The sequence below is a fragment of the Protopterus annectens genome, chromosome 5.part0 (genome assembly GCF_019279795.1).
Source record: "Protopterus annectens isolate FY-2018-M chromosome 5.part0, PAN1.0, whole genome shotgun sequence".
Taxonomy (NCBI): Eukaryota; Metazoa; Chordata; order Ceratodontiformes; family Protopteridae; genus Protopterus; species Protopterus annectens.
In genome coordinates, this window is record NC_056735.1 from 803,157,852 (window position 1) to 803,302,030 (window position 144,179).

General features: G+C 38.6%; 1 long non-coding RNA gene across 1 annotated transcript; it reads left to right on the top strand.

Moving 5' to 3' along the window:
* Positions 1–11,143: 11,143 nt before the first annotated feature.
* On the top strand, positions 11,144–84,745 carry LOC122802839. The gene is made up of 3 exons (XR_006364997.1): positions 11,144–11,263; positions 50,776–50,905; positions 84,441–84,745. It is a non-coding gene; the product is annotated as an uncharacterized LOC122802839 (long non-coding RNA).
* Positions 84,746–144,179: the final 59,434 nt, after the last annotated feature.

A 144,179-nucleotide genomic window follows, 5' to 3' on the forward strand; every position in this document is an offset into this window, starting at 1 on the left:
TGACTGGGACTGCCCTGTACCTGTTTGAAATTCAGACCTCGCACATGCGCACAGTTAGTTCCACTGTTAGCATCCTACCTGTGGTTGGGGATGCAGCAGGTTTGCTCACCTCTTGGCAGCTTGATATGACAGCACTAAATACTATGAGGGGGGTTCTGCTGCTGTTTCCCTTCACATTTGTTATGACTGCTTTATTGTGTCCATGTTCATTCTTCATGGCTATATATATATATATATATATATATATATATATATATATATATACATATATTTATATATATATATATATATATATATATATATATATATCTGTACATTCACATGCATATACACCTACATGCATTTTTACATTTCCCATACTGTTGAATGAATGCCAGTTACCGTCGCGCATACCCGCTTATGTCTGCTTTGAGGCACCATAATCACCCTATTTCCAACTGCCATTATTGTGAGCATCATTTAAAATTAGCAGCTCTTGCATGGCTTGGACCCGGGAACAAGAACAGCATAGTCACTGGTTGTACCACTAAACCATCCGTGATACATTCTGTATGGATGGTAATTAGGATATATGACTTTACTACAGGCATTCCACAATACTGGCAACATATGTGACAGTCGGTTGGTGTACATATGTATAGTACATATTACTGTTCATATATTTCTGAGAAGCATATGTATACATTTGCAAGTAAATATATCTATGAATTGGACACTTACTTGACAAGTACTTATATGCATGTATTTGTGATGTGCGAATGTAAATATGTACATTTATAGATATATGACTACATATCTGGAGATATACATAGCCATTTATATGAACAACCACATACGGGAGGTACCTGTACTGTTTTTATACAGGGGTTGTGTGCATCATTACAATGAGGAACATGGATGGGGTATACAATTTGTGGACATGTACTATTTGGAAGATGGCTATGGGGAAGCTTCATGGGAATATGAGAAAGGTATTATTCCCGATAATGCATGTGGGGAGATGTGCATCACAGTCAGGTGTTTAATCGCGGATCGTAGGTTCTGCAGGACTGGGTGGAGGCTGAGAAGGGTTGTGGTCAGGTACTGCTAATCTGACTTGTGCCTGGTAGGGTTGCCACCTTTTCAATTGCCCATAGTGGGACAAGGCAAAACATAAAACACGCCAAAGCCAGCATTGAAAGTTCCAAATCCAAATATTTATTGAAAATAAACTAGTGCAACATAAGCACTACAATAACAGCTCAATCCTCATACTAGTTTCGGAAAAGACCTTCTTCAGTGAGGAAGAAAGACAGGAAAACAGCTCACTGATAAGCAAGGATGCTTATAAATAATTCGAGACCAATGAGAAACCAGGGCACATAATTTATGTGCATACATAATAAGTACCAAAAAAGTTTCAAAAAGTGAATGCATCTTGATGTGCAACATATATCGTTTGAATGCCATCAAAGGCATAAATTCAATACAATATAAAAAATAGACATTGTCAATTAGCTTCCATATATACAAAAAAGTGTCAAAACAGTGTTTCATACTTATGAAAAGTATATATGATACATAGCCAAAAAACATTTATTCTGACAGATGTATGAGTTGTCAATGATATATGTAATAACATATTGTCAACAATATCTCATGCTTGCTGCACATATATAATGCATAGCACCAAAACACAGTAGCCAGTGTATACCCTATCTCAAGCATGTTGAGGGAAAAATAACTAACATGCAATATGTGTCCTATGCTATATGAAAATTTTTTTTATTAATATATAAAAAAATTGTTGTTATATTAATATTTACAAAAAAGTATATTAGCTACCTTCCATGATGGTCTAAAAATGGGCATGATAACCAGTGTAACAATGTAAAAGACCTTTGTAAGGCTGATAGTTAACAAAGGTCAAAAATAAAGACATGCTATACTAATCCTGGAATGTATGGTGTCCTAGCCAAATACAAAGGTAAGACCTTCTGTGGGTGTCATGTGCATCACATGATTTCGGAGCCTAAATGCTTTAATTGACCCATACCCTATATTGATAGCTATACTTGGACAGTATAATGTAAAAAGTAAAGTTAGATCACATATTGGCAATGATATAAGTCTCAGACCTAGTAAACAAAAAGGGGTCATGTGCAACATATCTCACATTTCAGATATGATATATTGTACCCATACATATGTATCTTGGTGTCTATGATGATTGGCCAACTATAAAACACAAAAATGTTGCATACTAATCATGGCATATGATCCACCTAATTATTGGGCCAAAGTTCAGTTATAAAGTGATCCCGTGCCATGTACCTGAACAATCTGGTATCCAAAAATAAAGTTGGGTCCTATGCTGGGAATAATTTAAACACCTCATGTTAAATGCAGACTGTAGTGGTATATGTCATCACAACAATTACTAGTCAGATATGATATACTACTACAAAAGGTGAATTGGTATCTATATCGACTGGTTGTCTTATAATAATTGAGAAAACCATCAAACGGGTATATACATGTGATAACAATGATAATGCCCAATAATAGATAACCAATAAAACAGATCTGTATATTGACAGCATAGGCAAAAAATCTACGTTCTTTTAGCCCAAATGTTCATTAAGACCGGGTGGAAATAGTGCTCATAAATGGATAATCCAATATTTTTCTTTGTGGCTGAGTATGCTTTGCCAACCCAATTGGTTATGTCTGTTACCCATAACTTTATCAATAATCATAAACATGAAATTGGCTGTTGTATGTTTAATTGAGTGTTGATATAAAGCATTGGTGGTTTTTTTATTACGTATTTCACTCCTATGTTCACTTATCCTGGTTCTAAGCGGGCGAGAAGTTTTGCCCACATAAAAAGCATTGCATTGACATGTTGCTAAATAAATGACCCAACTAGATGAACAATTGCCAAATATACGTACATCATACACTTTACTTGTGTTGGCACTGGTGAATTGTTTGAGCTTATTCACCTGGCAACATGAGCTGCAATGGCCACAAGGAAAAGTGCCTAACAATTCGTCCCCAGAGATAGTAAGTTGTTTGTAATGGGCACCACCACTCTCCTGATGTTTAAAATGTGAAAACAATGTGCCCAAGGTTTTTCCTCTCCTATAAGTGATGGGACACTGGTTGCCCAAAATCTGTCATAAATGGTCATTAGCTAAGAGGATATTCCAGTTTTGGTTCAGGATCTCCCTAACTATCTGATGGTTCCTGCCATAAGTGGTGATAAATCTAATAGTGTCATCTTTGATGCAATCATCTCTATTTTTGTATTGTAATAATGAATCTCTATTCTGTCTATCAGTCCAGATCCTGGCAGATTCAATATCAAAGTTGGAGTAACCTCTGTCCAAAAATCTGTGTCTCAAATCATGTTTGGCTGAATCATAATCAATTTGGGAGGAATTGATACGTTTCATTCTTAAGAATTGGGACTTGGGGATGTTGCGGATGGTGTGACGTGGGTGCATGCTGGAAGCATGAAGTAATGAGTTGAATTGTGGATACTTGCGATGTGTTTTGGTGTTAAGAGTATGGTCACTGGTACGATAAATCGTAACATCCAAAAAATCAATCTGATCCTTATCAGATGTAATTGAAAATTCAATGCCCCATATGTTGTTATTTAAGTATTCAACAAATTCAGAAAGATATTCAGTATCCGCACGCCACACCATCCAGCAATCATCCAAGTATCTCCTCCAAATGTCCATCTCCACAAGGTAAATGTTATGTAAAGGATTATAAATCACATATTCTTCTAGATATGCCATGAAGAGATCGGCATATATGGGTGCAAAAGATGCACCCATGGCTGTGCCTCTCAATTGCCAATAACATTCACCTTGGAAATAAAAAACATTTTTGTTGAGGACATGTTCACACATGCATATGAGCAATGTGTTAAACCCCGGTGGATATATTTCAGATTTGGTCAGCCAAAATTCCAAAGCCTGTAGACCTCCCCAATGGGGTATGCTGTTATAGAGAGATTTTACATCCAAGGTGCACATGATCCAATTTGGATCCAGCTGGGTATCCTGAATAATATTCAAAAACTGTGTTGTGTCCTGAATTCTAGCTCTGACATGTATCAGTAAAGGTTTTAAATACTGAGTTAGAAACTCAGACAGTGGTTCAGTCAATGAGCCATGACCAGAGACAATTGGTCTGCCTGGAGGACGAATGATGGATTTGTGAATTTTAGGTAGCAAATATAAAATTTGCTTAGAAGGGTCCTTAACCTGGAGATGTTGAAGAGTCTTAGGACTAATAATGCCCTCATCCCTTGCCAAATTAAGGAAGATATCAATCTCTTCCTTAAATTTTTTGGTTGGGTCAACACCCATATACTGATAACATTTAGTATCCGAAAGTTGTTGGAGGCCTTCCTGAATATAGTCATGCATATTTTGAATAACCACAGCACCTCCCTTGTCAGCTTGTAAAATGGCAATAGTATGGTTATTTCTAAGCTCCAAAAGTGCCTGTTTCTCTTCTGATGTCATATTGTCTGGGGCAATATTACATTCTAAGTGAGGAAAATGTAAATCTTTGAGCACTGCTTGTTGGAAAATACCAACATTCTTGTTCATAGGTGGCTGAAATGTGGATTTTTTGAAAGTGAACTCGGAGGATCTTTGAGATGTAGTAGTGTCCTGTTCAGAAAAAAATATCTTAAGGTTAAGTTTTCTACAATATTCCATAACATCCAAAGAAGTGAGATAATGATCAGAAAAGAAGCTTGGAACAAAACCCAAACCTTTATTCAAGATATTGTGTTGTGCATCAGTAAGTACAACATCTGACAAATTTAGAACATTTTCAAAAGATGTATTCATTATCTCAATAGGGCTTGAATCAAACCTGGCATGGATTCTGTTCTTAGTTCTATGGGTGTGTTTCCTCCCCCCTCTGGATTTCCTACCCTGTCTAAAGGGAGATGCTGATTAATAGTCTTCTTTCTTAATGGGGAGTTGGTGGACATTCCTCCCTCACTATCTGTGTATGATGACTCCTCCCCTGATGTGCTCGTAAATATTTGGTCTCTGTGTTTCAATATGGATCTCGGTCTCTTTCTGGACTTGCCCCCGGTCGTTCCCGGCCGTGTGTCCTGAAACCTGTCAGTTCTCTGTGTTTGAAAGGGTTGCCCCTTTGCATAATCAGTCACATCTCTATTAAATTTTTTGACCTTTCGGTCCCTGATCAATTTATCATAATTAGTCAATTCTTTGGACAGCCTATCCAGAAGTTGGTGATAGTTGTGATTAGATTGAAATTTTTTGCATTCGGCACTTCATTCTTTTGTTTCTGAGGCACAAACATCAATCATCCTCTCATAATAGGAGGCTAAGATTTTTACAAAAACCATAGAGCCATTTCTGAGTGCCTCATCCCATTCATCTGTCAGCCTCTGTTCAGATCTGCCGACTAGTGGATGGAGTTTAATTCTCAATCCTCTTGGTGCCAGGTTCTTATGTAAGTATGCTTTAAACAGTCTCAGATGCCAAATGTTGGCTCTAAGACTTTTTAAACCTTTCTCCAAATTACGGAATGCAGTTTCACAACTATCACCCCCATCCGAGTTATTTTCACTCTGGTTGTTGCTTGAGATCTGGCCAAGACCGAATATGCCAATATCCTCTCTATCAGCACACCAACCATCCAATAATTTATCCAGTTCCATCTCCAGAATAAATTATGGTATGCTGTCCAAGAATTGAATATGAAAAATCAGGAACTGTCAAGGATCTGAACAACAGCACAGGAACGAGGGACAGGGCCAGTCAAGGACCCACCATCCAACTGTGTGTTAATATTTGTAAATGTAGTTCAAAATTTAGAACAGAAAACCAATCCAATAATAAAAAATGTGTGTAATATAAGCTAAAGGGTAAGTAGTTAAACAACACTTTAAAGACTAATACCCTATCAGAACTTGTAGAAATGAGACTATCATAAGAATCTATGACCAAAGTCAATGGTTCACCAAAGAATGGACCAATATTGGTTAATACAGAATGGCAAAACCTGATAGTGGACACCCTGAACAAAAGGGTGCTAAGTGACTGTATATGGTAAAGGATACTGTCACGTATAGGATAAACCAAAAAAACAATAAATGTGACAAATCAACCAGTTGTTACTTAACCCACTTAATGGCCTGGAATATGTAGAATAGCTGGGATCTGATAAGAGGGTGTATGAAACAAAAAATCACCTAACTGACTATAATTGAATAAGAGTCACTAATTCTAATCGGGTCAATAAGTTATAGCACCTAAATCAATATAATGTTGTCATAACCAACCTGAAGTAGCAAATAATTAACCAATCATTAATATGACCAAAATGTAGACTCGTATAAAAACGATCCTAATAATAAAAGTCACAAAATAATAATTATCCTGGATCTTGCAAAGTATGCGTAATATAATAGCAAAATAGGATGCATGACCTAGAAATATGAAATAACATCCGAATTTGTAATGGACATCATACAAAAAGGACATTTGCTTTGAGATTAATCATTATATGCCACAAGTTCAAAAATAAATCACAATTACCACTGTAAAAACAATGGACCAACTGTTTTGAAAAACACAGTGATATATGTGATCAAAGAAGTATTTAGCCTGGGCTTAAATATGCATATTCAGAACTCGCTGTATACTGACATGCTAAATAATCATATAATCATCCCAATAGAGATGGACCCATTCAATTATGAGTAGACTATCTATTCCATGGTTAAATATACTTGAAAATATAAAAATAGAGCACTCCCTAACTGTGGAACCATGCCCTACTATAACACCACTAAATTAAAATGTGGTCCAAATTGCGAATGAAAAAATCCTTTATCACATAGTCACATAATATGCATGTAAATAACATCAGCATAAACTGAATAACACATTTGGAAATATTGGGACCAAAAAGATACTATAATACGTGGCTAAACAGACACAAACTTCATCCAACCCAAACTAGGTGAGTGTGAAGTCACCATGAATAAGTGAAAAAGGAAAAAAGAAATACATTTCTCCTATCCCAGTTGTTGTTATATCCAATAAACATTAATGGTATTTCCTGCACATAAAGGAATGGTGCCTTTGAAAAAAATGGTGGTAAATTTGAATACAATTATTAGAAGCCTATAAATATAGCATGAGGCTGGGTTCATAAAAAAGATGAACAATACAAAATAAAAAATGTCAAAATGGTGAGGTAAATACTCGAGTGTCTTTGGAATACAGTATGGGATGGGGTTCCCAAATCCGCCACACTCAATGCTCTATTTCGCTGTATCAATTTAGTTGAAAAGACAAGTCTATAAGTTTTGTGAAAAAAAGAGATCTAACACAATCATCGAGACCCGTAATGGCATATGTCAAAAACACACCAGCAGTCTGTATCCAATCGTCGTAAATACAAAACGAACTGCAAGTTCAGTTATTTGTCGAGACAATCCCTTTAACTAGCGTATCTCAGATGACTACACATTCAGCTCCAAACATATACTCTCAGCCATGAATAGGTCAAGTTTTCATGAAACCAATAGTTGAAAGCCCCGTAGATGTTGTAGATAACTGTACTCGTCAGATTAAGGCTTGATGTAAAATAAGTTCCCAAATGCGTTGCAACTGGCACCACATGTCACGGTATCAATATGATCAAAAAAATGTGATGCTGGTAGCCCGTATATATATAAGATATGTAGTAAACATACCTGTAATGTCCCGCTCTAGCATCGTAATAATAACAATACAATTTGAAGAACAAACAGTCCCAGTATGTCCAAATGTGTTCAGCGACGGTCGTCTTATTGAAAAAATATATTCTTGAGCTGGCGTATCCAAGAAAATAGAACGCCTAGGCCTAGTCAGCAATGAAACTTGCTCCAAAGTTGTCGCTTACAAGATGCAGGTCGTATAATAACCAAAATGTTAAGGTCCCAAAATGAATACACAAAAGGAAGCATCCCTGAACGAACCAGCGAGGCCGAACTTACGAACACATCGGGGTAGGAGTCCTCTCCTTCCAACCAGGGCAGGAACTAAACGGCAACAGCGAGGAACAACTGACGTACAAAACACTCCACCTCGCAAGTACAGCTGTGCACGGCCAACCAAACTCGAAAAACACGCCAAAGCCAGCATTGAAAGTTCCAAATCCAAATATTTGATAAATAAATAAAGGCAAAACATACCCACATCCAGTACATAGGACAGAACTTCACTGTTTTGCCTACATAAATACTTATTCTTGTAGCATTTTAGTTGCTTATTCTGTTTCTTATAACATTTAGGTGTTTCAGAAACAGAATAACTGTTTTATGCAACCATTATATTAAATATAGGAAATATGTTTGTCCTAATATCTCAGGACATTTGCCATTTTTTCAATTTTTATGCAGGACACAACTGGCCAAACAAGGACTGTCCCTTGCAAAGTGGGACAGGTGGTAGCCCTAGTGCCCGGATGTCAACGGGGGTGGAAACCGTGTTATGCCGCAAAGTCTAATCTTAAAAACAGACACTTATCCCATGAGGGATGTCCAGAAATTGTAAACGACAGACCCCATTCAGCTGGCTGTTCGAAAATGTGGTAGGGTTATGCATGCATGGGATACCTAGTTTGCAAGCCTGAGACTGCCTAGGGTGCTACTGCCTACTAGATGTGGGTAGGGGGCACTATGTACAGATATGGCTGTGCCAAGCTAGCAGCCCGAGTATGGGTGGTTTTGGTAGACGTTCAGCAAGGGGGGGTGTGTGCTGTGGAGGGGATGATGGGTATTCAATTATGTATCCAAGTGTGTTAGGGTTGGATGGCTCGGTTCAGGCCAGACCATTATGTGGGTGTGAGCCGGTAACGTTTCTGTACATGTGTATCGCACATTTTAATGATCACATGTTTGTGGGATTGTGTTCTGCAGTATGGCCTGTCAGGTTGTATTGCAGATGTGAATGTTTGTTCTTTGGTTTCCTTTCTGATTGACCCACTGCTCCCTTGTACACCTCCAGTTCACATATTGTGCATCAGACTCAGTCTCCCCCTTGATGAATTATTACATTACCTGTCACCTCCCACTCTGATATTCCACACACACCATCCATCCCTTCTATGGTTGATGGCCCATGGCACAGACAACAGAACACATTGCGTACTCTACATATCTCTGGTACCAATATGGTTGTGAGGACACCCCTGGCATATTTGATCTTCCACATGCTGTACTTCACGCACATAGGTACACGCAAATACATATCTTTCATGACATGGTAGGTAGACCTGGGTAATACCCATTCATCTTTGGGCCGTCCAGACAGGTACGACCTGGACCATGAATGGGCAGATATAGAGCGAATGCTTTGACCATTGGTAGGGTTGCCATCTTTTCAAATGGCCAAAGTGGGACATCTTCGGGACACACATCAGATTTTACAGGCTGACACATACCCACGGTCAGTACAAAGGAGAGTACTTTACTTTTATGCCTAAGTGACAGCTTATTCTTTTAGCGGTTTAGTTGCTTATTCTGTTTCTTGTAACATTTAGGTATTTTAGATACAGAAATAACTATTTTATGGAACTATTACATAAAACATGGGACATAATTATGTCCTACAATCACAGGACATTTGCCATTTTTAATTTCTGTGGTAAGTACACGACTGCCCAGAGAGGGACTGTCCATCACAAAGTGGGACAGGTGGTAACCATAACCAATGGGCTAGGCTTAGCAAAGAGCTGCGGCACGCAAACACACTGCGTTTCACTTCCACTTGGTATAACAATCAGCAATACAATGGAATACGGGCACTGAGTTTTAAATGTAATTTGTTCGAGAGACGGGGGCTCAATATTCAGCTATGTGCCTTTGTGTTTACTTTTTATTTTGGTGTTCATGAAACTATGCTTTGAATACATTTCAGTATCCATGGACACTGACAGGAGTGATTACTATTAGAGGCAGGCTGCACTAGTCAGCATTTTAGGTTGCACGTCTGCAGCCGACATGTTCACGCCTCCGTGCAGTGCTTAGACATGCCCCCTGCACTTGCGCACATTTCCTATGCATGTGGACATTGCGGCAGCGTGCCTTCATTAATATGCTTGTGGTGCTGCTGCACCATCTCTACGCCACATGGTTGGCACAAGGCTAATGCCATCTTTACGCCGAGCTTCATGACTCCCGGGGATAATGTATTACAGCTGTAGTCATCATTAACTTTCTCAATATCTGTTTAAATATTTCTAATTATTGTCACAGTTAAAGGATTTTAATGTGAGCATAAACCTGACAGTAGTGGGATGGTCCATTTCAATTGCTCTCAGACCAGGTAGTACCATTTCATTTTTTTTCTTGTGGAAAATTCCTTCCTAGTTCTCTGCAGAATCCCACTAATAAAACTGTCATTCAGTCACACTATTCCACAGTTTTGAACTCATAAGACAGGATATCAGAAAAACTTATGTTCAGATAATCTAGTTTTAATGGATTTCTGTCATGTATAGGCTACTGTAATCAAAGTGTGAGATTTCAGCATTAAATTGCAAATACTCTATTGTAGCTTCTTGTTAAAATGTGCAGATTTTATATGCACAGTTTCGTTTCATTTCACATGCTCAGCTTACTGCAGGATGAGATATCTGCCACAACCAACATGCCTCCATTCAAGTTCATTGTTGAAAGGTGATGTGAAAACATTACAAAACAGGCCCAGTACTGAGTCCTCTGGTGCAGGTCAAAGTAGGGAACTGGTTAAACACTTTTATTCTCACCCCTGATAAATATTATCAGCCCCTTTTTGTCCTATTCTATGTAATTTGCTCTTTTTAATTTGCAGAAGCTTGGAATCAGACCAAGTTTAGTACTTTGCAATCATTTATTTTTTTTTTTACTGAAGATACTGCAGTTTTGCAGTTTCATAACTGTAACCAAGTGCTCTTCTGTTGTTTTGTGTGGTTAGATTGCATCACACTCAGCACTGTTTCATTAGCAAATAATGCAATTACAACATTTATCACAGTCCTGCAAGAGACCAATGAATTTCTTCATACTGCATTTTAAAATTTCATTTGATAAAGCAATTTCCTTGATCCACTAATAAGAATAATGTATAAATTCAGGATCAGCTATATAGAGTGACCCAAAGCATATCTAGAAACAAACCTTCCATCATGTCTTACATGGCATTGGCTTTCATTGTCCTGATTGCCCTGGCAGCAGTTAATGGTAAGTAGCTTTATGGGAATTATGTACTTAATTATGTATTATTAGTATGCATTAATGTGTTATATCCTATTATATATGAATGCATTAGGATACGTTTCTAGTATAGTTAATCAACAGTAAAGCAAAGTTTTATTATCTGACCCTGGTTTTGTGAAATAAGGTTTACCTGGATGAATGATAACACATTTCATAGTTTATAGTAATCATTACTTATGTTCTGAGTTTGTTAGTCCTCTAAAATTAAGGATTCCAAGATGCTAGTGGTCAGAACAATTCAATAATTGAACAGCATTGTCCTGTAGTTTCTTTCATATAAGACAGAGAACCTATATCTTCTAAAGTTTTCATCTAGTTTGATTTTAAAACTGCAATGAAAGTTATGCTGTGTTTTGCTGTAGCAACCAAATGTCCAGCCTTCATACTAAATACCTTAATATCCAAGTAGAATGTGTTCTTTAATCAACAAAACACTTGTGCTTTTTAGTATCATAGGATGTAGTCCTAAGTTAGAAACACGCCTGTCCAGTGAAGGAACTGCTTTAGTAATATTCTTTCCATATAGGTTCATAGGTTAGTACTAGGCTAACTGCCCTTGCGAGCCATTTTAAGCCTAGCCAATTATCCCTTGTGAGATTCAAACCCTGCACCTTGTGTTTGTAAGGCAAACACCTTAACCATTAGGCCACCCTAAAGTAAAGAAAGGGGGTTATAACCAAAAAATAAGTATGACTACAACTTTAAAGAGTTTGTTGAATAGAATTCCATTTCTAGAATAAATTACTTTAGTATAAGACTCACGTTACCAAGTGCTGTTGCACATATATTAAGTGCCAACATAATAACAGTTAATTCTACATATTGCCACAAAGATATTTAGTTGCAGTCTCCATTTTTAACTTCAGTTCCAGTTCATGATGGCACAAACTGAACTGTCTAACATTAAACTGAGTAAGTGCACAGTAGTCGGCATTAAATTGAGTGCTAGTTGAAGCCCCCCAAGCAATCACCTGAGAAAAATCAAGCTACCACATGTGCAAGTTATTATGTCATGTTTGTAGTCATCAGCAGGTTTAATCATTAAGATATCCTTAATTGTTAATGGGAGGTATAGGATTCACAAAGATAAACAGAGTGGGCAGCAGGTTTTAAACACTGAGGAATGCCACTGCAAATATTAATCCACCTAGATCTAAAGCCATTAATGTAAACTCTTTGTCTTTTCTTAAATAGCCTGTTGTATACCACGTGAATAACATAAAAGATACACTTATAAACTATTAGTTTAGCACAACTATCATAATATTAAATGTTATGGATGCCTTTGAGAGGTTTATTTAAAGTGTAAAATTTAGCAAGGTTTGTAAATCTGGATTTACTGATCATTAATTCATCTGACAAAATAATAAAATGAGTGTTTCACTGGGATGTATGTAATACTGAAAGTATGTATTTTGCATTTCACTCAAATAAGGATGGTCTGTTTAAAATAAGTAATGCATTTATGCTATCTCCTTTCAGTGCTAATATAACTTCAGCATATCACCACAGAGAAAGCATTTAATAATGGAAGAGACACTTATACAAATCATGTGCCAAGTTACTATTAATTCTCCCTTAAATCTTTTCTTAATAAAAACTATAGTAGATATCCATAGGAATGTTAGCTGGGCCTATACTTCTTGAAGGTCTAACACTTGTAATGGTCTTGGAGACATCATAGAGCTATACATACAAGTAGATTTCAATGATTCGGCATTGTGTATTAATAAAGAGAGGAATACTGTGCTAAAGACTTTGAACATCTATGACATCTCTTCTGTCTGACCCATTATCTGCTTTAATTCCCCCATAGTTCTGTTAAAGTTTTTTAGAGCTCTTAATATATTTATGAAATGCCTTCATACTTTAGCAGATGAATTTACATTTGATCTCTGAATAATTATGTTTTGTGTAAAAATTAACATTTAACACTAGGTGTGGCCCAGTAAATTCCCATTGAAGTAATAACTAGACCCAACCCTGTTTTACTACTGAGAGTTGATGAGATGGGGTGCATTCTGGTTTGTATGTTAGTTTTGCTAACAAAAGTTATTTATGCTATATATTTGGTATAAAATTAAACAAGTGATGGTGACTCCATTATTAATCACAGCACTGTCTGTTGTACTAAGTCCCCAATAAAACGGTCTCTGGCTACCATCTGCCTCTGAACAAATCAAGAGTATTTAGCCACCTTATAGCAGCATTGGTCACAGTGAATGCACACCAGACATGTTCATCTCCTTTCAGCATTTAGTGCCATTATCAATATGTATGGATTGAAATATATCTTGTGTTTATGAAGCAGATCTACAGTATCTCAGTTAATGTGACAAGTGCAAGAATATAAATTCATGCATTCACTTACTCCCAGATAGTTATCTCTTTTTAATTTAGTATATATTATGAGCTGTATTCATGGCTAATATTGACTGTCAGTATTTTTTTAAATAATGTTATCATACATTTTGAACTCGTTAGTGCAAATGGGAAACTATGAACACAAAACACAAAAACTCCAAACTGAGTCACACCAGGTCAGCCAAGGGGGGGAAGAGAGAGGGAAATCCTGATGGGGATCATGGGAGATAATGGAAAAAGGTCAATAACATTTATTGTGACCAAAAAAAGTTCATCTGAATAAATCTGAGAGTTAACTTTAGATAAAAAAAAAATCCAAAAATCCCAAAAATGACCAAGGTGTTTGATTCTGGTTAATTGAATTAATTAATTGAAAACATGTGACTTTCTTATTTTATCATATAAATAGAGAATGTAGTGTGATTTTTTTCATTCTGAAAAAGTAATTTATACCATTGACGAAAGAGCTAAAGTGTGTTTTAATAAAGAGGATCCATCGTCCTGCAACTTGTCTTTTGGTTCATTTTTTAATTTTATATCAGCTGTATAATAATGAATACATACATACATTCATACATACATGCTTACATACATGTATACAGAACTTGATAGCTAAACAGGTAGATAGTTATACTGAGCAATAGTTAAATCAAATATTCTTGTATTTTGTCCCTTTTTCCATGTTTTTGAATAATGGTCATCAACAAAGACACTCCCTTACTAGCCTGAATTTTTCTGATGACCTGCAGATGTTGCCATACTCTTCAAATGATGATTCTGCCAGTATAACAACATTCTGTTATCTGCAGCATTGCATACTGGTAGTCGTAGTACTGGGTACAGCACAAGGTACTTGATGGGGAGTAAGATAAAAAGATTGTCATCCATACTACATTTAAAGTCAGACCAGAATGAAAGTGGACAAGAGCTATGGCATTAATCCCTGAACTGGGTCAGCCTCACCTTAATTTGGCTTTGCAGATTTTTACTTTCGGCTTGGCTAGACACCTAAATCTGCTGCTTATAGATGATCTATGACTATTATCTTTCTGCAATGTTGATACACACTATGCCATGCATAGAGAGAAAAGAGTAGTTCAAGTCTCAAGTCATATGCTGCAGTGGGAAATTATACAACTCTAGTGTTCAGCATAATCTGCATAGATTATAAAACATCACATAAAAAAAAATATATATATATATATATATATATATATATATATATATGTATATATAGATATATATATATTACATTTGTATTATAGTGGAGATCGACATTGGTTTGACAGACAAGGATAATTCTCAGAGGAGTAACTATGTGATAATCACAGCAATGTGAGAACTGAAGGTACTCCACATCAAGGAATTCCTCTTTTTCCTAAGATTCAGTATCTTCATATTCAGTTATATTAAGCATGGGACACAATAGACAGAGTTTCATGCATATTTTGTGAGTCCTCCGCCAAACCTGGTTTGTACAAATGGCATTTCACCTTTCTTTGAAGAAATTGAACTCATGGTGCAGTCTTCCCAGCTCTTTTCATAGACTATTATGGAGTGTATTACGACAGTCCTTATTCTATAGCCATCAAATATGACTGGTTAAATACTGACTTCTTTTGAGGGTGCCTGAACAGAAGACAAACACAATCAACAATGTCTCTATGGAATCTGAATTTTTAAAAGATGAAACATTAGCTAAACAAGAAGAAATCTTGCCTGCTGTGAGCTGTGTAAATGTGGTTTATGATACTTTGAAATCAATGATAGGACATCTCCAAAACTGTAGGTCCCTAGTATAGCCATGTAAAGGTTTATTTATCAGCTCTGTATCTTTGACACAGTGCATAAAGATATCAGAGATGTGGAAAGCTATAATTACAATATGCTTATTTGTAGTTTGCCTGTTAACATCTGATGAGTAGCAATGAAGACAAGGAACACTGTAAAGGTACTAAATACCAACATGCTGTCTGCAAGTGAGAGGTACTGATTACTGTCTTGAGTATTGTGGATTTTCCCCAAGCAGAATAAATAATTTGGGGAGTCCAAATATGCAGAAAATGGTCCAAATAGAACAATGTTCTTCTTTTGGTAAATAGGAAATTAATAGCACTTGCAATAATCATGCAGTCTAAAAAGACAGTAGGCAGAAGATACGTTGTTCAGTTATTCTGAAATTGAATAATCCACATTATCCTTGAATACACTACACAATCTTTTTTTTTTCATGAATGCTTGCTACCCCCTCCATCTCTGCCTCCTGACCATCAGCCTCTTCCATCTGGTTTGGACTCATTTGTTGCCCCTGATGTACTGATATCTACAGCTTGCATCCCCATGTGGAACACAGAATTCCCTTTTCTGCTATGGAGCTTAGCCTAGCAGCACCTGTATTCTCTCATTACCAGAGGCAGGGGTGAGAGCTACCCAGGTAACCACAAATGATGGGTGAATTTTCCTCCAAGACCAAGCATTCTTAGCAGCAGCTTGGCAGGATCTTTGCACTACATCAGCCTGAGCATCACATGCATCCTACTTATCATGTGCTCAGTACTATTGACAGTGCATCATGGTACTGCCTAGCAGATATGCTCATCCTCCGCCCTGACAATAGACCAAGTTGCCATCCTTATCCCAGAATGGGGCAGCCAGTGCAGAGTTCTCATCCCTGTCTTGCTCTGCCAGATCTTCTAGCATGCAGGTTGCTAACTGATCTGGGATTACTAGAGTCATACTTCATCTCACTGCAATACAGAGATGGCTCATGTTGTTGTGTCTTTCGGTTTTTCCCGGTTAGGGGTCACCACAGCGGAACTCCAGTCCGCTAATGATTGGTAGTTGATTTTTACGTGCCAAGTTACCAGCCCTGATGCACAACCTTCAGTGAAGGTACGCCCATTCATGCATGTCTCCACGCAGAAGACGCTCTAGCTGAGAATCGAACCGGACAGCGTCTTACTGTGAGGCAACAACGCTACCGCAGCAGAAATTTCACTTTGACCTTATGAGATCATCACTTAGCCAGATGTCCATCTCTTAGACTAGCATCAGTGTGAGTCCTTGCTTCCCAAAGGCCATCACCCTCAAAAGATTAGAGGGTACAACCTTTAGTATTATGAGGTTGGAAAGAGACATGATGTATACTGTTAAATCACTACAGAGTTATACAAGAAAACAAAGCATGCAGTTATATGACTGACTCCCATGGAGACCATTTGTTAGCAACGTGGATCCCTAAAAGATGCTCATCTGTGTCAATAGCAAATTGTGTTCACTGCACATGTCTTACAAGGCTACCATGCCTGCATAATCCTAATGTAGCAAACTAATTTAAGCTCTTACTGCAGAGGAAAATGCTGAAACCACTCAAGAGAAGGCTAGCAATTAATACCTTAAATTCTAGTATAGTCTCTAACAGGGAGATAGCATAGCATATCCACTGAAACAATTGGAACATATTCTTTGGGACACACCAGTTTCCTATTGCAACTCAAATTATATTGTCAAAACTATATATATTACTGTTCTATTTGTACATTTTATATGCTTTTATTTCCTACCCCTTTGCCAGACAGCCATTTGACCTATTGCATTGCTTATGGCATTTTTCCTGAGATGTGAGAGCTGACTGTGGAATGGTGACCAACCAGACAGCCAGTCATTTTTATTTCCTTGTTTTAAAGCAACCTCAGTTTTTGGTAACTGCCATACACCTGACAAAACAAGGGATTTCTGTGCCTTCCTCCATGCGCATGCATGTTTCCACACACTTGTTGTGAAAGCTACAATACATGAATGTAATGCCAGTCTTAGCCAAGTGCAAATCTGCTAAGTAATGCATGATGTGATGTCCAATCTCTAGTAGGTGTCAGCATTGGAATGGCTTACTTTCTCTCTTACAGGATGGGCAAACTAACATTAACTGCTCTCTCCTAGCCTCATCTGTCAGTTCCTCCAACATTCAGGTTGCTGATCAATCTGAGGCTAACCAGGTCACGGTTTGGATTTTATCCTTCTGTATCATGGACCCAGCTTATATTTATTGTATCTAAATAACATTTTTTGTTAAACTGCATGTTTATACATATCCAGTCATTTCATGCTACTTATCCATCTTCCACAGCCTTGCAGTTTTCCATACAAATATGTTCTTGCATGTTTGTTTTTTTAGATGCATATGAGGTTATGCCTGGTGTGTGTGTGTGTGTGTGTGTGTGTGTGTGTGTGTGTGTGTGTGTGTGTGTGTGTGTGTGTGTGTGTGTGTGTGTGTGTGTGTGTGTGTGTGTGTGTGTGTGTGTGTGTGTGTGTGTGTGTGTGTGTGTGTGTGTGTGTGTGTGTGTGTGTGTGTGTGTGTGTGTGTGTGTGTGTGTGTGTGTGTGTGTGTGTCTGTGTGACTACAGTCAAAAGGTTGCCTGCTTCAGGGTTCCATTCTACTCAAAAAAGATGGCTGCCTTTTTGTTTTCAAAAACTAGCCTCATGTTTTATATATCTGTTAAAAGATGAAATCTACAGCAATTGGTTTGTCTTCTTTTATACATTGCTAACTGGAATTATCACAGTTCTTTAATTATACCATCTTTTAATTGACTAATTTACTGAATGCAACAAATGGACTTGCAGTTGTGTAATAGATCTGAAAGGATAGGGTTGGTGAATGCTCTGTAAGTGAGGCAAACATTGCCCCTCAGTAGCCTCAATGAATCAGGAAAGAGGGACAGGACTTTGAGATGATTAGTGTTGCTTTTGTACTATAGGCCATTGATTTTCTTAGTGAGAAAACACTGTAGTTGCTCAAGTTGTTTCAGGTGTCTGGACAGGTACATACCGAAGGGGGCATTATACTCAATGATTGGCCTAATGCAAGCAAAATACAGTGGAATGATTACCTTCTTGGACCTGGATGCCATACCCTATTTAATAAGCTGCAGAATGAAAAAGGATTTCGTTAGAACAGTGGATGTGGGATGATTGAGTAACAGTCTATTGTCCACGTGGGTTCCCATTCACTCAGTACTATCAGGAATGTACCAACAAAAGATGAACTAAGGCTAACCCTTGGTTGTCTGGTGCTACAACTGATTACCAGAATAATACAGGGACTCTGAAACAACCCTTAAGAGTAACTTTGAAGTACAGTAACAACATAGGTGGTATTTGTGATATCATTAGGAAAAACTGGTATATATTACACACAGATGATAGATTAAAAGAAATTATAACTAATAAACCACTGTTTTGTTTTAAACGAAATAAAAACTTAAAAGTTCTGTTATGTAATGAGAGATCTAGGAGATGTGCCAAAAATATTACACGTCAGGGAACTTTTCCAAGTATACATTGAAAAGCTTGTAAATATATTAGGAAGAACAATTTATTTTTTCATCCTGTTACCATTAAACAATATTCATTGGCATCATATGCAGATTGTCATACAACAATAGCTCAGTGCAAGGACTGCTTTTCATTTTATGTGGGTAAAACCAACTGTAAACTAAAAAATAGAATATTGCAACATTTATCAGCAATACATACGGGTAATACCCACAATGCTTTATATCAGCATGTAAGTGAATATACTGGGCATACCTTTGATTTTATGGTGTTACCGACTGTTAAGTTATCCAGGAAAGGGGGTGGCATAGGCAATTTGACAGAATACTGCGAAGGTAAATGGATTATAGAGATGTGTTATTTTTATTTTATTTTACATTTGTTGACAGGGATAGTCCGACTGGATACATGTCCATTTTCATCTGAGGCCTGGGGAAAAAAGCTCCACGGTACAGACAGAAGAAACATTACATAATACACGATAAACACGGTTTACAGACTCTGTTCAGACAAGCAAGTTATACAATCTGTCAAAATTAAGATTTCATAAGGTAAAATACCTAAAAATACAATGCAGCAGAGAGGCAAATGAATAATATAAGCACGCAATCATAGGGAGAGAGTTAGGAAGGCCTGGTACAAGGACATAGCCAGTGTGATTTAAAATACTGCTTGAGACTTTTCTTGAATTGACTTAGGGTGGGCTCTAGAGTAATGTCAGCAGGAGGTGCATTCCAAGTTTTACCAAGAGAGTTGGCAAACAGAGAGTCACTGGATGAATTGTTGGTTTTGACAGTTTGAACTAGGAGTCTATTAGAAGAGCGAAGTCGTCTGAGGTTACTGTAAGGGTTAATAATGTTTTTAAGTGCTGGTGTGTTTTCAAGTTGGTTAAGTACTTTATGTGCTACTATAATTTGGTTGTACCGAATTAGGCTGGGCAGTTCTAGCCATGCAAGATAAGTTAGGTTATTACAGTGGTGTGTCCTGTAGGACATGCCAGTGGCAAATCTGGCAATGTGATTATAGCAGCTAGAGAGTTTATTAAGATCAGTTTTGCTTAAGTTGGTAAGTAAAGGAGAAGCATAAAGAAGAGTTGAATGTAGATGAGAGCATTCAATGGCAGTTCTAGCAGGTGGGGTTAGGAAAGGTTTAATCTTATATAGTGAGCCAAGATTTTATTGATGGTTTTGATAGTTTGATTGACATGCATATCAAATTTAAGGTTGTTGTCTACAATAACACCTAGGAGTTTCGTATAGGCATCTGTATGCTAAAGTACCTCTGCACTTCAAAGAGCAACTATGGTGCATGGCATCAACATGGAGAAATAGGAAAAAATAGATTGGGTGGGATAAGATAGCACAAAGGATTGATGCGTGAAGGTCCAGGTGGAGGCAAAATTTAGCATAGCAGTGAACATTGCTGAAGAGCATGAGAGGTAAATATGCAGCAGTGGGAAGGCTCACCTAGACAAACAACCTAGCACAAGAGCATGATAGGAAAATATCCAGATGGGGGATTTGCCATGCCAGAGAATAGAGCACAAGGAGATGACAGGTAAACGTCCTTTGTAGGGTTCAACACTGGTGCCTGCATGCACAGATTGCAAAATATGCTACATGGGAAGCAAACATTTCTGTATGTAGGTAATGGCATAGCTATGTGTAAAAAAGGAGATGAGAGGCACAAGATGTGGATGGCAATACTAGCCATCAATGGGATGTGATAATATGTATGCGACAGGTTGGGAATAGCCACAGTATAACAGCAGTCAGGTACAAGGCTAACAAATGGAGAGAATCGGTGCTGAGACATAGGAACCAGCCAAAGACAGTTATACACACACACATGCACACACACACACACACACACACACACACACACACACACACACACACACACACACACACACACACACACACACACACACACACACACACACACACACACACACACACACACACACACACACACACACACACACACACACACACACAAACCCTGCCTGAAATAAGTAAGCTGCAGGAATACTCATATTCTAATAACCAAAAATAAACTGCAATGTCTGCAAAATTTCATCATCTGAGAGATGGAAGTATTCCTGTATGCCCTCTGCACATGTGGCATGCAAGTCCTGAAAAAGTTAAAACCAAAAAGGAGTGCTGGGACCAGGTGTGGGAAAGACTGGTGCTGAAGCTCACTGCTGTGGGTGGCCATAATAGGACAGTAGTACAGGAACATTACCTCGTCACTGATATGATACTACATGCCAAGACTATAAACCATGACATTGCTAGATAATGGTCAACCACAGGAAATGGACCACCAACATAGAAGCAGCTCACAGATGTGAAGTAGAGCCTTAAAATCTTGTCATGGGCTGTTAAGCAAACCATCATATCTGGCAGTGGCTTGGAAATGGGAACTGAGTTGATGATGACTGCCCAAATGTTTCAGGAGATGCACCAGGTTAGGAATATCATGTAAACTTCAAGGTGCAGGTTAATCTTCATATGACAAGTTACATAGCAGAATATCAATTTACATCAGAGCTGTAGCTGTGACAAACTGTAACACAATGAATTTGTTTACCCATGTTGTTCACATAACTGGTGTGTACCTGTCTGTGTGCAATGGGTTGAGGTGAGTGATGCATATGTTCCAATACTGTTACATGTATGTTATCTTTATGTTTTCAGTAGTTACATTGGTGGAAGCTCAACAGTATGGCACATGCATGATGTCAACATCGCACCTGTGGCTGACAATGATCGCAATTTGTACACAGCACAATCAGATGATAATGTGTCACTGTCAGCAGTAATAATATTGGAGGGTACACATTCACCTCATGCATTTGAGGGAAGGGTGGAGGGGCAGGATGAACCTCCAGCATCATCTGAGGTGTGCAGTGGATGTCTTGTCAGTGTAAGCCCCAGCCAGGCTACACAAGAGTAACCACAGTGTGTGGCATCAGTCAGACAGACTGCCTTTGGTATATCAACACCTACTAAAGGGAGAACTATGCTGTTGGCCATTGTCACCATCAACCCATGCCTTTCCCTGACCTGTATAACATATTTGTCATCAATCCACTGTTGTGCAGGTCAGTGATTCAGGCATAGACAACAACTACAAACACTGTGGTATATATTGTGAGCATGTTGTATGACTTGTGTATGCACATGAGACAGCTGCATAGACTGCAGAATGACCTAAAGCACATACAATGTCGCATGGCATATATGGACTTGCACCAAATACACTTCATCAGATCATTGGTAGCCAACATGACAACCCCTGGTACATTTATGAGGTGTATGGCCAATGCCACTGCAGGACATAGCACCCATGGTGGGACAAGGGTCTGGATGCATGCTAGAGTGTCACAGACTGAAATTACACAGATGACACACACTGTCACAGAGACCACATTTCTTTCACCCCTGCCACATCAGGCACTACACCCAGTGACAGCTGATTTCATGGACATTGCAGATGACACTCAACTGGTTCCATCTCTGGGATACCTCAATAAACCAAACACTATGGTTTCTGAAGTTCCACTATGTACCTATTGTATGGTGGCCATCAGAGAGTCACACATAACCTTACCAATCCTCAGGGAATTCTGCTGGCTGTCACCATTGGGTACCACACTGGGGATCCTGTGTGTGGACTCAGACTGCAACACCATCAGTCATGCATAATGCACCAACCCTGAAATTGCAGGGCCACCTGGCACACCTGACCAACATTGTCAACATAGAAGCTCTACCTTGAAGGTCTATATTATATCATTGAGCGCTTAAAAAAGCAAACGATGAATAATCGACTCCATGTAAGCAAAAGCTTACAATGTCAACATCAGAACAGCGATTTTTTTTCCCCAAGGGAAAAAGAAAATAGCTGTTCCAAAAAATAAATAAATAAAAACTTTAAACATGACATTAAGTGGGGGATTTTGCCCCCCCCCCACACCCCCCAATGTGGCAAAGTAAGGGGAAAGAATTTGCTTAAAAGCCACTTTACTATTTTGCCTTTTCGCTCTTTTACATTCGATCAAGATGCATTAGACAGAATGGCATTTCAGGTCATCTGCATATAGACTGTAGAACACTTCAGATGAAAAAGTTAGGTCTAAAAGATACAATCAAAGCAAGTAAGGGCCTAGGAAAGAGCCCTGTGGGACACCCCAAGGATTTCACCTGTCCAGTTGCTGTATGATGCTTGTCATGTCCTATTTGTAAGCCATGCAGCTATCCATCCTATCAAGAGTACATCAATACCTAGTTGTACTAATATATTGATCAATGTTATGTGCATGACCCTGTCAAATGCTGAAGTTAAATCTATATAAATTACATACATCACAACACAATTTTTCATTCATACGTGTCATTATATTGTTATAGAACATCATGTTACAGGTGGTAACAGATCTGTTTTCAACATATGCATGCTGATATATGGTTTTAAGTCCCAACCTATCCAACTTATCCAATATTACCTTCTTCATTATTTTTCCACAACATGAAAACAGACTTAAGGGTCGATATGACTCGGTTTGTCCTACTTCCCTTTCCCTTAAAAACAGGTTTAATAAGTTCATGTCTCCAATCTTGAGGAATCTCCCCTTATTTATATGACCTAGTGAATAACAGATATAATGGCACTGTAAGTTCTTGCTGAAGTGTTCTCAGGTCATTGTTACTAATTCTGTCTCCTCCCTGTGCTTTGTTTGGATCCAGTTTGTGCAGTTTTCTTTCAGTATAATCTTATTTGATTCCAGTATCTGGGGTTACCTGGATGTTACTAGGACAACTTACCACCCCTTTTGTGGAGCCAAACTCTTTTGCATAAGATGTAAATATATCTATAATCTGTTGTGTCTGAGAATAAATTTTAGATTCTGCACAGTTTATCAATTTGTGTGTCTTTATTCCTTCCACATCTTATGTATCTATAAAAAAGGTTTCCTATTATGGTCAATATCTTTATATAAATTTTCTTTAAAATTTTCTTGATCTTGTCTCACACTATGCTTAATCTGATTGCCCAGCTTGTTTATTTCAGTTTTCAAACTTGTAGTTTGACCTCTCTTCCATTTCTTATACTTTTTGTCTCTCACCTTAATCAGATATCTTGTTCTTATGGAAATATATCTGCCTGATGTTGTATGCCTAGATCCTGATGTTAAACATTTTTTTTTGCACTCAGTTTCTCTTTCAAAATTTTCCACATTCCATCTGCAGTTTTTCCACTGAACACCTCACTCCAGTTAGTTTTACATAGTGACTGTTTTGCTTCCATATAATCTGTAATCAACCTTATGTGCATTGGTTTAGATTTCAGTTTGGCGGAATTATCTAGCTACAGATTGACCTTTATAACCCCATGATCACTGCACATCAATTGTGGTAAAAGTTGACTTGAAGTTACAGTAATTTCTTTGGGAACACTATCAATGTCTAGAATATTCCGTCCCCTGGTATGTTTTTTTTACAATCTGAAACAATTGTTGTTCCTGAATATATGCTGTGAATAATTTCCATACTAACATTGTAGAATCAATATTATTCCAGTCTTCTGTTTTTGGTAAATTTAAGTCCCCAGCTAATATTATTCTTCCCTCCTGTGTTTCATGCAGGAAATGTATGAATTCCTCTAGGTCATCTGCACTTGACTTTGGTGGTCTGTACACTCCAACAATTGTTATATGTTCCAGGGTTGTCTTTACTGTCACAGTTACACAGTCTATAGTGTTGGTGTTATCACTGAACATGTAATAATCACAGGTCTCATAGCTATCTTTAATCCCTATCATAACACCTCCACCTGATTTTTTATTAGAATGTCTGTTACAGTAAAAACATGTACTCTGACAGAACTGGTTTCCAGTCATTGTTCTTTAACCATGTTTCACAAACAATAACAACATCAATCTTGTGGGAACATAGCAAATTTCCCAATAAAAATGTTATTATTAATGCTCCTAGCATTAACAACCATCAGAGATGTATCAAATGTTGCTATCTGTAGGCTGTTAAATTTTCGACAAAAATTCTGCCGAGTGTTTGTGAAATATTGCAAAATATCTGCTGCAAAAATCCTGTCTGAACATGTGTGCCCAAAACAAGGCTTGGATGCTGTACACGCTTCCATTTTTTAAAAGAGGACATTTTTTCCATGTACGTATTTACCCAAAAAACTTTTCATTCACACTGACCTGTAAATCCTTTCTATAGGTGATTTGTGAAAAATATGTCCTAACATGAGTACAAGCAATACTATCTAAGAGGGCTGTCAGTTCCCTATTAACAGTCAGAGAATCCTTGCAGGTGACATCATTTGTACCAGCATGAATAAAAACAGATCCATACTTCATTACATTAAGGCATTCCAAGGCTTGTCTCACATCTTCTATTTTCACTCCAGACAAGCACAACACTATTCGATGTTCATTATCATCTCTGCAAATATACACATCAGTTCCTCTAATAATTGAATCTTCAATTACAAGATTATCTTTTGCTAGCCAGCTCTGAAGAATATTCAGCTTCTAATACAGTAATATCTATTCTATCAATTGTTACAAAGGCTAGATCTTCATCACTATTAGTCTTATTAATCCCACTGTTTTCAGTGTGTATTAAATTCTCATCCAGCTGGTGCTGTAAATCCACAGCTTGAGTCATGTTGTCATCATCTGTCTTTCTCCTCTTTTTCCTTACAGTAATGTTTTTCAATCCTTCCACGTAAAATTTTGATTTCTGCCTTATTACCTGCCTTTTTTTCTACCTTCGCTGTTGGAAAGATGATGCCTTTTTCTGTAGTCTAGGTTTTCTGATAGAAAAATATCTCCCTAGATTTAATAAACTCCATGTAGAAATAGTGTAACCCTACACAAAGTGAATGGTGTCCATGTCTGCAGCTCCCCCTGCAGAATAATGAAGGCACGCTACTTAGAGGGAGCTGTGTACACAGTCACTGAATCAGTGCTAGGGGGTGTGTTACAGTGCTTGCAGATGTATAACACACCACCTGCACTATCAAACTACCATACGGCACTGTTACATGAAATAAAGTGTCCTGGGACACTTAATTATAAATATTTATTTATGTTACACAGGGGGTGTGTTATGGTGTCCATAACACACCCCCTGTAATGTCCAAGTGCCATACACCTGTGTATTTATTTATTTTATTTTTTATGGAGATTTTTGTGTGTTTGCGGTCAAGTTTAAGCATAGCTGAGTGGGTTTGTGTGGCGCCACATGTTGATTAGCAATGCTTAAATGTAATGAAAAGCTAAATAGAAATTCATAGCTTAAATCTTCACAGCTGTGTAAGCTGAATGGTTAGAATCCCAGCTTTATACACAGTAGGTGTACTGTTTGAGTACAGGGACAGGCCATTCAGCTTTTATATGTGATAGCAATATATCATACATTACAAATGTTTTTATTGATTAAAACTGTGAAGATAAATGACATTCATTCTTCATTTACAGGATATACAGTACACGTAGTCAAAATTTTTAATTTAATAAACCACTGTGGCATGTTACCCTATATAAATTCCGTCTTCCTTCCAAGTGTTGTGTTCATTTTGGTCTATTGTTGAAGAAATCCAATTGTACAGGCGCTCCAAAGAAATTATGGCTGTGACACCATGAAGTGACTGAAGCTTGCCTGATAAAGAACTGCTGCTATGCTAAAGTGTAGATGTGGAGTTGTACAACAAGATGCAATGCAATTTGATATATGTTCTGCACTATGATCTGAACCTTGAATAGTAATGTGTAATGTATTATAGTGTGTTTCCCTCAGGATTGTCTTGTGTTAACCTTTGCATTTCAGCTATATATATTCCTGAATGTAGGTACGCTGATGCAGGCAAGTATGAGACTATAATTATATGGAGACTGCAAATATAATATGTGCAAATGTATATGGGACATGTATGCAACCCAGCACCCTGATATGGTCTGTACAGATCACACATTTTCTGATCCACTAGGGGTTAAATGTGTACCTGCATTCTGACTATTAATACACACTTCCCCTACTATCTCTGTCATGCATGAATGCCAAGCATGTATGTTCAATTGTCACGGCAGCCTTCTGTGATACTATACCTGTATTACCAGGTCAGACTTTGTAACTAAGTGAGCTTTAGGCACAAATCAGTCAAACAGGCCACAGCAGTGGCCCAGTAGCTCAGGGTGATAAGACATAGATATGTTTTTCATTTTTGCACACACAGTCAAGGGTTTAAATCTAGGGACTGGTACTAAGATGTATTTATAGTAACAGACAAGTATTGCTGACTATTTATACAAACTGTCAAGTAGCGTTAACAGATATTTTCTCCGCAGGGCTTACAGGTACAGTAATGTTTGTATGTATGAAGGGTATACTAATAAACTGTGTCCAGATGTACTAGTGTATAAACAGCAGTGCTCAGCAAGTTAAGACTCCATGAAATAAAATGCCAGCCAGTACATTAGTATTCCAACTGAATTAGAGAAATTAAATGTTCTACTGTTGGTATGGCTATATGCCTGGTGCCAGATGCATGTCTCTCAAGTGTCACACTGTCACGTCTAGTGATCACTGTTAACCTTGGACAGAGATAAAACTCCACTTGATGTATGCCAGTAGCACACTCACACAACATCAGGACAGGGTAAACCTTGTTAGTCATATATGTTACCCGGACATGTGCAAGTCCCCTGCAGTTATGTACCTAGAGTTCTTATAGCTTGTCCCATACTATTCCATGTCAACAGCTTGAGATGGAGGTATGCATTTGCTGCAGAAGTTTTTGGGCATATGTAGATGTAAGGGCAGACCTGAATTGAGCAGTACTGTTGTGAAAAATGTAGCATATATGGTTGTTAATGGAATGTTTTTCTCTTCCCCTCCCCTTATCTGCATCACAAAATATTATTGTCATACTATGGGTATGGTTTCATTTCCACATACATTGTTATCAAAACTTACTGTTGGGCTTGTGTTGTATTACTGGTTATATATTTTAATGGTTACATACTAACATACCTTGTTGAAATTGTACCATTTTTGGCCTTTTGCCTTAACTGTTACTGGCATGCTGTTACAATAATAACTGTTATTCTATTTATGCCTCTGCTCTGTATGCTATACAATTTTATTGTTCTGGGTTAAATGGAACTCCCATGCATGCTGTTATAAATAATGTTGAAATGTGTTGCTCATGACTTACCAATTCACTTTCACCAACTGCAAAACCATATCACATTTGGGTAGGCCAATCCCAGTGGATCTGCCTGTCCTGCCTCATCTGGCTATGGCACCAGATCCAAGCATGTCTGGGACCAAACCTGGAGCTGCATCCTTCACTGGTCCTGCACCACCCTTGGGTGGAACCACCTCAGGGGATGGGGCTTGTCCTCCCTGTTGGAGTGGAGAGGATCCGGTCACCCGTAACCAGTTTTGAGGGTTGGTCCGCAGTGTACTCCAGCATGATTTGGATGACTGACTGCACCAGATCAGGAGCAGACTGGCACACCATGAGGGGCAGGATGGCACTGAAGTGCATCCCTCAGCATAGCCACCTTTGCGGCCATGAATGAGCAGTGGTGACTGTCCGTGTGTGGAGATTTCAGTCCCACTGCTTCCATTGGAGACACATGGTCCTCTGATTTCCAACCACTCTCCTCGTCCAAGGTGTCCATGTGTCATACACCACCTCTGTCTGCTGTCTTGTCTGTCTGCAAATACAACCTTTCATGCAACTTACCTAAAACCCTTCCCCAACATTCCACTCTCTCCTTACAAGAAAAAAAAAGTCAGCACCTGTCCCACAAAACAAGTCTTTCTATACATAGCTCTCCATTTTGTCCCCACATACACTGGCATCAATAAATCATCACAGCAATTAATCAAACAAGTTATGTCACCCACACCTCTCTCTGTGGGATGCAAGCCTCCAAATTTAAAATTGTCCACAACATGCACAGCTGTTGCTGTAGAAAAAAATAGATAGCTATGATCCTTTCCTACACCCATCCTGTGCATCCCTGTCTACCTTTCTTATTGGTTTCCCCTTTACTTGCCTCCATTTCACCACTTTCCTATCAGCCCTTTTTTATTTTCTTTTTTTGGAAATAGCGTAGGTTTAAGCAGGAGCTTGGCATCGCGGGGCATAGTGCAAACCTGGGCAAACCCACTTAAAACTGCTTAAAATTGCTTTAATCGCCCTATCTGATTCTGCCCAGCAACAAAATAACCAGACCTAGCAAGTCTCATACCCAGGACCCTCTACACTACAGTCAGAGCAATGCACTGGTAGGCCAAATCAGCTCCGGAGAATTACTGTTCTTTTACAAATATATCATGCTGTCCAGTCATGTAACATAAGTGAAAAAAGACTCCACTGGCAAGTATTGAACCAGGTACCTTCTGAACTACACACAAAGGAACATACTACTAGGCCAAATTAGTTATAGGACATTACTGATGCTTTTGTAAATATATCATGCACTACAGTGATGTAACTTTAGGGAAAAAAGACACCACTGCCAAGTATTGAATGTAGGACCTTCTGAACTACTGTCAGAGCAACACACCACAAGTTGAAATCAGTTCTGTGAAATTATTGATGCTTTTGTAAATATATCATGCACTACAGTCATGTAACATCAGGGAAAAAAACAGTGTAAAGTACTTAACTCATGACCATGTGAACTACAGTCAGATCAACACACCAGTAGGTCAACTGAGCTCTGCAGAATAGCAACTGTTTTTACAAACATATCCTAATTGCCAGTCACACAGTACTCCTATATATACTGGGACAAATCACAGTAGTATACTTGGGCCTCTGACACAGACACCGAACTAGTACACAGACAAATAAATGCTGCTGGATGTACAGGAGGCCTACAATATCAGGTAGAGCTGACAACTGCACAGACTGTTGCTGAATATCCACAGTTGTACCCCCTACTTATGGCAGGATTGTGATAAAACCTATTCTGTGTGCCGACATACTGGCAAGACAGTGCAGACTGGGGTTCCAAAATTATGACAGACAGCTCAGTATCACACATCACATCCATCTAAACACATGTCAATGATAATCCTGTGTAACACATTGTATGCATGCACATATGTCTTACAAATACACCCGCCATAATAATGACTCCGTAGCTCTATTTGTTAGATTTCTAGCATGTGTCACATCTGGACACCCACAGTCCTGGCCCACAGCCCAGTCTGTGGCATGACAACTATATGCATGTCAATACAACATAGGAATAACTAAGCCCTGCAATGTCCAGCAAAACTGGTTGCACCTACAGCAGTCACTGCCACCCACAGTAACACGTTAAAGGCCTGCAGGGTGAGACACATTTCACAATTATGAATATGTGTACAAAATGCTGCCTACCACTCTCTGGATGGCACCATTATGTAACATATGCACCACAGGACATGACTCACCTGGACTGTTATGGGTACCCTCCAACTAGGCCATGCTGTGACGCAACAGCTGACACCGCACCCTCACTGACAGTAACAGCTTGCTGCCACCAAGTGTCTTCACAATCCCTAGTCTGACTCCTGGCAAGAATGCAGCAACTGTGGCCTGCTACACATGCAACAGCATGTCCAGCTACCTGCTACAGAACTAACATACCTCTAAAACACCTAGAACAGGGCATCCACACAACAGCCATATATAAAATGTTGGGGAGGGAAAACTTCAGGTGAAAGGGACATGTGTCACAGTCTCCCCCTACAAACATACACAGCTGATAGACAAGCATCAACTGTAGCAGCATGCACATTCAGATAAAAAGGATGTATGACACTCACATCTGCCTGTATTCTTACTCACCCCAACACACATAACATTAATTGCTACAGAATCTGAAACAATGGCCAGACATAGCATGCAAAACTATGGACATAACACATCAGTCTAAACAGTGGACAGTATTTCTACCTACCCTCTGTGATACTGTAGCTCCCACACCTTGATAATGTCCTCCTCACAGGCCAGGAAAAGGGGGCAGGGTCCACATGAAGGCCTTAATTATAGCACTGTGTTGCCATGCCATTGGCTAATGGAAAGCAACCCAGCTGTTCTGGATGCGATTAGCAAGTGGGAGTCACAGATTGGTGCACAGGCAATCACCTGTTCATGAACATTTCCTACAAAAGGCAAGCTGCTGCCTATGGTAAACAGGTCTGACACTTTCTTCATGAAGACAGACTGCAATTCTCTACAATACTAATACTAAAACTGGATTTCTTCTCACAAAGCAGTCCAGCACTATACCAGGTATGTCATAGAATTAAGCATGTAATGAAATGCAGATGGGGGGACTGCAGTCATAGGAAATATGAATTTAAACAGTAGGTCTCAACAACACTTCTCGGACTGACATGTTGCTGTTAGTCTGCTGTCCAGCACCTATGGCCATCCCTGCTGGCTCTGTCTGCAGTGACATAGATCACAGCTCTGGCCCCTGAGTCACCCCAGCAATGTTCAACTCACATATGACTGCTACTGGATTGCCTGTTGTACAATACTGACAGTAAGTACTGGTGGATACAGCTAGCATATCACAACATCTGCTGTCAATGAGCCCCTCTCAGTCTGTGAATGTCATACAAGATTAGTTCAAAGATTGTCCATGTCTCCCTGACCATTAGTGATGTACTCTGGTTAGGTCACTGGGTACTCCACAGCTGTATCTCATTGCCTGCCACCTACGGGTAGCATACCTGGTGACCCCCTGCAGCAGGACAGCAGGTTATAGGTGCTAGTAGTGAGGAGATGCTGGCTGTGGCTCCGCGGCAGTGCATATATATTGAGCATACAATGTAAGGGAATGGTTCATGTACTATTACTGTGATCCTGGGGTCTGGCATGTCACAGACACATTCCCCAAAATTCTGGGGACAACCATCATGTATTGTCCAACTGGTACCTGAAGCTATACCTTTGTCTGACAGGGAGGGTCTACATCTATCAGGCACATGTACACATTCCGCAAACATCTGGGTAATGCAGATATCAGACAACTATGAGGTGGACACACTTCACCAGATATGCACTGTTCTCAGTTATTGTGTAGCATAGATGTTGCTGGAATGTCTACATACACTTGTAGTATCACTCACCTATTCATCTGATGTAGGTCGGATGATATGGTACTGTAACACTGCCCATAGGAGACACCGAACAGTCAATGGCAGTGATGAGTCTCGGCATATAACAACACAGTCTGTCACAGCACTCAGGCCATGTCTGGTATTCCTGATACCATATGAGGTTACTATGGGCCCTGAGCAGCCATATGTCCAGGCCAGATATCAGCCAATGTGTATGCAAGTCAGCACCTGATGTCCCCATCCAACAGGGACACAGGTGATATCCCAAGGGTGTACGTGCAGTTAACCATCCAGTTATCTAGGTTATGCCTGCAAAGGTGTAAGTAGCTACCCTACCTAATGTGGACAGGGTCCTCATTCCACCACAGGGGGATTGTGTGGGAAATACATCTGAGCTGCCAAAAAGCCCAGTTCAGGTCACACATCAGGCACCAGGTTGAGGGTGTGTGTGTGTGTGTGTGTGTGTGTGTGTGTGTGTGTGTGTGTGTGTGTGTGTGTGTGTGAGTGTCTGTTAACAGAGTGGAGCATGACTTGCACTCGTGCAGCAGTCCCAGAAATGTGGAGTCCGTTATTGCCTTGCATGCCACAGTGAGGTCTCCCCTGCCTATTGGTGTATGGTAGATGTTTGATGCCCTGGTATTCCCTGGTGGGAAACCATTGTGATGTCTCCAACGGCTACATGTGCTGTGTGATGTGAATGATGAACAGGGAGTTATACACATTAATGGTCATCATTGGGGGTAATACAGTGGTGTTTATACCCCATGTCCCATGATGACATACCCTTACGTATGACACTGGCCATGCAGAAGGTTTATCTTACAGTGGAAGCAACACTGTGTTGAAATGTCATGTTGCCAAAGACTTGTATCCACAGCACCCTTATGAATGATTGCATGCCTAGGATGTTGTTAGTACTGTGATAATATGTGGGGACATCACCCTCCCCATAGGGGTTCACATTGCATGTCCTGGTATGTGGCATGAGGCCATGTGTCTGACAGCAGTCATCTATCTGTGTGAGACCCTCCTAGGAAGATGTCCATATCACTAGGGAATCCAGTGAAGACACACAACATGCAGTCATCCACAGACATGGTCAGACATAGTATAATGGCTGTTACATGCACCTGAAATGTGTACATCACACATAACAGAGGCCCAAACACATAACCATAGGTTACACACCTAGTTTTGGGTCAACTGCTTGAGATGGATGTCTCTGTGTGAGATAGGTGGGTCATCTCAGTGCACTGGTGTGCTACACCTATGGTAACATATGGTGTGATGTATACTTGGGAGTGTTATATTTGTAATGGCCACGTGGGTTATACTGTCACAGAGTTTGTCCAGGTCAAGGTAGGAAGTTTGCACTGCACCCCCCTCCATGGCTTTGATGACTGTAAAGGGGTGACAGTGTTCGTCCATCAAATGGCTGGGAGAAAGGCAGTAGTCCTTCTTTGAATATGGTTCCTTATGGCGTTGCAAGATTATGCTTGGGGTCACATAGGATGCATCCTGTGATGTGACAGGCTTCCATGTCAGATGTATACCATGACTATCACATGGCAGTTGTGACCTGTTCCCCACATATAGGAGACAGGGACGTACTGTGGATATCCTGATGTACTCATGGAGAACACAGGGGGTGCAGCCTACACCGACTCTGTCAGGCATCCAGTATGCTATACCAGCAGCAGTGGTATAGCTGGTGTTGCTAAGCACCACAAGTGAGCAGCTGCAGTTGCTTCCTGTGCTGTTGCAAACATATGTCCAGTAGGGGAGATGACTGTCTGTAGAGGATGTAGAGAGTCTAAGCTCTGTGTTTGTTGTGTAGATTTGCAGGACAGATCCCATTCTCATGTACAGGCTAAGGAGACATTGCTCCAAAATGGGCACCTGCCACTACTTTGTCTCGGACAGCAGTATGTCATCCTGTTATGGACAGTATGTATTGCACATGTCCACCAGACAGGTGTACATATCTTAGCAGAGGATGTTGTAAGCCTGTCGGGTATACCTGACTAGAAGCATCTGTACAAGTGCACATATAGTGCTTGTGTGTATGTGTGGAAATTGGTGCCAGTCCTTAATGATGGGTTAGGGCCTGTGAGTGTGTGTATACCCCCAGGAGGATGGATTCCACATTGAAGGTGTACGTATGGCTGTCCTAGGTGGATGGGTATTGTGGGAGATGGTGACTGCAAACATGACTGCATGATGGTTTCTTCACCAAAGAGGATGACACTGTAGGGATGCGGCAGTGGTAACCCATGTTGTATAATGTCAACTGCAATACACCTTCACCTCATGTGGGGGTAGCCCCTGGCCGTACCAAGGTGTTTCTACATCCATTGATGACGGCTTACTTTGTTAGCCAACCAGTAGTCCTTCCTAGCCTGGTCAGTCTTTTCTGTCTCCCATTTCTTCCTGCACTCCTTCTTTCTTTTGATGACTTCCTGGACTTCTGCATTCCACCACCAGCTCTCCTTGTGTACCTTATTTCCATACCTGGCTCAGCCACATATCTTTTCTGCAGTCCTAACACATGCTGTTTTAGGTGCTGCCATTTTTCTTCAACTCCACCTATTTCCTCCTCTTCTTGGAGTGCTAGAGCCCTGGCTAATTCCTTGAACTGTTGTACTTTCCCTCCTGTCAACTTCCAGGTTTTCAACCTGGGCTCTGTTGACCTTAGAGCCTTCTCTGACCACTGCTTGCAGCTGATTGTGGCAACTAGTGGTTTATGTTGTGGGCCGACTGTTTCACTAGGGATGATTTTGCAATCATGGATTCTACCCTGGTGCCTTTTCCTTACTAGGAGAAAGTCTACCTGAGTTGTATGTTGACTTCTCTTGTATGTGATCTTGTGACTGTCTCTCTTTTTGAACCATGTGTTGGCTACTATTAAGCCATTTGCCAGACAGAAGTCTAGAATGGCTCCCCCTTCTTTATTCCTGTTGCCCCACCCATGTGAGCCTAGGCAGTCCTCATAGCCTGTTCTGTCTGTCCCAATATGTGCATTCAAGTCACCCATTATCAACACCAGTTCATGTTGTCCTGCTTTATCTAGTAGGCCCTGCAACTGCTGTCTGGATGCACTCTTTTCCTCACTATCACAACTCTGCTGTGGGGCATAGGCTGAACTCATGAATACTGCCCTCTCATTACACTGGAGTCTGACTGCCATGAGTCTGTCATTAATTCTGATGATATCCCTTACTGCCTTCTAAAGCTTCTCTCTCACCACAGTTCCTACACCATTTCTAGCCTGCCTTCCACCTGAGTAGTAGACTCTGGATCCCAAGCCAAGTGGCTTTGCTGCACTGCTCTTCCATCTCATCTCTTGATTACATAGGATGTCCAGCTTCCTCCGTATCATCATGTCATCCACTTCCAAGCTGCATCCTGTCAGTGAGCCTACATTAAGCATAGCAATTCTCAGTTCATGTTTGGCAGGTTGGTTGGTTTTACGGCCAGCTTTCACTCAACAGAGCTATCCCAGGTAAACCAGGCTGGGCAACTAGACACTGGCAAGCCAGTAGCTTATTGACCCTGGGCTACTGAGCTTTATGGCGGGCACACACTGGCCAATAAGAGCACATATACCCCTCCCACTGTTAGGACAGATCCCTGGCATGGGTCAGAGTAGGCCGGGTCCTCAACCCACTTATCACCGGTAACCACCCATGCCCATTTTTGGTGACATTAGTCAACATGACCAAATCACATAGAGCCATATTTTACACCGTCGAGTGGCTAGCCTTGCCATGACACACAGTCTGTGATCCATGTTCTCCTATCGTGAGGATACTACGCACCACATTAGATGCCCAAAGCGGTTGGTCTGTACAACTCTTCCCCCTGTAGGGCACCATGTAGAGTCTGTGCTGCTGCCCACAGCTCCATTCATTGGTGAGTTTGAGATGGAAACACTCAGCATGTTTTTCGGACATGGGAAAAACTCCATGGAGACACAGGGACAACATGCAAACTCCAAACAGGCATTGGTTAGAGGTCAGGACTGAACCTTGTACCTTGTGCATGGGAGGCGAAGACCTTAACCACTAAGCCATCTGGAAGTTGCAATAGCAAAGAATAGGGCATCTAAAGCACTGTACCAACTTCTGGAAAGTGACTCAGTAAAGTGCAAAAAGAAACTATATCAGGTTGCAAGGCAAAGACAGAAAGATAAAGAAGATAGTAAGACACCCGTAATAAGGGATGCCAGCAACAACCTGCTCACCAGTCCAGAGGACATCAAAAACAGATTGAAGGAGTATTTCCAGCAGCTTCTGAATGAAGAAAATCCCACAGAAGCTGTACTGCCCCAGAAACAGCCTACAATGAGAGAAGAAGAGGAGTCCACCCTAGAAGAAGCAAGAACAGCACTAAGGAAGACGAAGTCAGGAAAAACAGCAGGCTCAAGTGAGATCACAGCAGATATGATAATGATGTTGGGTGAGATAGGGGAGAAATGGCTACTGAGGGTACTAATAGTAGTGTGGAGAGAAAGGTATATCCCAGATGACTGGAGAATAAGCATACCTGTGCCAGTGTACAAGAACAAAGAGGACATCCACAACTGTGGGCAGTAAAGAGGCATCAAACTCCTATCACATTGCATGAAAGTTTTGGAGAGGGTGATTGATAAACAGATACGCAGAGTAGTAGACTGTAAGATTGGAGATGAGCAGTTTGGATTCAGATGAGGATGCAGCACAATGGACCCGATGTTTGCATTGAGACAAATACTTGAGAAGAAGCTAGAGATGAGGAGAGATTCCAACTGGGCATTCCTGGACTTGGAGAAAGCATATGACAAGGTCCCAAAAAAGCTGATTTGGGCAGTACTGTGGTGGTTTGAAGTCCCAGAATTAGTTCAGACTATGTATAAGAACCCAATGACTCAAGTAAGAACAGTGTTCAGCCTCACAGAGGGGTTCCCAGTAGAAGTGGGTGTACATCAGGGTTCAGCTCTGAGCCCACTGCTGTTCATACTGGTGATGGTCTACATTAGCAAACAGGTTGGAGGGGACGGATCAACAAATCTGCTGTATGCAGATGATGTGGCAGAACAGGCAGACTCTGAGCTAGAACTTCAGCAAAGGATAGGAGAATGGAATGCAAATCTGAAGGTACACGGGATGAAACTAAGCACAGATAAAACTGTGGTAATGACAGCAAATTGAGGAAATCAGAAGAAGCTGAGAATAGAGATAGAAGGGAAGATAGTGGTACAGTTAAACACCTTCAAGTATCTGGGAGGGGTAGTTGAGGAGAAGGGTAGTCTGAATGAAGAGGTCAAAGCTAGAATCAGAGGAGCTGAATCCAATTGGCATAGAGTATCAGGTGTAGTCTATGACAGAAGAATGACAAAGAAGCTGAAACGTAAGGTGTACAAGACAGTGGTGTGACCAGTACTACTGTATGGTACAGAAACCTGGGCAGTAAAGGCAGATCAGCTGAAAAAGATAGAAGTGATGGAAATGAAGTGCCTGAGAAAGGTGGTAGGATGCACACTGTGGGACAGATGAAGAAATGAGGACATAAGAGCAGAAGCCAAAATAGCTCCAATTGCAGGAAAGATCAAAGAGAACAGATTATGGTGGTTTGGGCGCATGTGTAGAAAAGCAAAAGACAATCTGGTGAGGAAGATTTGGGACAGACAGGAAGAAGGTAAGAGGAAACGAGGACATCCAGCAAAGAGGTAGATGGATTGTGTGAAAGAAGATCTGTGACAGTCAGGCATGAGTGTTGAAGAAGGCAGGAGTGTGGCACTGAATCGAGAGAGTTGGCAACAGTTAACATGATACCCAACCCCATGTAAAAAAAAATAGGAAAAAGGTGGCTGATGATAATGATGATGATGATGATGATGATGATGATGATGATGGCTTACTGGCCATTTTTGTGCTGGCATGGGTATGTCTTACAATTTATGTTAGGGTTGTTCAACTGACCCAGGATCAGGGTACAGACCCGACTCCAAATACAGTTCATGAGGTCTACATAGGCAGAATGGGCTTCCTGGTCACATGTGGTGGCCGGTAGCCTGCTATTATTTGAAAAGGCTTGTGTTGGCAATTGTGAACTGCCCCTGCATTTCCCCTGTGCATCTTACTCCCTGTACAGTATGGAGGTTTGCATGTGTCTCATATATAAGGAAACCTCATGTCCCATGCATGATAGGATGGTTGACCATTTAAGGCTGGGGTGGACTTGCAGCTTTGAACCATGATCTGTGCGACTGTTCAGATGTCTGCAGTTCTCAAGTTTAGGAATTCTTGCAATGAGGGCAAAGTAAAGTGTACATCTCTAGGATTTAGCAGCATGGCCTTCAATGTGTGCTGCACTGAAGCTTGTATGTTGGTAGTGATAACTTCACCAATTATACTAATGGAGTCACTATGGGTCTGGCGGGAACCACTGCCAGATGCACGAAGACCTGTGAAGACAGATGGAGGCCATCTCTCGCAGAGCATTGTGGTCTGTTTACCATATCATCTCAGACTCACAGGTACTGGAACCCCTGGAATATCACAGGGGAAATGTGGACTTATTAAGGGCAATCATTCCTTGATTGAATTGCGGCATCTCTCTGGGTGACAGCATGATGCTGCATAAGGCTAGGGCATACCTGCCTGGGGCACACAACCAGTGTGCACACTCATGTATCACTGCATATAGTCCAGGGACATACACGTCAGGTCAGGCAAACCAACATGTACTGTGACAGACCAGAGACAGCAGTGCATATGCAATATGGCAGAGTTTGTCACCTGACACAAAAGTAACTGTGACCATCCACATACGCAGCCATGTCAGAGACACACCATTGTGTCTCTACTGGAGTCCCCTATGTGTAACATGTTGACATGGGCTGACTCCTGTGTGGCTGTGAGACACAGGTGTGTGGCCATGAGTGTTATGGGCTGTTTATGGCTGTAGTTTTCATACGTGTCTCTGCCTCAGAGATCTCCTTTGTTTGTGCATGTGTATGCTGAGGACCACTGCAAATGTTTGCATGTGTTGTATAGGTGTGTGAGGTATACTGTTTGTGTTGACAACCTGTTTGGGATTGATAGACAGAGAGCATGATTGCAGGCCCCTACAGTCATTGCAACTCTCGCACACTGTGTTCCTTGGTGGTGTTTGTAGATGGCTGTCCATCCATGTACATGAGGCAGGTGCTGCACGGTACCAGGACAACAATATCAACCACACTGGCTGGGGAAACTGTAGGACATTGTCCAGCCATATACTTCACAATCTGAGGTAGGACAGCCAGGGAGATCTGAGTGGTGGGTCTACAGACCAGGTGATTACTAATACAGTAGGAGGCTGACACCACAGCAGGCCATGCAGACAGACTATGACCAAGCAGTAATAGGTGCAACAGCTACATGCAACACCATATAGCACATGCAACAAGTACCATGAAACATCCAGATTGGGGGGGGGAGCAACGCATGCTGTAATGTCAGTATATTGCTGATACCCTCAGACATACTGTGCTGATAGGTATGATGTGGGGGTTAGCGGTGGATAGTGCTGGCGACAGTGGATGTGCAGGGCAGGGTCTGTATATAATAATAATGAGCAATGTATGCAGCCCTGTGATGTGTTCCTCTCATTTCTTTCAGGCCGGATGTAAAGAAAATGCAAACTCCACCTTCTCAGAAGCCAAGACCACTTCAATTATCAATGCCCTGAGACTCCATCATCAGGAACTGTTGGAAAGGAGCTGCCAAAGCCTGCAACAATGCACTGCCCTGTGGGCAGAACTAGTAGCAACATTGAATAATGTGGGCAACTAGGATAGTAGCTATGAAAAGGTCCGACACTGTGCCACTGATCTCATACACCATGCAAGGCAAAGAGCTGAAGCTGTGGCCAGGGACCATGCTGGCACAGGTGGAGGGCCTGCTACACAAGCACCACCGTCAGGCACAGAGGAGTTCCTAGTGGACCTCGATTCAGCCACAACCTCCCAGGAAACTATCAGTACTTATGTCATGGAGGTGGGTGGCACAGACTCAATAGCTAAGAAGCATTCAAGTATAGCCTCAGTGGGCATCACATGAATACTGTAACATTCATAGTGGCAGCCTTTGCATACCTGTATGCATATGTTAGGCCAATCTGCATTTGTGGGTGGGGTTTTATAATGCACATATGTGCACAAATATTGTGAATGTCAGCAATTTGAGTAGTATCACAGCTTGTAGTGCACATGTTCATAAATGCACATATTATCCTGTACCAATGTCACATGTGTGTGTGCTGACAATACCTCTTCCCCACAAATTCATAGGTACCTCTGGTGTGGCTTGGGAACATCAACCTGTAGCTGGTGAGTGTGGAATTGTCATGTTGTAGCTCAGCTACACACTAGGCATGTTAAGGGCTGCCTGTTTGCCATGCACACAACTGTTAAGCATAGCCATATTGCAATATGCACATGTTCACTTGTGGAGGGGGTCACTGCAGTGCATCACATTGGTAGTCATAGGAGCATATTTACAGGAGCTGTAACACACTGGCATGTAGTTTTGCATAAGTGTAGCCACTGTGCTATACAAGGGTACATTAGTATTATGTGTTAGATGAAGGTCCATCATATACTCCCACTTCTCACTTATCTCGCAGGTGTATAGCAGTAACAGCATTAACTGGACATAGCTGCACTACATGTTCTACATGTTGTTGAGGACCTGTCCAGACAGTGTCTGTTGTGGTCTGATTGTCTGTTATGCATGTCATCAGTCAGAAGGTTTGGTCTGTATAACACATTTGTGGCACCTCACCAGTGTGTGTGTGTGTGTGTGTGTGTGTGTGTGTGTGTGTGTGTGTGGATCAAAAAACATTATAGTGCAGGAATTAATGTAGTTGTGTTGCCTTCTCCACACAGGTGACCATGAAGGTTGGGGTGAGTCCCTCTCATAAATTGATGTCAGTGTCTCATTGGACTCTGATGATGATGACAATGGCCATTGTGAGGCATAGATGGGGTTGCTGGGGGCTGAATCATTACCTTTGGTTGACTTCCCACTTCCTCCCCAATGTTCCTGCACACGGTCAGTATGTGCACACATACCCAGTTCTCAGTAGCCACAGATATTGGGCAGTTGGAGGATGGTGGCATTGAACAGGGTTGTGTGGCAATTTTGGTATCTGTAACTGTAGACACTAGCCATAGCCAGAGAGTTGGCAAGGTCCCACACAGGCAGATTGACAGAGGTGTTCAAAGGAGGACTGCAGCCCATCCAGCCCATCAGAGGTATCACATTACATGTGACCTAATGCAATTTTTGGTTCATCATGGAGGCATAGGCACATTGTGAACACTACACCAGAAGGATGGTCAGCATCACAGATGCAACACTGCCTGGCATGCATGACTCCCTCATTGGCATTGGTGATGCCTTTCGTCATTTCACCAATGTTGTGGATAGATAGTGAGTTGAGACTTTGCCAGTCTTTGATCATACAATGTCTGTACTTGAACTTGTGGTGGGAGTAGGGCATTGGGCATGTGGACATAGGTCACCAACAACATCAGCCGAGAACCCATGTGGCTGTGTACATTCACACTCCTGTAGTGGCAGTACAACCAGCACTACCAAAGGGGGGGTGCTGTCCACACCACAACATGGCAGGACATGGGCACATGGTCCTAGGTGGTCCTGTGAGAGACACAGGCCCAGCAGATAGTCACTGTCTGGAAGTAGTACCACATCTGGCCTTGGCATGGTGGTGCCAGTGACATGCCTGGCAGAACCAGTTCCCATGTTCATGGCCAGAGACGGTGAACTGTACATCCAGCCATGTATGGTCCTCAGCTGTCCAATATACCCTTGTGTAGGGCTAGCACATGGCTTGACTGTGTGCATGCACACACTCACACATCACTGTCACATGCAGGTCACCACCAGACACACACAGCTCCTCAACATAGCCCAGATGGCCAGCACCCCTCCAGACAAATGCACACATGATGTCAACTATATGGCACAGCCTAGGCCTTTGGCAACCCCACACCACACCCTGTGCCTGTGGTGATACTTTTGCCATATCCCTGTTATCCATACCATCAACGCAGGGACATGTTAATATGTGTCTGATGCACAGGGTGAATATAGTACAGGTAATGGCAGTTTGTAGTGTATTACTGTTATGCCCTGTAAGGTGCTGTCTGCTGGCAATTGTCATGTGTACATATCGAAGTGTATGCACCTTTGTGCCATGATGATTTAATGCTGTTAGTAATGCTGACTGACTGCTGTCTCACAGACCTTATTCTGTTTCTGTTTCAGATGTATGTGTGTGTAAGTCGTGGAGAGCTACTACATTACAAAAGCTGAGTATGGTGAAATGAAAACACAGAAATCTTTTCATCACCAAGGTACAGCTGTATATGTGCATGTTACCTAGGTGTGCATGCATACAACACTGTGTTAGGGACAATGGGGTTGACAGCATAACCTTGCATGCACACCCCTTGACACAGCAAGCTAGCCTTGATACATGTCACCTGGGTGTTCCGTAGGATCACGTGTACATAAGTACAGAGAAGGTTACTAGAGTACTGGTCCTGGGTCCCATACAAGTTTAGCCATTTCTTTATCCCCAACAGAATCATTGTTCAGCACCTGTTGCCCCCAGCATTGCTGGACACAGGTTGAACCCCTGGGGTAGATTTTTCCCATCCATTCAACCTTCATGCATTTGATGAGGGTATGTATGGTACTGTGTTTAATATGATTGGGGAGTGCATTCCTGAGAAAGGGCAGCCTCTGGGAGACAGACCTGTCTCTCCAGCATGTTTTTTGCTATCTCATATGTGATTTAGGCCTGTTGTGCCAGTAATGTGCACAGACTTATACTCACAAATATGTGGGGCAGCTGCAGAAGGGCTGAGCACAACATTGTCATCTAGCCATGCAACAGCCCACCTGTGGACAACTTGCTCAATACTGAGTGGGACAGTACTGATTCCAGGCTGTCTGCATGGAATAGGTGTTGAAGGGCATGGATGACTTTGTGGGTGTTAACATAGCCTTTCCAGGTCCTGCAGATGTCTGCATAGGTACATACCAGACTGGCCATGCTGATAAATTATTGTTGTACTGACTGAGGACTATACAGAGGTAATGTCCAACTTTAGTCTGGATCCATTCCCTTTGCCTATGTGGTGAACCATGTGCAAGCCTTTGTGTCTGCCACTGCTGCTGTGGTGGATGACATCACTAGCTGTTGACAGGTAGCCTACTGTTGTGAGGACATTAGTATCAGGGCCATAAAATGGGTGACTATTAAACAGACAAAGGACTGTTGGGCATGTGTATTCTGCAGTAAATGTAATAGATACAGAAACAGATACACACACACACACACACACACACACACACACACACACACACACACACACACACACACACACACACACAAGGTCACATTACAACCCCTACATCACTATTATTATAAAATGGAGCTCACCTAAGTACTTCCACGTGGCACTGGTTACAACTGGTGTGCAAATGGCTGCAGCAGTACATCATTCTATTGCATTCAGGCTGTCTCTCTCTCTCTCTCTATATATATATATATATATATATATATATATATATATATATATATCCCTCTCTCTCTCTCTCTCTCTCTGTCTGTCTGTCCCTCTCCCCCTGTTTCTGCCTGTCTATAATTAATATATTTGCATATGTTACATATATATATATATATATATATATATATATATATATATATATATATATATATATATATATGCATGTATATCACACTCAACAGAACCAGATGTATCTTATATGTGCCACATACAGATATCTGAGTGTAATCCTGTATGATGGGGGGGTGGGGAGAGGAAGTTAAGGTGTATATAGCTGTCAGTATGCAAATGCATATATGAACACACAGTTCTATAGTCAGATGTGGGTTTAGACATGGGCTGTAATTCTCTAAGTGTAGGAGCATGCCTAGTATGACCTTCAATACTAACAGTGGGACTCCATTCAGAGGTACCTGTATTTTGGTCCAGGATTTTGTATGCTACAGCCGATTGGCTGATAAACCTGTGTAAACAGCCCAGCACCTCAGTGATATATTGGCTGAGGGATCTCCTGGCTGTGTACTATCCTTATTAACTAAATCATATCCTTGGGTGGATACTGAGTGCAGTGGACTGAGCAGAGGTTTTCATAATATATGTGTTATATTCTATATAGCACTGTGATTTCTTGGTATGTCAGTAGCAGATCAGTATAGATTAATGTGAATAACCGCTGACAGACATTTGTTTACTGACTCCATACAGTGCAGGGAACCTATGTTACTGCAGGAATTGTTCTAGTGTGCACATTCAATGTTTGTCTGGCCAGTAATTCCCCTTCCACTTATATGTGTCTCTTTGTCCTTCTGTAGTCAAGTCACAGGCTTTGTCCACAGTTGCTGCTGTTATATATTTGTAGTTATGGGTGTGACTGGGGTAGAAGTCATAACATCACACTCAGGGTTACACCTCTGACTGCACCTGTATAGCAGGTCAGTCATCAATGTGCCCCATACATCTGCTGTGGTTGTCACACAATTTGTGTTGCACTGTTATTATTAGGCTACATGTTGACCATACCTCTCAAACTCTTACAGACAGACATCTACACAGGAGCATATATAACAGTCAGACACAGGCCCAGATATGGGGAGATGGTCTTAATATTGGTCATCCAAACATAGACAGGTGGTAGAATGGTTTTGTATTAGCTTGCATTTTCCTATGAGTATGACATCAGCATCTCAACTGTCTGTCGTCGATGTTTTCACATCAACCTTTTTTTGGTTTGCAAATAGTTTTCCAGGAAAAATGCAATGTTATGACAAGCAGAACAGATATATGAAGCATATGTGTGGACATTCTGTGACACCTTGTCACTCCAGAGGTATGGATGCTGACCACTGACTCATTGTCAGGACTGACACACTAACATGGTAGCCTTTATATCCTGGTGCTAGACTAACTTGTCACAACCTGCTGTTGTACTAGGACACCTGCTGTTGTACTAGGCACCCATCTAGGTTACTCAGAGCTGTCTACTGCCCATATGTGCGGCCCCCTGTCCCTCCATTGTCCCCCTTTCCTACAGTAACATATTGATGTCTGGACAGTCTGTACAACTCCTACCATAGGGGTAGCTGACATGCATAATAGTTGGCAGGGCCAGTCTGGAACCATGGACCCTGTTAACCACAGTGCTGTACTTAGACCAGTAAGCCACAACAGCCACCAAAAAGTGCCATCTAATTCCTGACACTATTAACCACACACATACATAGCACACTGACCTTACATATTGTGGAAATGGGACAATTTAGCAAGTTGATTGGGACAGCCCTGGGAATGTGTGGTCTGCTGCTGTTACCTTACAAACATAAATGTTACTGCAGTTCTATGGGAACACGGGTGTGTTGGGGGTAGGGGAGCATACCTTTCAACTGTGCACATTTTCACAGACTGTCCAGATGTATGGCTCTTGTGTTTGATCCATTTTTCACAACATTGTGGTTGTCTGGAAAAATACTGGCAAATCATTAATGACTGAAGTTAGAAAGTGATGGAAGACATTTGAGTTTTAGACTTCTTACCCTTTAGAAAATGTATGCTACTGCAAAACCTATTATATCATCACTTTCTAAGTTTGTCAGAGCAATATTTCATAACTGTCCATATTTTTGGGCCTTTGCCACACATTTTTTATGGCTTTTAAACAGTTCTTCCTCCAAGTCCCCCTGTGCCTGTGGGGACCTTGGCAATGGTGGGAGGCTGTGTGTCCCTTCCCTCTGCTATTCCTGCCGCAGCTGTTTCCACAGGATTATATTGTGTAGTATGGCACGTACTATAAATATCTAGCACATGTAGCTGGAGAGTACCGCAATGCTCCACCAGATATGTCAAGGCAGCGGAACCATGACTTGAGCAGCCCAAACACTCATTCTACAATGCTTCTAGTTTGTGAGTGTGCCTCATTATGGAATTATTTGGTTAGTGGGTGTGCATTTCTGATGGGTGCCATCATCCATGGTTCAGTGCATAGCCAGCATCCCCCACTAGATGGCTGTACAGGATGTCCCCCTTTGGCAAATGCCTGGTACAGCTGTGATCCATGCCAGATGTGGGAGTCATGATAACTGCCAGTGCTGCCAGCACACACATTGATGATAATACCCTCAGCATTGATGATAATACCCTCAGCATTGCACATGACCTGGCAGTTGATGCAGTGATACCCCTTGCGGTTGACATAGACTCTTCTCTCCTCCCCGGGTGGTGGTTTGATGTGCACATGTGTGCAGTCTATGGCACCCAGTAACTCTGGGCAGTGTGCTGCACAGTGGAAGAGACACATATTGCTGGACCTCTCCTCAGGGATGCTGGGGAAATATATGTGCCCACTGGCATGTATTAGCATGACATCCAGGAACTGGTGGAATACCCTGGATGTGGATGCCTGCGAGACCCCCCATTATGTCCCCAGTAGGTCTTTGGAAAGTACCTGTAGATAGTATTCTTAAGGCTATGCATACCTTTGTTTCCACTGGGATGGGCTGCCTTCTGTTGGCTCTGGGTCTGAGGTGAGGGCAGCAGAGTTCAGTGAGTTGCTGTAATATGTCCCTCTCCACCCTGTAGCATTCTACTGTCTCCAGTTCATGTAGCCTATGGAAGGTTACCCTGGGTCGGAACACTCTTCTCCTCCTTCTCAGTCTGGGCCTGTTGTCAGCATCATCATCATAATTGACCTCAGCCTGTTGCACATACAGAATGGTGCAGACTATATAGGAAAAATCAGATTGAAGGGTGCATGCATACTCTATAATGGCATGCTGCAGATAAAGCCTGAGTGATTGGCTGACTATCATACATTCTGCCTGCCAGTTATATTATTGAGGGGTTTGAATGGGCCAGTGTCAGTGGAAGAGGGCTTATCAGTCACTTATACTTGATTGGCTTTTCCAGGCTATTTCCTTTTAATTTTTTTCAATTTCCTCTATGGCTAAGCCCTGTGGCACTGTGCACAAACCTGTGGCTCTAGTGTAAACATTGCTCAGCAGTTTAGACCCTCCCATAAACACGGGCATGCTTAGCTTTTCCTCAACCAGCTGAAACAAGCATTGTGGAGCTAAGCAGAGCTGAGCAGCATCAGACACACCCCCGTGCTTAGCTGTGCTTAGCTGAGCGTAAACAGGTGCCACTAAGCACAGCTAAGCAGTGCTTAGCTGAGTGTAAACAGGTGCCACTAAGCTCCAATCCAATTATACATGCAGTGACATACCCCTTTTCATGTCAGCTCTCTCTTCTGCCTACACTACCATGGTTCTAGCCCTTACACAGTCAGTAAGTACAGACATGGTGGCCCTTTTTGCTATTCAATAAACTTGGCTCATTTAATACACCTAATTGCTTATACCCTGGATACTGCACTACACCAAGGCCTATCTCCTTAGCAACCACTATAGCCTGCCATTGTATAACTCTGCATGCTGGCCACTATAATTCAATAACTTTACATACCTTTATATTTCTTATTTTACACATTATTTTTTTTAATGAATGGCATGTTTACATGCCGCTTAAACATGGCATATGTATTTAAAAAGTTTCATTTTTCATATATTGCATTAATTTTTTGTATCACTGGCCATATATTTGGACATTTGCATGGCTACTGTCACATATACAACCTTTTATTTGGGCTGTTACAACTCCTGTTTCAATTTTATGGTCTGGCACACGATTAGTAACCACATATTTTTTTCTACAGACACAGCACTTACACGGATACCTTTCTGCTTGCTGTATCACAAAATAACCTGATTTGCATGGTTTTCTCCAGCAAATGAGGCAATTTGCATTCCAAGGACAACTCTGTGTCCGCACAGTGTAGAGAAGCTTTTGCACACCCCAGCCTTGTTTCCTGGATCGCTCGGCAGCCATGTTCTATGTTTGAGCCTTACCACTATTCCTACATGGAGAATCGCTCTGTGTAGGGTTTATTAAATTACCCCCATCATCATTTCCTGCAACCTGTGTGTTACATAACAAACCAGTGTCCTTTTGCTACATATTCTCTTTCCTTTACAGTCATTAATCATTTTTTTTTCTTCCTTGTTATTTGTTGTGAATTTCTTCCCTTCTTTCTTTATTTCCTTTTAAACAAACTGGATCCTCAGATTGCTGCATACTTGCATCCAGAATTCCAGAGTTGTCAGTGGCATCATCGTGTTTCATACGGGTTGATTGATCTTTGCAGAAAATAAATGCATCATCTCCTAAATGTGTTCTATTTGTTCTATGCCTAATATTATTTAGTTCATCAGTCCAGTCATTAATATATGAAACAACAGTTGTCCAAGCCATGCCAATTGCACAAGTACAATCATCATCATTAAGTATAGATTTACTTCTAACAATGGTAAGCAAATCATTCAACGTTTGAAACGAGGAACACAGATCCCCAGTGTTATCAGCTGATACCTTTAAATAGGCATAGCATTTATTACACTGTACAAGATATTTGTGCATTAGCAAATCATTAATTGCATACTCATTTAAGGAATCCATATTCAGCTTCAAATTAATACAATATTATAAAAGAAAAGATTAAAATCAGTAACCAGAGGATTCAAAGAGAACTTAAATCAACTTCTATGACAATCACACCAGCAATATACAACTAAATAAAGTACAGTAAGTTGTTCTGACCATACAAGTTCTACAAGCCAGACAAAAGTTGTAATTCCTTTACATTGCTCACAGTAGCACTTCTTTTTGACAATAAAGATAAATAAATCACAAACCAAGACAGGATTGTTCAGATATGCTCAGGAGTTTCCTCTCTGCAGTCTATGCAATTTTATAGCTGTCTAGGCCCCTTGGGGTGGCTAGAGCTTGCCTGTCTAAAACCTATCCTTTTCTAACAACCAACAGTGAAATTAAAGGTAAAACAACAAAATATGAATCAAAGTAAATCTTGTTAACAAGCGGTCCCTTCCTACCTGCAAACAGTGAAAAACAGTGATAGCAAATAAATTCAAATAAAACTACTCTTATCAATCAATTCCACAGTTAGCCACAAACCAAGAAAGGATTGCTTAAATATCAATAATGATAACTGGCATTGTTACCTCACAACAAGAGGTTCTCCCGTTCGATTCTCGGCTTGGCTTGGGAATGCATTTCCTCCCCACGGTTGGGTAGCGTTCGAAAGACATGCGTGCGTAAATGGGCATGCCTTCATTGAAGGTTGGGCATCGAGCTGGCACCTCGGCATTTCATAAAAAAATCTACTGCCAATCATTAGCGGACCAGAGTTCCACTGTGGCGACCCCTTACTGGGAAAAAGCCAAAAGACAAACAAACATAACTGTAAGGTAATTCTTGGGAACATGGATTTGAGTCATGTTTTGTCTGAAATACCTAAAGTGAAATTTTTGTCAGAAAAGAAAATAAAAAGTCCAAATAATCTTGATGTTGTTATTAGAAATGAGAAGAAAGGCACTTGCCTCTTAGGTACTTGTTCTCAATGACATTCTATAAACAGTTCCCATTTTTTCAGCAGTAAATAATGAAAGAGTGTTTGGTTTTACAAAATAGTATATGTGATATTCTAAAGGTTTGGTTTATTTAGCATCTTCATCATGTCCTGCATATTATGTAGGTAAAATTATAAGAACATATGTACAAACACAATTATGCTAAAATGAATAAGGACAATACCAATGCATTAGTGAAACATGATTTAAAATGTTCAATTAAAAAAAAAAACTTTTTATTTATAGATCAGGTAGATATGGATACTAGAGGGGCTGTTTTTAATAATTTATTAGAGCTGCATGAATTATAATGACAGTTTAAACTAGATGCAGTTTTTTTCCTCCAATAAAAAATGTTTTAGCTTTATGGAGTTTGACTTGTTTGTGATTAACCCCGATATGGATATTTGATACATGTGAAAACATATACAAAATAGTGAATAGTGTATGCTTTGCATTTCTGGTAAAGTTCTTATATTAAACATGAATGAAAGTACTCAAATATAAGGTATTCAATGGATCTTCACAACTGTTTAGTGTGAATTTTTAGTTTTATTGGTGTTGCTAATTTTTACTAGTTTGAACTTCTAGCAATACCTCTTAATGTAGCTCACTAGAAGGCAGAGAAGCATGAGGGGTAAAATGAAAAAAATAATTTTTAAAACATTTTTAAAGATATGGGGGCAAATGCATTGAACATACTCCTATACTTGTGACACTAAAGGTAGGCAAGGCTACTGTGTATGTGATGATCCAGAATGTAATAGAATGGCATGAGACACCCACTGGGAATATGTCATGGCATTGAGAAATGAAGTCAGAAATCAAGTAGGATCTCTGACTTTTGTAATAAGCTGCAAAATGAGTTAAGATGAATTAATGATTAGGTAATCATCCACTGTCAAGTAATATTGCATGTGTTTTAGGTATGCAAATCAAAAATACATCCTTACTTAATTGTTTAAAACATTTTACTTCTATTTTCTTATTTTTTTTTCTTAATAGGTGAACCTGAAAATGTTGATGCAGATATGGGATCAAGTAAATGTTATTACAAGTATTATGGGAAATGTCGTGTGAGATGCAAGAAGTATGAGTTTGATCAAGGAAAAAAGGGTTGCCATCTCTTTCAAAGGTACATTACAATATAATTTGCTAAATGTAGATTAAATGTATTATGGAAACTATTTCCATATGTGTGTTTTAATGTTTTTTGAAGGTTGACATCCATCAAAGGTCTTAAAGTGGGAGCAACTGTTGACTTTGTTTCTATAACAAAATTAAATAACATCACTGTACTGGCTTGACTGCAAGTCCTGCTTTCTGCCTGCTATGTATTCCAAGGATTTACAATCTCTACAGATAATAGACTCCTAATATTTTGCTGAGCTTATGTTGTGGGAGGCAGTTTGGGTATATGTTCAACAGCCCAGTTCCACTATCAGGCAAAACAAAATATCTGACATGCAAACCCTAAACCTTTTTCCAGTTTTTCTAAGGCAAATCAGTCTCAGAGTTGAGTATGCAAAGTATTTATACAGGAGGTGTGTCTCCCTCAATAACAAGTTCATAGGTTCATAGGTGCATTGATACAGGAGGTGTGTCTCCCTCAATAACAAGTGTGCATGGATTTGCCTTCCCACAAAAAATCAACTTTAACTCTTTATGTTTGACCACTTTATCAGGCATACATTGTCCTTTTGGACCCATCTCATATCATAGGTTCATAGGTAAATACTAGGCTAGCTGCCCATGTGGGCCATTTTAATCCTAGCCAATTTCACTTGGTGAGAGTGAAACCTGAATACCATATTACTGACAGCTTTTCCTCAACATTACCGTATTATTTCATATATTGTTTTCTTTTATGAGTGGCTCATTTATAACCTCAGACATTATGTTTCTCAAGCCATAACAAAAACTGTACCTAATTATCAGTGGGTACATGCTTAGAGCTTCCACTGGGAGTGCCTAGAATATACCTAACCTGTGCAAGAACTGGATAATCATTACCCTTCTTTAAGAGTGAGTGCCAGAAATGCACACATCCTTCCAGATGAGGCATCACTATTATTTATAAACAAAAACATCTCATCACTGATATATAAATGCTTAATGCATACCCTCAAGCTCTCAACAGAGTGATGCTTACATGAAGGAACTGTCCAGATTATACAGGATATAATTAATGGTAACCAGACCAAGATTTCTTTATGCTGTGACCACAACCAAAATATAATACACTTTCTGCATTATTCCCTTCACATAAAGTTACTACAGTAACACCTGCCAACCAAAAATACACAGAAAGCATCATATACTTATCACTTTACCAGTTCTCTTATTCTTCTGGTCTTGCTATCCACATATAGCATTGTGTCATGATCATATCACAGGTTTTCCAACAGCAGTCTCCTTGTGTTAGAATAAATGTTTAAAGCGAATATCAATGCATCTGCTTGCAGCCCCCTTTGTTCCTTATCTAGCCTCATTCAGCTATACTTTATGCATCTTTCTACTATGCTAGCTTGTTATTATGTTCTCTACATCCTGCCTTACTCTCAGTTCTGTTAACGTTGCTGGCCATGTTTTAAGTAATGCCTAATAGAAAGACCTGAAAAAATACCAAAAAGATAAGTCAGTATGGTTTCTCACTTTTTAATTTCTCCAAGTCTTTTGGGTTTCTAATACCATGATGGGAATGGACCCCATCCCTAAGTCAAAGTACAATTAAAGTTCATGAAATTAGTAATGTTTCACTCTTTGATGTAAGAAAAAAGTGCTCTTCGCAGCAGCCGCAATGTGCCCAGTAATGACTCTTTCTGCAATTCGTACGGTGTTACAGGAATTGCTAACATATCTAAATATGACTAAATTATTTTTTATGAGACCAGTTGCTCCTACTGCTACTGGAACTGTCTGGGTATCTTGTGTCCACTTGGCTCTCGTTTCTGCCTGCAGAGCAATTCATTTTATGAGTTTGTAACTCTCTGTATGCAAGACACTGTAGTCACTGGGTGTGGCGATTTCAGTGATCAATGCTACTTTTGTCTTCTTTTCCTGGACCACTATATCCAGTTTTCTAGCATCTGTTTTTTGAACTGTTGGTATTGTGTGAGCCCATGTGATATAGACTTCATCATTTTCTATAATTCTTTGTGGGTTATGTTTCCAATGTTTTTCAGCCACTTTGATACCATAATGTTTGCACAATCTCCAGTGTAACAGTCTCGCCACATTATTATGCCTTTCAGTATGCAGTCTCTCTGTCATTAGTGCATCGCAACCAGCAACAAGGTGTGTGACTGTTTCCAAATTGTTTTTTTTTCAAAGCCTACATATATCTGTTTCTCCCACATGTTCAATGGACTTTGTAAACCAGCATGTATGTGACCCACTGTCTTGAGCTGCCACTATTAACCTTTCATTTCTTGATGTGAATTCACCTCTCCTTAACCATTCATGTGTTCGTTCTTGATCAGCATGAGGCTCTTCCAGAAGTTTTCTATGCTTGCAACTATATTTATATTTTTTCCACATTTCTTTCCTTCTCATTTGGTCCTTCACCTTATATTCTTTCTTTTGTTTTTTTAACACATTCAGTTGCTGCCTGATTTAAATCCACTTCTGGTTTGATTTCTATTCTTGCTTGATGTCGATATGCTTCTGCTAAATTAAGCAGATATCTTAGATTTATTTTCCTCATGTTTCAAAATTTTCACTACATTTGGATCTTGTGAGGTCAGTAAATATGTGTGAAGTCCACAACTGCAGATCTATACATGTAATCAATTTCAAGGAGGCCCATACCTCCTTCAGAACGGGGAATATATAATATTGGTATGCACTGATTCTTATAAATCATTTGGTGAGCATGAAGCATCATTCTTGCTTTAATATCCAATCTACCCAACGCTTCTTGGGGCCAGTCAATCACTCCAAAACTATAAGTTAGGACAGGAAGAGCAAATTGAGTTTGTTCCTAAATGTCTTCATCAATTCCCAAAAAGTTTTGACAACAGTCACCCTGGAATATCCCCCTTTGGATTTTTATCCCTGGAATAATAATCTGTCCTTTATCATGGCTTAATTGCAAAGTGGTCTGCCACTGTTTAATGGTTACTGTAATGTAATCAATCAGTGTGGGATGTACCTTATACATTTTAAACACTCTTTTATCCATAAATGTGGGATACTATCAAATGCTTTTTTATAGTCAATCCATGCCATACTAAGATTCTTCCCTTTCTTACAGTTCTCCACTATAACTTTATTTAACAACAAATGATCCTTTGTTCCATATGACTTTCTTTTATTGTCCTTTTGTTCTACTGCCATAATTGTGTTTTCTTCTAAATGACTATAAACTCTGTATACGTCATCGGAAGACAAGTTATTGGTCTATAATTTTTAGAGCATGTTTTTTCCTGTTGTTAACCAGTGCCGTATCTGTTCGGGGTGTGCATATAAATAGTTCTTACTCATGGTTAGATCCTCGTGTAAAGAAGTTAATATTTTAATACAAAAGTTAGGTACTGCATCTATGCCTGGGGTTTTCCAATTAGAGGCTTTTCCCAACATTGTTTCAATCTCTCTGGCTGTTATTTCATCCCATTTCATATCCTGTACTTTAAACTTCTTATTCTTTCTTTTACTTCTTCTATCCATTTAGCATCTTTGTTATGTTCCACAGGATCTTCATAGATATTTCTCCATAATGTATCTACTTCCTCTTTTTTTGACTGTCTGTCAATTAATTCCTTTTACCTTATTTCCCAATTCTCTATAAAACTTTTTTGGGTCATCAGTAAATATCTTATTTTGTGTTTTTCCCTTATATTTATCTTTGTGTCTTCTAGGTCTTTCTGTCTGTTTTGAAATTTTAGTTTGTTATCTCAAATAGTGCATAATAGATCCTGGTCTGTTCTAACACTGTGCATTGCTTTTATCACATCTATCTTTCTTAATATTTTTGTTGATCTGTTCTCTCTTCTATAAAATTCTAGCAATGACACTTCTTGTCTTAGCTGCTTTATAGTTTTCTCTATTCGATATTTGCATGATGGTATTCGCTTTCACCCCCTCTTTTCCCTCGCTACCCTATGTTCCTGTGACAGAATTTTATTAGTTATTAATTTAGCAGCACACTAATATATTCTGTTTATTTCTGTTATATCGCATGGATCTCTATGGGCAGTCCTAATTACTGTGCTCATTTGTTTTATCAAGCATCTGACTTTTGGGGTTTTATTAACCTTCTGCAGTCTATTTCTCTCATTGATCTTGATAAATCTGTCTTTGTCTATTAAATCAAGCAACTCTTCTCTTAACTCCTTTTCTTCCCTAGTGAGAACACATGCCTTGTTTTCCATTTCCTGTGGGATTCTATAGAAAGTTCTATAGCATCTTCTTGTGGCACATTCTCTTCCATTTCATTCTGTGTCATCTGTTGTTCTATCATATGGGAACTCACTGGCCTATCACTCCTCAACATTGACTGCATCAGAGTTTCCACAATTTCCTGTTTCTTTATTTCCTGCCTAGCTTCAACTGAACTTTTATACTGGTTTCCTGCATACCTCTCAATCTCTTAGAGCAAAAAATCTGGGCAAAAGCCTAAAATGATGGGGGGACAAATACGGACATATTTTAAATATTGCTCTTACAAATTTAGAAAGTTGATAGAATAATAGGTTTTGCATTAGCATGAATTTTCTGAAGCATATGGAGACATAAACTCAATATTTGTCATTATTTAATGACTTCAGTCCTCAGCTATTTGCCAGAAAATAGGGTTGGGAGAGTGGCCTAATGGTTAAGGTGTTTGCCTTACAAACACAAGGTGCAGGGTTTGAGTCTCACAAGGGATAATTGGCTAAGCTTAAAATGGCTCACAAGAGCAGTTAGCTTAGTACTAATCTATGAATCTAAAGTACAGATTTTAGGAGGAACAGACCAAAAATATGAGGCAAAAATCTGAACATTCTGTAAATATCTGTACAGTTGAGAGGTATGGTTTCCTTGGAAGGATCCAAAATATCTTGATATGGCACCTGACCTGTTGCTTCCTGTTCCACTGGTATCCCCTTAATTTGGGTATCCATTGCTCTATCCTGTTGTGGTGCTTTCTATGTTTGATTTTCTACACTGAATCCTTCTCTTTGCAGCTGTTATTACCTCAGTTTCTATTTCTTTAACTTCTCCATTACTAATCTCTTTTTCTACTTTTCCTCTTAGTCTTCTTATTTTTTTGTATTGTAAAGTTTTCCATATCCAGATTCCTTTGCCTATATTTTTCTTCAAATATCTTTGGTGCTGCTCTTTTTGCATTAGTTAGTTTTGCTTTCTCCTTTGCATAAATATTACACCATATTAATTCTCCTTTCCTTTCCCCTGTCCATATTTCTTCTTCATGTCTCCTGATCTTCTTGCTTTTCCTTATTAGTTTCACAGGTTCATAGGTAGGTACTAGGCTATCGGCCTGAGGGCCTATGTAAGCATAGCCAACAAGGTTCCCTGGCTTACGCCCCCCCCAAAAAAGTTATTTTTCTGTGTCACTGTCGAGCAGAGACACAGAAGTGATCCCCGGGGTGTATTTCCTATTTCCCATCCACTCATCAAGATTTTTCTTGAAGAGTGCTAATGAAGAACTTTGCTTGACATAGATGGGGGAGTATAGATTATTCTGGGGACTCACTACATCATGATGTGATGTAGTTTGTTTTAGACCTTCTACATTAAATCCTTCACTTAGCAGGCACTCCATAACTTCAACTTCTATTTATTTAACTTCTGCTTTACTAATCATCTTTTCTACATTAAATATTTGTGCTTTTAGGCTTTTTATTGTGAAATTTTCCATATCTGCATGCCTTTGCCTGCATTTATCTTCAATTGTCTTTGTAACTACCTTCTGAAGAAGAAATATGGACATATTAGTTAACTTGGCTTTCTCCATTGCATAAATATCGCACCATATCAAATCTTTCTTTCTTTCCCATGCCCATATTTCTTTTTTATATATTTCAAATATCTCTAGGTTTTGTTGTTTATATTTCCTCACTTCCTCAGAGGCTTCTTTTTCCAAAGAGATCAATGTTTCTTGATCTATATACTGTTTTTCAAAAATCTGTTGTATTAATCAAAGCAAATTCTTATTTGAAGCTTGTGACAGTTTTTCCTGCGTAAGTATTTTTCTTTCCTCTAATTTCTCTCATAATCTTTTTTGTATATCTTGTGTCTGGAAATTCAGGGCTTTTTACATAATAGTAACAATACATAATTTCTTTCTTATCCTCAGTAGTCCACTCTGTCGTCTTTATGGCTCTTCTTTGGCCAATCAATTGTTGTTGTTTTTGTGGACTACTACTTCCTTCTACAACAGGGGGGCCATCCACCGCCTGAACCTGGCCTAGCCCCATTGTAGGATTGTTTCCATATTTTGAGGATTCTACACTGTCATTTTTTTCCAGTCATGGCACTAGCGCACCTACCAGAATTGGGCTCTTTTTTATCCTAGGTCTTATGCACCCAGCTATCTTTTTTTATTTTTGATTTACTTCTGTCCATGAAATGTGCTATATAAATACAGTCTATGTATCAGTGACACTTTGGTGAGATTTTGTAAAAAACAGGGTCCACCTTGTGGAGGTACTCACTAAGACTTGAGGATGAATTCAGTTTCAGCACTACTACACTCCTTTGTTTGCTGACTTTTCATCTCTCCATCAGGAGAATGATGATTGTCCAATATCATCAGTTATCATTAGTATGGTTACCATACAGCCATATCGGGAACTTAGAAACAAGGCAAAATGTCTAATCAAACAGGACAAGACAATCATCATAACAACTCACAAAAATTCTGAATAGAAGTTAATAACATCCTACTACCTGACAATGCTAACACACCCACCCCATCTTCCACTAACAACCTAGATGGTATAGCCACTTAATTTAACAAATACTTCACCAAAATGATTCTAACTCTCTCCAACAAGTACACTTCCACTACCACTCCTCTTAATCCTACTTCTGACAAAAATAAGAATACCTTCTCCTTACAACCCGTATCTACCAACGCAATAAAGAAACTACTTAAAAAACTGAAACCGACTATCCTAGCTGCAGATAAACTACCTGCAGAATATCTTATAAATGCAGCTGATGCCATCTCCATCCCTATATATCCATCCTCATTAACCATTCCATTATTGAACAACTAGTTCCAATCAATTAATTTGGAAAATGTAATATATTATCCTTTTACACAAAAGCATCAGGTCAACAGAACTATTCAATTATTGGCCAATTGCTATACTGTCACCCGTATCCAAGATACTGAAAAGATGCATGCACACACAAATTATGGATTTCCTACTTACTAACAAATTACTGTCCAATACCCAACATGGGTTCCAACCCTTCCACAGTACCACATCTGCCCTTATGACCTTCACTGACATAGTCAACCACCACAGAAACAATGGCAGATTTGTTTCTGCTGTTTTTCTTGACATGTCTAATGATTTTAATATGGTCTGTCATAGCAAGCTCTTAAATGTACTTTCCAAACTCAACTTAAGTCAGTCTACTCTGCCCCGATTCAAAGACTATCTAGCAGGCCAGCAGCAAGTAGTTGAATGGCAACAAACCTTTTCTTCACTATTACCCATCACCTTAGGAGTTCCCAGAGAGTCTATCCTTGGCCCTCTGCTATTTACTCCCTTTACTAACAATCTCTATACCTCAAGCCTTCATGCATCTCTTGTACAGCACACCGATGATTCTACACTGATATGTGCTGCTTCTTCTCTACACCACCTACAATCAATAACCCAACAATCTTTCACTGCAGTAGAAGCTTGACTATTTCTTAACTTATTTGAAATTCCAACAAAACCAAACTTGTGCTTTTCTACCCCACTAGAAACACTGCCCCCCCTCCTTCAGCATTTTATTACTAAATAACACCATCATCTCTCCTGTATAGCACACAAAACTTTTAGATGTAGAAATCAACAGTAGTTTGAAATTTGAGATCCACATTGTCCAAACCATTAAGAAAGTCCACAAAAGACTAGGTACCCTTTATGGAAATAAAAACAAAAAAAAATCTTGCTAATAACACAAAAACCACTATAGCTAGAACACATCATATCTCAGCTCTTCTCTGTGCAACACCAGTTCTTGCAAACTTTAGGAAGTCAGATTTAGTCAACTTAGAATCCTGCTATAACAAAATTTGCAACTGACGCCGTCTCTAGGGTACATCATTGCACTACCCTCAAACAATTGAATTGGCCTGAACTCCCTTAACTAATAACTTATCACCAACTGTGCTTGGCTTATAAGATCCTGCACCAACCTGAAAAAACACCAGCACTTCCAAACTTATTAAATTCTTACTCTAACAAGCATGTACTTTACTCGAGTAGCAAATCCCTGTTAAACATTACCAAAGCTAACAATAAATCAGACAACTCCCTTTTCTAGAGCTACACAGCTAAAATCTGGAATATCTTACCACCAGAAATAACATCTATTACCAATTTATCTCCATTCAAAATAATTCTAGTCTCACCTAACCAGTACATGGGTATCCTCCTGTTCAAATCCTGGCTAAGAAGAGATTTCCAATGTAATGTCCTGTTTACTCTAAACACTCTTTCTCTAGGGAATACTAGATGTCCTTACATTCACTGCTGCAGGATTCATAACATATGGAGTTACCTGCTGCGGAAGCCTGATTTCCGTCCAGTCTACTAAAGACTCCTGTTGTTTTAAAGGTATGCTTGCTAAACATCACCCAAATGCTCCCTGTATAATGTAGGGATTAAAAGTGATGTTTAGGCCTACCAAAAACAGAACTTCTTTGCTGCCAGTCTGAAAGAATGTTTTCAGTGTCAGTCTGCTTATCTGCATCCATTTTCTCCCAGTTGAATGCATTTTCGTTTTCCAGTGACTACCTATACCCATTTGCTGTACTTGCAAGATAAGTGCCCCATTGGGTATTTTGTTTTTTTTTTTTCTTGTTCTTTTTTGTGTTCCTTTGGATTAATGTCATCTAAGAAGTGTAAATGCCAGTGTGGTAGACAGATTATCCATAATTACTGCCATGATAAGTGTCTTTTTTGCCTAGGAGCTTCTCATGACCATATGTCTTGTTCTATTTGTCAGGCGTTTGTTCCAAAAACCCTTTGCAGTAAACTTTCTTCCCTTTCCTTGTGTCTTGAGAACCAACAACTTAAACTTCTTGCTAAAGATACTGTCAAAGGAATCTCCCACCCAGAGGGTCAGCCATTAGGAAAGAAGAAGGTAAAAAATATATGACTGGTATCTTCCACTGTCCATCCTCTGCCAGGTGTTTCTCCTGAGGTCATTACAAACCTGGAGGCTCACCCAGCTTTGTTGTCAGATTTCTCTGTTACGGCCATGTTGGGGAGTGAAGAGGATCCAGCTGGCAGCTCGTCTGAAGAGGCTTTGCAGGCATCTGTCTCAGACATTCAGGGGCAACCACGGTTGATTTATTTTTCCAAGGGGCCTTGTGTATTCCCTCAGTTTTTAGTTGGGGAAGAAGTTCCTGCTACTATTCTCAACTGTTGTTCTGGGTCTGAGCCTTCTCAGGATGTCCTCTTAAAAAAGAAACAAACAAAAATAAACATGTTTCTTCTGCTTCTAGGGATTCACAAAGTGAGTAACAGGCTTTTACTCAGGGATTATTTACTGCCTTAATGTCCTTAAAGCCTCCACAAGGGGTTTCAGTTCCAGCTCCTCATTGATCCTCTACTCCTCTTAAAAGGCCTAGAGAAAAGGATTCTTCTGAGGAGGAGTTGGATTCTGCTGATGAATCCCTAATTTATTCTACTCAAATTGCTTGTCCTTTGAACTATGGGGCAGAGAAGGAGGAATCTATTCATCCTGATATTCTTTTGGAGGAAATTTCCTTTGGGGATTTTTTTAAGTGGGATTGTGCTCAGGTCTCTGATATCCATAAGAGGTACTATGAGTTGCTACAGTTGGAACCTCCTAAACTTGTGGCTATTCCTTCTGTTTTGGCTGCTTTGCTGGATGCTTTCACCAATGCCTCACATATAGCTGATTCTCCCCCCCTACTCCGAAGATACCTGACAGGTTTTATAGGGTTCCAGAGGATTGTTGCTTTTTATAAATGCCCTGCTGCTGACCCCTAGGTAGTGTCTGTAGCCTATGATAAGCTGCCTGAATTGTTTCCCTCACCCAAGATATTGCCTTCTGACAAGGACAGCACAACTATGTACAGGCTGGGTAAAAAGGTTTATACTTCTGCTACCCTAACTTTTAGAGCTATTATCAGACCCATATGTCTAGGTATGTGTTGGCTCTTCTTTCTCAGGCTTGTCAACTTATTTCAAGTTTTACAGACTCTGAGGGTAAAACTTCTGCTCTTTACTTGCTAGGGACTTCTTATCAAGCCGTTCATCATTCTATTAAATGTAGTTACAATGTGGCAGATGCCTCTTCTAGGACTATTGCTTTTGGTTCAGTGATGAGGAGGTATTCTTGGCCTGGGCTTCAACCTCTACCTGATGATATTAAAGCTAATCTGATGGATGCTCCTCTGGATTCTAAACATTTGTCTGGGGAAGCTACTGCTGGTTTGTTTAAGCCCTTCAGGATAAGGGTAAGGCCTTTCAGGAGCTTAAACATGTGTTTTTTTCTCCTGTGCCTACATTTCAGAAACAATCTCATTAAGCCTGCATTTGTTTTTAGGCAATCCCTTCCTTCTACTAAAGATAAGAAGATTGGCAAATGGCCTCCTCCTACCAAGGCTACTCAGTTTTCAGGGACTCTGAAGCTTTCCTTTCTGGAAAAGACACTGTGTGACTATCCATCTCTTCTTAGTCATGTTCCTCTTTCTCTTCACCTTTACTTTCTCTTCTGGTATTACTTCAAATCATTCAGGATTCTTAGGGTCTGTCTATCATTAGTTAAGGGTATGTCATGGTATGGAAATCCCATCCTCCTTTATAGGCATTCCTCAGTCTGCTAGGGACACACTTCCCTTTTTACCAGAGTGTCTTCAAGATCACTTTTCTCAGGGTATTATCAAGAGGTGCCTTTGCCCCAAAAAGGGGGGGGGGGTTTCTACTGAAGACTTTTTCTAGTGTCCAGAAAAGAGGGCACTAGGAGACCTATTCTAGACCCCTCTCATCTAAACACTTTTTTAAAGGTACCTTCCTTTCAGATATTGTCCCTTCAAATAATGTATCCTCTCTTGCTCCCTCAGGCCTATATGTTGTCCCTGGATGTCAAGAAGGCCTCTTTTAAGGACGTTTTTGCATTTCTCTGTTGCTTTCTGGCATTTTCAGTTCTCTGCTTTGCCCTTTCTACTGCCCCAAGGGTTGTCAACAAATGCCTTGATATGTGATTGCTTTTTGCTGGCTTCATGGGATTCAAATATTTCCTTACTTGGATAACTTGTTGATTCAGGTGTCCTCTCCAGAGATCCGTTTGCAAAATCTTCATTTTGCTGTTTCTCTTCTTCAGAGCTTAGAGTTCACTATAAATTCCAAAAGTCTTCTCTGACTCCTTCTCAGGGTTATGTTTTACCTGGGTTGCAGGATTCAGACGGTGCCAATGCTTGGCACCCCTGCATCCTACAAAGGCCTTAACTCTCATTTCTTTCTTTCACACTCTTCTTCCTCTGGCTTCCATTACCACCAGGGAGTTTCTGAGAGTTCTGGGTTTCATGGCATCCACAATTCCAGTGCTGCCTCTGACCAAACTTTACATGAAAATGTTTCAGTGGTTTCTGAAGACAGTATGGCTTTAACATGCTCATCCTCTAGAAGTTGTAGCTCCTCTTCTTTCTTTTCTCAGACAGGAGCTTCACTGGTGGATTCAGCAGTTGTCTCTGAATCCAAGGATCCCTTTTTGTCCGCCTCTTCCCTCTCAGGAATTGTTCACAGACACTTTAGACATGATATTGGGGGGGGTGACTTTTGGCTCCCTAAAGGTACAGGGGGCGTGGTAGCCTCATCAGCAGAAGGAGCAAATCATTGTCAAATAGATGAGAGCTCTTCTGCTGGATTCTTCTATTAAGGCTCATTTATCCGCTATCCCTGCTTGTCTGCCTTTTTCTCCTCCTTTAGCTACTAGATTTAAGGTGAAATAATTTGTTAAAGATGTCCTTAATATTAGACCTCTCAGGAAGCTTATTCCTCCTCCTTGGGATCTTAATTTTGTTTTGGAGAAGTTGACTCAGGCTGCTTTTGAGCCTGCTGCTTTACATTCCTTGCAACATTGTTCCTAGAAGACTGTTCTTTTGTTATCACTTACTTCTGGCAATTGAGTGTCTAAGTTGCCAGCCCTTATGACTTGTCCTCCTTTCTTGATTTTTCAGAGTGTCCTTGCACACTAACTTGTCTTTTATGCCAAAGGTGGTTAATGAGCTAGCACTTAATCAATGTATTAATCTGCCTACTTTTTCCCCCTCTGCAAACTGACAGTGAGAGGATGCTGCATACTTTGCATACGCATAAGCAACTTAGGGTTTATTTGGATATGACTAAAGCTATTAGAAAATCTGATCAATTATTTATTTCTTTTTCCATCCTAGATCTTTAGGACTTCCAGTATCCAAGTAAACTATTTCTTATTGGAATTCTAAGGCTATTTCCATCTGTTACACATTTCATGGCAAGAGCCTTCCTTCTTCACATTCTGGTGCTTTTTTCAAAGGCTTAGATACTAAGTCTGTTCTTGAAACAGCTACCTGGACTTTTGTGCATACCTTTACCAAGCACTGCAAGTTGGATGGTATGTTTATAGCTAGAGTTGGTTTTGCTAGTTCAGTTCTTCATGTTTTTTCAGGGGACACTTCTGCCCCTCCCTTTTCCCAAGTTTCCTCTTGAGCTTTGGCACTCCCTCATATGTTATGAATACTGCAGCAGTGAATATAAGGACATAGAACATTTGTGTAAAATCTTACCATAATGGTAGATGTCCTTGCCTTCACTACTGCAGTATTCACTCCCTCGCTCTATTCCCCTAGTTCTTTAACTTCCTTGATGTACACATTATCTCTTGGGTTCTTTGGACTGATGTTCCTCCTGGGGCAATCAGTTCTGTTTTTGGTAGGCCTGAACATCACCTTTATGCCCTATGCTATGCAGGGAATGTTTGGATGACATTCAGCATACCTTTAAAACAACATGAGTCTTTAGTAGACTGATCTGATAGGCTTCCGTGGCAGGGGAATACTGCAGCAGTCAAAGCAAGGACATCTACTTTTATGGTAAAATTTTACACAACTGTACCATCCCCACATAAATCAGATCACATCTCACCTTTCAACATACTTCTGCCCATTCTTATTACAATCTAAAGCATGTATTCAAGGACTATAGTAAAACTATTCTCTTTATTCTGCAACTATGTTTCAATATCTATACTCTACTTTATCTCCTACTACTACAGGCTATCAGTCAGTGTAGTTTTTCTATGCAAATTGCTCACCCACCAATTTTTTAAACAATAATTATCTCCTTTCATTTACTAGACTATGCAACAATGCCATTAATAAGAAAATTTGCATGAATGTATTTTATCCAATGTTGTATGTTTAACACAAATGTTGTTGTGTATTTGTAAACCTTATATTTGTAATTATAATCATTGTTACATGTTAAATGTGAAACTTTTTCCCCTGGCCTCCCTGAAAAAGGATTATTGTCCAGTAAGACTTTCCCAGTAATAAAATTTAAAATAAAATAAATAAAAAATATGGAGAACAGTGTCAGGTTAGCATATATTTCTACAACACTATAAAATATGTAAAAATCAAATTGTTGACAAATGTACATGCTTTTGTTGAAATGTACAGTTTCTGATTGTGCCATAACAATGATTACAAGGGAAAAATGGTTTCCTTTGAAAAGGAATTAAGCATCACTTTTTAAAATTGAAAATTGTTACCATTTTATTATCACAAAGAAAATTAATGTATTTGTGACACCCATGGACTGGCCCAGTAATCAAGGAGCCTCAATAGTCTCAACTAGCACCAATGAGGGACGTGCACATTGGGAAGATAACAAGTACACACACAGTAAAGTACAATTTCCCTTAAGAGCACACAGAGATCACAATCAGTCTGGGGCTGGTTTCTCCCTATCTCTCCAGAACCCCAGTAAGACTCCCCACTGGCACAGCTATAGGGTTCAGATCTCAGCCGAGTGGTCAAGCCAAAACCACCAGCACCCTCTCTGTTCAACCAGTGTTTCCTATCCCTGCCCAAGTATCTCACACACACACACACACACACACACACACACACACACACACACACACACACACACTTTGAGATTTGGTTTATACGCCAACACAAAGACACTCCTGGGGAAGGCTGGCACAAGTTCACTAGCTATGTCCCCTTCTGCCCAGACTAAAAGGTAATAATCAATGCCACCAACCACTACTTAGTTATCATCTACTTAAGGCCCTTCCCAAAGGGTGACCAATTCTACTGTGCAATGCTACTGTTATGCAAATGGTAGAGTGGTCTGTACAGTATCACCAAATACATATGCAAGTACCCTAAGAGCTTATATATCTCTACACAAAACCAGCCACAATTAAAAGGTTTAAATATATTTATTAATAAATAATAAAAGCACAAGACAATACTCATTAACTAAACACAGTGACAATAGAGTTCAGAATCACAGGAAATACTTTAAACAACATTGTAGGACAGTTTCACATAAATACAGAAAACCTCTAGACTACTCTTGCTATATTCCTATCTCTGAGAGGAATCACTGTACCTAAATAAGTAAATTACACAGCAAGACAAGTGACAGTGAGTTGTTAGGTCCTGAACAAGATACCAAATGCACTGATTGTCTCTCTGAGTTAGTTCTTAAATTAATAATACACACTGCTGCTGAATCATCTCAGATTACATCATTCTTCTCACCTCTGTCTAGTTTTACAGTCTAGCAGGAACTTAAAATTTTAACATGTCTCTGTTAATAATACTTATCTCCCAGAAGCTGACAATTCGCTCTTAGAAGCTTGCCTGAAACTGGGAGTCATAAACAATTACCTTGGAAACCTGTAATTGCCTCTGTTTCCAAACAATAGAAAGCAGCCCCAGCCTAGACCTCCTGTCTCTTAGCTGAGATAAACTAACTTTATACACATCGTAAAACTCTTTACTTATTTTCTCAGAGTTTGTAAGTTAACTCTTTATATTCCAGCCTTTGCCATTAACACATACATTTACATGGGCACATAATTTATACACATTTCTGCTCTTTTCCAGCAGGGTGCACTGTGGTTACAATCTTGAAGCTCAGTACAGAACATATAGTTTAATCATAATATATAGTTCTCTTCCATTTGTAAGGCAAGCCTGTGGATCATATTAATATTTACAAATGACATAGGGTTATTTACAAAATTCTATCTAGCTAGGCTGACAATGTAACAGTTCTATATAAACCATATTAATATTTTCAGGGGACATATAATTATTTACAAAATTCCAGCTAGCTGAGTTGGCAAAATCTTGGCTTATCACATTTCTCCCCCCACAAGAACTCAAGCTAGTTTTTTTAAGTAGCCCTTGACAAACATGGCTTAAGAGGGTTGAGCCTATCTGGGAATACCTTATCCCATTCCCTTTCTTGAGATTCCAGCTGCCTTAGCATTGCTGACACCAGTACCATGCTGCACTGTCCCATTATATGCCTGCCACCCTAAGCTCCACCATAGTAAATTGGGAATTTCCTGGATTGGTCCCTGTAACCATAGATGCCCCTCAGACTCCTCCTGCCTTGTACTGCAAATACTCAACACAAGGACATCCCTAGCATGGTAAGGCTTCATCATGTTAACATGGTACAATTTGTGCCCCTACCTCCTGCCTAGCAGTTCTACCATGTCATTAATATCACTGACCTTACTTACCACCTTGTAGAATCCCTCCCAAGCTGCTTGCAGCTTGTTGTGTCTGACAGGAATGAGAACCATTACCTGCTGCCCTACAGCATACTGTCTAGCTTGAGCATTCCTTTCCTACCAGACCTTTTTTGCTGTTGGGCTTCTGCCAGGTTCTCCTGGGCCAAGCCCATGAGTTCCCTAAGCCTTGTCCTGAGATTTAGGACATATGCCACAACAGACTCCTTGTGAGATTCACACTCACCATCCCATTTATCATGAATTAAATCTAGAGGTCCCCTCACCCTATGCCCATATAACAACTCAAAGTTTGAAAAACACTTGGATTCCCGGGGAACCACTCTGTAAGCAAAAAAGAGATGGGGCAAATATTTGTCCCACTCCCTCTTAAACTGGTCCGCAAATGCCTGTAGCATGGACTTGAGTATAGAGTTTAACCTCTCAACAAGACTATTAGACTGGGGATGGCAGGGTTGGTCTTTAGGTGCTTTACCTCACAGTACTTCCACAGACAAGCCAGCAGGTCTGATGTGAAATTGGCACCTCTGTCAGTCAGTATTTCTTTTGGGAAACCTACCCTCCTGAAAATCTCTAACAAAGCATTTGCCACCTTTTCTCCCTCAATGGAGGACAGAGACACTGCCTCAGGGTATCTTGTAGCATAATCTACTACCACTAAGATATACTTTTTCCCTGTGGAGCTTGGGGTCCTTAGAGGCCCCACAATATCCATAGCTACCTTATGAAATTGCTCCTTACTCACATGCAAAGGCATCAAAGGAGTTTTCACCTTGTCTCCTGCCTTGCCTAACTTTTGGCACTGCTCACAGGTCCTGCAGTACCTTGTTGCATCTCTGGAAATTCCAGGCCAAAAGAAGTTCTGCATAATACAGCTTTTTGTATGTTTTATGCCCATATGACCTACAAAGGGAATATCATGGGCTATGGCTATAAGTGCCAGATGTTAGATTCTGGGGACTACCAACTGCTGCATTGTCTCACCTTCTAGCCATCACTGAGGGGTCCACTCACTATACAGTAACCCTTTGTCCCAGTATACAGATTCCCCCTTCCCTTGAGAATCAGGTGCCTCACTAGCTACCTCCCTCAGGCCTTGCAATGTAGGGTCGGAGAGCTGAGCCTGTCTCAACTCTCTCTTTGTTACCCTTCCCAGCTCCTCTTCCACAGGAAGTTTTGTATTCTCTGACAGCTATGCCTCAGTGTCAGCCTGGGTACTACTACTTACCTCTGCCCTTGTAGTCACTCTGTCCAAGAGAACATCAGCACCCACAAGCAGCTATGGCTCACCTTCAGTCTCACTGCTGCAGGGTAGCTCACTCCTTGAAGTAACCACCTCACCATTCCTGGCTGCAAGTGTACGCTCTGTCTGGGTCTCCCCCAGGCTACCAGACCCACATACTTGTCTCCAAGCCTGACTGTGTGTAACTGCATAAACACATGGTATTACATTATCAAAATCATTCCATATCAGGACATCTGCAGGGATATCCTCAAACAAACCTACTTGCTGGCTTCCATTTCCACCCTACCAGTCAATGCGAACCCTAGCCAAACATATTTGGAATGGGGTCCTTCCTAAAGCTTTGACTGGAGTAAACTGCCCAGGCAAGTAGTGCTCCTCTGTAACCATTGCAGGCTTCACAAGGGTTATGTCAAAGGCTGTGTCTCTCTTAGCAATGGTCTCTTTGCCATTCACTAAGATAGGATATAACCTCTTGTGGTAGTTTGGTACCATTGTTGTCTCGAGACAACCTACTGTTGGCGTTTTGTCATTCCCACTTACTGGCTCTCCCACCTTTTGTTCCCCACTTTGCCTCTGTGGACATCTATATGCTACATGGCCCCACTGGTTGCATTTAAAACATTTAACCCTAGGTCCTGGATGCGTACCTGGAATAGTGGCTTCCTCTGCCACTGGCAAATTCTGTTGGGGCAGTCTGGGCTACCGACCATGGGTTCCCTTAGATCCAAGAGAAGCACTGGGTGTCCCTTTCCTGTGCAGTGATGCCCTGCTTGCTAGGTGTAGGTCTTCCTTCTTCCCCAATTCATCTACAGTAGAGCATTGTCTATCAGCTAACTAGATTATCATGTCCTCAGGCAAAGTGCTAAGGGCTTGTTCCCTCACCAAAAGGGCTGCCAGCCTTTCAGAAGTGGTGACCTGATATCACTCACCCATCTATGAAAATAATTGCTTAATTCAGCAACATATTCACACACACTTTCATCTGCCTTGTGTCTATGCTCATGAAACTTTTTCCTATAAGCTTCAGGTGTTAGCTTAAAAAATTCTAGCAAACAATTCTTTACTCCATTATAGTTTAAAAAGTCATTATCAGACAGTTTGGACAGAACAGTTACAGCTTTACCATGGAGTAAGGGGATCAGGAACCGTACCCAGAGCCTTTGGTCAACATCATACTGTTTACATACCCTCTCAAACACATGAATGAAACTATCAAAATTATCTCCCTCTGTAAACTGTGGAAGAAATTTACTGACCTTTGTTGCTTTTGGGGTTCGGTTACTCCCTTCTCCATTACCTCCATGACTATGGCGAAGAGTCAGCATCTCCTTTTCATGTTGCCTCTGTCTCTCCTTCTCCTCAGCTTCCAGGTATAGCAGTTTCTCATTCTCACCAGTCTCTAGATGCCTCAGTCTCTCTGTTGTTTCTATTTCCAAATGCTTGGCCTCCACGGCAAGTCTCTTTAGCTCCAGACAGATTTTTAAGTCATCTGTAGAAAGGTTGAGCTGTCCATTCTCTGACTGTTGTACATCTCCACAACCCATCTGATCATCCTCCTGGTTGCTAGTCTCAGATGCAGCTGTGACCAAAGCTGCAATCATGTCTGCTTTAGTCAGGTTTCCATGCACTAGTCCTTTATCCTGGCACATCTCAGCCAACTGGCTCCTTGTCAGCTTGCCATACTCCTCTGCTGACATGCTTGCCTGCTCTCCATGACTAACTAAACTAACAAAAGAAATAAAACAATTGTGATATGAATTCTGAATGTTCACTGCGTGGCTGATTTAGAGTACAAAAATACCTTGAGTGATGACTGTACACAAGCTACAGGAATTCAATATCCACACCACTACAAGCCAATTAATATGTGATGTAGCTATCTCTCCACTACCAACCAATTAATATTCGATGTGGATATCCCACCACTGCCAAACAATTAATATCTGAAACCCATGCACTGACCCAGTAATCAAAGAGCCTCAATCCTCACTGCTAACACCAGTGAGGGACATGCACATTGGGAGGATAACAAGTACATACACAGTAAAGTACAATTTCCCTTAAGAGTACACAGAGATCACAGTCAGTCTGGGGCTGGCTACTCCCTTTCTTTCCAGATCCCCAATAAGACTCCCCACTGACACAGCTATATGGTTCATATCTCAGGTGAGTGGTCAAGCCAAAGCCTCCACCACCCTCTCTGTCCAACCAGTGCTTCAAGTTCTGCCCAAGTAGCTGACACACACATACTTTGAGATTTAGTTTACATACCAACACACAGACACTCCTGGGGAAGGGTGGCACAGGTTCAATAGCTATACCTTCTTCTGCCCAGACTAAAAGGTAGTAATCACTGCCACCAACCACTACTTACTTATCAGCACCTTAAGGCCATTCATAAAGGGTGACCAATTCTACTTTGCAATGTTACTGTTATCCAAATGGTAAGTGTGACCAGAACTTTTAAGACTATTCTAGAGTGGCCTCTACAGTATCACCAAATACATATGTAAGTACACTAAGAGCTTATATATCTCTACACAAAACCAGCCTCAATTAGAAGGTTTAAATATATTTAATAATAAATAATAAAAACATGAGACAATACTCATTAACTCAACACAGTGACAAAAGAGTTTAGAATCACAGGAAATACTTTAAAACAACACTGTAGAATAGTCTCACATAAATACAAAAACATCTAGCCTACTCTTGCTATATTCCTGTCTCTCTCTAAGAGGAATCACTGTACCTAAATAACTTACTTACAGAGCAAGGCAAGTGCTGGTGAGTTGTTAACACGTCCAGAACAAGATACAAAATGCATTGATTTTCTCTCTGAGATAGTTCTTAAATTAATAATACACACTACTGCTGAATCATTTCAGATTCCATCATTCTTGTCACCTCTGCCTAGTTTCCCAGGCTAGCAGGAACTTAAAATTTTAACATGTCTCTGTTAATAATACTTATCTCTCAGAAGCTGACAATTCTCTCTTAAAAGCTTGCCTGAAACTAGGAGTCATAAAACAATTACCTTGGAAACCTGTAATGGCCTCTGTTTCCAGACAATAGAAAGAAACATATAGCCTAGACATCCTGTCTCTTAGCTGAGCTAAACTAACTTTATACACATCGTAAAACTCTTTACTTATTTTCTCAGTTTGCAAGTTAACTCTGTATATTCCAGCCTTTGCCATTAACACATACATTTACATGGGCATGTAGTTTATACACATTTCTGCTCTGTTCCAGCAGGGTGCACTGTGGTTACAACCTTGAAGCTCAGTACAGAACATATAGTTTAATCACAGCATATAGTTCTTGCACATTTGTAAATCAAGCCTGTGGATCATATTCATATTTGCAAATGACATAGGATTATTTACAAAATTCTATCTAGCTGGGCTGGCAGTGTCACATTTCTACACAAATCATATTAACATTTTCAGGTGACATATAATTATTTAAAAAATTCCAGCTAGCTGAGCTGGCAGCATCTCTGTTTATCACAGCATCCATAACATTCCAACTACTAGGTTCAAATAAATGTGACTACAAAAACATTTACTGTAGAAATCTCTAGCCTATAGAACAAGATGATGTTTGACCAACACACTTCTAAAATTTCTGCTGGTTTCAGAAGCTGAAGTGAAAAATAACTCTCTGTGATCAAGCTGATAATCTTGTAGACATACCTATATTGTGGCTTAAGATAGTGTGGCAGTGGCATTAACAGACATGTCTGAAAAAACACTTAACCAATAATATTCCATTTTTATCAGATGTTGGCATGTAGTGCTCTTCAGGCCTAAAGTAACTAGGTGGTCATGTAAGCATTCCCCATTGGCCAACAATGTACTGTCCACAGAGTAGTGCAGCAGTCCCTGCAGTAGTGGAGCAGAATTCTGAGATGTTGATTGTCTCAACATATGTTTGCATGTTCTTATATTCTATATTCTCTGTAATTTATGGAGTTTGTTTTGGTTGAGTCAAAATATGTTTGTATTTTCTTATATTGTGCATGCTTTGTAACCTGTGGGGCTCCACCTCCCCAATCCACCACTAAAAGTGGGTTACCCACTGAGTCAGACTACCCTAGTAAACAAACATAAAATAAAATAAATAAATAAAATACATAATATTTGTGATACACAAGCACGCCTCTCTATTATCTGTGTAATACCCTACTAGATGTTCAAAGGAACACATTATTACCTAGTATTTCACACAGAGTGGAAACTCTTGCACATTCATTCTAAGGAAACAAACACATGTAGAAGTAGTAGTACCATATGAGAGTCACCTTACATTGGATCAGGTGATATTTTTATATAGCAGTCACAGTGGGCTTCTCGTTAATTCCATAAACATCACTACCGTGAAGCTCCCTAGACAGTTATCTTACGTCAAAAAATCCAGTGTACTGTCATGTGATGGGCATATGCAGTCATAAGGTAAGTGCAGGACAATGCAAATAATATAAGGAAACAGTGCAGTGAGTTAATAATGGATAAAGACCTCAGCTAACAGAATGTATAGATGAAAAAATTACCCTAAATCAGGAATGACAATTATCAGAACAGGCTGCTTTCAAAAAGCTGCACTCTTTTAATGTCAGTTATGAATATTTTACCCTTACCATACCATTTTAACAGGTCTGATAATGTTTGGCCATCACAATCTCTTATCTCTGTCCCTTCAACAGAGGTTTACTAACATCTGTAGGGAATCAGCATTCAGCATTGGGCTGTATTTGCTATAAAATGACTAATGATGCCTGAAGTGTACCTGGATAGTACAGCACCACCTATAAGAAGAAAAGATTATTATTACTAACATCTTAGTCCCTTTTAATAGCATTGAGGGGAATAATGGCTTGTACAAGTCAGCTGGTGTTTTAATAAATAGGTGAAATTACTAATATTAGATATAACCATGTAGTAATTTTCCAACATTTTTTAACAACTTAAGATCATGTTATGAGTTATCGTGGTACCCAACTGCTGAATTACTCTGCTAAATTGCAAATCTAAAACAGTTTTAAGTTTTGCTTTTAGTTCTGAAATCATAAACAATAATACATTTTAAAGATAAAAACAAAATCCCATTCCTTGAATTCCTTCTAACTACATTTAACTAGATCAGACAATCTAATAATGAAATAATTACACTAAGCGTAAAAAGAAAACATGACCCTGAGCCTTGGCTAAATGTAGAACAGAGATAACAGGCTAATAATTACTGCATCATCTCACATCTGCTTTTATCACACAGTAACAGGTCATGAGTAACAAATTCAACCATTGCTATGTGGTTTAAGCAATGGCATCAAAAACATGTAGCTAATATCAAGATTATACCTATGCCAACAAAAGAAGTTTGGTGATCAACAGAGAATATATGTGTGCTTCATCGGCTAGTATGGTTAATCTTTTGCAGGTGTTTTTGATTAGAAAAAAAAAAGATCACTCACAGAAGGCCACATACTTTGATCTATAGATTATGCTGATTGCATCAATTACAAACAGCAACAAATGAAACTACATTTTTTTCTTTTTCTCAAATGATTTAAGAAACTGAACTGGGGAAACTGTATGCAACAAACTCTTCATAACACACAAGATTATAGGTTCATAGGTTCATAGGTTCATACTAGGCTATCTGCCCGAGGGCATTTATAAGCCTAGCCTATCGACGCCACCCCTTTAGTATGGGGAACTATACCCATTATTTTGCTGTGCCTCTGTCGAGCAGTGACACTGAGGTAATTCCTGGGGTATATCTGCGATCTCCCATCCATTGGTCAAGATTTCTCTTGAACAAGGCCAGCGAGGTGCTCTGCCTCACATGTACCGGGATTTTGTTCCACAGCATTGGGAGTCTTTGGGTGATGAATCTATCCCTCCAGCACGCCTATTTATAGCCCGTGTCGAGGTTTAAGTCTCCGCCCCTTGTGGCTCTGATGGATCTAGATTTTTGAGGTGAAGCATATTCATCAAAGCTGGGTTTGACGGGCCCTTGTATGTGAGGCAAAGGTCACCTCTGAGCAGCGTGTTTAGTTTTACTGAATAGAGCTGGAGTTCTTTCAGTCGGGCAGCATAGGACAGATTTTTGAGACCCTTTATCCTTTTGGTGAGGAACTTTTGTGGCCTCTCCAGCTGCTGCAAGTGTCGGTTCAGATACATTCCAAATGGGGCATTGTACTCAATCATTGGTCTGATGAGTGATGAGTAAAGGGAGACTATGACCTCCCTAGATGAGAATCCCTTCATGATAAGGTGGGCAATGTAGAAGGACTTCCTAACTACTTTAGCTACATGGGTGTCGAATGACAGACTACTATCAACCTGGGTCCCCAGGTCCTGATAACTTCTTCTGTGCTCAGTGGATTGCCACCTATTTGGTAGCTAGGGGTAACCTTGTTTTCCGAAGGGTATGACTATGCATTTTTGGCATTTCTGGCACCAGTTATCCATTTCTGTGAGACCCTTCTGAAGGATATCTGTGTCAGATGTGTTTTCTACTATGGCCAGTTTGCAGTCATCTGCAAACTTTGTCAGCCATAACCCTCCTGTGTTTGCTTGTACTTCGAAAAGTAGATGCCAAACAACCCAGGACTGAGCCCTGTGGGACACCACTTGTGACAGGCTTTGAGTCTGACATGGCGCCAGCAACTCTGACCCTGTGGGTTCTGTCACTCAGCCAGTTTGCAACCCATCTTGTGATGTATGGGTTAACATTTAAGCTGATGAGTTTTTCAATGATACCCGAGTGGGGTATTGTATCGAAGGCCTTAGCCAGATCGAGGTAGGCTGTATGGACTGCCTTTCCTCATCAATGGCTTTGGTGACTGTTTCAAAAAGTCAACCAAGTTTAAAGGCATGATCTGCCTTTGACAAAGCCAAACTGGGTTGGATCCAAAGTCTGCAAATTCCCTATGTCTTTATTTATGAGGTCCATTATGATCCTCTCCATGGCTTTGCAGATAAGGCTTGTCAAGCTAATGGGCGGTAATTTCCAGGGTCTGTGGAGGCACCGCCTTTGTGAAGTGGGACCACAGTTGCAGTGCCAGAGGTAAGACTTTGATTAAACAGCTGTCCTAGCTGTGGGTTTAATTCCTCATTGAGTGAGCACACAGCCGGGACACCATCGGGTCCCATGGATGCTGTGTTTTTGCTTTGGAGAGAGCAGTTCTCACTTGGGCGCTGGAGATGTTTGGGGGCTGCACTCATTTGGTATAGATATCTCTCCTTTTGGGGGGGGGGGAGTTTGCACTGAACCTGTCAGCCAGTATGTTGGCAATGTCTGTAGGATCAGTAATCTTCACATCATTTTGAACTAGTTCTGAGCATATCTGGGAGTTTCCTCCTAGGTTTCTAACATAGCTAAAGAAGGCCTTATGATTGTCTTTTGAGTCTTTAGCTATGTTTCTCTCGAAATTTGCTTTGGATGATTTTATGAGAGCTCTTAGTTTTTTACTTATAGTGATCAAGGGTGTCTTACCTTTTAAGGATTTTGCTCTATCTTGTAGTAGCTTCCTCCTTTTGTTGTAGAGTTTGTTTATGGCTGGGGTCCACCAGACTGGACACTTGCCTTTGGTACAAAGAGTCTTTGTTTTGCTTGGGATTGCCTTATCCATGCAGTCCTGCAGGTGCTGGTAGAAGGTGTTTGTAAGTGATTCAGCGGCTTGAGTATTGTTGGCCTGAAAGGAGACCACACTAGTCTTTAGAAGTGTGAAGTCGGCTTTGAGAAGTTCTTTACTGTGGTCTTTTTATTTCAGGTGGGGTGGGATGAGGACCTCCAGCGAGATTAGTTTGTGATCTGATCTCACCAGTGAGGGGTATACTCCGGTGTTGAACATTGTGCTCCCATGTTCGTGATGATGAGATCAAGTATGTTATCTCCTCTTGTGGGGATGGTGACTAGTTGTTCCATGGCATTTGAGTTTATGAATTCCAGGAACTTTTGGGCTAGGGTGTTTGGGCTTGAGTAGTGTTCCCAGTCTATATTAGGGTAATTTAAGTCACCTAGTATGATGGTGTTTGGTGATACATTTATCCTCTAGTGTTTTCAGGAAGGCCATGTGAGTTTCCTGAGTTTGTGAGGGTGGCCTGTAACATGCAATTTGCAGAGCAGTCTTGCCTATGGTTAATTGCACCTGGATGGTCTCCGATGCATGCCACCAGTCTTGAGGTGTGGGTGTCCTTGATGAATATGGATACCCCCTCCTTTCTTGGTATTGTCCGGATTGAACGCATGATATGAGGTAAAACCTGATAGCTGGGGTGCTCTCAGGAGCCTTGAACCAGGTTTCTGTCACAGCACAGACATCGATGTTCTCCATACTGAGAAGGGCCTCGGCATTTTGAGATTTAGACTTCTGGCATTGAGCAGCATTACCCTTAGTTTTTTCCTTTTTGTGTTCTAGGGTGGTAGGTTTAGAATTTGAGCCTTGCCTAAAAAGGCACTATGGGGTGGCAAGAGCCTTTGCCAATATCCGAATCCCAGGGTGACAGGTTGTCCAGCATGTCATCCCAGGCAGACAGATACTGGATCCCCTTTGAATGACACCAGTGTTTAAGCCAATTGTTAAAGCTGATCATCTTATCTCTGTATTGTGGCATCATTCTTGGTGAAGGTAGGGTCAGGGTCATACCTGCCTGGGCTACATAATCAGAGAGCTCCTCAATGTCTCTTTTCATGTAGTCCAGTCTCAGGGGTACGCCTCAGGTCGTTTACACCAGCGTGGACAATGACTGAGTCATATTTGTACCTGCTGTTGAGAGACCTGAGTGCTTGCGTTATGTGGCGGATTCTAGCCGACAGGCAGCTTACTGTGACCTTCTCCTTACTCAGTCTGGTGAGCGGGACATCAGTGTGTCTGACTATGGAGTCACCAATGACTAGTGTGTCTGGCATTGTGTTTGGCCTTAAGGGCTGTGACTGTTTGACACTCTGACTGTGAGGTCTATGTGTTGCGGGTGTTGTGTTCTGAGGTGGTGGTTGTTTGGGTGTCTGCTTTGGTGGCCTCTGCTGTTTTGGTAGATTTTGATCAGAGCCTCAGTATGTCTTTGTGTGTTTATGTGTATGATTTGAGGTTGTAATGGTACTATGTGAGACTGGGTCTATAGTGTGTGTGTAACCTTCTCCTCCTGACTGGTCTTGCCAGTCCTATGTTGAGAGCTCAGCCTCCAGTTTGGCCGTATAGTTGCATCTCATGTATTTGTGTTTTGTGGGAGGAGGAGGGTTGTTGTGTACATGAGGCAATTGAAACATTGCCTCAATATTCCCAGGTTCACCAGCTGAGCAGGAGAGGACACTAGCAACTGATCCCTCGACATGCTAGAAGGGTAGACGAAAAACTTTAAAAAGATTGAGAAATGGGGGTTGCCTTTTGGGGTACTATCTATGACAAGAGTGCCGTATCAAGGTAATAAGTACTGTAGGAGCAAGTGCTAGGTTTAATAGATAGAGAATAGTCTACTTGGAGTCGAGTAGAGATGATCTTTTTAGTTATAGGATACACTGATTTGATCAGTAGTATAGTTCGAGGAAGGTAGTTTTAAGGGAAAATTTGAAGAGTGGACTTTAGGTAGCCCGAATAGTTTAAACCTGCTTAACCGCACTGCCCTAGTGTGCAACAGTGGCAGCTTACCAGGGGCTGGAAAAAGCAGAAAATGGCCCAAAACCAATAAACTACTAGTTACTGGCTGAAACCTCACAAAACTGGACAAAGGCAGCTCAATGCTTCCCACTCCCACTGGTAGCAGCACAGGTAGCTTCCCCAAATAAGGCAAGGAAACAGTACACAGGAACTACAACCAAAGCCCAGGAATCAGCAACTCTGAAACTGGACTAAACTAGTAAAGCAGGAAAACAAGAGATATTTTTCTTTTTTCACAAAACAGGCAGAAACAGGTACAGCAAACACTTATAAATGCTATGAATCAGCTACTACAGCTTACACAGAAGAATTTGCTACAAATACAGTCAAATAGTAACAAACAAGGATTCCAAGTGGAATATTAAGTTAAATGCAGTAAAACAGCTTCAGTGTAACAGAAAGGCACGGGAAATACAGTTGCTAGGTATTCAGATGTGGAAAGCAACAAAAATATACTTAGTATCAAGAAAGTCGCTTATTCAGCGCAGCCTGGATTACTCTGCTGGCCCGTGGAGTCTGTGCTGAGTAGGTACAAGCTGAAAGTTTTATACCAGGGGCTGGAAAAGCTAGAAACTGGCCCAAACGACCAATAAACTACTAGTTACTGGCTGAAACCTCACAAAACTGGACAAAGGCAGCTCAATGCTTCCCACTCCCACTGGTAAGCAAGGTAGCTTCCCTTCCCCAAATAAGGCAAGGAAACAGTACACAGGAACTACAACAAAGCCCAGCCCAGAATCAGCAACTCTGAAACTGGACTAAACTAGTAAAGCAGGAAAACAAGAGATATTTTTTTTTTTTTTTTTTTTTTCACAAAACAGGCAGAAACAGGTACAGCAAACACTTATAAATGCTATGAATCAGCTACTACAGCTTACACAGAAGAATTTGCTACAAATACAGTCAAATAGTAACAAACAAGGATTCCAAGTGCAATATTAAGTTAAATGCAGTAAAACAGCTTCAATGTAACAGAAAGGCAGGCGAAATACAGTTGCTAGGTATTCAGATGTGGAAAGCAACAAAAATATACTTAGTATCAAGAAAAGTCACTTATTCAGCTCTCTGCAGCCTGGATTACTCTGCTGGCCCACGTGGAGTCTGTGCTGAGTAGGTACAAGCTGAAAGTTTTATAACAGGGGCTGGAAAAAGCTAGAAACTGGCCCAAAACGACCAATAAACTACTAGTTACTGGCTGAAACCTCACAAAACTGGACAAAGGCAGCTCAATGCTTCCCACTCCCACTGGTAAGCAAGGTAGCTTCCTTCCCCAAATAAAGGAAACAGTACACAGGAACTACAAACAAAGCCCAGGAATCAGCAACTCTGAAACTGGACTAAACTAGTAAAGCAGGAAAAACAAGAGATATTTTTCTTTTTTTTTTTTTTTCACAAAACAGGCAGAAACAGGTACAGCAAACACTTATAAATGCTATGAATCAGCTACTACAGCTTACACAGAAGAATTTGCTACAAATACAGTCAAATAGTAACAAACAAGGATTCCAAGTGCAATATTAAGTTAAATGCAGTAAAACAGCTTCAATGTAACAGAAAGGCAGAAAATACAGTTGCTAGGTATTCAGATGTGGAAAGCAACAAAAAATATACTTAGTATCAAGAAAAGTCGCTTATTCAGCTCTCTGCAGCCTGGATTACTCTGCTGGCCCACGTGGAGTCTGTCGATTAGTAAGACAGTTTTGAGTGTGATGGGCAGATTGCACCATAGCTGGAAAGCAGTACTTCAAAACAGGGATATAAGATATAGGGAATCAGACAGTAATACACTGTAAGCTGCTTTATTAGAGACAGGCAGAACTACAAGAAGCAAACACTGTATATACGAGCAGCATCAGCCATATGGTTGTGTGCATGTGTGTGTGTGTGTGTGTGTGTGTGTGTGTGTGTGTGTGTGTGTGTGTGTGTGTGTGTGTGTGTGTGTGTGTGTGTGTGTGTGTGTGTGTGTGCGCATGCGTGTGCATGTGTGTGTGTGTGTGTGTGTGTGTGTGTGTGTGTGTGTGTGTGTGTGTGTGTGTGTGTGTGTGTGTGTGTGTCTGATTGAGACAATGTACTTGCAGTGCGAAAGCAGCATTCTGGAGTGGCACATAAGACCCATGGGTGAGGTAGCAATACAAAAAATACTTTGTGTTATGATACATTTAACTAACTCACCTTTCACTAACTGATGAACCATCAAACCCACTCCTACTGGATTCTTTAAGTAGAGGTAAGCACTGACCCCATTTAGGGCCTTAGCTCCTGCCACCCTTTACTAAAGTTACTTTCTATGAAGTAGGAAAAAAATCAGTGTAAGTTATAAAAGCTATTGATGATAATCTGTTTGCATAAGTGAGCTTATTGAAGAGTATCTCACTAAAAGGTAAACTGAGAAAATCATTGAGAAGCAATGTATTGCTTTGTATGACTATTATAACTGCCATGCATTACTGATAATTAGTTGCTAATACAATGAACCCCATGTTGTAACACACTATAGTCTGACTTCAGTAAGAACAAATATGTTGCTGAGTCACACTGGGACAAAGCAGTAACTACTTAACACTAATGAGAACTGATGAAAAAAGTCCCTAATGGTACTGACAAGTGGAGTGGTACTGTGACAGAATGGGACTTCAAATTAACCAAAAACAGACTGGAATAATATTAGTTTTACATCATTAATAAGGAAATAAAGAAATCATTTAAAATGTATGTACAGCAACAATTCTTTTCAGATCATAACCAAGCCTACCAGGTAACAGAACCATTTGGATATTGTTTGTGTTCTTAAGAAGATAATTTGTTCACATCAGGTTTTATCCCCTTTGATGAGCAGTGATCATGCATTTATAAAGGTTAAATTATTGCTAATTCTCCCAAAGAGAAATTTAAAACTTTGCACAGAAGACTGACAACAGACTATAGGGAAGTAAAAATAATTGGAGAGATATATTTGATGGAAAGATGGAAGAAGAACTGTGGCAAGTTTTGAAAGGAAAATATTTTTGAATGTAAATGTTTAACATTAAGATCTAGGCTTACAAGGTCAGGAGGTTATTATTTCCATAAGAATAAGATGCTTAATTACAATGAGAGATAAAATATAAGAAATTAAAATGAGATTGAACTATTACTTTGAAAAGTGAAATAAGTAAACTAGATAGACAAATTAAACAGTGTGAGACAAGAAAACATTTGCTGAAGATTAATATAAAAATGTTTCAGTGTTTTGAATACTACATTTATTTGACATAATCACATTTATCTTAATTCATGTTTAAAAATGTATTACTCATGAAACAAATGTTTATTTCTTACTATTTTTATGCATAAGTTATGTTCCATAATATTTTCATTGTATAATATTTTATATGTATTATATATAATTTGTGTTTTTCTGTTTATGCTACTAGTGTATAAGTTTACAATCAATGTCATTTTTGTTATTTGGATCTTTTGGGACTTTCCCCCAGGCCTCTGCTGAAAATTGGCCTATTCCCAGTCAGTCTATCCCGGTAAACAAAAGACAAATAAATAAATAAATAATATGAAATCATTTTATATATATACATACGCGCGCGCGCGCACACACACACACACACACACACACACACACACACACACACACACACACACACACACACACACACACACACACGTCCCCTTCACATTGCCAACACTTCAAAATGTCGAATTTCATATGACTGAGACCGTATGATTGACATCTGAAATGCCGACAATGCAGAACCGGCATCTCTGTACAGTGAAAGATTTCCATTCCTGCACTGTAGTGTGATCTCGGAGTTGGTATATTTAAGTTACGGGGGGTGTGGGGGCGGAGCCCCCCACGGAGGGTGCAGGGGGCTTGCCCCCTGCTAGCAGTGTTTAGGTAAGTGTTTTTTGTTTTTTACTTTTCTATTTCATATGTTCAACATTTCAAATGTTGATCATATGGTCTTGGCCATATGAAATTCGGCATTTTGAAGTTTCGAACATATGAAGCAGATCCATATATATATATATATATATATATATATATATATATATATATATATATATATATATATATATATATATATATATATAGTAGGAGTAAAAATAAACATGTCTAAATAACTCATACTTGTACAAAAAGTTAGGACTCATTTCATTAAAACTGGATTAGAGATGCAGCTGCTCACATAGCAACTTCTTTTTTCTCTGTACAGTATATGTTCTGATAAACAAATCATTTTTTAAAATCAAGTCTTACAAAGTACTAGTCATGTATACGTCATCACTGTTCAGAACCATTGTGCGTGATTAAAAACACCTCACAATTTCATAAATGCATCCCAAGAAATGCTAAATTAATAAACCACAATGTGTAGATAGCTAGAAATGCTGCCATCATTGCATATGAAGTTAACATATCTAATTTTCCAGGAAATAAAACTTTACGTGTTTGCTATAATATCCACCAAGCTAAACTAACTTGTTTAACTTGCCAGCATATAAAAAACAGTGGCTCTTATTTTGACCACTTCCCACTTTAAACATTAACTCTGAATGGTCTAAATTCTTTTTATGGATCTTAGGGAAATAAAAAATATATGTTTAACCTTGGATGTTGGACTATAAAAAGTAAGTGTCCAAATCAATAAACACATAGTCTACTTGTATGCAAATGGCAAGAATATCAAGGGCAATTTAGCTGTAACTGAAGGTGTCAGATAGTACAACAAGCATTTTTAACATCAATGTCAGTGTTTCTAATCACAATATCTCCTCCCTTTTAAGCTTTCATTAACCTGACATCAGTGCTTTGAAGTTGCTTTGAACAGAATGTTCACCTACTGTTAAATTACAAAATGTTGTTGGCTTAGATGATAATGTTTTAATGTATGTCTCATGGTGTAGGGGATTCAAAAGCAGCTGAAGCCAAAGTAAATTTGAGTACAAAGTGCTTCATATTTCATTTTCGATATTGACAAAGGAAAACCAACAGAATCATCTAGTAAGAATTTAAACTTAGGTTTCCTAACAAATAGTTTAAGGTCAATTAGTGTTTGGCCAAATCAGATCTTTTAAATTCCCTTACTTAAGAAATGTATCTGATTGTCTGAAAAATGAAAATAACTGATGTGCATGATTTATGTTGAAAAAAAGCATGTTGTGTCACAGACAAGGAAGATGGAATGAAACGTTACCCATGTGTCTTTTGGAACCACAAATAAATCTGCGGAAGTTGTGCCAAGCTGTCTGATAATGTTAATTTGCTCATTAAGTGAAAATCATAAAAACCTTGCCATGCTAATGTCTCTTGGGCTCCACCGGCTAACTTGCCTCTTGACCATCTGCAGTAACTCCTCTGAGTTTGGTCTGATATACAGTGACTACTGGAGAAACATGCTTTGATAATTTCTATCTGGGATTCAGACCTGGTAGTAATGCTTATGCTTCTGGCTGGAAAAGTTGGTAGTTTGTTTGTTTAAAACCCTGGCTGTTATGGGTGGTCTAAAAAAACAGAAACACATAGAAGTGTTGAAAAAGTCTTCTGCAAGTGATGACTCAGTGAAATTAAAATCCTGGAAGCCATTTTCTGTGAATCTCAAACTAGTTTTTATTTTTTTTTTAATTTAATTTATTATTATTATTATTATTACTATTATTATTTATTTTATGCAAGGGGAATGCCACTCTGATGGAGTAAAGGGCAAACTTGACTTTTGGAGAAAGAATGTCCATACTACTAACAAGATACCCCCAAGGATCCTCATAGTTGATTGATTAACTTTGTAGCTGAAATGTGATAAGTGGACCTTCTTGATAAAGAATAAGCTTGTAGGCTGGCCCATTTACATAATCTTCACAGTCTCTGGCAAATTCTTTTAGTCCAGGGTTTGACTCTTTTCATCATGTTTTTACCTACTTTGAGAATGTTTAGCTTGTCACTTAACCAGACTGCAGTGGGGCAGCTGGGAAACAGAGATAGGCTCCTACATGGTTTTATTGACCACATACATAGTAACTATCTATGAAATAAGCTAGAGCTGTGTCTTTCTGGTCTGTCAAAAAAAAAAAAAAAAAAAACAATTAAGAGTACAAGTATCAACTGGAAAGTTACTGTCTTTTGCCACTAAATTGTCATTATGTTTAGCCAAAATGACATTTGGCTCACAACCCGTCATTAAAAAAGACAACCAAATCTTGATAAAGCTGACAAGCTGTACTTAATACAGTTTGGAATGCAAATAAAATGCAAAGCTCTTGAGACTCTATTTACCTTAATGTTTTCATAAAAAAATAATAAAAAAAATTACTACCACTGTTGGTCCTAAATCCAAATGAATGTATAGGTTTTTAAAAAATGCTTGGAAGGTTGTTTTTGATGGGCATCTGGCTGTTTTGAGACTTACTGAAATCGTTAGTTGAAATATTAAAATGTCTTAATGTGCCATGCAGTTCATCTAATAAGGTATGCAGGTGGTATTCTGTAAAAGAAGTATCAGCTGAATCCAGCTGTTCTATCACCCAAACAAAATGTACCAACACTAACAGACAACTGGAATCTACAGTCTGTTGTTTTGTTCTGTTTAGTGTTTAACTGCTTTTTGTTTAATTTGTTTATAATTTCAAGGTATTATTCCCCTAAATTTGTTGTTTTAGAATGATTCCAAATGTGGGCATTAACTGAGCTGTTGCCAGTGATTATGATTACCTGTGACTCTCTTTATTATTTATGTGATGAATGACTACTCCAATTGTCTTTCAGATAGTTTTATACTATTTTTATCTCTATTCTATCTCCAGGTGCTGTGTTCGTGGATTTAAATGAAAGAACTGCTTATGACATTATGCTTCAGTGATTTATTTTTCTCTAGTCGTAGAATAATCCGTCATGGAGAAGCTTCTGAGTTCTTTTGCTTTATAAAGACCATCTCCTCACCATATCTTCTTTGCTTCTACATTATTCATTACTAACTGCAACTCTAATGATTAGTGATTGGTAATGCTGCAAAGTCTCTGAGCTAAAATAATTTCATAATGTGACATGAAACTGTCTTTGAATGCTGACTTTTGCTTAAATTACCATTAAATGTAGATTTTTGCATTTATTTCACTGTGTGGCTTTTTATTGTTTCTGGTTTTACTAAGTTTAATAACAATCAAGCATAAAAAAGTGTTTGATGGTAAAAAAATGTAATAAAGGATCACATATATGTGCAATATAAGAATCATAACATCAGCTATCTCCAAAACAAAGATACCCAGACTGTTACCATTTGAAATATCAGGTCCCACTAGAGTGAGTTCCAAAGTATTCAGACTGAATGGCCGAAAGATTGGACTTAAATATGTTAAGTCTGATTTGCCATTTCTCAGAGTATTTCCTTTTCACCAAGACATGGCAGTCTTGAAGTTTGCATATTCAGGTAGTGTGCAAAGCTTGCAGATGATATAGGGGGGTGTGGGGGGGCTTGACCCCCCAAAAAAGAAATTTAAAGCAGAAGAATGATTTTTGAGATTCGCTCTTTTCCTTTGTTTTTGGCCTTTTTTATTTTAGCTTTTCAGTACTCAGGATTTTGAGTGCCATATACTCGCATGCACACACAAACACAAACACGCACACACACACACACACACACACACACACACACACACACACACACACACACACACACACACACACACACACACACACACACACAAACACACACACTCTCACACACACACACACACACACACACACACACACACACACACACACACACACACACACACACACACACACATGCAGAACTGATGTCTTCAGCAATCTCCTGAGATGTATATAAACTTCATCATCAACAAGGACAAGATTAGGCCAGCTCTGTGGAGTAGAGGGATAAAGCCCTAAATATGTTCCAGGCAACCTGAGTTTGATTAGCAGTTTGGTTCTTGTAGAACCTGCCAAGGGTTGACAAGAGTGAGCAGATGCTGCCAGCTCATCCATCCTGGAATAGGGAGGTGGCTCTGAATCAACACATGAGTGACACTTACTGGAAACACTAGCTGTTCAGTGGATTTCTAAGCTAGCCAAACTTGCATTTCCATACCACAAGTACACCTGATTGCCATAGAGAATGTATCATGTGAAGATATGCTTCCCTTCACAAGATAGTGATTGCAAGCTAAGAGGAGTTGATGATGGGGTGACCAGTGCACCCTCTTGTAGATGTTAGTCTGCCCACAAGGACAAACAATTTAACATGATGCCTAGGAGTTCCCAGGCAGGAACAAATTAGTTGTAGCATTGTCACCTATCCTTTAAATACCCTGCTCCCATTCTGTAGAACAAATGGGATAACTGGCCATACTAGGGAAGCCACTGAGCAAGATCCTCAGGGGAGCAAAAAAAGTCAAGAGTTTCATGCTAATATTTTAGCCTATGGATGAAAAGACAAATGTCTTGTAGCATTTTACTTTATCTATCATGTATCGTATTATACAATAGGATTTTAAATAAAACTATTTTTTATATATGATTGTATAACCCAACACATATAGATATTTAATTATTGTTCAGCCTTATTTTTCAGCTTTACTTGTTCATATCTGGTGAATTTATAAAGCATATATACATTCTCCATAAGTAACGACATATATAATATGTTTTGAGATTATGTGGGTTACCACCCCCTTTCATTATATAATTTACTATTTCATCCGTTATTCAGGTCTCTAATAGGAAATAGAGCTCAGTACCTTACAATCAATATTTAGATTAATCAATGTGAAGATTAGTATCATGAATTATGTGTATGTAATAATTTGTTTTTCAGATATGTATTTTCAATTCTTTCACACTTCAAATATTTTAGTATAGTTTTTTATTTGCAATATAACTAGACATAATTTTAAGGAATTGCAAATAATACAATGGAATTGTGAATAGCTATTTGCATGGTTCCAGATACAATTGCACACATACATATATTTTAATGACATCGTGGTAAATATATGTTTTGTTGTGTCTGGATATATTTATTTATATTTTTATATATATATTTTTTACTTTTTATACTAATGTTTATATACAGATAATATTATTTATATATTATTTAGTTTATATATGTACAAATTTGATATTCATATATTCGCATTTTATTTATTTATTTAGGAAATTAATATTTATTCCATATTCCGATATGAGCACCTATGCACTTTAAAATTTGATAAACAGTACTCATAAATTTAATGTACATATACAACATTTTTTAGATTTTTTAGATTAACATCAAATATATACCTTATAATTCAGTCCTTTCTTATTTTTACATAAAATTACTTATAAACATTTTTGTACTGGTGCTAAAATAACTTATTTGGATGTAAGACAAGGTTTACAATAAGACTAGTGTTTTATGTTTATCGTACATTTTTTATATTGTATGACGTTGAATTATTATTGTATTTACATATGGTGTTTTGCAAGAGTGAAAGATATGTTTCAAAAGCAATGTTCACTTTACATCAAATGTTTACACGAGTTGTTTTGATTCTAATTTTAAATTCAGCATTCAAGTACTATAGTTTTTTTTAATCTATGCGGCGTAGTTTTAAAATGAGTTTTTCCTGCTATTAATATGTAACAAATGCATATAAGAGTTGCTCTGGTTCTACTTATTAGTATTTAAGCATTACAGCTTTCCAACTTATGCAGCATAGTTTTAAATGAGTTTTTGTGCTATTCAAGTGAATGAATGATGTAATTGAATAATCACTTAATTGATTAATTAAGTTACACTGCTATGAACTATATAAGAAGTGGGTCATTACATTGTTTTAAACTTGTCTGAAGAAGCGTGCATTGGCAGCACGCGAAAGCGCTTACTTTCTTCCTTGGATTTCATGTAATAAAGCTGTTACATTGTTCGTGGTGGTGGTCTACCTGCTTCTTGGATTATTACTTGTCTTTTGTGGTCGACCAACTTTAAGGGAAAGGTGTGTCTTTTTTACCTTGAAGATCCTCAGGGGAGCAAAAAAAGTCAAGAGTTTCATGCTAATATTTTAGCCTATGGATGAAAAGACAAATGTCTTGTAGCATTTTACTTTATCTATCATGTATCGTATTATACAATAGGATTTTAAATAAAACTAGCTAAATAGAATATTAATTTACATTTGATACTGAATGAGGCTGCATGTATTTGAAAACTATGACTACAGTATAAACTGCATAGGAATATAGTTTATACTACAATGACAGAGGATGTATATAGTCCCAGGTATTGCCAAAGTCATAGATTTTATATAAAATCGTAGCAGTTGTCTTGTTTGGTGAAACTGCATGTTGACATTCATTTGCTAACATGTCTAGAAAAGAAAACTATTACTTATCTAATTGCAACTTTCGTGTGTAGATAAAGATTTGAAGTCACCAAAGATATTCTTACTTGAGTACTAATGGCACAACTACTGTAATTTTCCTTGAGAAACTAAAGCCAACAATGAGGTGTACATGAGAGCATTAATGATGTTCTATTGACAGAATTTTTCTTAAAAAATCTACTATGTAATTATGTGCAAATAACACATATACAAAAGGAATGGCAAAAAAAAAAAAAAACATGAAATCTGTAACTGTCAAACAAATATATCTAGTATGAACAGTAATACATAACATGATAGTCTAATAAAATAAGAGAAATACGTGCTTTCCATACAGATTAAATACATTTAGTAGCAGTAAAATCTTGTGAATATATAAAATATACCAGTTCACTGGCAAATGTAATTAGTTTAACAAGTAAGTAGTTATAGTTTTGCTTTAAAAATTCAGCCACATTGTTGTGAGATTATTCATATGACTTTTATGACATCAACCAATCTTGCAAGTTCTTTTCCAGATTTTTGGAATTAATCTATTTTGCTTGTACTAGTCATAACGTAGATATTGTTAATTTATTTTGGAGATGAAATATACTTGATTATTCTGAAATCATTTGCTCTAAAAAGGTGAAATCTCAGTCCATCTTAACAGTTACATTTGACTGTCATATGGTTATCTTACATCATATTTCCAATCCAGTGCTCAACAAAATTATATCTTGATAATTTATTTATGGTAGAGCAAAATGAAATTGGAGCAATGTTTACTACACTACAGAGTAAACTGTAGGTGAAGAAATTAAGACATTAAAAAATCTACAAGAAAGAACCATACGTTAACACTGAAAGAAGGAATGTAGCAACAATAAACTACAACAAAGCAACTTATAAGTTATGAGTAAGCAAAGGAGAAAGAGTGAGAGGGAAGTTAGCGAGTCAAACAACAGAGCATATTGCCTTTCCTAACTCCCGAATACCTCAGAAAGACTTACAAGGATAAAACACTGGACCTTCTCACAATTCTAATAATGATACAAATGTCTTCCAGCATGCATTCTTTTTCATAACCTGTATCTGGCTTTTACTATGAAAAGTAACTATGAACAAATTTAAAAGTAGCTATGAACTGTAGCCGCATTTCTCTGGATTTTGTTTTCCATAATATACATCACTCTATCAGAGCTAGTTAGTCATTTTCAGAATTTTTGAAATGTGTAAACTCTGGAAATCCTTATTTTTGTCAGAACTTAGCAACAATGAAACCAGTTGCCCAAATGACTACAATGATAAAAGGAGTGGAAACACTCCATATTTTATTTGTAAAAACAGAAAAAAATGCATTTTACTACTTAGCCTCAGCACTCTACCACGACCACTGTCTATTTCATTTAAATATATACATGTAAGTCTGTGTCCTGTTGCAAATAATTGCCATCTATTTGTTCTGTCAAAAATGGCAGCATTTCTGAATCTTTTACTTTTAAACTTCTGTTTGTTTTGTAATAATTTACATATTTCTTTTCACCCCAGACAGAATTTGTTTCAATTGTGTGAGGCATTAGACCAAGAGTAAAAGAGAAACCTGTTAAGACATGTTTCTCACTGACTAAATCATGGACTGATTGAGCCAGCATATCTTGTAAACCTCTATGAAAAGTTAAAGAATGCATAAGTATCAAAGACAGTCGAAGAAAGTTACTGGTGCACAGAAAACTTAATTTGTTTTTGCTACATTTTGCTAATTTAGCTGCGGCCAGATTCTAACAGTCTGAACAGTTAGCCTTATTTCTAATATTACATTAGAAACACCATTATCATATAACAAAGTAAGACTCATTTTACAGGTTTTAAAAAACTGCTTTTACAGTATGTTAGCTGATGAAAGTAACTGCAAGTTATTACCATCTGACATTATTAACCATTCCAACTGCATGAATGGCAAGTACTCTGTGGTATGAAATGGTAAGGGCACATCAATGCACAATGAATGATATTCTGATATAAAATGATGCTGAGACTCCTGAGTGCAATATGACTTTCAAAAAATAAAGCTATTCTGGTATAAAATAAATAATGACAATTTATTTATTTTGCTTATTTCATCTTGCTTTTAGTTACAAGGTTTGTCCAACTGAGTTTAATCAAAAACTTCTTTTCAGTACAGACCTAGGGAGAAATGCTCCAACATGTTACAACCATTTTAGACATAACTTCAGTAATATACATGGACAGACATTAAGTAATATACATTAACAGTTACAAATATATTTGCTAATTAGATTATATTCATATGAAAAATAGAGGCAACTATTACAGTATGAAAAATTCTTATGCCTTAGTAGATGTTTTTAATGCATCTTTATTAAATTATCACTTAAGACATAAGCACTAATACATTATCAGAAAAGTAAACAAACCATATTAACATTTTTCCAGTTCCACATATTATACATCATGTTTGCTTTCTTTATAATAGTTTGTCTTTAAGTCCAACATTACATTAATCGCTCATTGCCTGTCATACCTTAAAGCTCACTCCTCCTCATGAATTTTGTACTGAAAGAATTGTTCCCACAAATTACATTTATTTCTATGTAATTTGCTCATTCTGTTTTCTAAAGATCCCTCTTTCGGTTTGTTTATCTCTTATACAATACTCAATAGTTCAAATGCTCCTGCACTGACCCTACTTAATAACCTCTCTCCCTCACTTTAAATAATATTTCCCCCCTATTATTCTATTTCTACTTGCCTAATATCTGTAACAAAATAGCGCTGTGACTATGATTAAGATGAAACTGTACTGTGATTACTGTTATATTGTGTTATATTTTTATTTCTGTGACTATGTAAAGTAATATGAATATGTTATATTGATTGTTACTAGCATTATATTTATTGTGTTGTTAATTTTTATACTATGCATTTTGGAGCTTTTCTCCTCGTGTCTTTGCAGAAAAAGGGCATCTGCCCAGTTGGACTAACCTGGTGAACAAATGTCAAATAAATACATAAATAAAATGCATTAGTTTTAAATATGCATTAGTGGATGTTGAACACTGACCATCTGAAAAGATGTATTAGTGGGTTTATTAGAAAGATAATAGATCATATGATTAGTGCTTAGAAAGTCAAATAAATGGAGGTCAAGGAAGGAACTAGGTAGGGTTGAAAATGTCAATATTTTAGTTTAGAGATGGGGTGTTCAGCATGTTCAGAGACAATTATATTTATGGCTGTCATAAGGCTTATATTAGAAGTATGGAGGTGTGTGAGTAGTGTCACAACATAATGTATAAAGCTCTGAGATGGTAATAAAACTACTCAGGCTTTGCTGATGACTAGTTGTAGGGTGTGCAGTTCTAAATGAAGGGAAGTGGTTTAACAAAATGGCAAGCTGAAGAGAACGGTGGTACTTATCTTAGAGATGCACAGAAGTTAACATTGGCACTTATCCTGGAGATGCACCGAAGTTAACATTGGCACTTATCCTGGAGATGCACAGAAGTTAACATTGGCACTTATCCTGGAGATGCACAGAAGTAGATTCATTGCTTTGATAGGTGAAGTTTTGTTGTTGTTTTTTTTTTTTTAATAAGATTATTTTCTAAAGGGATTGCAGTGGTAGTAGGATGTGATTCAACAGTTTAGCTGCACTATTTGAATATAGAGAGCAATGGCGTAGAGGTCTGTAAAATGATAAGAACAAATGGATAATTGTTCTGTTTTTGGCATGTGTAATCAATACTTTTGTTTGTTTTTTTGTTTGTTTGTTTGTCTTTGTTGACCAGGAATGTCCAACTGGGCAAATTCCACTTTCAGCAAAGGCAAGGGGAGAATCACTTCAGCAGATACATTTAAGATGACAAAATAAATGTTTTTCCATCAGATATTACATAGAATGTTCTTAAGACATCTAGATACAAACAGGTAATTGTTCTGTAGTGACACAATACAAAATGAAACACACTTTCTTCTGTGGCAACATTATATATGATGTTAAATTTCAAAAAGGTATACGGCTGAAGATTTGCACACAAGAAAGATGAATAAGCATTCAACCAAAGTTAAATACTCAAAATTCTAACCTGTTAAGCAAAGCAAACTTGTAATCATTTTTGTTTCTTTAGCAGTGCATCTACAAATATTCTGTTCAAGAATTCAGAAATTCAAGCAAACGAATGACTTAGCTGTGGGACTTAAAGTCCCTAGTTCATCACTGCATTTCAGAATTCAAAATGTATTTATCAATCTAAGTTATTACAGCCAAGGTAGTGTGCCTGGTTCAGAAAACCATAATATTTTTGAAATCATCTGTATGTTTCATTTTGATGTTTATCCACATGATATGCATAGTTTACATACACACACACACACACACACACACACACACACATACACACACACACACACACACACACACACACACACACACACACATATATACATATATATATATATATATATATATATATATATATATATATATATATATATGGATCTACAGTATTAGATAATTTACGTTTTACCGAAACGAAAATCTGCTAATATAATTAGGCGAAAGTACGTTTTATCGAACACGCACGTTTGCGTAATAAAGTTTACAAACTAGAGTAGTAACGGGGGAATGCTGATTGGAAACATGCTTTTTGCATGTTATATTAGTTGTACATCAACATTTAGTGTTGATGTACAACTAATGGGACTTTTACTGAGATCGTGGTACAGTGGGGATGAAGGAACATCCCCTTTTCCCCACTGTAGTGCGATCTCGGAGTGAGACTATTTAAGTAGAGGGGTTGTGGAGGGTGCAGAGGGGTTTGCACCCCTGCATAAAAGTGTTTTCAGAATTGTTTTGTGTTTTTTTAATGGATTTACATGAAAGTGCGTTTTCACTGAAAAGCACTTTTGTGTAAATGCATTTGCGAATTTACATTTCGCTGAAATGTAAATTCATTCACAGACAGTAGATCCATATATATATATATATATATATATATATATATATATATATATATATACATATTATCTCTACCTTGAATGCGCCTATTTGTACAACATTTCTGCTGGTCTATTTTGATTATGAAAAGCATCAATTCTTGATAAACCTGCCCAGTTAACAAAGAATATAAAACTAAACCATACAATACAGTTGGACCACTGCTTCAGGGGATGGATAAATAGATTCAACTGTGAACAACTGAAGCACAATCATTTAAAAATCATCATTTGAGCATAACTGAGAACACACATTTCACTTATAACATCATCTGCAAGGATCAAAATAAGTATTTTTGCAGGAAACATGCCCCCATTATTTTCCATATGGGCAAGCCACTATACCCCATAAATTTCTGTATACTAACAGAAGTAAAAAGAGAAAATTCCCATTAAACTGCACAGCAGTCTTGCACAGAAATCATACAGTGCCTGAATATCTAGCCTCTGATCTGTGACAAAGGGTGATTTTGACCATCTGTGTTCAAACATGTAGACCCAGATCAATGGTTGCCCATTGCCTGCAGGGAATCTCAGGTAAAAGACCTAGTATTGAAGAGAAAGGCTGGAAAAAGTTCAGTCATGTCAGGTAACAGAGGAGGGAAGCATCACAAGTGTAACAAATTGTTATTTCACATAGAGGGTGGTGTGAGTCTGGAATGCACTATTTTTTGAGATGTCAGTGTGTAGGTCTACTGATAACTTTAATGATGCCTTGAATAGTTGAATAAATTATGGATAATCAGACTAGTGGCAATGTAGTACTAGTTGTAATACTTCAATGGATCAGGTGGGCCATCTTGAATGTACTACTTTATGAGGAGGGTGCGGCTTGTTTGGAACATATTGGTGAAAACAGTGGGGAAGTCTCCACATTCAAAAGGTTCACGTGTATTAATGACAAAATGAACTAGAAAGAAGCAATATAGTTCAATTCCCTTGTATTTTAGCCTTGAGTAACTGGGAGTATCCTGCACAATTCTGGTAACCTTTTCATTAAAAAAAAATAAAAGAATGGAGGTAGTACAGTCAAGAGCTACAAGATAATCCAGCGAATTCTAACTAGATGAATGTGAAATATTTCTGTGGTAGAACCATGGATTCAATAGAAACGTAGCAAGAAACAGAAAGGGTATGATACATACATTTGATAGAATGTATCAGATGCATACACCACCATCATGTTTATGTTCAGAATCATGCATGAATTTTATATTATCATCTTAGGCTTAGAGAGGTTCAGAATTTAAAAGCAGTACTTGAATGTTTGTTTTCCTTCATGAAGATGGTTTACATTTAGTGGTGTTTCCACTGGGAGAAAGTGAAGAGTTCAGAAACTGAAACCTTTACAAAATAGTGGAATAACATAGAAATTATTGGAACAACAGAGGATAGAGAACAAAGGGGATGCATAGCGTAAATGAGGATACCACTGCCTGCTTTCTTTGTTTAAAACTATGCAACATTTTGTTTTGTGTTCGTCTTAGACTGTCCAGCATATGTTTAAATAAGCTGATAGTTAAATACTACTGTGAAGCAATGAACTTACTTAGACATATTCCAGAGTTGTGTGTGAAACTATATTCAGAGCCTAAAGAGTTCCATAATTAATAATTCTAAAATGGTGACTTTTGGGATTGCTACACTTCTGAAAGTAACTTTTACATACCAAACATACTGTCCACACAGCATATTTTTCTCTGTAAATGGTACCTATATATGCCTGCATCTCTTTGCCCATCCCTAATTAGACCAGTTATTGAGTACATCATCCCATTCAGCATGTACATGTGTTGACATCCCTAATTAGACCAATTAGTGAGTACATCATCCCATTCAGCATGTATCTGTTTTGACATCCCTAATTAGACCAATTATTGAGTACATCATCCCATTCAGCATGTACCCGTCTTGACATCCCTAATTAGACCAATGATTGAGTACATCACCCCATTCAGCATGTACCTGTCATGACATCCCTAAATAGACTAATGATTGAGTACATCATCCCATTCAGCATGCACCTGTCTTGACATCCCTAAGTAGACCAATGATTGAGTACATCATCCCATTCAGCATGTACCTGTCTTGACATCCTTAATTAGACCAATTATTGAGTACGCCATCCCTTTCAACCTGTACCTGTCCTGACATCCCTAATTAGACCAGTTATTGAGCACAGCATCCCATCCAGCATGAACATGTCTTGACATCCCTAATTAGACCAGTTATTGAGCACAGCATCCCATCCAGCATGTACCTGTCTAGAAATCCCTAATTAGACCAATTATTGAGTAAAGCATCCCATTCAGCATTTACCTATATTGACATCTTAAGCAACAGGAAAATCCCAGGGGCTCCAAACCAAGAAGATTGTTGGTATAAAGTCACTGAGCTACCATGGAAAGCTTGAGGTGTTATACCTTTGCTCAGTTTTGTATAGGCTATTTTGGGATGATTTGTACATTGCATTCCATGCCATTAGGGACTCCATCTTCCTTGGTCTCCTATATCTTTTCATGTCAAATATGTGCACTAATACCAGAACAAGGTATGGATATCTTCACCAGCATATAAATAAAATTCTCTGGGGAGATAACACCTACCCAATCTCTACACGAAACTCCTCTGAAATTTATAAAAAACTTGACACTCTAGTATCTTTCATATTAAACCTGGATTCATAAATTTACTCCAGGACTGGATTTCTTTGTCTTTCTTGAAGGGGGAGGTGGTATTTTACAGGCATAAATAGTCTTGGAGACATAATTGTCTTGTATTTTCTTTGATTATTTGATCCTATGGTTCTGTCTTGCATCTCTCTCTCTCTCCCTCTCTCTCTCTCTCTCTCTCTCTCTATATATATATATATATATATATTTATACATACATATATGTATAGCTCTATATCTATATATATATATATATATCTATATATATATATATATATATATATATATATATATATATGGATCTATCTGAGTTCATCGACATTTTAAAATACCGAAAACGAATTAACCGACACCAAAACAATGAAACTCATTTAACCGAAGCCAGAAGATCGACAGTTCACAAACACGACATCGCATACACCTGACACAACATACCAACAAACAAAACACATCCCTATCCAACACTCACACACACAACACAAGCACACCAAAATCCTTACAAACAAACACTAACCCATACATACACAACTAACCACAACCCTAACCCAAACCTACCCTAAGGTCCGTCACTACTCACCCAACTAACCCTAACTCACTTATCCCACCCCTACCCTACAAAACACCAACATCGCACTTACCTTACTCACCTACTCACCCGGCCTAACCCTAACTCACTTATCCCACCCCTACCCCTACAAAACACCAACATCACACTTACCTTACTCAGACACTCACCTAACCCTAACTCACTTATCCCACCCCTACCCTACTAAACACCAGCATCGCATTTTACCCCATCGCAGCTTCTCAGCCGGTGTCTTCCTCCGTTGGTCTTCTGCCTCGTCGATCTTCTGGCGTCGGTGAAGTGACTTTCGACATTCTCGTGTCGGTTAATCCGTTGTCGGTATTTTAAAGTGTCGATGAACTCAGATAGACCCATATATATATATATATATATATATATATATATATATATATATATGTATATATATATATGTATATATATATATATATATATATATATATATATATATATATATATTTGTGTGTGTGTGTGTGTGTGTGGGTGTGTATAAAACTTCACTATAATTAGACATGCTGTACATTAAAGTCCTCATGATTGCAGAGTGTGGCAAAGTATGTATGCAGCAAAAGTACAGAGAAGCTGGGATTTCATACTTTCTTATTTGAATCTGGTAACTCATTGAAGATTCTTTTTGACATTCTCATTCACAGTCTGCATTATGGAAAAGTGAAATAGAATTATTACATTTAATTGTAGTCGCATGGTCATTAAGATTTCCATACTCATGTAGATTAGTTCAGTACAGGAACTGTGATCTTATTTAAACATATGCTCCCTTTCTTTTTAACTTCTGCAAATGGTTTGGGTTTCTAATATCATGATAGGAATAGACCTTATTCCTAAAACAGCTGAGATTAGAGTTCATGAAATTAGTATTGCTTTTATCTTTGATGTTTGCCAAGAGTTCCCTTCTCAGCACTCACAAAGTACCCAGACATACCACCCTCTGCAGTTCATATAGAGTTGCTTCCTTCATAGCATGCTCACTATAACTTTAATGCAGATCAGCATTTTCATGAACCATTCAGAGCCATTAATAACTGACAATCTTTTGAGCTGCAGAGCTTGAGAGCTCAACAACACTAAAGTTAGTCCTCAAGAAATGTGTTTTGATTCTTAATTCTCTAATGTGGCTAGTTTAAATACACATGGGAGAAAGCCATTAATTAGGAGATGTAAATTACCCATTAAACAGTATATATATATGGGTCCACTTTGTAAATTCGAAATACTGAAATATTGAATTTCAGTATTTTGAACTTACAAAGCCATGGACTCACATTTCCAAAACCGGCAGAAGCGAAAAATTCAAAAAACCGAAGCACAGATATTTTGAATTTCTGCTTCCAGCAGTGCAGTGTTTGGATGCTTTATTTAGTTTTGGTAATTGTGTGTGTAAGTATGTTGGTTAGTGGTTTAATGTGTGTAAGCATGTGTTGTGACTGTTATGTGTGTGTTTGAGGGGCTGTAAGACATGTGTGTGTGAGTTTCTTTTGTGTTTCTGTTTGTGTAATCTCAGAGTTAGAATATATAAGTGGGGGGTATAGTTTAGATGTATTTGTTTGATTGTGGAGGGGAGTTTTGTGTATGTTTTTGTGTCTACTGCATGTGTAGAGTAGGTGTGGGATTTTGAATTTCATGGTTGTGTGTTTTCGAGTTTATGAGTTGTGGTTGTGTTTTCTTTCGAAATACTGAAATTCGAGATTTCAGTATTTCGAAATTACAAAGTGGACCCATATATATATATATATATATATATATATATATATATATATATATATGGGTCCACTTCACATAACTGAGTCTCAAAATACTGTATTTCATTTGACTGAGACCACAAAACTTAATTTTCAAAATACTGAAAACTCATTTGACAGAATCTCATTATACTGAAAGCTTACAGTAGTGAATTTTAAGCCATAGATGTGATGTGTGTTTACCTTCACCTGTGACTTGTTTGTGATAAAAAACTTTACTGTAACTTAACATGCTAACTGTCAGAATACCAATAGTAGCATAGAAAGTATGTTTCTAAATGTGGGTAAAGTAATATGGTGGATGTTTTGTGCACTCCATGCAGTAGTGGCAGTGTGTGTAGTACTGTAAGGTAAGTAAAAGGTATCTGTCCTTTTCCCCACTGTAGTGCAAATCTGGAGTTAATATACACATATATATATATATATATATATATATATATATATATATATATATATATATATATATATATATATATATATATATATAATGATAGAAGCCTCCCAGTTGAACAACGTAATGAATGAGAAGAAGCCACCCAACAAGAATCAGTACCACTTTATTTGGTGACTCATAGTTGCTGTTGGTGGCTCCTATGCATTTGGCTACTGAATTTTAGAACAAGCGGACATTAGTATAGTTGCTACGTCCATTTGTTGCTTGGTGCTCCTGATTCTTGTTGGGTGGCTTCTTCTCATATATATATATATATATATATATATATATATATATATATATATATATATATATATATATTCTGTTAACAGGGTAAATAAGTAGTTTTTAAGTTTTGGAAAGAATTAGTCGTTGATGTTGTAAGTGTACATGTCTATCTTCAAAGGTCTTGATCCTCTAACTAGTGAAGCAGAGACGGTGAGTATAAGACAGGTACAGCCATGCCACGTACATGTTGGCCATAAAATACAGTGTTTGAGCACTACAATCACCATGCTGTAATTCATTGTCAATCTTTTGTGTTTGGCAACCTATACAAGATCTATGTTTTCCCGCAACAGTTACTGTTTTGATTTCATGGTATCATTTCATCAAAAGAGCACAGTTTATTTTTAAATGTGTGTTCTGTATTATGAGAGTGTTACCTTTTAATACTTGGAATATGTGGTAATGTAGCTATATTGTATACTTTTGTGTAGCTTTCTAGTACAGAATTGTTTATGAGTCTTACACACGCATTAGAAATTTGTATAATTCTATGATGCCTTATAGCAAGTGTGAATACAAGTGCTTATCTCTGATAGTGATTCTTAAAAAGGTCCTGTCATGCTCTAAACTATGTTTCAGGACACCAGACACTTTGGAGACCTGATTTAGTTTGTACATATTTGCTGCATTTATATTCCATGTTGTAGTACACAAATTCAGATAGTACAATATAATATGTGCAACTTATCAGGTTCCCATACATGTCAGTAATAGCCTCCATGTTCAACATTATCTCAAGCATTATGGGTAAAACTCTATTATATTTAGACAGGCATGACCAGTTATCACTAATCACATATCACAGCGATCTGCTATGTCTACAACTCCACCCTTGGAGAGGAGAATGAATGAAATTCTCTTTTGGGTCACCATATTGTATACATTTATATACAGATATTTTTATTCATTTTAAAAGCAAGTAGAATACAAATTGCTGCCTCATGTGCAAGGCATTGGGGGGTGTAGTTGAGGGGTACTATTTTGTGGGAATGTGATAGTGAATACCAATACCGATACTACTACATTCATGGTCAGATGGTTAGGACCAAAGATCTAAAAGTGCTTTGCAAAATGCAAAATGTAGTAGTAATAAGTCATTTGTTACAGAGTAAGGACATTTTTTGGTCCATAAGTTTGAGCAGGGGACCATTTTTGTCCCCAGTTTCAAGAGGAATTTTTCTTTGTTTAGCTCTTGAAGGGTACCATTTCAGCAAAATGTACAAGGTGCCACTTTACCTAGTTAAAGTTTTTTGATCTTAAGTATGGTAACTCATACTTTGCCCAAACACATCAAATATTTAGTTTTTACCATCTGTAAACATTCTTACTTGTTAGTAGTCAGTTTGTTACTTATATGCTCTAGAACCATTACAGGTCTTGGTTCCTCAGTGGAACTCTTATTTGCTGCTCTCATGAAATAACTCATTGTGAACATAAAGGACTTGTCAGTTGTGAAAAGTTAATCCTGGATCAAAGTGTCAGTTTACTATCAAAATCCCGAGTGCAGATGTTCTGTAAATGGGATATTGGACGGTATATGGTCGATTGCCGTGTTGCTGACCATCGGTAGTTCTTATCAGCGAATGCCACTGTGAATTCTCTGATATGAAGTCAATCTAATGCCTAGAGATCATGGTAAAGTGCAGATTGGGACATTCATCCCTTTTCTCACTGTAGTGTGATCTCGGGGTTGGAATATATAGTTATTAGGGGTGTGAGGGGTGCAGGGGAGCTTGCCCCACTGTGATGATGTGATGTAATTTGTAATTTTTGCACTGTATGTTTTTGTGTTCAAAATTAACATCTACTCTGTAGTTGTCAGATATATGAGTCGATGTTGTGAGCAGATTTTATTTTTCATTCTCGCATTCTGTTTGTGTTTGTGTTTCTGACCGTGAATTTAATTGTTTTGCGACATTTTGATAGTAAACCTAAAGTTTAACCTAACCTACCCTATGTAACAATTTATCTCTTTTGGGCAAATTACATTTCTGAGTAACAAGTCACTATAAGGCAGCATGTTGCTTTTTATTGGGACATGACTAGGTTACATATCAGGCTCTGGAAATACTAAGAGTCTTTACTTCTTCAGATTCTACTAGTCATCCTTATTACACTTACATCATCATCAGTTCAGATCATTTATAATTTAGTTCTATAGCTTTTGACAATAGTCATACCCCCCCACATACATATACACACACACACACACACACACACACACACACACACACACACACACACACACACACACACACACACACAGTTTGACCTGGTTTCAGATTAGGCAATAAACAAGCTGAATATTTTATGTCATATAAATACTTGAGGGCAAATTTAACCTTTTAGCCATTTAGATACAAAGTCTCATATTAAATAGATTTGGTAACAACTTTGTCTCAAGCATAATGACTGTGGCTCACATCTGACTGCCAGTCATTAATTATGCTGGACTCAACTGCACCATGTGATGTTACATTATTAGAGTTATTTGTGGACCTGTTCTGATGAGTCCGTTTTTAAGTTAAGGGAAGAAAGCACTTAACCTGTGTTTTTTATTGTGAATACATTTTTCTGCATCTACAGTGGTTGTGTTGTCGTACATGGACTGGCTTTGCACTTCTGTGGTGGTTCTACAGTTTTTACAACAGTTTTCTTGGAGTTATTTATGGACCTGGCTGGTTCAGTATTTTTACCCATTTGCATTGTTTGCCTGCTGATAATGCTGTCTTGACTCCATGGCCCAGCAATGAGAGATACTGCACAGGACAGAGTAAGCATGCAAAAATTACCCGGGGAAGTACACTGTAGTTTCTCATGCCACAGACTAAAGTAAAAGTTCATTGGACAATCAAAGTGAGCCAATGCCAGGTAAAGAGGCTGAAATGGACAGCCCCATCAGTCTTAGGAAATCCTAAGTTAACAGACAGCTGTTAGAAGTACAGAAAGGGCAACCCAAGTTGCCAAGAAGGACTAGACACCTGCTTGCCACAATGGATTTGGACTGGGAGGAAGAGGTTCTAGATCAAACAGAAAATGAGATGATGCAAGCTTCTAATAAGGAGCAAAATGTTTTACAACTTTTGATGGCAAGTAAAGATGGTAAGAAACTGGAATTGGCAGCAGTGAAGCAGAGGACACCTAAACCCCATATAAACCATCTTGGGCTTAAGGTACTGTTATGACCTTTTCATTCCACCCAAGCTGTTCTAACTCTCTCAGTTATCAGGAAGATTGCCAGGGGTGGGGAGTGTATCACCTTCAAGGAGCAGATTGGTGGATGAGGTCCAGAATAGATCTTTCCAATTCACACCTATGCATTCAGTTATCCTGGACATTAAAGGCAGGTTAAATATTTATTTTTCTGTCTCTTCAATGTTATAATGTTTGCCTTAACTGTGAATGTAAGAGGATTAACTTATAAACCATCATCATCATCAACAACCCCCTTTTAGCCATTTTCTACATGGTGTTGAGGTATTGTGTTAAATGTCGCCATCTCTCTTTCTATTGAACACCACTCTCCTAGGTTCTTTGGCACTCATGCCTGTCACAGGTTGTTTCTCACACAATCCATGCACCTCTTTGCTGGATGCCCACCTTTCTTCTTGAATTATTTCTGTCAAACCCACATTTTCTTTACCAGATTGCCTTCCAATTTTCTGCACATGTACCCAAACCACCATAATCTATTCTTTTTAACCTTCTCTGCAAATGGATCTACTTTGGCACTGCTCTTATGTCTGCATTTCTTTGTCCCACAGTGTGCATCCTACCAACCATGTCAGGCATTTCATCTCCATCACCTTAGGCTTCCTCAGCTGCTATGCCTTTAATGGCCAGGTTTCTGTACTATATAGTACTACTTGTCACACCACTGTTTTATGCATCTTACTTTTCAGCTTCTTTGGCATTTTTCAGCCATACACTACCCCTGCCACTCTGTGCCAGTTGGCCACAGCCACTCTGATTCTAGCTTTGACATCCTCATTCAGACATTCCTTCTCCTCAACCATCCCTCCCACTTATTTGAAGCTGTTAACCTGTTCCATATTTTCCCTTCCGTCTTAGTTCTCAGCTTCTTCTGATTTCCCCGATTTGCTGCCATGACGATGGTTTTATCTGTAGGCAGTTCATCCCAAGTACCTTCAGTTTTGCATTCCATTCCCATATGCTTTTCTAAAGTTCTTTTTTAGAATCTACCTGAGATGCCACATCATCTACATACAAGAACTTTATTGATGGGTTCTCTCCTACCTGTTTCCTGATATAGTCCCTCACTAGTATGAACAGCAGTGGGCTCAGAGCTGAAACCTGATGCATACCCACTCCCACTGGGAACCCCTCTGTGAGACCGAACACTGTTTGCACTTGAATCATTGGGTCCTTGTACATAGCCTACACTAACTAACTCTACCATTGTTTCTGGGACTTCAAACCACTTCAGGATTGCTGAGATCAACTTTCTTGGGACCTTGTCATATGCTTTCCCCAAGTCTATGAATGCCCAGTTGGACTATTTCCTCATCTCTAGCTTATTCTCAAGTGTCTGTTTCACTGTAACTGTTGGGCCAGCTGTGATGCATCGTGATCTGAATCTTATCTGGTCATTTCCTGTCTTACTTTCTACCACTCTGCATATTCCCTTATCAGTCACCCTGTCTTGAATTTTTATACAGTGTGATAAGAGCATGATACCTCTATACTGCCCACCATTGTGAATGACCCCTCTGTTCTTGAACACAGGCACTAGTTTGCTTATTCTCCAGTCATGTGTGATACACCTTTACTTCCATACTTCTGTGAGTACCCTCAGGACCCATTTGTCCCTTATCTCCCCCAACATCTTTATCATATGTGCTGTGACCTCATCTGCGTCTGCTGTTTTCCCTGACTACATTTTCCTTCATATTGCTTTTACTACTTCTATGGTGGCTCCTGATTTTTTTTTCATCATTGGCTGTGGCTGGGACAGTACAGCTTACATGGGGTTTTCTTCATTCAGAAACTGGAAGTACTCCTTCCACCTGCCTTTGATGTCCTGTGGACTGGTGAGCAGGTTGTTGCTGGCATCCCTTATGAAAGATGTCTGGCTATCTTCGTTATCTTTCTGTCTTTGCCTTTTAATTTGATATTTTTTTGTGCCAATTACGTAATCATTTTCCAGGAGCTGTTAAGAGTGCCTTTGTTGCTTTTTACCTTGCTATTGCAACACCTGTCTTGGTCATCCAGTATTCCTTCCTGGCCTGGTCTGTCTTCTCTGTCGCCCACTTCTTCTGCACTTCTTTCTTTCTTTTGATAACTTCCTGGACTTCTGCATTCCACCATCTGCTTTCCTTATGTATCTTAATTCCCATACCTGGCTCAGACACATACCTATTCTACAGTCCTCCCACATGTTGTTTAGAGTCACTGCCATTTTTAATCAACTCCACTTATTTCCTCATTTTCTTCTTTTTCTTGAGATGTTACAGCCCTGAGTAATTCCTTGAACTGTTGTGCTTTCTCTCCAGTTAATTTCCAAGTTTTCAGCCTGAACTCTGTGGAACTTAGAACCTTCTCTGACCACTGCTGAATTTTGCAACCAGTGGTTTATGCTGTGGGCCAACTGTTTTACTTGGGATGCCTTTGTAATAACTGATTCTACCCCAGTGGACTTTCCTGAGTTGCATACCGGCTACTCTGCTATATGATCTTGTGACTGTCCCTATTGAGCATAAAGACATTTGCCAGACTGGCCTCTCCTTCTTGATTCCTGTTGTCCCCACCCATGTGGGCCCATGCAGTCCTGATATCCTGTTCTGTCTATCCCATTATGTGCATTCAGGTCACCCTTTATCAACACCAAATCATGTTGTCTTGCTTAATTTAGTAGGTCAACTGCTGTCTGAATGCACTCTTTTACTCACTATCACAGCCTTGTTATGGGGCATTATGCTGGCATCTGATTGCATGAGCCTGTCACTAATTATTATGGCATCTATTACTGTCTTCTGAAGCTTCTCCCTCATCACAATTCCCACTAGACTCCTCTTGAGTAGTAGACTCTTGATCCCAAGCTAAGTGTCTTTGCTGTATGGTCCTTCGTACTTGTCTCCTGGATGCATAGGATGCCCAGTTTCCACAATGCCATCATGTTATCCACTTCCAAACACCTTCCTGTCAATAACCTCACATTCATTGTAACAATTCTTAGTTTGTTTGGCAGGCTGATTGGTGAACTATCCCAGGTAACCCAAGCTGAGCAACTGGACACCAGCCAGCTAGTACCTCATTGACCCTTGAGCAGCTGAGCTTTATGTTGGACATACACTGGCCAATAGTGGCAAATACACCCCTGCCACCATTAGCATGAAAACCTGGTTTAGGTTGACTGGGTCTTCCACTCTTACCTGCAAATACCCATGCCTATTTGGTGATATTAGTTAACATGGCCAAATCACCTGAACCTGTACAATGTGGTCACTGACCATGACTTCAGCTTCTCTAACTGCCTCTTTGAAAAGTGCTGTGACTCAGTTTGTTACATATGAATTTGTGAGATGTAATCCAATTTTGTACCTCTTTTTATAGAAATGTATTCCTGATGTGGGTTGTCTTGTTCTGTCAGGTATTTTTTCTGATCCTCTTGGTGTTATGGTTTCTGAATCTGAACCAAAGCTTTGTTGTCCATATCACTTGTTTGCTTCATCTACTTCTATCTTGATGCCATATGACTATGTTTAGTAGGGAGTGGATAAGCCTGCCCATTTCTGTTTACAATATCATCATTATTATTTTTCAAATGATGATATTAGAAATTTGCTTTTCATCTCTGTTATGTAGCAATATAAAATAATCTGTCTTTCTTCTTAATGCATTCTGTGTATATTACTCTATCCAAATTGTTGAACTCTTCATCTAGATTTTTAATATTGTTAGCACTGAACCTTTGTGATTTTTTTGTTAGCCCCATACCAGTATTGTTAAATAAAGATACCAGATCCTTATAAATTGAATCTTGGGAAGTAACACCAGTGGGGAATTTAAAAACATGCAGCCCCATAGGTACGTTTTAACTCTAATTAGTGAGTCAAAATATAGATTATTGTAATCCAAAAATGTTTACTTCTTTGATTTTTTTTGTACTTTTAACCAGTTGTTTATTGCCTTATTTTTATCAGAATATTTGATAATAGTAGTATGATCTTGCATATTTAAAAAACGTTGTTGCTGGATCACTGAATAGGTTCTTAATGTAATTTGTATGAGGTGGTAGATTATTTTCATTGTCTTCCATTGGAGTTTTGGCAATAAACATTCAGTTACCATCAGTGTCTGTATTATGCTCTGCTTTACCCTTTTTTGCTGAGCTCATCAATAAAGCATATGTGAACTGTTTGTTTGGACATGCATTGGAAACACAGATCTTAAAACCAAGCCTAATGTCCATAAACATTAGGTGTCTGCAAAATGTCCCAGATAACATCCATCCTCTTATGCTGTACTGATGACCTCAAAAATGGTAAATGATATGTCTACAGCTATTGGGGTTTGGCTCTATTAGCCTGAATGTACTAGTAATGACTTAATGTAAAAAGTCATGGGCATTCGGATACCATGTAGCTGAAACACTGGTAACTCCTTAAAGGGTTATTTGCACACATCCACTTTGGTTCCACTGCAGGAGGTTTAAGGTATTACACAGTGAAACCCTCTAGCTTGACGGGATCTTTTTGTACTTTTTAATATATGATTTGTCTGTGCAACCTTTTCAGTTCTCAAATATTTTAAGTAGCATTTGATGTTGATAGTTTGATTAATACCAGGGCTTCTATTTGCAGCCAAACATAATTGCTACTTACATTCCATTATTTTTAACATGCTGTTCCAGTCTCCACCTCTGATATGTAATATAACATGATCAACTAAATAAAACATTATTGCACTTTAAGCTGTATGCATGTAAGGCATTTGTTTCATCTTTTTTTTTAACTGCATATAGATGTTCCTATGTTATTTGTGAAAACATTCTTGTTGTTTTCTCAGCATATAATCCTTCAAATGCAGAACACTTAATCATGTATACTACTCCTGTATTATTACATGTATAATGAGAACTGACACTGTATATTACATAAATACAGACATATGGCATTTGGAACACACTTACTGAAAGAGATATCTAAAGTACTGTTTAAGTTTCTATAATAAAAATACAGTGGAGCCAATGTGAATATGTCAACAAGATACTGATAGGATATGTGAAATGATGTGTTTGAAGTCTGTAGTTCTGCCCAGATGCAGTATTCAGAACACTTCGTTGGTGTGACCAGTCCAAAGGTAAAGAGCAGGGCATCCACCTGAGAATAATGGACTTCTGCTGCCAGTAGTCCTGGGCAGGTGCTAGATCAAGCATATGATAGCCATCTCTCTTATCATTTGGAGTGGTGAGAAAATCTGGATACTGATTAACCTCTGGTGGAGACCAGGAGGCTTATAGGATATTTCAGGTTAATGTATAGGATGGAGACATCCCCCTGACATTATCACACTACCCTCCTCCACAGGATGACTGCCTGGCTGCCACAAGCATGATGACTTCCAAGCTGCATGATCATCATTCCCTACCAAATTATTGCTCACTGTTCCAAACATGGTAGATATCACATTAACATTTAACAACAAATCAGAACCCAAGTCCAAGTCTCCATGTATTTCAGACTGAGTTTGGAAATTCTACCCAATCTGGTCACAAAAAACTTTGGGTTTAGCAACAGCGACACTATCTGGGGATTCTTTCTCAATTGGTATTTCAGGGGATACATCAGGATTACTTGAAGAAAGTCCACTGTCCTCTGGATTTTGAACAAATATAGAGTCACTCTGAGAAATAGAGTCTCTGGCACATGCAATCTGCTGTGCCACTGGTTCATAGACTGGAAGTATATGTATTTGATTCCTTCTGAAATCCATTCCTTCAGATTGTATGATCTAAGATCTCAGTTCTTCACAAAGATTTTGACTATACCCATGTGGTTAAATCCTTTAGATGTTTGCATTCTCACAGTCTCACCTTGTCTTAATGGTCTAAGACTTTTGCTAGGCTTATCACAGTACAACTTTTGTGACTGATGTTTTTTTTAAAAGTTGATGTTTGACCATTCTGTTGTTCTTCATATTTGGTACTAGCAGTTGTTTACTGATCAGTAAAGTTGTTCTTGCCTGTCTGGACATTAATCTCTGAGCAGGTGAACCAAGCAAGTTATCTCGAGGAATGTTTCTGAGATTAAGTAATTTAAGAAAAACATCGGTACCATCTCTCTTGGATTTCTCCAACAAACATTTTACACTTTGAACCCCATGCTCAGCTAATCCATTGGAGTGTGGGTGCTCAGGGCTACTAGTAACATGGACAAAGTCCCAAGACTCAGCAAATTTTTTAAACCATGCACCATTCTCAGAAATGACATTGTGTGGACTACCATGGACAGAAGAATGTCTCTTCAACTTAGTAATGACTGTGTTGGATGTTAAGTTAGGATGAAGGTCAACCAATATGAATAAGAGTCTACTAACACTAAATAATGCTGACCATTCCATTTGAAAATATCAGTAGCAAGTCTCGTGGTAGTTCAGGAATCTGGTTTATCTTTGTTGTTGCAATTTAGTACTATTGTAAATTGAACAGGCTAGTTTCCCTCCATACATCTTGTGACATAAAAGGCCAAAATACTATGCCTCTTGCCCTTCTTTTGGTTGAATGAGTACCCGGGTGGCCACATTGAAAAATGTTAATATATTCCTGTTGTAATGTTATAGGAATTGCCACTTTTGGACGTTTCATGATTATTCCATCTTCCATCATATGCTCATCTTGGTAAGGAAAATAATGCTGAATGTCTAGTGGTAAACTGGTTTGTTGCACTGGCCATCTTTGATAACCTGGTTCAGCTTCTGGAGAATTGGGTCTGAAGCTGTGTGAGTTATTAGCTCATCAAGACACAACAATGAAACATTTCTGACTTTAATGACTTAAAAGTCTGCTTTCTTGTTTTCATGCTGCTCTGTTCTTTGTCTGAGTGCTCCTGACAAAGCAGCCGCAGGGTATGAATATTTCCCTTTTGAATAGACCATATTGAAATTGCATTTTTGCAATTTTAGCATCATGCGGTGCAGGCATGCTGGGGCTGTATGTATTGGCTTTCCCAAAATTGTTACTAGATGTTGGTGATCAGTCTCTTTTTGGATAGGTCTTCCATAAACATAATCATTGCACTTTGAATATGCAAACACTACTGCCAAAAGATCTTTCTCTATTTCTGCATACCGCATCTCTGTTTGAGTTATACTTCTGGATGCACAGGCATCAATTGCTCTTTGGTGTTGTTCCAACCAGGACCGGTTTACATTTTTGCATGTCAACTCACATAATGGTGCTGAAAGCTCACTCAACTCTGGGATGAACTTTCCTAAATAGTTGACCATACCAACAAAAATGTTGTAAAGATGTGACATTTTATGGAACTGGCATCTTAAGAATAGCTGCCTGCTTAGACGGATCTGGTTGTAAGCCACAGATGGTAAACAAATGACCCACATAAGTAACTTCTCTCAGTTTAAGTTTACATTTTGAGGATTCAGTTTAAAAATGACTTCACATGCATGGTCTACAACCTTCCTGAAATTTCTATCATGTTTGTCTTCACCATTGCCCCTACAGCAATGTCATTTACTATGATAGCACATGGATTTCCAGAAAAAAAATTGCTCCATTGCACTTTAAAATACTTCTCTGGCAGAATTTATCCGAAAAAGCATTCTCAATAAACTGTATCTACCAAATGGTGTACTGAAAGTGGTTAACAGTGAAGATTTATGAACCAGCAAAATTTGCCAAAAGGAACTTTTTGCATCTGAGACAGACAAAATAGTGGCATTTGGCATGAGGGTGGCTACCTCTTCTACTGTACGCATCATATGATGAGGACATTTAAGTGCTTTGTTTAAGTCTCTTGTATCAATACATATTTAAATATCATCTGAGATTTTCTTATGAGCTACTACCATGGAAGATACCATTCAGTTGGTTCTTCTCCAGGAGTTAGAACACCTAAATTCACCATTTTGTCAAGTTCTGCTTTTACATTGCTCTGCATTGCTACCAGAATCTTCCTTGCTGGTCTGATAGCTGGGCTTACTTCATGGTTTAACTTCATGCATAACTCTCAACCTTCTAGCACAAAAGGTCTGGATAAAGCCAAAAATAATGGGGAATCAAAGCCCCAAAAATAGAGACAAATTTTAAATATTGTTCTTATAAAGTTACAAATTTGCTAGAAAAAAAGGTCTTGTGTTGCCATTCATTTTCTGAAGAATATGAGTCCAAAACTCAAATGCCTGTCATTATTTGGTGAATTCAATCCTCACTGATTTTGCCACAAAAATCTAGAAAAGCAGAAGTTTTATGAGGAACAGACCAAAAATCTGAGTCAAAAATCTGAACATTCTGCAAAAATCTGGACAGTTGAGACGTATGTCTTCATGGAATATGTGACTGGAAGTTTACCAAGCTTGTCTTTGAAAATATCAGCATATTCACTAAAAATATTCTGTGTAAAACTATCACTGTTGTTCAGAGTTAGATGGTGGAACAAATGAAAACAGTCCCATTCTCAAGCTGTCTTTGAGGCCTGTCAGTGAGTGCACATCTTTTGACTATGTAAACTACAAGCAGTAGCTGTTTCCAGCAGAATGGCATTAAAGAATCACATCACTATCTGTTTGAATCTCTTCACCACCATAAGCAGCTAGTTTTGCACACTTTTGCCGAATCAAGTTTCTCACCAGCTTGTACTTTAGCAAGTATTTGTGCTGATATAACATTGCCCTTAGATCCAGTGTCTACTTTAAGCTCTACAGGTTTCCCAATAATCTGTACAGTACAACATATTCACTCTTTGCTGACAACTGATAGTCTACGGTATTAAATATTTCATCAATCGCAGAGACACCATCAACATAAAAAGTTTGCTCACAACTGTCCATCTGATCAATTTTCTTCTTCGGATACTTTCGTTTAATAAAAGATTGCTAACCAAAAGCTAAGCACTTCTCTCGTTTAGGCTCATGACTGCCTCCATAATTATGACAGTTAACAATAAGATTGCTTGTAGCGCCCCCTTTGGTTAATAGTTAAAGTTGCATGCTGCCACACCCTTTGAATTAAACTTCTTTTTCATCTTAGCTTTGTGTTGTACACTATAAGGATATTCGTGTGCTTTTCTGTAATCTCATGTATCTGACAAATCTCTATGGCTTTGCTCAGTGTTAATTCACAATCTCAAAGCAAACTTTTTCTCACCACATCATTATTAACACCACACACAAGCCTGTCTTTTATCAACTCATCTCGTAAATCACCAAATCTGCACGCTTTAGGTTTATTTCTTAAATCAATAATATATGCTGCTGTAATTTCACCAGACTTTTGATTTATTTTCTAAAATATGGCCTTTCCTTCATAATATTCATTTGAGGGTTACACATTTTTCTAAATTTACATTTTAAGCACTCACCGTCTTTCCAAGTTTCAGCCTGTATCACAGTATGGTGGATTCCCTCTCACCTGCATGCACAGCAGGTACATACACAAATGAATGTTCCTTCTCATTGGCTTCTGAGCCAATGAAATTAAGAAGTGTAAATGCTTTTATACATGCATCTTTATCAGAAAATGCAGCCTGTATAAAAATATCATACTCTTGCTCAAACACTCTCTAATTCCCTCCAATATTGTTATCAAACACCAGTGTCCAGGTCTGAGAAATCCTTTTGCCATAACAAAATTCATTTAAATATAAGCATAGACCAGGCACTTGTAATTATGTTTTTGGGCACAACAATCTCTGTGAAATGGCTTTATTTCAACACTGCAGACATTGCAAATACTGCAAACATTCCAGAAACTTCAGATACCTCAAATAGCTTTAGTTAATGTGAAAAAGTAGTACATTGTGAAAAAAATGTGTTGTTTTAGTTTTTTCATTAATTTTAAACACTTCAGAAATTATTTCAAACATTTCTGCAATTCTCTCAAATATTTTTATCATAATGTCACTATTTTGGACATTTTGTTTATCTCCGTAATTATTTTGAATGTTTTGAATGCTTTGCCACTTACTCGGCTACTGAAAAATCATTTAAATTAGTTTAAGTACCTTTGAATAACCACTGACCTGTTTGCAAGTTGGTTCTTGTATATTTTTCCATTTCTAACTTCATACCTCATGGCTTGTATGGTGCTTCAACTTTGGATCCCATTCTGACACCATGTTGCTTGTATTGTGTGTTCCAAAGAGATGATAAAATGGTGTATGGGTTCAAGATATGTAGCGCACATAAACACATCAGGAACAGTAACTGAAACATGTATTTAAGCTAACTGATTGACTCATTACTTCAAACACACTTGGCATGTGCATCTCCATTCATGTCTGCATTCACTCTGACTGACTGTACAAAATGGCACTCATCTTGTGCTCACTAACTTACATGTATGTGCTACAGTGGCTGACTAGGTACAATATACTCAAAGATCTACAGTTTGGGCTGTTCAAAAATGCAAAAACTTAAATTACAAAGTATCTGATATAAATACAGCATATTGTTAAAATGGCATTAAAACAACTATTAGATAAATTGAAAATAAAACATATATATTAATATTTAGAAATTATAGTTCCCTTGATAATAACACCAATCAAGAAATGAATTTTGTTTAACTATATGATATAACATCCGCGGTGGTGCAGCGGTAGCATTATTGCCTCACAGCAAGAGGTTCTCCCGTTCGATTCTTGGCTGAAGTGCGGGGAGTGCCTTCTGTGTGGAGTCTGCATGTCCTCCCCGCGCTTAGGTGGGTGTTCGAAAGACATGCGTAAATGGGTGTGCCTTCACTGAAGGTTGGACATCAAGCTGGCACCTTGGCGTTCATGAAAATCTACTGCCAATCATTAGCAGACAGGAGTTTCGCTGTGGCGACCCCTAACGGGAAAAGCCAAAAGACAAGAAGAACATATGATATAATTTCAGCAAAGTATGCTGACATTATACTGAAGTATTAGGGCATACTCAAGGGGGGGGGGATACACCTCTTTTTTCTTCTTAGTAAAAAAAATATATACAGTATGTGTATGTATATATATATATATATATATATATATATATATATATATATATATAGATAGATAGATAGATGCATATACGTATAGATATGGATCCCCTTCATAAGTTTGAAATTTCAAAACTTTGAACTTCAAATGACAGAGAGACCATAAGATCAAAGTTTTGAAACTCTGAACATTTTGAATGGAGATCACTGTACAGCATGGCATGGGAAATTTACTGTTTTCCTCACTGTAGTGTGATCTCGGAGTTGGTAGGAGGCATGGGGGCAGGCCCCCACATGTAGGGACAGGGGGCTTTCTTCCCTGCAAAAATATAAAAAAAAATATTTTGTATTAATTTATTTATTTTTAGTATATTTTCAAGGTTTCAAAACTTCAGTCTTATAGTCTCAGCTGTTTGAAGTTCAAAGTTGTGAAACTTTGAGCTTCTGAAGTAGATTCATCTTCTTTTCTTCTTCTTCTTCTTTTGGCTGTTCCCATTAGGGGTTGCAACAATGGATCATCTTTTGCTATTTCTTCCTGTCCTCTGCATCTTGCTCTGTCACAGCAACCACCTGCATGTCCTCTGTCACCACATCCATAAACCTTATCTTAGGCCTTCCTCTTTTCATCTTACCTGGCAGCTCCATCCTTAGCATCCTTTTCCCAATGTATCCAGCATCCTTCCTCAGCACATGTCCAAACCGAAGCAATCTTGCCGCTTTGTCTACAAATCTTCCAACCTAAGCCAACCCTCTAATACACTGATTCCTAATCCTGTCTGTCCTCATCACGCCCAATACAAATCTTAACATCTTTAACTCTAGCACCTCCAGCTCTGACTCTTGCCTTTTTATCAGTGCCACTGTCTCCAACCCATATAAAATATCAGGTCTCACTACTCTCTTGTACACCTTCCCTTTCACTCTTACTGGTATCTGTCTGTCACAAATCACTCCTGACATTCTTCGTCACCCACTCCATCCTGCCTATACTCTCTTCTTCACCTCTCTTCCACACTCACCATTACTCTGAACTATTGATCCCAAGTATTTAAACTCATTCACCTTAGCCAACTCTACTCCCTTCATCCTCACCATTCCTCTATCCTCCCTCTCATTCACACACATCTATTCTAACTTAGTCCTGCTAACCTTCATTCCTCTCATCTCTAGAGCATATCTCCACCTCTCCAGGGTCTCCTCAACCTGTTCCCTACTCTCACTACAGATCATAATGTCATCCGCAAGGATCATAGTCCAAGGGGACACCTGTCTGATCTTGTCTATCAACCTGTCCATCACCACTGCAAATAAGAAATGGCTCATAGCTGATCCTTGGTGTAATCCCACCTCCAACTCAAACAAATCTGTCACTGCTACTTCAGACCTCACCACTGTCACACTACCCTCGTATATATCCTGTACCACTCTTACATACTTCTCTTTCACTCTAGACTTCCTCATACAATGCCACAACTCCTCTCTAGGCACCCTGTCATATGCTTTCTCTAAGTCTACAAAGACACAATACAACTTCTTCAGACCTTCTCTGTACTTCTCCATCAACATGTTCAGAGCAAACATCGCATCTGTGGTGCTCTTTCCCAGCATAAAACAATACTGCTGCTCACTAATCATTGCCTCCCTTCTTAAACTAGCTTCCACTACTCTTTCCCATAACTTCATGCTATGACAGATCAGTTGTATCCCTCTGTTGTTACTACAGCTGTGCATATCATCCTTATTCTTAAAAATGTGTACCAAAACACTTTTTCTCCACTCCTCAGGCATCCCCTCACTTTCCAAGATTTCATTAAAGAATCTAGTAAAAAAAAAACTCTGCCATCTCTCCTAAACACCTCCATGCATCCACAGGTATGTCATTTGGAACAACAGCATTCACTATCCCCACATCATCCAATAAAGAAGGAAGATTTTGACAGACTTCCTAGTCCACGATCATGTTGTCTATCCTTTGTCACACTATAATTTATTGATTTTATAAATGACGCTTTCCTTTGAAGACTATGTAATGTTTGTCAATAGGTACTACTCAGTTCTTCCATTATTTCTAATTGAAAGTAGTAAAATGTTATTGATACTTACACCTGTAATGCTTTCACCAGTTGCGTGTTTTACTTTTACCCTTGTGGAATCTTCTGTATTATAGAGATCAAGCCTAGCTTTAAAATCAAAATTCAGTAACATCTTGATTATGTATTATTAACCTAGTAAAGGTGCATTTTATGAACTGCTGCAGTTCTGAAGTGTCACATTTGAAAGCTGCTACTTTAGATAATGTTATTATGGAAAAAATAAACAGGGTAAGACCAAGAAGGACCTACTGAGAAGTAGGAGCGGTCTTAGGTCAACTGGTGCCCTAGGCAAAAGGGCACCATGGCACCCCCCACCACACCACCCAGTGCCCCCATCCTGGTCTACCTACACCATATAAATACTGGAAAAGTGCCCCTACTAAAGTGGCACCCTAGGCAGCTGCCTAGTTGGCCTATGCCTAAGGCTGGCTATGCTGAAAAATAAGATGGTCAACTGTTCTTAACTCATTATAGCTAGGTGATCGCTGTAGGTGCTTTTGCAGTTACATCCTACTGACACCTCAAGGCATAAAATATTTCTTGTTCATATTTGTGTTAATAATTTTAAAAATCATGCCACATACAAAGTATTAAAATGTTTCCTCTTAAAGCTTACAGCATGGCAAATACAACAATGTTGATATATGACATCTGTCTATTTCAATTGCTGTTCAAATAATATTTATTTATATTGTCATAAATTTCATATTTTTCTAAATATTTAAACAACCAAGTAGTGCAGACAGAACTGCCTAGCTTCATATGAAAGTTCTCATCTGGCTGGACAACATGCTACTAACAGTATTTGTGTAGCTTGAGAGGCAACTGAGATATCGTAAGTTGTTTACAAAATATTATAAATGTAATAGTAGCTGTGTTTATTGTGACTTATAAAATCCAGTTTAAAATGTAGAGCCTTAAGAATACTGTAAGATTATACTCAACAGGGTTTTTAAGGTTGAAAGTAATTTTGTTACAAATATGTAACATAAATAAGGTATAAAATAAAGCTTGCTTAAATGCAGAAACAGAGTTTAGTAATATGTGATCAGCATCCATACTAAATGACCATGGCTTGGAAAATAAGGAATCTGCTGAATGGACATTATTTCCTTACAAACAGGATGTATGCAAGAACATCATCATCATCTTCTTTCGGCTGTTCCCATTAGGGGTTGCCACAGCGGATCATCTGTTTCCATTTCATCCTGTCCTCTGCATCATGCTCTTTCACACCAACCGCCTGCATGTCCTCTCTCACCATATCCATAAACCTCATCTTAGGCCTTCCTCTTTTCCTCTTACCTGGCAGCTCCATCCTTAGCATCCTTTTCCCAATATACTCAGCATCCCTCCTCAGCACATGTCCAAACCATCGCAATCTCGCCTCTCTTGCTTTGTCTCCAAACTGTCCAACCTGAGCTGACCCTCTAATATACTAATTCTTAATCCTGTCCATCCTAGTCACACCCACTGCAAATCTTAACATCTTTAACTCTGCCACATCAAGCTCTGACTCCTGCCTTTTCGACAATGCTACCGTCTCCAACCCATATAACATAGCTGGTCTCACTACCCTCTTGTAGACCTTCCCTTTCACTCTTATTGGTACCCGTCTGTCACAAATCACTCCTGACACTCTTCTCCACCCATTCCACCCTGCCTGTACTCTTTTCTTCACCTCTTCCACACTCACCATTACTCTGAACTGTTGATCCCAAGTACTTAAACTCATCCACCTTTACCAACTCTACTCCCTGCATCCTCACCATTCCTCTACCCTCCCTCTCATTTGCACACATATATTCTGTTTTAGCCCTGCTGACCTTCATTCCTCTCCTCTCTAAAGCATATCTCCACCTCTCCAGGGTCTCCTCAACCTGGTCCCTACTCTCACTACATATCACAATGTCATCTGCAAACATCATAGTCCATGGGGCCTCCTGTCTAATCTCATCTGTCAACCTGTCCATCACCACTGCAAATAAGAAAGGGCTCAGAGCTGATCCTTGATGTAATCCCACCTCCACCTTAAACGTATCTGTCACCCCCACCGCTGTCCTCACCAATGTCACACTACCCTTGTACATATCCTGTACCACTCTTACATATTTCTCTGCCACTCCCAACTTCCTCATACAATACCACAACTCCTCTCCAGGCACCCTGTCATATGCTTTCTCTAAGTCCACAAAGACACAATGCAACTCCTTCTGACCTTCTCTGTATTTCTCCAACAACACTCTCAGAGCAAATATTGCATCTGTAGTGCTCTTTCCTGGCATGAAACCATACTGCTGATCACTAATCATCACCTCCCTTCTTAACCTAGCTTCCACTACTCTTTCCCATAACTTCAAGCTGTGACTGATCAATTTTATCCCTCTGTAGGTACTGCAGCTCTGCACATCAGCCTTATTCTTAAAGATAGGTACCAAAACACTTTTTGTCCACTCCTCTGGCATCCCCTGACTTTCCAAAATTTCATTAAACAATCTGGTTAAAAATTCCACTGCCATTTCTCCTAAGCACCTCCATGCTTCCACTGGTATGTCATCTGGGCCAACAGCCTTTCCATTCTTCATCCTCTTCACAGCTGTCCTTACTTCCTTCTTGCTAATCTGCTTCACTTCCTGATTCACTATCCCCACATCATCCAACCTTCTCTCTCTCTCATTCTCTTCATTCATCAGCCCTTCAAAGTACTCTTTCCATCTACTCAATACATTCTCCTCACTTGTGAGTACGTTTCCCTCACTGTCCTTTATCACCCTTACCTGCTGCACATCTTTCCCAGCTCTATCCCTCTGTCTAGCCAATCGGTACAGGTCATTTTCTCCCTCTTTAGTGTCCAATCTCTCATACAACTCTCTATATGCCTTATCCTTAGCCTTCGTCACCTCTCTCTTTGCCATGCGCCTCATCTCCTTATACTTATGTCTACTTTCTGCATCTCTTTGACAATCCCACTTCTTCTAAGCCAGCCTCTTCCCCTGTATACTCTCCTGTACTTCCTCATTCCACCACCATGTCTCCTTGTCCTCCTTCCTCTGTCCAGATGTCACACCAAGCACCTTCCTAGCAGTCTCCCTTACTAGCTCTGCTGTAGTTACCCAGCTATTCGGTAACTCTTCATTGCCTCCCAGTGCCTGTCTTAACTCTTCCCTGAACTCCACCTCACAATCACCCTTTTTAACTTCCACCATTTAATCCTTGGCACTGCTTTCACACTCTCCCTCCACTTCTTGATCACCAACATCATCCTGCAGACCACCATTCTATGCTGCTTAACTACACTTTCCCCAGTCACCATTTTACAGTCTCCAATCTCCTTCAGACTGGCCCTCCTACATAGGATATAATCCACCTGTGTGCATCTTCCTCCACTCTTGTACGTCACCCTATTCTCCTCCCTCTTCTTAAAATATGTATTCACCACAGCCATGTCCATCCTTTTCGCAAAATCCACAATCATCTGACCTTCTGCATTCCTCTCCTTAACACCATACCTACCCATCACTTCCTCATCCCATCTGTTCACTTCACCAACATGCCCATTGAAGTCCGCTCCAATCACTAGTCTCTCACCCTTGGGTACACTCACCACCACTTCATCCAACTCACTCCAAAATTTTTCTTTCTCATCCATTGCACACCCAACTTGTGGAGCATATGCACTAACAACATTCATCATTACACCATCAATTTCAAGCTTCATAAACATCACTCTATCAGACACTTTCTTCACCTCCAAAACACTCTTGGTATACTGTTCCATTAGGATAACTCCTACCCCATTTATTCTGCCATCCACACCATGATAGAACAATTTGAACCTGCCTCCTATAAACTTGGCCTTACTTCCCTTCCATCTGGTCTCTTGCACGCACAATATATCAACCTTCCTTCTCTCCATCATATCAGCTAGCTCTCTCCCTATACCAGTCATACTGCCAACATTCAAAGTTCCTACTCTCAGTACTACACTCCTAACCTTCCTCCTCTCTTCCTGCCTTCGAGCATGCCTTCCCCCTTCTCTTCTTCTTCAGCCAACAGTAGCCCAATTTCTGCCAGCACCCTGTTGGCTAACAGTACTGGTGGCGGTCATTGTTAACCCGGGTCTCAACCGATCCGGTACGTAATTATGAAAAGTTCTCCGCATCAGTAATTTTTGGCAGAGGTTTTACGCCGGATGTCCTTCCTGATGCAACCCTCCCCATTTATCCAGGCTTGGGACCGGCACAAAGAAATGCACTGGCTTGTGCATCCCCAGTGGCTGGGTTAGGATGTATGCAAGAGCAAAAATGCAAAATCTGCTTTTAAAGAACACTGTGACAATCTGTTTCCTTAAAAACATATTTTTCTGCACATAAAAAGAATGGACAACAGGACATGTTTATGACACTGTTATCAGCATTGGCACAAGAACAGATGTTCTTATACAAAGATCCAAATAGAATACAGGATGTTCACACTGTCAGAAAAGCTGGCCTCTTATAAATTCAGCAAAAATATGACAAGATATTGTTAAACAAGGAAGCTTAAAAATAATATTATTAAGTCAGCATTTGCGTCAGCATCTGCAACAATTAGTATTGTTTCTACAGGATGAGCAATTCTCCAAAATAGAATACCAAGAGGAAATGTATATGTATGTGCATGACTAAAATTGTATATAAAGGTATGTATTAATCCAGTTATGTTAGGGGTATTGGTAGAGACACATTTGGCTCAAGGTAAATGTTATCTCTCTCACAGCATCTGTACTATATGAGAAGTAAAGTGGAACAGTACTTTAAGCTGCAATGTTAGTCCATTTGGTTTATTATAAAAAGTTATTTGTTACTGCTCTAAGTTGATGCTGCAAAGTATATTCTCTCATCAGTGTATATTCTGCAAGTTTCTGTATGCAACAGACTGTGAATGCAAATATAACCAGACTTTGATTTCAGCAGAATCCAGCCAGCAAGACTGAGTGTCTTAAGAAGAAATCCATCACAGTAAGCAGCGCCATATAATTTTTCAATGGCAAGCTAGCCTGCATTTGAACCTAAAATCTGCATTCAAACACAGGGGGAGTGATGGTAAGCCCTGCAGAGGGTCAATTCAGTCACATTGCAGTAACTAACATTTGTACATATGTGTAAATTCTAAACAGAAGTATTCCAGTTTATGCAACTTGCAGTAGTAAAGTTTTTTAGACGTCTAAATCTGGAGTGAGACTAGTTCAAGAAAGTTGCAGTGCCATATATTCTCCAAGAAAAGGTGGATCTCTACTTGTACAGCAGTCTGTTGCCTGTTGTACTTCACCAGCTTCTCAAGTGACTCTGAAAAATTTCCAGCCATCAGCAACAACAGCTTGATCACCTGTTTTCTTGCTAACTGGTAAGACTTTTTTCTGTGTCACATTTTTAGTGTTGATGCTATTAGTCAGTTTGTATATTATTAGACAGTTTGGATGTTATTAGACAGTATGGATATTATTTATAATTCATGCAGGAGTAAACCAAACTTTAGTAAATTGCAATGTTGGTATACACAGCACATTAGTAAATGTAAAACCTTATTAGGGCAGGTTGACAGTAAGGCATTATGCAAATGTATTATAATATTTGACTGGTATCTCAAAGAAAAACGTGTGGAATATGACAAAGGTTTATTGTGTGCTTCAACAAAAACTGCGTTTTGTGTATTATGCCATAAAAAGTATTGCATCATATTGCTAAAAAATAGACTGTGAAGACAGATTTGTTCATGATAAAGAATTAACTAAGAGTAAAGTTTTTCCATTATATTCAGATGTTGAGCAGTTATGTCCTGTCACCACATCTGAGTCAAATCAGTTACTGATAGTACCTCTAGTACATTTTGTTACAAAAAAATGTAATAAACTTCTAAAAGAGAGACACAACGAGTTTAGGAAACTTAGACAAGTTATACATACATCTTTTCAAAAGTGCATAGGAGTTTCAAATTCAGCAGAACAGGTTACTGAAAAAATATCAGAAAGACCATGCAACATTACAGGAAAGTATTCAACAGCAGTTGCAGGATAAAGGAAATAAATTAGCTGAACTGACAGAGACTGGGAACTTCCTGCATACACAGCTAATCTGTGTAAAAGAAATATATTTTATAATATGTTTATGTTTTGAAAATGGTTAAGCATACATAGTAGGATGGTAGGGACAAATCATTCTCAAATGTTTTATTTTCATTCAGTTAAAGCAAGATATTTATCAGTAGTACAGTATATAACTGCTATTCATAGCATAGTCAAAAGGTACACAACAGTTTTAGTGTATAAAAATTACATAAAAATAGTTACACAAAAAAGTTCTAGTGCATAAAATGAAATAAAAATAGTTAATAAGAGTGGAGATTTAAGGTCACAAGACTGACATGCTTGTATAAAGATATACAGATACAAGACAGACATGCATGTATGTTCTTTTCGTCTAGAGTACATTTGTTTACAATGCACAAAAGCAAAAGGCAGACAACAACAAATATAAATAATGTAAATAAAAACATATGTTAGTTAAGCTAATATCTAATTTACTTTTTTTTACAATTTTTTTATAATTGTATAGTAATACCAAACAGTTAAAGTTCTGAATTTTAAAAGGAAATAAAATCACAGATGGTATTAGTCAAACAGTCTTTGTAAAATTAATGGCAGGACAGTTAAATAAATAAATAAAAAATACTGAAATCCATGTAAGCTAATTATAAAATAATGTCTATTTATGTAGTATAAATGCATAGTTATGTAAATCACAATCAAATTAAAGGAAAAATGCCAAAATAATTAACTATAGTTTATAGAGTGCAACTTGTGAGCTCAGACCTTCCTAGACTGAATGAATAGTTACAGGAAATGTTGAAAAGATAAGATAAACAACAAGACTGATTGCCAGACAAGTAGCTTGAGTTTTTGTAAAGCATTAGGATTATTAAAACATAATTGTTAAAATGTTTACAGGCAACACTAGTTGGTAATTGTAATAAAATGTCACAATTGTGCATAGATGTCACTGATAATCTGTTTGCAAGTAAATGGTAAAACTCATTTGCATCAAGTACAGCCAGCAGATGGTCTATAGTATACATACAGTTCAAATCAATTGTGCAGAAGGGTATAAATACCTACTAGTGGTAATAAACATCAAAAGCTTTATAAAAAATGATCAAATCAGATAAAAGTCCATAGTTTATTAGTAACCTAATAAAATAAATGTATAACCAAAGTGTTGGGCTGACATACATTCTGTTCTCACAGTATAAAGCAGGTAAACAGTGCTGCAGTACTACGGTGGAGGGGTACTTTCTCAGTTTTATACTGACATGTGAGCAGTATTGCACAAGGGTCTGAAACAGAGCTACAGTAAGAAATAATATTTCATTCCTTCTAGACAAGACTCTTTTAGGGGGGAAGGAAAAGCAGGTATTAGTGTATTAGAAATACTGGTAAACTGGATTAAACCTGACAGGATAAGATATTTTAAACTGCAAAGCTATACAAGAGATGGTCTAAACAAGACTGGTCACTATTCACTATTTTAATATGTTTTTGACAAAACAATGTTGGTATAAAAAAAGCATGAATGTTTTAAAATAACAGAGCATATGCCTTTGATGCCAATTCCACTAGATATTTCTAAAGAGACATAAGAATTTTCCAAGATTTTGCTTAATATTAATGTTATTAAATTTGTAAGATTATACTAAATGTACTTTATAGTCTTTGTATGTACAAATGCAGAAGAATTCAGTACAAATTATAGTCTTTTTATGTACAAATGCAGAAGAATTCAGTACAAATGAAATTAATGTCTAGTAATGAAAATGTGTGAAAAAACATATTTAAAGAAAAAAATGGGTCCAGGGTACCTACTAGATTGAAATGCATGAATAGCAAACAGTCTGTGTAAATACATACTGTACAAGATACATAGTAATAAGATCAAAAGTAATTTGTCAAGTTGTAATATCATTGGTTTTACCCCGGTTAGAGGAAAATTATATTAAAATATTGTACTCATACAGCTAATGGACTAATATGTACATAACATTCTTTAGTGCAAATATACTAAAATAATTGCTTTCAAATATTTATTATCTAAGCCCAGTTCAGTATTTTACCAAGGTGTTAATGGGCAGTTCAGAGACATAAACACAATGTGATGGTTAAAATGACATTAAAACTGTATATTTTCAGCAGTGTATAAATGTTTGCAGTAGCACATGGTTCTTGTCTCTTATAGTTAATTCAACAGTTGCAAAGAGTTAATGAAACAGTTCTAAATCATAAATGAAATTCTGTGATTGCAAAAGAATAAATTAATCAAGTTAAACTAAAGCAGACACAGCTCATAATTGATGAAATATTTTCACAGAATGGTCTGCAAAAAAAAAGTTGTTAGATACATTTAGTTTTGGTAGTGATACTTGATATCCTTGTAAAATTGCATTTTGACTTGTATCAAAAGAAGACTAAAGGTTTTGTTTCTTAATGTGTTTTCTATATAATGTAATCAAAAATACATATCAGTATAAAATGTTTTGAGTACATTAAAATAAAAAGAAGGAATTGTAAGATTATGCTCAACAGGGTTTTAAGGTCGAAAGTAATTTTGTTACAAATATGTAACATAAATAAGGCATAAAATAAAGCTTGCTTAAATGCAGAAACAGAGTTTAGTAGTATGTGATCAGCATCCATACTAAATGACCACAGTTTGGAAAATAAGGAATATGCTGAATGGACATTATTTCCTTACAAACAGGATGTATGCAAGAGCAAAAATGCAAAATCTGCTTTTAAAGAACACTGTGACAATCTGTTTTCTTAAAAACATGTTTTTCTGCATATAAAGAATGGACAACAGGACATGTTTATGACACTGTTATCAGCATTGGCACAAGAACAGATGTTCTTTTGCAAAGATCCAAATAGAATACAGGATGTTCACACTGTCAGAAAAGCTGGCCTCTTATAAATTCAGCAAAAATGTTTCAAGACATTGTTAAACAAGGAAGCTTAAAAATAATATTATTAAGTCAGCATTTGTGTCAGCATCCGCAACAATTAGTATTGTTTCTACAGGATGAGCAATTCTCCAAAACAAAATACCAAAAGGAAATGTATATGCATGTGCATGACTAAAATTGTATGTTAATATCTGTATTAATCCAGTTATGTTAGGGGTGTTGGTAGAGACACATTTGTCTCGAGGTAAATGTTATATCTCTCACATCATCTGTACTATATGAGAAGTAAAGTGGAACAGTACTTTAAGCTGCAACGTTAGTCCATTTGGTTTATTATAAAAAGTTAGTTGTCACTAAGTTGATGTTGCAAAGTATATTCTCTCATCAGTGTATATTCTGCAAGTTTCTGTATGCAACAGACTGTGAATGCAAATATAACCAGACTTTGATTTCAGCAGAATCAAGCCAGCAAGACTGAGTGTCTTAAGAAGACTTGAAATCCATCACAGTAAGCAGCGCCATATAATTTTTCAAATACTACAACTATAAAAATAGTTTCTGCTGAAGAGTTTGCTATTTACCTTTCTTTAGTAACCCCTCTGGTTCCAAAGATATGAACATCTACTTGAAATGTGAGGACATCATCTGATTCTATCAAAAAGCTCAGGCTCTGCCCATTGGAAGTTACTGTGCAAACTCCCAGAGCTCCTTTGGCAGGAATGAGTTAAAACATGAAATTTTGACTCAGATAGAGTCATATTCTGAACTTCTATTGTTTTGATTAAATATCTTAATCAGTTGTAATTGATTTATCATTCTACTTTGTTTGCGTTTCAAACCTGTGATATGATAGATTCATTGCACATCACAGCCCCTTTCTCAGGAACACACTGTCCCTGCAGATTAAGAGGTATGATATATTATCATCCATCAAACAGACCCTGGATGACAGGACAGGTATCTGCACATTTATAGCATAACTAAAAGGCTGTCCCCAATTGGAATAACATGGCCAACCCTGTAAAGGGACATATTCAATGTGCACCACAACATGAAGTCACCCCAGAGAGGAAGGAATTATAGGATGTGTATTTAGTATGAAATCAGCTGTTGATGCCTTCTCCAGAAAGTCTGTATAACAGTCCCCAAACCACAGAAACAAATTAAAACCTAAAAAGCTTCAGAGAATTTCAAATACATCTGTTACATGTGTACTTTGTTTTGTGACAGTGATGACACACACTTGAATATGTGTGCTGCATTACATTAATAGCACCTGTAGTGGAAAATGCTTTACCAAAAGACAAATTTCAGTTTCTGCATTGGGTAGATGACACCTGTGTTCATAACAGTAATGTTCTGTATTTGCTAAGTAGGCTATACTATGTATTGGTTGTGGCACTGGGTACTTTTCTACATTTAGCACATTATCAATGAGTTGAAGACAGAAATGCCCTTCAAATGAAAAATAATGTGCACTGTTAATTTGACTTCTGAGTGAATGCAATAGTTTTGAACATTTGATCACACACATCTACTTCACCCATTAACTTGAATCTTGCATAACACAATCAGGTTTGCACTTAGCACTGACACAGTGCCTCATCGGTTACCACTTGGATCTTGTTTGTGGTATAAACATATACATTTCTGAGAGGGGCATGCAACACACCACATTATCACTGCATTTTTGGAAGCCCTCAACAACAAAGAAGATACTGTGTCCAAAAGTTAAACTTGCCATTCAGAACTTTGGCAGTAATTCATTCCTTAAGAGATTTCCAATTCACCTTCCTTTGCTTGCAGTTCTTACAAATGACAGACACATTTTGGACTGAAGATTAATTAATTCATAAAAAAAACAAATATCCATTGTGGAAAAAGAAAACCAGCTTAGCTGCTCATGTTGTTGTACCTTGTTCTAAGCAGCAGTTCCAACTGAAGGGGCTGGTGTTTTCCTTTGATGTACTCGTAACATTAGACTTTCTTGTATAAGACAAATTTCTAAATGTGTACCACAGTGCTGATATTGCCTAGATTAACATACAGTGTACATGTATTTATGCCAGACTGTGACCTTTTAATGACATGTACTGCTTCAACGTAAACCTGGTTGTGAAGACAGGAAGCTATTCAGCCATAAAAATGTATCACCTTGAAAATGCAGGAAATGTATTTGTATTTGTTTGCTTACCATTCTGAGGAGGTCTGTCTCGAAATGTCATTTTTGTTGCAATGCACAAGTTTTAATATGTATAGGAAGTGATCTCCATACATAAGATGGTGAAAAATATCAGAGCATTAGATTTCTGGACCACTTTTGTTTTTTTGTGTTTTTTTGCATATTTTATTTTGCGAAAGTCTAATGCACTTAATATTATTCAAACACTGAATACTTCACACATGTCAGACTACATATATTAAGAAATATGTCATGGCAACAAGGTCACTGTGCATGTTAATTTAAATAACCGTGTATCGGTACATGCAATGCACATCTTCATCAAGGAAGATATATCTATAATTTCCAAGGAGAAAAGTAAATCTACAACTGATGCAAGACTGTGGTATTCTACTGCCATCATCCTGTGGTAAATTGCCAATATGGCTAGTATTTCAAAAGCTTTGTTTCTTGAGTAAATCAGTTAAGAGAACTGAGTAAAGAAAGGGAAACAGCTCTGTAAGATATAACGGTTTTCACTATATATGCATTAAGTTTTCCATGCTCAGTCTTTGTGCTGTAAACCTGTTAGTTCAAGCACAGATGACTGATTTTATTCCTTAAAGTTCAGCCTTTTCAAAAACTCAACAGTTCAATGGTTTTCAAGAAGCTAATAGCTTGATGTTAATTCCATAGTTGATAATGAACTCAAACATCTCTACATTGTAAGTAATATATTGCCATGTATTGTTTGCATGATGACATTGTTGATAATTGATGAGATATCCAAATTCAAGGAAAGTGGCAGAGTTACAGAGGTGTCCCTACCCTGAAATCCCTTGCCATTTTCCCCTCCTGTGGCTTCCACAGTCTGAAGAATTTCAGTAAGATCTGCCTCAATTGTACGTGATGAGAACAAGGTTTCTTTTCCCCTCAACTATGCATGGACAGCATACACATTGTTATTGTAGGTGTGCCTGCACTAAGCAGAGCTGAGGTCATTTATATTGTTACAAGTGGTTGTGCCACAACGTGAGAGAGATGACAATCATCTGCCACTGCAGAACATGTGTTAATGTCAGAGACAGAAGTGCATTTTAAATTTCTAGTGCCTATGTTTGCATTGCATGCACTGTGTTGTGTGTGTCATCATTATTAAATAGCACAAACAGTGACTAGCTATGTCAAACTTTCTCCTGCATAACAGTGGTAGCACAATTTTTCTTGTTGATTTTCTTTGTGCTCCTGTCAAAATGCATGAACTCCTTTAAAATACCTAAATAATAGTAGTAAGAATTCAAGAAGAAAAAAAAAATGAATGCTATCTGTATTCCCTTACTGGGCTATCTCTCACTTTAATATTCTAAAGATTATTTGCTATTATTTCCTTTCTTGAGCAATTCTTAGTGTGATGTAATATTTTATATACTGGTCAGAACACAAGTGCTCCACTGTATCAGTAAACATGCAACCAGTAATTTATATTACCCCACTGTGAAATCAGAAACTGATGATTTACAAACTTCATCGCAACACTCTGACAGACAGTAAAAAGCATTGTGTGGCATGTGATACAGTAATAAGGGTATTGATCCCCAGCATTGTGCTAGTTACTTATAAAAGTAATAAGTCACTATTACTAGATACTTTTCAGTAAAATTAATATATTACTATTACTTATTACTTTTCTAAAAGCATAATATATTACTATTATTAGTTACTAACTAAAGTAGCCTGTTACTTTTCATAAGTATAATTTAGCAATTATAATACTGAGATTTACTCACACAATTAAAAACATGCATTTAAGTGTATTATTAAAGTTGTATACAGAATGTTACAATGATGATGAACAAAACTTAACAGCTGAAAAACTCTAGCAGACTAGTCTTTATAGCTGGGCAGAACATTAGTGCAATGGTTAGCATTATCACCTCCCAATAAAAAGTTCACTGGTTTGATTCTTGGCTGGGGTGCCTTCTGTGCAGTGTCTGCATGTCCTCTCTGTTTTTGTGTGGGCTTCCTCCAGGTGTTCCTGTTTCCTCCCACATTTCCAAGACATGCTGCAGGTGCATTAGACATTCTAAATTGGGCATAGGTGTGTGTGTGCCTTCTGAGGAAGGTTGGGTGCCAGGCTGGCAACTCAATACCATCAAACTATACTGCCACTTGTTCTGTGGACTGATGATCTTCTGTGGTGATCCCTAATGGGAGCAGCCAGAAGAAGATGACTAGTCTTTATAGCTAGAGAGTCACAAATAATAATTAAACTAAACCATACACAGCCAGCAGCACAAGATCTATAAAAGCCTATCACATTTTGTCAATTTTCAGCAACCAAAAATCAAAACATGAAAATAATTTTAAATAGAACATAACAAAAAATTGTCGACAAAAGTTGATTGATCATAGATCCATCTGAAGAGTCCTGCTTGGTGCAGTGGGCTAGGGTGTTGGGTGTTAAACCAAAGAGTGGTGAGTTTGATTCTGATTGACAGAGGTGTGGAGAACCAATGCAGTTTATTATACGGCAAGGTAAGCATGTGATCTTTAGCAGGCTAGAATTGTCCCAATGTTAGGAAATGTTTTAGTGAGTGAGAGTCCCATATTACCAGGGTAGGCTAGAATCTGGTCATCAATAACTTCCACCTTTTTGCAGTGCTAAAAAATGAAGTAAATTATGCACCAGACTAATTCTAATGATCCACTGTGAATCATACCTCTCAGCCTAGAGACATCAAAAATCTGGACAATTGCCCATGAAAAGTGGCTACAACTGGCCAAACATCAACATAAAATTTGCTTGCATAATAATGTAACTCTACCCACTCTGGTGGAATTGTGGGATGCCAACATTCAAATAATTGTGAAAATGTTCTCCAATTTAACATTAACTCTGAAAATATATATTATATATAGTTAGTCCCTTTACAGTATTAACAAAAAATTCTTAAGGGAAGTAGCAGGCAATAGGCATGTAAAACACTTTGCATTCTACTTTCTGCCCTGCCACACTTCTAGCATATACACTGATGTCACATTAACTGCACCCTTACAGAAATTCATTAAAATAACATATATCAGTAACTGTAACTTATATAAAAGAGCTGTGCAGTCTGTTAATCTTAATACGAAACTACAGTCTGTCATAACAATCATTAGTATAACAGGCCACTGTTGTTGTCAATATGTGGGTATCAGGTCAGTCTGATCAGTGAATAAAATAAACCTGATATGGAAAACTTATGCGCTTGTAGTTATGTAAATACCAATGTGCATTAGTAGGTTTTGTAAACAAATCTGGTAGCTGCTGATGCTGGAGACTGACTCATAAATCTAACTATTGCGAAAAAGGCAGGTCACTGGTGAATTGACAATCCTCCAAATTGTCTCTGAGTATATATAATATGACATATGTATTTGTGTATGCATGTGTAACTGTGTGTGTGTGTCCTCTTATAATATAATCAAGTAGCATGGATGTGGAGGAGGCCCTTGCTGTTTACAACATTCCTCTTTGATAACTACATTACTTAGTGTTTAATGCAACTTCAAAACAATGCAAAATAACATTTTTTTTATTTAAAAACATAATAAATTGGTACTTTCTAAATTCTGCAGTACCATACCCCTCAACCTCTTAGCACAAATAAACTGGTCAAAGACTAGCATAATGGGAGAACAAAGGCCCAAAAATAAAGACAACATTTTAAATATTGCTGTTATAAATTTAGAAATCTGATAGAATAACATGGTCTGTGTTAGTATGCAGTTTAATGAAGGATATGAAGTCTGAAACATATGTGTTATTATTTAGTGACTTCAGTCATAAGTGATTTACCAGAAAACCACAAAGTTGTTTATTTATTTATTTATTTATTTATGTATTTGACATTTGTTAATCGGTTTAGTCTAACAGGGCAGAAAAGCCCTTTTTCCAGAAGAGACCCAAGGAGAAAAGCTCCAAATATAAAAAGTATAAACAATACAAGAAAGCTTAAACAGTACAAAAAATTCATAAACCGAAGAAAAACATAATAAGAATATGAATATAGCGCATAATTATTAGTAAAAACATGGTAGAGCTATGCTATACCGAACGTCTTAAGATTGCTACATACAAACAGAGAGTAAGAGCATATTTAAACAGCAGGCAGTTAAAAAAAAATAAGTTAAAATATGACATGTAATTAATATCTACATTTTGATAAAATCTGTCTGCAGGAAGAAAGACAGAAAGATGGGGACCATGTCAGAGTATTAATAGAGAAATAGAGAAGAGAAAGGATGAGGAGAAGACAAGTCAGGCAAACATATGGTTGATGAGATATGTATACCTTCATCAACAGTGTGGTATCTTGGGGAATTTAATTTATTCTGTGGTGCAGTTATCTCAGACGTAATATAATTAAGTAGCATGGGTGTGGAGGAGGTCCTTGCTGTTTGCAACATTCCTCTTTGATAACAACTTTACTTAGTGTTTAATGCAATCAAAACAATGCACAACAACTTTTTTTTTAATTTAAAACATAATAAATTGGTACTTTCTAAATTCTGCAGTACCATACCTCTCAACCTCTTAGCACAAGAAACCTGGTCAAAGACTAGCATAATGGGAGGACAAAGGACCAAAATTAAGGACATAATTTAAAATATTGCTGTTAAGAAAGCTGACAGAATAACAGGATTTGTGTTAGTATGCACTTTATGAAGGATATGAAGTCTGAAACTCATATATACATGTTATTATTCAGTGACTTCAGTCCTACATGATTTACCAGAAAAACACAAAGTATTTATTTATTTTACATTTGTTAAGCAGATTATAGCCGTGGTGGTACAACGGTTGCATTGTTGCCTCACAGCAAGAGGTTCTCCCATTCGATTCTCAGCTAGTATGCGGGGAGTGTCTTCTGTATGGAGTCTGCATGTCCTTCCTGCAGTCGAGTGGCCTCTGAAAGACATGCGCAAATGGGTGTGCCTTCGCTGAAGGTTGGGCGTTGGGCTGGCAACTCGGCACCATAAAAATCGACTGCCAATCATTAGCGGACCAGAGTTCCGCTGTGGCGACCTCTTACCGGGAAAAGCCGAAAAGACAAACAACAACATTTGTTAAGCAGGTTAGTCTGACAGGGCAGAAAAGCCCTTTTTCCAGCAGAGACCCACGGAGAAAAGCTCCAATTATAAAAAGTATAAGCAATACAAGAAAGCTTAAACAGTACAAAAAATACATATAAGAAAAATAAAATATAATATGAACATGAATATAGAGCATAATTATTAGTAAAAACATGATAGAGCTATACTATACTGACAGTAAAACAGACCTGATCAGAAGTCTTAAGATTGCTACATACAGAGAGTAAGAGCATAGTTAAATGTAGGCAGTTAAAAAATCAAGTTGAAATATGACATGTAATTAATATCTACATTTTGTTAAAATGTGTCTGCAGGAAAAAAGACAGAAAGATGTGGAGCATGTCAGAGTATTAATAGAGAAATAGAGAAGAGAAAGGATGAGGAGAAGACAAGTCAGGCTGGAGTAGGGCAAGACCATGTTTTGTGCATATTTTATGAGAAACAGACCACAACTATGAGGCTGAATCTGGACACATGCACACACATACACACACACACACACACACACACACACACACACACACACACAGTATATGCACACACATGTACACACACCTCCTCTGTGTTCTCTGCTCTCTCTCTCTCACACACACACACACACACACACACACACACACACACACACACACACACACACACACACACACACACACACTTTCTCTGTGTTCTCTGCTCTTACACACACACACACACACACACACACACACACACACACACACACACACAAAATCTCTCTCATACAGAAAAATGAACTGCCAGTTTAACTAACACACACATACTCATACACTCGTACACTCATACACTCACACTTACCTCGGCATGACTAGTTTAAATTCCAAAGTGCAGACTGAGTTTACATCTGTAGCATGCATTAATAGTCACACTAGAGTTGAAGTTGCAGCATTTCAGTCCTAAAGCAGACATTAAATGCTGTTGGCTGCTTTTACTTTTTATTAATGCTGTGAGTTAAGATATTTAGTCTTTACAAACTTTAATTATGGCACGTGTACTTGTATAGGACAGTTAAAATATTTTCCCATTCTACTCCTAGACTTACTAACTTGCATCTGCTCTATTACAACCACGAGAGAATGTGTGGCTCTATTAGTTTGCAAAAGCTGTATGAGCTGCACTTATGTTATTTTACAGCAACACCACACTTGTGCACAATTATATGGTTATGTCAGTCAAGTACGGCTCTAATTATTATCATTATTATAGTAGTAAATAAATCACTTGCTACTCAAATTAGCTTACCAGTTACAGTCTGTAAAAATGAAGAAATATATAAACTGGTAGGCAAACACGGAAACAGTCTATTCAATGGTTCCAAAGATTCCAAACTAAAACAGCAGCAGACAGAATTTCTTCAAAATGTACTTTTATTCACATAGAACAAACGAACTGGATGAGCACTTTCACATACTGTGTATGCTTCTTCAGATCCTGATTCTTGTGAGTTTACCACACATTTAAATACTCTATACCCATCAGTTAATTAAGATCAGTTATTCAATAAGCTAATTAACTGGTCAATTAGCCTTTTAAACTGATAGTTGCAAAAACTGCATAGCTTTTAACTGCAAAGCATATAGTTAAGTTATAACAATAAAAAACTATAATGCAGAAACTATTTAACTTTTAAAGCGCTTCAAAAATATAAAAATATTTAATTAATAATTATAATTATTATTATAATTTACAAGATAATTTATATTGTATAAAACAATTCTTGAATATGCAATGGTAACATGTATCAAAATAAGTCTATGACCATACCTATGATATAAGGCGTTTGAATGAATTAAACGCCTTAGCAAAACATATTTTAGAACATAAAGAACATCATTTCAAATTTAGAGTTTTAGAAATAGTTAAACCCAATAAGAGAGAGAAGGAAAATCCTAATTTATTAGAATCCAGAGAGTTATACTGGATTTTTAAGTTGACAGCATACCAATACCCAGGAATCAATCAATATGTATCTATAAAGCCAGCACTCAGAAAAAGAAGATAGCCTTATATTTTCTAAAGCTAAGAGTGCATATACATATTTATATTAGTTAATCTATTTTTTAACTATCCCCAGGTATTAGGTCTTATGAATTATACTCTATTCAGTCTCCCACATGAAATTTGATATTTAAGCACTATGGTGAAGCACTAGATGCCTTAAATTATATAGGTTATGATATTTAATAAGAGAATCCTAAATTTCATACTGATGTATATACACATTTTATTTTGATACATGTTACCATTGCATATTCAAGAATTGTTTTATACAATATAAATTATCTTGTATATTTATTATTGCATAGAATTAATTTTTTATAGATATTAACTATATGATGCGTTGAACATAGATCATTCCATTTCATTTTTTTACATCAGTAGTATTGACACATTTCATATCATTACATTCGTTTTTAACAAATGCTTATTTTATCATTACTAATTTATCAGGTTAGCTTATATTCATGTTTGTTTTTTATCTTGAAATAATCTAATATATACTATTAATTAAATATTTTTATATTTTTGAAGCGCTTTAAAAGTTAAATAGTTTCTGCATTATAGTTTTTTATTGTTATAACTTAACTATATGCTTTGCAGTTAAAAGCTATGCAGTTTTTGCAACTATCAGTTTAAAAGGCTAATTGACCAGTTAATTAGCTTATTGAATAACTGATCTTAATTAACTGATGGGTATAGAGTATTTAAATGTGTGGTAAACTCACAAGAATCAGGATCTGAAGAAGCATACACAGTATGTGAAAGCGCTCATCCAGTTCATTTGTTCTATGTGAATAAAAGTACATTTTGAAGAAATTCTGTCTGCTGCTGTTTTAGTTTGGAATCTTTGGAACCATTGAATAGACTGTTTCCGTGTTTGCCTACCAGTTTATATATTTCTTCATTATTATCATTATTAGTTGACTGCAGTGTGTTACTCTTTCTTGAAAATGTTTTCCTTCTTGATATCCTTCCGAAAATGCACACTAATGCAAAATGTGTCATTCTAAAACTGTTCTAAGTTTATAAGCGCCCTATTGAAAATTTGTTCCTGATTAGAGACCATTGCCCCTCTCCTCACATTATGTTTGGCTAATGGCTATGTTTAAAATTTTTTGTGCTGAGATGCTGAGCAGTATCCAAGTTCTGTGGGTTACTGGGTCTTAAACTACATTTCTTTACATCGAAGAAACATTTGAAAAACAAACTCACTAACCTTACAAACAGCAGACTAATATGCAATCGCACCTACCAATTATTCCTGATTTTGCCTTCATTTTTTGCCCTGCCTCTGGCAAATGCTTGATTTTCTGTTAAATTGTTGAGGATTTCAACAGCTCAGTATATCTTATTGTCCAAAATGCATAATGATACAAAAACTGTAAGTGAATTAGAATAATAGATGCCTGAATCTGAATCCTTATATCCCTCCTCCAACATTATTTACCTGTAGGTCATGAAATCAATGACATCGGTAACTGTTCCTGTAGTTAGTATGGAGTAGCAAATGGTCCTCCTTAAAGGAGAAGACACCACCATCACGGGGTGCTTTTTTAAATTGAAGACTCTTAAAAGTGGCATGGTTCTGGCACCCTTGTCTGCATGCCAAAATCTGGATTTAATGGGGCCAATCAGGAATTTTTGACATCCTATTATTTTGAGCCCAAAGCCAGAAAATGCTGAGGAATTTTGTACAGTTGAGAGGCATGTTATGAATGCTACATGCTCTGAGTTGTGCCAACATTATGTTGTAATTTTTTATTCAAATTTCCCCTTCAAAGTCTCTATTACTTCCTAACATCTGACTATTATCCATATTATCCATGGCCCCCAGAAGTTTTCTATTACTCTTTAGGGGCAGTATCACCCATGTTGAGATCCTCTGGTTTAAACAAAAGTAATTCAAAAGTAACTCACATTTAAGTTACTAGTTACTAAAAAAAGTAATATATTACTATTACTTTATTGCCAGTTATATTACTAGTTACTAGAAATTGTAGTATATTGCAGTAATATATTACATATTATAATATATTACTCCCATCATTGTTGTTCCCACTCTGTCAAAGAAACATGCAAACAATACTCTATATTCACCTTTTGGGAAAGTCATGACATTATTTATTTTAGTTTTTTTTTATTTTGATTCATGACCAAATCCCTGAGGTGAGAACACCACTGCCTTACAATGAAGAAAGCTAACTCACTGCCCATAAAACAGAGAGCTGACCACTTACTCATTTCCTTTCTATTCAAACTGCTACATTATGACACTGTCACATACTTCTGTGCTTAACTCATCCCCAACATCGCTTCCTACAGCCTCAGAATGCATTCTCATTCATAGCTAGTTATTCAGAAACACAGAGCAAAACTTCACTGCATTAATCACATCTTCTGTTTTCTAGACCATAAGCTCTCACTCCATGTCTTCTACCCTGCAAACTCTGGCAAGCACTCCATCCCAACATAAAAGACCTCTCCACCGTCATTAACTTCAGACTCCTGTTTATCCCTAAATGATTAAACAAACCTGACGATCCAATAAACTCCATGTAGGCTTAGCGTGAAGCTGGCACATAGTTTATGTATTTGCTAGGTGACCAGCAGTACTAATTACATATTTATTCCATGCACCACATTTAAGTGTGCAGAAGCATGGTTTTGTGTCTAGCAACTGAGTTGCCAGCCAGGAAACTGTGTAAAGCAACACAGATAGTAGCAGTCATGTAAAGCTGTTTACCTACGGGCAGACTAGGTCAGTGTGTTTGTGCAGTATGCCATACAGATTACCAGCGTTATAAATAAAACAATGTCTATAGTTCTAACACATTATATGAAAGACTACTGCAGACTACTGTGTAAACATGTCATGCAAACTGAACAAAAGTTGTATAAATGATCCATAACAGTACATAGACTGACATTAAAAAAACAGTCAGAGGAAGTGTGTGTATTGAATAGGGACACACAGATGAATTGTAGGAATGAACACATGGAAAAAGGACAGGTGAACCATCTTAATGCATAGCAGATGAGGGCACATCAATAAAGACAGTTGTAACAGGACCCGTAAATGCATATATGCATGATACAGTGTGGACTGCACAGTGAATGTATATTAATGATGGTCACAAAAGGTGACATAACAATGGAGAATATTTCTTTGAGATATAAGCATCCTGACATGAACAATGGAGAGGACATATATCAATGATGTTATATACAACAGAGGTTAGGTGTATATTGTGAAGCTGTGCAAAATGAGTTGCCTGAACATGGCTGTAATGTCAGCAGTGGTCTCAACCCAGTGGGACACAAAGTTACAGGCTCATAGATAATAATAAACAGAAGCATGCATAGTCATCGAAAATTTCAGAATATTACCAGCAGTAATCCCATGTCTCTCACATAACATATGTGATTATGAGTGATCATAGATGGCTCTGCATGAACACACTTGTACAACTATTATGAGATGTCAGCAATTTATGAGGCAAATCAAGCACACTGTCCTGACACTGTAACATCTGCTGGAGGTGTTAGGAGGAGCACTGCTATACCTGTATGTGAGATTATGATCAATCCAGGCTAGTTGACAGGTGTGCATGGCATATATATGGCACAATCCACACTGTCTCAAATGTAACCCATGCCATCAATGTTGTCAATCAGCTATGTACGTACTGTGTGCAGAACATGTATCCCACATGCATCTTGTATAACACCTTGATGAGCGTTCAATACCATCAGATACTAATGTTTATGCAACAAGAAGAATACTTAGGTATGCCCAGTAAGATATGTGGGAGCTCACTGTGGCAAATGTGGTACATTTGAGTATCTCACCCCTGGAAGATGTGTTGGCAGGTACATGTAAAAGGGGACATTGTACTCAATTACTGGTGTGATGAAGGCTGTGAACTATGGAAGTATAATGGCCTTTGATGTGGATGTCCTGCACATACTCAGGAGTTGCGTTACATAGAAGGACGTAGTCACCACTGTGGGTACATGCTGGTGGGCATTCCACATACCATCTATCTCAGTGCACAGGCCACATACAGTTTTGTTTGAGATGATTAAACAATTGTGCCTTCACCTTGTTTGTCTTCTCAGCAGTTTGTTTTCGGATTTACAGTTTTTTCTGTGAGAGACTTCATCCTTGTTTTTTCTGTTACCCATTGCACAGGCTGCATACCACTCAGTCTCCTCACAGGGGTATGTTGTCTACATTATCATTATGTTGTGTGTTTGCTTTTATAATGTAACAAATCCTGCCATGATTTTGTTTCATCTCATGTGTCTTCATGGCTGAGGCAGCAATATTTTGTGCATGATGATACTGTCTGTATCATACTAATATCACAGGTGGAGTCAATGATCGTCCACAATCTGCAGTCCTCCAAACAGCTGTTTGGACACAGGATGTGTATGTCATTCTTTACATCTGTGACTTAAATAATGGACAGGAAAGGGTCTACCACACAGCCCTGAGGTACGCACCTGATCACTGAACTCTACCTATAGGTCACTTCACACAATTCTACATATTTATATGTCATGTATGTGATCCAGTGGAATACCCACTTAGTGATATCAGTGTTTATTGCTACTTGTGACAGTGTGGCAGTAAAAACTCAGTGTGGATTTGTGTCAACTGCCTTGACTAGGTCATGTTCTGCAGTATGATAGCATTGTCATTTTGCATGCCTTTGTTAACCTTCTTGAGGACTTCTAACAAATGTAGCAGACATGAATGTAACATGAACAAATCACACATGTCTTTCACACACAGCTGGGGTATTACCAGTGTCCATTTAGGAAAGGTCCATGATAACATGTTTGTCTACCTCACAGATGAGAAGAGTCAGGATGTGTCTATATGTGCATGCATCACGTGCTCTCCCCCAATCAGATGGATTCATGTTGATGTACATCCTTCTATAGGAACATATTCCATCTGGAGGCTGTGTTGAAGTATGAATCTGACTATGCTGGTAAGGTTAATTTTCTGATTCACTTTCTAGGCAATTGGTGATGTTGTCACGGCCCATTGATTCTGTTATTAGCCATACAGAGAGATGTGCCGCACTCCTTTTCATAGAAACTGAGTAAGGTTTGCATGTATACTTTGGCTGATATACAGTGGCAACAGGGGAATGACATGTGATACAAACAGTCAGCTAGCAGATTGTCTGTTCACTCCAGTTGGGTATATCTGATGACATCCACATGCACATCTGTACTTAGGTGTGTATTCCACTTAACATTTCAATTGTACTGGAATGCATGATTTGTGAAAAGACCTACACATACAATCCTTGTCATTCATCACTTCCCACACACTCATACCATGCACACAATGTCATGTACTTACATCAGTTGCAAAACATATGCTTATATGCGTTTCATGGACAAGTTGTGTTTGAGCAGCCTGATGCTATATCAGGACACATTACACATCAGCTGTTTGTGGCTCATGAAGAACATTTCCTGGCACAAATGTTAATAGTCACACAATGGTGTTGTTGACCCTCTCAATATTCCTTGGTTCTAGCAACACAACTGCACATACAATGAATTCCCCAAGGTTGCAATTGTATCAAAATATGTGATTCATTGTTGTGTATATCACAGATTAACAATGTGTATATGAGACAAGACTTATGTAGCCATGTAATCAAAATTAATTTATATTGATGTATGTCACAGAGCATTTAATGTTGGTATGTAAACACTTGCTCACCTACGCCATACTGCAATTGCCACTTTGATCATGGAACATGAACTGTGTTGATGGTTGATCTGCACCACTGCAACAACACATGTTCTAATACGCCAACAATATACATACAAGTGTTTCATACCATGTCACTAACAAACTCAACCCTCAAGTACAGTACTGACTGTCATACTTCATGTTGGGGTGAATTATTTGAGACTTACCTCTCTGAACTTTATGAAGAGACACATGACTGAACTCTCATATTATGTGTCCCAGTAAGGTATGACCCTAGTCCTAAGCAGCATTCTACCTTCACCCAGGATGATGCCACAATACAAACAACAGATGATGGACTTCAATAATTGGCTTAGCATCTGGTGTCAATCTAGGGGGATCTAGAATCTCACAGTCTGGAGTGATATAGTCGACAAGCCACGCTGTTTGCCAGAGATGGTCTGCATCTGCATCCTCTAGACTGTTGGATACTGGCAAAGGCTCTTGCCTCCCCCGATAGTGCCTTTTTTAAGTAATGTCAAAGCAACAAAAGTTCCTACAAAACAACAGCCAGTGGAGGCAAACTCAAAAGTTCTGCTGCTTAATGCTAGGAGTCTATACATGAAGCTGCACTGGAGGAAATTGCCAACCTGCTAACTGACAGATTTTGTGCAGACTTCAACCCCCTGGTGCCACTGGCCATACCCCAAAGCATACCTGACACCAGCTGTCTGCCTGGAATCTCTACACATCAAGTTATATCTGTTCTCTCCAAGGCTAAAAAGATGGCATCAGTGGTACCAGATAACACCCCAGGTCGCATACTAAGCAATCTAAAATGTGACCTAACAGACCCAATTAGCATCCTCTTAAACTGTAGCCTGAAAACTGGCTTTGTTCCAGAAGAGTGGAAAACAGCAGCAGTAATCCTTTTGCACAAAGGGGGACAATCAAATGACCCTGGGAACTATAGCTCTGTAAGTCTAACCAGTCTCATCTGCAAGGACATGGAAAGAATCATTATGGACCTCATCAACAAGGACATAAGTGACCTTCAAACTCCTGATCCAACTCAATTTGCCTTTTGTAATGGTAGATCATGCTTATTAAGTCTAGTAGATGTATTTGAGAAAGTCAACAAAGCCCTGAATGATGGTAAGACAGTGTATACTCCCTAACTTGATCTGCAATGGTCTTGACACAAACCCCCACTCAGGTATCATTGAGAAACTCTCCTCAGCTGAGGATTAACCCTTACATCACTAGTTGATTAGGCAATTGGCTCAGCAACAGAACACATACTGTCAAAGTTGGTAACTCGACCTGTACCAGTAGAGCTGGCTCCAGTGGCATACCACAAGGATCTGTGCTGGGTCCTTAACTGTTCAGAATCTATTTCTCAAAAGTTCAGGCTTAGGTAGATGGCCTTTGGCTTACCAAGTTTGCTGATAATTGCAAATTGGATGCAATCATGTCACCCAATAATGTTATCACATTATAGGATGGGCTAGCACAGAAAAATTATTGTTGCCAAAGCCACACAGTCTAAAACTAAATGCAAAAAAGTGCTATTATATTGTCTTTTGAAAAGTGGAATTCCCATCTAATTACAATATTGAAAAGACCCCCTCTAAGTGCAAACCCAGTAGTGCGAGACCTGGGAACACAGTAAATAGCAATCTAAACTTTGAACACCATGTTTCCACAGTGGCAAGGAAAGCCTTCTACATCATGCACCTCATAATTCAAGGCATTGCATCTAGGTATGAGAATGTTATAACACCATTGTACTTCACCCTCATCAGACCACTAATTGAGTATAATGCTCCCTTTTGCATGTACCTCACCCAACACCTGCAGCAGCTGGAGATACAACAGGGGTTTCTCAACAAGAAAATAGAGGGCCTACAAAAAATGCCATGATTTACATGGATAGACTGAAAGACCTGTCATTGTGCTCTGTATCATATAGGCTGCAGAGAGGTAACTTGGGCCAGGCCTGCACACCAGTCTCTGACCCTGCCCTGATGGAAATGATACACATCCACAAATCTAATAGCACAAGAGTCACTCAATCTAGGTATCTTAATTTAGCCAGTGACATTAACAGAACATGCTTGAGAGACAGCTATAGCTAATGACATCAGCAGAGTATGTTGAGATGAAGATGGTAATAGCAGTATCCCACATGCTGGTGTAAAATGCTCTCTCTAATGTCAACCAAGTGAAGAAACACACACACACACACACACACACACACACACACACACACACACACACACACACACACACACACACACACACACACTCCAGTTGACTGTAGTGAGAACAGATTCCCTGGCAACCTACCTATCGACATACACTGACTAGAGACCTCCAGCATTTAAAGCAAGCACAACAGCAGATGTCTGACTTGCAGGGTGTCGGACAACACTTTATAAGTAATGGTATAAGCAGTGTTTGGTGAGGAGAAGATGGCAATAGCAGTGTCCCACATGCTGGTATAAAATACTGTCTAATGTCAACCAAATGAACACACACATGCACACAACCATTGACTGTACTGAGATTAGAACTCCTACTTGTCTAAGTACACAAACTAAAGAATTCAGTACTTAACACAAGTGCCACAGCATGTCTGACTTTTACAAGGCTGCATGACAATTGATGGTGGATGACATCATCACTGGATGTGTGAGAGAAGATGTTGGAAAGCCTTAATGATATGGATGTGTAAGCATGTCATCTGTCAAAATATTGGTACTCCATGGATTGTAGTGATGACTGCAGGATACAAAGTTATGCTCTTCTGATTACACTCCCACGCAAACATCCCAATTGACTGCAGCAAGATTAGAATCACTACCTAAGTGCACAGACAAAAGTACTCAGTTCTTAACACAAGCACCACAATACAAGTCTAACTTTTACAAGGCTGCAGGACAATTTACTGTGGCTAACATCAATAATGGATGTTTGAGAAAAGGTGCTGGTAGGCCTGTCTGAAATGAATAGTCAGTGATGTAGAATTGTCAAGATATTAAAGATCTGCATGTTACTACATTGATGAGTGTGTAGCATTTGTTGTTGTGTTTCTAGTGTGCAGATATACCTTAAAAAGTCAGGTTCACAAACTATTTTGCAAACAGCTGTCCATATTACTACAAGTATTCAAATATCAGAATGTGTATTGTCATTATAAAGATGTGGATAGTATAAAAGAAAGCATTTGTTATTTATTTCAGTAGTGTACTTGATATATTTGTGAACAAGTACTGAGACAGTAAGTTTGCAGTGCATGGGTGGAGGCAACAGATGGCTGCAGTGTAAATATGTGTTCTTTTCTCAAAATGTGCCTTCCATTTGTTTGTGTTTTTACATGTACTTTCATAGGATAAAGACTAAATAGACAGTAAACATAAGTAATGCATGCTGTTGTGCACTTTCCATAGTGCTACCCCAAACAGCTGGTTTATGTGATTGATGGCAATGTGTTTGCACATGCAAGATACACATTTCTACTGCTTTTCCTAGTTGTATGTAGTTAAGCAATGAGCAAATGAAAGCCTCATTACTAAAGTTATGAGAGTTCTAAGTACTGAGTATATAAAACACACCTGCTGATTAGCTGACTTTGTGGCAGCAGGTGTAAATGGAGCCCAGATGATATAGGATGCAAATCCAGGTGTATCTAATAGTTTTACATATGTACTGATAATCATAGGATCATAGGAGGTTACTAGGCTATTGGCCCTAGATCCTCAACAATCCTAGCCATGTTATACCCTTGTTTCCTCTATAGACCAAGATATATAGTCTATATTTGTATGCAAATATATGATCAGCACTGGTTTCCCATCCAATTGTCCAAGTTACTCTTAAACACTGTCATTGAGGAGCTCTGTTTTATGCAAATTGGGATTTTGTTCCAGAGAAGTGTTATCCTCTAGGAGACATATCTGTCTCACCATGTCCTTTTAATATCACAGGCAAGGTTAAGGTCACTAGAGTGAGTGAATCTTGCCCCATTTAATTTGCGGATGTGCAACATTTCCAATAAGGAAGGGTCTGAGACTGCTCTGTTGGCCAGACACAAGTCAACTCTAAGCAGTCTATATGATACAGAGTATAGTGACAGGGCCTATAGTCTATGTAGGTCATGTATTGAAAGCCCTGAATTTTCTTAGTGAGAAACCTCTGTAGTCTTCCAGCTGCTGAAGGTAACTGTTCAGGTACATACAGAAAGGAGCATTGTACTCTATTATTGGTCTGATGAGGGAAAAATACAGGGGAGTTGTTACCTCCTTAGCCTTGGTTGCTATGCCCTTACTTATGAGAAGTGCAATATGGAAGGCCTTCCTTACCACTGTATTTACATATGATGATCAAAATTAAGGCTGCTGTCAACGAGCGGTCCCAAATCTCTCATCACTGAGTTTGAACTTAGAGGTTATTATTAATATTGTAATTTGCAGCGACTTCTCCTTTGCTATAGAGTATGATAATGCATATTTTTGTGTTATGTTTAAGCCTGTGGCTTTGGCAGCAATAATTTGTCTGTGTAAGCCCATTTTGTAGTATGTTGACATTTTGGGGGATTCAGTGATTGCACCCAGTTTGCAGTCATCAGTGAAACTGGTAAGCCACAGGCCACCTATTTTCACCTGGACTTCCGAGAAATAGATTCAAAACAGTAGGAGGCCCAGCATATATCCCTGTGCAACAAAACTGGTTACAGGTCCACTAGTAGAGTGGAATCCCCAACTTTGACTGTATGCATTCTGTCGGTGAGTCAGTTGGTTACCCACCTAATGACATATGGGTCAATCCACAGCTGGTTGAGTTCCTCAATGATGTCTGAGTGGGGGATTGTATCAAAGGCCTTGGCTAAGTAGAGATAGGCAACATGTACTTTTTTGCCTTCTTCCAGGGCTTTGGTGACATTCTCAAAGAAGCCACCAGGTTTAACAGGCATCATCTTCTCTTAACAAAGCCAAACTAAATTGAGTCACAAGTTTGAAGGTGTCCAGTATCCTTGCTGATAAGGTCCATAATGATTCTCTCCATGGCCATAGAGATAAGGCTGGCTAGGCTTATGAGTCTATAGACCCAGGGTCAGTTGAGGGACCCCCTTTGTGCAAGGTGATCACAGTTGCTGTTTTCCACT